The sequence below is a fragment of the Notamacropus eugenii genome, chromosome 2 (assembly GCF_028372415.1).
Source record: "Notamacropus eugenii isolate mMacEug1 chromosome 2, mMacEug1.pri_v2, whole genome shotgun sequence".
Classification (NCBI taxonomy): domain Eukaryota; kingdom Metazoa; phylum Chordata; class Mammalia; order Diprotodontia; family Macropodidae; genus Notamacropus; species Notamacropus eugenii.
Genome location: NC_092873.1, coordinates 211,124,251 through 211,268,429, shown reverse-complemented (window position 1 = coordinate 211,268,429; position 144,179 = coordinate 211,124,251). Strand labels below are relative to the sequence as shown.

The window sequence follows — 144,179 nt, the reverse complement described above, 5'->3', positions numbered from 1 at the left end:
AAGACTATAGAAGGTTACTTTCTTGGTGAACAGGCATTTCCTCCCTTCCTTTCTGATGAGGAAGAACAATGCTTACCATCAGGGAAAGACACAGAAGTCAAGACTTCTGTATCCCAGCCCACTCAATGGGCTCAGGCCATGGAAGAGCACAAAAAGGATTTTGAAAATCAAGTTATCATTCCCCAATTGATAAATGGTCAAAGGATATGAACAGGCAATTTTCAGAGGAAGAAATTAAAGCTATCTATAATCATATGAGAAAATGCTCTAAATCACTTTTGATTAGAGAGATGCAGATCAAAACAACTCTGAGGTACCACATCACACCTATAAGATTGGCAAACATGACAGAACAAGAAAATGATAAGTGCTGGAGAGGATGTGGGAAAGTTGGAACACTAATTCATTGTTGGTGGAGCTGCGAGCGCATCCAACTATTCTGGAGAGCAATTTGGAACTATGCCCAAAGGGCTACAAAAATGTGCATACCCTTTGACCCAGCAATATCGCTACTAGGACTATATCCCCAAGAGATCATAAAAATGGGAAAGGGTCCCACATGTACAAAAATATTTATAGCAGCACTCTATGTAGTTGCCAAAAACTGGAAGTCAAGGGGATGTCCATCAATTGGGGAATGGCTGAATAAATTATGGTATATGAATGTAATGGAGTACTATTGTGCCATAAGAAATGATGAACAAGAAGACTTCAGAGAGGCCTGGAAGGACTTATATGACCTGATGCTGAGTGAAAGGAGCAGAACCAGGAGAACTTTATGCACAGCAACAACCACAGTGTGTGAGAGTTTTTTCTGGTAGACTTAGATTTTTGTAATAACACAAGAACTTCTTATCAAAAAAAAAAAAAAAATCCCAATGGAGGATCTCAAGGCAAAATGCCTGCCACACTCAGAGAGAGAAATATGGAAGTCACTCACGTATTGTAGCAGATCATGTTTGTGTATGTGTATGTGTTTGTGTATCATGTTCTGATTTGTTATACGATTTCTTTCATTTATCTTAGTCTGACTACATAGCATGACTATAGTGAAAATATACTCAATAGGAAAGTATATGTAGAATCTATACAGAATTGTATGCAGTCGTGGGGAGGGAGGGGGGTAGTGGGGAGTAGGTGGGGAGGGATAAAATCACAATTGTATGGCAGTGATTGTTAAACATTACAAAATAAAAAAAATAAAAAATAAAAAAAAAAAAGAAAGAAAATCAAGTTAGAGAGGTGAAGGAAAAACTGGGAAGAGAAATGAGTGACATGCAAGCAAAGCATGAAAAACAAGTAAACACCCTGCTAATGGAGACCCAAAAAAATGCTGAAGAAAATAACACCTTGAAAAATAGGCTAACTCAATTGGCAAAAGAGGTTCAAAAAGCCAATGAGGAGAAGAATGCTTTCAAAAGCAGAATTAGCCAAATGGAAAAGGAGATTCAAAAGCTCACTGAAGAAAATAGTTCTTTCAAAATTAGAATGGAACAGATGGAGGCTAATGACTTTATGAGAAACCAAGAAATCACAAAACAAAACCAAAAGAATGAAAAAATGGAAGATAATGTGAAATATCTCATGGGAAAAACAACTGACCTGGAAAATAGATCCAGGAGAGACAATTTAAAAATTATGGGCCTACTTGAAAGCCATGATCAAAAAAAGAGCCTAGACATCATCTTTCATGAAATTATCAAGGAAAACTGCCCTGAGATTCTAGAACCAGAGGGCAAAATAAGTATTCAAGGAATCCACAGATCACTGCCTGAAAGAGATCCAAAAAGAGAAACTCCTAGGAACATTGTGGCCAAATTCCAGAGTTCCCTGGTCAAGGAGAAAATATTGCAAGCAGCTAGAAAGAAACAATTCAAGTATTGTGGAAATACAATCAGGATAACACAAGATCTAGCAGCTTCTACATTAAGGGATCAAAGGGCATGGAATAGGATATTCCAGAAGTCAAAGGAACTAGGACTAAAACCAAGAATCACCTACCCAGAAAAACTGTGTATAATACTTAAGGGGAAAAATTGGTCTTTCAATGAAATCGAGGACTTTCAAGCATTCTTGATGAAAAGACCAGAGCTGAAAAGAAAATTTGACTTTCAAACACAAGAATGAAGAGAAGCATGAAAAAGTAAATAGCAAAGAGAAGTCATAAGGGACTTTACTAAAGTTAAACTGTTTACATTCCTACATGGAAAGACAATATTTGTAACTCTTGAAACTATTCAGTATCTGGGTACTGGGTGGGATTACACACACACACATGCACATGCACATGCACACACACATAGAGACAGAGTGCACAGAGTGAATTGAAGAGGATGGGATCATATCCTAAAAAAATGAAATCAAGCAGTGAGAGACAAATATATTGGGAGGAGAAAGGGAGAAATGGAATGGGGCAAATTATCTCTCATAAAAGAGGCAAGCAAAAGACCTATTAGTGGAGGGATAAAGAGGGGAGGTGAGAGAAAAACATGAAGTTTACTCTCATCACATTCCACTAAAGGAAGGAATAAAATGCGCACTCATTTTGGTATGAAAACCTATCTTACAATACAGGAAAGTGGGGGATAAGGGGATAAGCAGGGTGGGGGGATGATGGAAGGGAGGGCACGGGGAGGAGGGAGCAATTTGAGGTCAACACTCATGGGGAGGGACAGGATCAAAAGAGAGAACAGAAGTAATGGGGGACAGGATAGGATGGAGGGAAATATAATTAGTTCTTACACAACACTACTATTATGGAAGTCATTTGCAAAACTACACAGATTTGGCCTATATTGAATTGCTTGCCTTCCAAAGGAAGGGGTGGGGAGGGAGGGAGGAAGAGAAGTTGGAACTCAAAGTTTTAGGAACAACTGTCGAGTACAACTGTCGAGTTCTTGCCACTAGGAAATAAGAAATACAGGTAAAGGGGTATAGGATGGAGACAAGGGCAGAGAGGGATGATAGAAGAGAGGGCAGATTGGCAGACAGGGGCAATTAGAACACTTGGTGTTTTGGGGTGGGGGGAGGGGACAAAAGGGGAGAAAATTTAGAACCCAAAATCTTGTGAAAATGAATGTTAAAAGTTAAAGAAAGAAAGAAAGAAAGAAAGAAAGAAAGAAAGAAAGAAAGAAAGAAAGAAAGAAAGAAAGAAAGAAAGAAAAAGAAAGAGGCCAAAGATATATAGACAATTCAAAAACCTCATAACTGATCATGATAAATATTTTTTTCAAGAAGAAAATAATAAAGAACTAGGTGTAGCCATCACTGAAAAAAATAAACTCTTACCATATAGCAAATAATTCAATAGTTTTTGAAATGGGAGCCATTTCAGAATCAGTTATCTTGTGTACAGGCAGAACAATTTTGCTAGTTAAATCAAAGATCAAAATCAATGTCAAACTAGTAAACTGTGTATAATCATTTCAACCCTAAGCTAACTGTTTCACAGGCTGTTGAATTAAAAAATAAATGCCTGGTGCTAAGAGGTGGAGTGTCTTGCTATTGGAGCATTAAAGAGATCAGTGTCACTGGATCAAAGAATAGTAGGGAGTAAGGTGGAAGAAGCCTGTAAAAGTAGAAGGGAACTGGGTTATAAAGTGGAGTGCCAAACAGAGGACTATGTATTTGATCCTGGAGGTGACAGGGAGCCACTGGAGTTTACTGAGTAGTAGGGTGATGTGTTAGGACCTGCATTTTAGGAAAATCACTTTGAGGGTTGCATGGAAGGCACATTGGAGAGGGGACGAACTTGTGGGAGGCAGATGTACCAGCACTTGCTACAAGAACCTAATTATGATGTTATGAGGACCTGTACTAGAGTTTTGGCATTATCAGAGGAGACAAGAAGGCTATTAGAGAGCTGTTGCAAAGGTGAAATTAATCAGCATTGGTAACAGATTGGATACGGGGGCTGAGAGATGGTAAGGAATCCAGGACAGTACCCTGGTTCAAAGCCTGAGGGACTGGGATATTGTCTAGAGTAATAGGGTAGATAAGAGGTGGGAGCAGAGTTCAGGGGGAAATATAATGAGTTCCATTCTAGACATGTTGACTTTAAAATGTTTATCGAACATCCAGTTGGAGATATCTGAAAGGCAATTGGAGATAAAAGAATGGAAATCAAAAGAGAGGTCAGAGAAGGATAGGTAAATTTTAGAATCATCAGCATAGAGAGGGTAATTAAATCCATGAGTGCTGATGAGATTACCAAATGAAGTAGTACAGAGGTAGAATAAAAGAGAGTCCAAGATAATTGTGGGAGAGAATCAGATTATACTGATTCCTTTGACTCCACCATCTTTTCTGGTCTCCAACTATTTTTTAAAGAGGTTTAATCAAAATGTCATCATGATGATCTTGCCAACTGGAAAGACATAGTAGCTAAGAGCAACACTTGTGTAGAGTCCAAGTTCATTTGCAAAATATAAAGAAGGAGGATAGAATAGTTGAAGAGTGAAGAAAGCCTGCAGCAAATCTGGCATAAGACTCAGCTGAGTCTTTTGTGGGTGAAACAAAAAGGACAACAAATAGACACAAAATGGAACAAACCTGCCCATGTTTCCATGACAATCTATTCACCTCAGTGACACAGTGACAATGGAAGAAGCACAACTTCTGGAGTCTGACTCCATAGGGACCTTCCCTGCTCCTCTAACTACCCCAGTACACAGCACATTATAGGTAGAAGTAGCAGTGACACCTGCAAAGAGCCATTTCACAACACCTTGCTGAATATGTCTTGAAGAAATCCATTTGGAAAACATCACAATTTTAAAGATACTCAGGGCTTGATTCCTAAGCTCTCTGAGCTAGGAAAAAGATTTCAGAAAGCTGAAAAGGATAATGGATGCAATAATTATAGTCCAGGTTGCCCTCAAACATGAATCCCTTGAAAGTAACCTTTGGTTTAAGTCATATTTCAAGGTCACTATTTATTCAAATTACTGCCCCAAATTATTTCCTCTCTGTGACTAGACTCATGATATTTATGACATTTGAACAAAAGTCAATTGACTTAAAATAAAAGGCAAGGTAAACAACAAAGATGACACTAAGCAGGATTGTTTTAATATCTATTTATCAAATGGCTGTTTCCTCCCTTGTGTCTATTGAGAGCAGTAGCCAGCTTCATGTTTGACATTATCTCCCCAACCTAACAGGAAAGGGACATCTGTTTCACTCAGATTTGTTTGTTAATAAAGTGGATCAGCTTTATCTTGTTCCAGAAGACTGGATGTTACTGTTTAGCAGGGGCTATGCCAATGCTACTTGCTTTTTTGCCCTTAGAATCCATATCTACAGCCTGGGCTAATTGCAACCAGCATTTATTCTGGAGTGAAAGTAGTAAAGTCTGGGGGTGGAGCCAAGATGGCAGAGTGGAAGGATTGACCCGCTCTAGCTCTCTCCCCAAAGCCCTTAAAATACCTGTAAAAAATGACTCTAAACACATTCTAGAGCAGCAGAAGCCACAAAATAGCAGAGTGAAACAGATTTCCAGGCCAAGACAGCCTAGAAGGCTGACAGGAAAAGTGCATCATACTAGGCTCTAAGTGGAGCACAACCCAAAGTGGGCTGTGCAGCACGGGCAGGATTAGAGTAGGCTTCAGGATTCTAAGTCACAGGTAACCACTGCAGTTTTCAGATTTCTCAACCCACAAACTTCAAAAACAGCTTCAAAGGTCAGTAAGAAAGCTCTTTTACCTGGGTAAGAGGGGAGAGCAGTTGGGCCCCAGCCCCAGCCCCAGCCCCAGTGTGGTGGCAGCATCTTCTACTTTTGAAGCTCTCAGCCTAAAGGTCCTGGGGGAATCAAGCAGCTGATCTGGGTCTCAGTCCTGAGTGGTGGTCCTAAAGTGAGGAGGAAGTGCTGATGTGGCAGAGTTGGTGGTGGCTGTGGAGAGGGAATCCTATTCACAGTTCAAGGGCAGAAAAGAGTGCTTTGGTTGTTCATAGACCAGAGCACAAGCCAGGAGAGGAGTAAATTCTTCTCCCTTGACTGTACCACCTTGGAGGACCTGAGAACTCACCGGTCTCTAGAGATACCTCAGATAACAACTGTACAAAACCTCTGAAGCCTAGGGCAGTATACCCTCCACTTGTCAAAGGACTCAAAAATTGAGTAGCTGTCTGGAAAAATGCCCAAAAGGGGGAAAATAATAAGACTATAAAAGGTTACTTTAACTTATTTTCTTCCATCCTTTCAGATGAGGAAGAACAAAGCATATAATCAGTGGAAAACAGCTAGGTCAAGGTTTCTATATCCAAAACCTCCAAAAAATATGCAATGGTCTCAGGCCATAGAAGAGGTCAAAAAGAATTTTGAAAATCAAGTAAGAAAAGTAGAGGGAAAGTGTAGAGAAATGAGAGTGACACATGAAAATCATGAAAATGAGTCAACAGTTTGCTAAAGGAGACCCAAAAAATGATAAAGAAAATAACACCTTTAAAAATAGACAAATTCAAATGGCAAAAGATGTCCAAAAAGTCAACGAGGAGAAGAATGCTTTAAAAAGTAGAATTGGCCAAATGGAGAAGGAGGCTAAAAAGCTCACTGAAGAAAATAGTTCTTTAAAAATTAGAATGGAGCAGATGGAAGCTAATGACATTGTGAGAAAAAACAAAACCAAAAGAATGAAAAAATAGAAGACAGTGTGAAATATCTCACTGGAAAAACAAGTGACCTGGAAAATAGATCCAGGAGAGATAATTTAAAAATTGTTGGCCTACCTGAAAACCATGATCAAAAAAAAAAGAGCCTAGATATCATCTTCCAAGAAATTATCAGGGAAAACTGCCCTGATATTCTAGAACCAGAGGGTAAAATAGAAATGGAAAGAATTCACTGATCACTTCCTGAAAGAGATCCCCAAAGGGAAACTTCTAGGAATATTGTAGCCAGATTCCAGAGTTCCCAGATTAAGGAGAAAATGTTACAAGCATCCAGAAAAAACTATTCAAGTATTATGAAAATACAATCAAGATGACACAGGATTTAGCACCTTCTACACTAAGGGATCAAAGGGCTTGGAATATGATATTCCAGAGGCCAAAGGAGATAGGATTAAAACCAAGAATCACCTACCTAGCAAAACTGAGTAGAATACTTCAGGGGAAACAAAATAGAATTTCAGTGAAATAGAGGACTTTCAAGTATTCTTGTTGAAAAGACCAGAGCTGAATAGGAAATTTGACTTGCAAACATAAGAATCAAGAGAAACATGAAATGGTAAATAGGAAAGAGAAACCTTAAGGAACTTCTTAAAGTTGAACTGTTTACATTCCTACATGGAAAAATGGTTTTTGTAATTCATGAGACCTTTTTTTAGTATTAAGGTGGTTAGAGGGAATATATACATATGTATATGTATATGTGTAGACATGTGTATGGGTATGTATGTATATATTATATGTGTGTAGGTATGTATACGTACGTGTGTATACACACACACACATACATACATAGAGGGCACAGGGTGAGCTGAATATGAAGGGAGAATACCTAAAAAATAAAATTTACTGTTGAGTGTAATGTACTAGGAGTAAGAGAAAGGGAGAGATAGACTGTAGCAAATCATCTCACATAAAAGAGGAAAGAAAGAGCTTTTACAATGAGGAAGAGGGGGGAGATGAAAGGAAATAAGTGAGCCTTACTTTCATGAGATTTGGCTTAAGGAGGGAATAACACATACTCACTTGAATATGGAGATCTATTTTACCCTGCAGAAAAGTTGGGGGGGGAAGGGGATAGGAGAGGGAAGACAGCAAATTGGGGAAAGGGATAATCAGAAGCAAACATTATTGTTGGAGGGCAGGTCAAGGGAGAGAGTGGAATATATGGAGGGCAGGACAGGACAGAGGGAAATGTGCTTAACCTTTCACAACATAACTATTATGGAAGTGTTTTGCATGGTTACACATGTATGACCTATGTTGAATTCCTATTTTTTCTCAGTGAAGGTGAGTGGGGAGGGAGGAAAGGAGAGAATATGGAACTAAAAGCTTTAATAATGAATGTTAAAAATTGTTTTAGCGTGCAACTGTAAAATAAGATATACAGGCAATGGAGTATAGAAATCTATTTTGCCCCACAGGAAAATAGAGGGGAAGGAAATGGAAGAAGGGGCAGGGTAATAGAAGGGAGGACAGACTGGAGGAAGGGATGGATGGAGTGCATGCTGTCCTGGTGTGGGGGGGTGGAAAGAGATGGGAAGAAAATTTTGAATTCAAATTCTTGTGGAAGTGAATATTGAGAACTGAAAAATAAATTATAATTCTAGATAGGCATTCAATTTGATAGACCAAAATGCATTCTCTAAAATTCTAACCAAATGTCTTATACCATATAGAGTACTGCAGATGAGAAGTAATTCATGGACTGACTTGGAAGATTAAAATCCATAATTTTTCAATATTGAAAGACTTGCACAATTTGTCCACAAGCAGACCTCTCCTAGCTATGTATCATCTCTTATGTCCCCAGTCACTCTTCAACCCCTGAGGCACCTTACACAAGATAAAAGTAAAAACAATACCCTCAGTATTTTGTAACCTGTCCTCATTTGACATATGAAAACCTCTGCTGTGAGAGGAACCTTAGGCTAGTAGAGTAACAAAGTGATGTCTTGAGGACTGCCATGCACTTTTGATATCAGTGGAACCTATAGCATATCTCAGAATGTAAAAGGCTGAAGCTCTTGGTCCATTACTGTAAAATTGCAAGTTGATTTTAATTCTATATTTAAGACTTGATCAAGCCAGCATAGTTTTAATACTCTTCCACTCCATGTGAGTGTAAACTCCTTACCCTTATAATGTTACCTTTCACCTACATTCTGGAGAAATTTTCCTAAAGGTCAGTCTTTTGTCTTGTAATTGTTGTTCAGTCATCTCAGTTATCTAACTCATGTCATGACGTCATTTGGCATTTTCTTGACAAAGATACTGGAGTGATTTGCTATTTCTTTCTCCAGTTCATTTTACAGATGAGGAACTAAGGCAAATAGGTTAAGTGATTTGCCCAAGGTTACACAACTGGTACATAGCTAGTAAGTGTCTGTGGCTGGATTTGAATTTATGAAGACGAGTCTTTGTAATTCCAAGCCCAGTCCTCTATCCACTTCGTGATCTTGTAATTACCTCCACCCTCTACTCAGGGTGGTTGTTTTTGTTCAATCAGTATCCAACTCTTCATGATCCCTTAGACCATGGCATGCCAATATTGGCCAAGGGATTTTCTTGGCAAACACATTAGCGTGATTTATCATTTCCTTCTCCAGTAGATTAAGGCAAACCGAGGCTAAGTGACTTGTCCAGGGACACATAGCTAGCAAGTGTGTGAGGCTGCATTTGAACTTAGGTCTTCCTCACACCAGGTCTACCACTCTACTCACTGAGCCACCTAGCTGCCTTTGCAGGATCATGCATTCTGCTGCTGATAGATTTTCAAAGGAGAAGCCTAGTCTTGAAGACATGAAAAAGGAACTAGATGGAGAATGAATATTGCACAGATTATGATCTGAGGTTAGTACAGAGTTAGAGATGCTAGCCCATGCTCTCTGCAGGCATGCCTATAATTATGACTTAAGACGAATCAAAAGCCCACTGGAATCCAGCTAGCAGTACACATGTCTTGGACAGGAGCTACTGATGAACAATGATCTGGGCCCAAAATTAAACAGGAGGAGAGTAGGATGGATTATATTTGGGAAATGGCATATCACGTTGGACAATCTCAAGCTGCTCATTGCCACAAAAGACTGTTTATTTAACACTAATATTCTCTCAGGAATGCTATTATGCAGTCACATAATACCATGCCCTTAACAACATTCAAATTGCAGCTGACCTAGGAGGCAATAGAAAGATGCTGAGTGGATGGGCGTAAGGAGACTACAACAGGTTATCCGTATCACTTACTGAAAGCAGTGTACCAAAAGGTCCTCAAGGACATACATGACCTGAAAAGGAGATGGGCTAGTTACACAGTGAGGAGTCCAAATGTAGCATGGGTAGCCTGAAGTATGAAAATAATCAAACGAACACTTTTAGGACATAGGACAGATTATCTAGAGAAGGTTTTGGAAAGACACAAAAATCTCACAGGATGAGAAGGTGCATGCATAAAATTTAAGGTGTTATGGAGTGAGAATCAACACTGTAATGATCACAGGCAACATAATCATTGGGAAGGTAAGTCTAGCTGTCATTTAACCTCTCTTTGCCCCATTTTCCTCATTTGTAAAATGGAGATAATAATAGCACCTACCTCCCAGCACTGTTGTGAGGATCAAATAAGGTGATATTTGTCAAGTGTTTGGCATGGTGCCTGGCACATAGTAGGTACCATATAAATGCTAGCTATTACTAGTACTGTTGTTTTGCTGTTATTATATGGTCAGAATCAAGGCTAACACTCTAGGTCAGTGCTAGGGAACTTGTTTTCTATTAAAGACAACATGTAGGGTGATGATGAAAGGGGAAAAGGAGGTCACATGCAAATAAAAAGTAATTTGATTTAGTTTGTTTTATTTTTAGATAAAGAAAACAATGTTCAAGCCATTGGCTTTAAATTAGGAATAAGACAACAAATAACACGTAAGTACTTCAGATCTGTATTAAGGCTACTTGAGGAGGAAAGGAGATAGACAAAGGGGGGAAAAGAAAGTTAGGAAGAAGAGGAGAGAAGGCAAAGTTATAGAGAGAAAGACAAAAGCAGAGAAAGTGAAAGTCAGACAAACACAAAAAAGGAAAGATATAACAATCAAGAAATAGAGGACAAAGGAAAGGTTTGTTATGTTTTTGGAAGTGTCAGTGGGTGCTATGCTTACACTTTGCAATTAATCCCACCTCATCTACTTATTAGCTATGTGACCATGGGCAAATTATTAATCTTCCTGAAAAACAGGGATAATAATGCTTATGCTACTTGTCTCTCAACACTGATATGGGAAAAGCACATTTTTAAAGTTATTATTATTTATCATTCCAATAACAATCTGCTTAGGGTCTCTCTGTGTCTGTCTGTCTGTCTGTGTTCATTCTTCATTTTTGAATAAGACCACGACATCAGAGAAATGGTGACATGACTTGCACTTGACATCGTTTTGAATGAGGGAGGGTTGTGCAAGGTCACCAACCTCACTTTCTCCTCCTGAGTCATCTAGATCCAGTGACCAGATGTTCATCAGGAAGACTGGAGATGGCCCAGGATGCAATGGGAGACCTTGGCTTTTTAGGCTGGCCTTTTCAGGTACTCACTTAAAGGGAGGTAATGTGCATTGAGTGAACAGGCCTCTTGAAGAAGTAGTGAGGGAATGGCCCTTTTAATGAACAAAAGAAAAAATAACTAAATCAACAGAATATATTACTAGTGATAATCATTCTAAGCCAGTCATTAAGTGGAGCTTGGGTAGGGACCTATTGTTGTCCAGCCCATGGGCTTCAGAGTGCACTGGATTTAAGGTTTGGGGAACAGGAAGGAAGGAAGGAAGGAAGGAAGGAAGGAAGGAAGGAAGGAAGGAAGGAAGGAAGGAAGGAAGGAAGGAAGGAAGGAAGGAAGGAAGGAAGAAAAGGGAGAAAGGGGGAAGGGGGGAAGGACATCTAGCCAGTAAATGCCAAAGCCTCAAAGGAAGGGGAGAGAGAGACAGAAGGGAGAGGTTGAGCTGGGTTACCCAACCTGGGTCTCTACTCAGGCAGCTGGGTCTACTCACAGGTTGAACACAACCTGTGAGCTTGGGGTGGATAATTGGGGAAAGGGAAGAAGTAATTCCCACCTTTTCTCAGATTATCATATATGCAGAAGAGGAAAGAAAGGAATTAGATAAAGGGAAAAGAGAGAGAGGACACCTCAAAAAGGGATACTTCAATTTTTGAATGCATCTATCTATCCTCTTGATGAGGATACCCTCTCCAATAGTACCAGTCACAACCCACATACTGTTTCTTATTCTGTGTTATTCTTGGCCATGTCCACCAGGAAGACCTGGGAATACACTGGAAGGATCTTCCTTAAGATCTCTTATTATTTTGTGGGTACAAACACAGCAAGTAAAATATCCATCTGTTATCCCTAGTATATTGTATATAGCTTGAGAATTCAAGGGGCCTTGGAAGTAAAGTCTGTCAGTCAACAAGTATTTACAATCTACCAGGCACAGTGTTACACATTAGAAATAGAAGCAAAGGGGGAAAAACAGTACCTACTTTTGAGGAGCTTCTAAGGTAATCGGGTAAACAACATGAAAACAACTATGTCCAAACAAGATACATACAGGATAAACTAGAAATATCCAGAAAGGAAAGGCACTAGCATATAGAAATCACAGAAGCCAACCCCCTGATTTTATAGATGAGTAAAGTGAGGCCTAGAAAGTTTCACTGACTTATCCAAGGATTTGAGAAAAATCCTCTTATTCCAAGCCACTGCTCTTTCTGCTTTTCATTCTTCTTAGCTCAGATTGTCAAATATGCAGGAGAGGAAAGAAAAGAATTGGACAAAGGGAAAAGAGAGAAAGGACACCTCAAAAAGGGATACTTCATGACTGATCCATCTTCTTATCTGTCTATACATCTCTTACTCACAGGAATTATTTGAAAATATTGCTAACAACACCCCTCTCAGAGTTTTGCTGGCTATGCCAAAATGGGCTTGTTGCAACTCACGCTATTATGAATCTTTGTTATGCTTCTGCTGTGAAAGGAACAGGAAGGTATAATGTATTGTGTAATTTTTTCCTATTACATGTTACTGTTTTAAACTTTGTTGTATGTATGTGTGGACTCACACACATACCATTATAAGATTTTCTGATGAGTTCCTCACCAGAGTAACTACCTACAAATGTCTATAATTCAAAAGCTGTCTGAATGTCCTGAGCATTGCACTGAAATAAGGAGGTTTCCAATATTAATTTCATCGGGTTCTAGTAAAGAAAATATATAGTTGAAACAAGAAAACAATCACTGAAAAATACCTTCAGAAATAGAGGTTGAATAATATTCATAACTTTTAAATTGCTCTATTAAGCCTTCAGAGGTTCTACTGTTTTGAAAAACCACAACAACCTAGAAAATATTTTACATGCCACTGAGTGATGAAATTAAACCAATGATTAGAATTTCACCAATTCCAATCAAAGAAGAACATTAGTGATAAGCCCTGTAGAAGCATCTCAATATGTGTAAATGAGAGAAAAAAGTTGAGATTCTAAGTGTCCTTCAGAAACATGAATTCCATATAGCAGCATGAGTTGGATGAGGATAGAATGCATTTTTGCCACACTGTGGACAAAACAGTTACATCTCATTGACTATTTGTTCTAATTAAGAAATTTTTGCCTACTCTTTTGGACAATGCTTCATTTTTTCCCCACTTTCATTTGGCTTGTTTGATACTATGCCATATAAATGAGTTTTCACCCTGATCCTCCCAATGGCCAACTATGTACTGAATCCATTGCTTTTTCAAGGAACTCCATTCTCTTCTACCCTAGGTCTCTAGGGACAGAAGAAACTCTGAGATGGCAAGATAATTCAGGGCGAGCCTGTAGTGAAACAACAAGAGAGGTTAACCATCAGAAGAGATGTGCTCAGTCATTTTTTGAACCACCCTCTGTGACTTGTCAACAACTTTCAACTCCATGAATTCTGAATGACTTCTAAAATTTCAAAATAAATTGTTCCCCAATTCCTACTGAATATAAAGAGTAATGCTTCCAAACTGATTTGACTCACTAGTATGATTCAATCCAATCCAAAACATATGACATAGTTTTAGAAGCCTAAAGAGAGAGAACAATGTTCAAACTGAACAAAACATAGCCTGCAACTTACTCTACAGTGTATGCAGAATCACACAAAGTTTACTTTCCATGTTAAGATTTCCAAATTAATTTCATAGGAGGTTATTTTTTTTCTTTTTCTTCTTAATTTTGGCTTATTTGAAATAACTCATTCTTAATGTGATTGTTCAGACAGTTATCACATCAAGGCAGCACAGTGCAAAGGAAATAACTTAGTTTGGAATAAGAAGACCTTATGAGTTCTGACACAGCTATACTTGCTAGCTGTGTGCTCTAGCACACAGGTTGTGCTCTATAGCTTTTATTATTTTGTAGGTGCTATCATTTTTTCTAATGAAGAACAGGTAGCTGTTATAGTACTATGGTACTCATTCCTTAATGCTAAATCAAGTGGCAGATCTAGTTGTATGATAACTCACTGTCACCTAAGGGTAGCAAAACCTCTGAGTATATGGGACAGAGACAGGCATTAGGAAGTGATCAGAGTAGCTGGAAGTGGGGAGGAGAAGGAAGAAGAGAGGTTAGGAGTTTGGGATCAAACCTCTCATTTCTTTCTCCACATCATTCCCCTGACCACTTAAAAATATTGCTTAATAACCATACAATATTAAGTGGCTCCAGGATAAAATATAAAATCTTGTCTGGCATTCAAACCCTTTAATAACCTATTCCCCTCCTACTTTTCCATTCTTCTTATACCTTACTGACTGCCATGTATTCTTGATCTAGTGACACTGGCCTTCTTGCTATTCCATGAAAGCGCCTTCTCTCAGCTCCAGGAATTATTTTCTTGTCTGGAATGTTTTCCCTCCTCATCTTCTCCTATCAGCTTCAAGTCCCAACTAAAATTCCATCTTCTCCAGGAAGCCTTTCCCAACCCTGTTTAATGCTAGTGCCTTTGTTCCCTTAATTATTTCCTATTTATCCTGTATATAGATTGTACATATTTGTGTACTTGTCTCTCCCATTAGAGACATAGCATTATCTCTGCCCTCCTTAAGGGAAGGTACTATCTTTCGCCTCTTTTCATATCTCCAGGGCTTGGTAATAGTAGACATTTAAACATTTATTGACTGACTGACTGGCTACTGACTTATTTGGTCTCTTGTCCTCTTTTCTTCTATGACAAAAGGCCAAAGAAAAAAGAATTGAAGAGTAGGAGGGCGGTTTTTCATTTTGGCATGACATTGGTTTGTATAAAAGAATTTCCCCCATTATATTGACATATTAGAAACATAACTTCATGTGCATTTTACTTATTGGAAACTGGAGAATCATTACACACTATCATTATTTCTGCAACTCTGAGGCAGGAACACTTCACTGGAAACCAGAAGAACTGAGTCCCCATGATGGATCTATCACTTACTAATTGACTTACCTTAAACAAGTCCCTTCCCCTCTCTGGGTTTCAGTTTCTTCATTTATTAAATGAGAGGGTTGGACTAGATCAAGAACTCAGCATCTTTATGTGGCATAGTTCTCATCAACACTGTTGAAGCCTATAAACCTCTTCCATAATAATGCGTTTAAATGCAAAAAATAAGATACATAAGAAAGCAATTATGCTGAAATAGTTATCGACATGTTTTGGAAAACAAGTTTGCAGAGTTCAAGTTAAGAACCCTGGATTAGATGATCACCAAGTTCTAGATTCTATGATTGGAGGACTGTATTGATATTCATTTATGTACTGTTCGAGATAAGGATAAGGACTGAACCTGTGATGTTATTGGTAAAGGTGAGGATACTCTCTCTACCAATGTAGGCCAGTATCTTCTTTGCAACTTACAGTCTTAGAGAATTGCCTGCAACTCTAAGAAGTGATTTGTCCAGGATCACATGGTCAGTCCATATTAGAAGCTCAACTTGAACTCAGCTCTTCCTGGATTCAAGGTTAGATCTCCATCTATCATGCAACACTGCCTCTTATTTAATGTTATTTAGAGTAAACTTTTTTTTAATGCTGTGTTTTTCCTAACTCTACTTCAATAACTAGATGCTAAAAATAATTTAAAACCAAGTGAATTTAGGGAGAAGATGGGCTCCAGATGTACTTCTTCAAATAAAACACAGTCAATCTGAATTGAATTAACTGTTTCCAAAATAAAGAAATATCCCAAAAATATTTTATAATGATAGAATGCCCACTGTGTAAGTAAGAAAAGTCAGTTTGAATTTTCCAAAGTTCCTATCTAGCAATACTAAATGAGAACTTGGGTAGAATGGAATGGAATATTTGTCTTATTTCTTTTTAGTCAAAACATAAAATCTCTAAACAATGGATGAAGCTTTAGAATATTCGCTGAGCACATAAAAAAACTGCAAAATTAACAAATAGCAAGGTTCAATACTGTATATTAAAAGGTGGTAGTGGTGGTAGAAAAAACTGAATGTTTATATTTTAGATATAAGATTCAGCTTTTATAAGTAATCTCTGTGTCTTAGGAATATACACATCATGGAACCCCATTTCTATATCTTTATTCCCATCATGTATTGACACCACTTTCCTTCTCACCTTTAGCATTTGTCTCAGTTTTTCTCTTATCTTGCCAAAATCCTCCTCAATGATTTCACCATATGTTGTTAAAACTCATATTTGATATCCTGCCATCACAGTTCCTTGATTTTTGGTTCAACTCCACAATCTTCACCTCATCTTGCGCAAATTACCCAACCTCTTTGAGGTTCAGTATGTTCTTATTTAAAAGAGGGTGTTGCACAAGGTAACATTGGAGGTGCATTCCAGCTCAAAATCTATGATGCCATCTCAGGTCTCTAACTAAAATAACCTTAAAAACACATCTATCATTCCCATTGAATCTATTCTTGTGGTTTCTTCTTATTCTCCTAGTCCATCCCTCTCTGATTTTACTTCCTTCCCTAGCTATCTGGAACATCCTAATCAGTTGTTTCAACTCCCCCCTGTCACACCATAGAATTAGGTCAACTTTTAGACTTCCTGTTCATCTAGCCAATCAATCTGTAGCCCTGGATTACTTCCTGTCACAGTCAGCAAATTCCTCAATTCAGCTTCCACTGATCACTGACTAAAGTCGGGTGTTCAGCTATTCTGCTTCACACATTGGGATCACAGCCTGACATACCCATAACTTCATTAAAAATAATATTATGCCAGAGGTTAGCCTACTCTTCACAACACACATAAAACAACTCCCATCTCAGATTTAGTTGCCCTGTAAATACTGGCCTGACCTAACATAGCATTCTACTCATCTCTCAGGTCATGAATTGGACTAAGTAATTTCCCCATCCCCCTCCCAAAGTGTTCTCTTCACATGGAGACTATTAATGTCCCTAATCAGCAGCAGCTGTCAGTCCCATCCTTACAGGGGGTCAAGCATCTGACTATATGTTCCCTATTAATATCTGATAAGGTAAATATATCATACATATATATTGTTCCATTATATATTGTGAAACCATTTTACTGTATTTAAATGTATACTCACAATTTCTTGATGATTACCAAATATTACAGCTAGATGAAATATCCTCAATATAGCAATCTCTACATTGACTTACCTATTCCAAATTCATCTCCTTGTTCAGATTTTCATGCTAAGCAAAGACAGTAACTCTAGGGACAGGTTTCTATCCTACAATAAAAACTTCCTTTTATTAATGAATGTTTTTGATTCTTCTTAAAGGTATTATATTAACTGGCCTTCCTTCAAGGTTTTTGGTTTTTCTGACAAAATAAGTATCTTTGGAACTCCTTTGGTACTAGTTTGTAATTCACATTAGGCCAATCGCATTACCACCTGTCTGACAAATTCAAAGCTAATTCCTACTATTCCCTTTTCCAAGTCAACAGTTTAGTCCAAAATGATGAAATAGGGATCAAAAGTATCTAAAATTCGGTTAATTTCTGTAAGGAAAAAGAGTGAAATGTGTGCTTATGTCTGAGCTTTGTTCTCCTAACTCACCTCAAAGATAGTAAAAATACAAACTAAGGAAAAGAATAACCCCTATCAAAAAAAAAATCTTACTAGGAAAGGAGTCTCAACTAAAAGAAAAAAGAACAACTAAATAATTGGATAAATACTGCTTCCAAAATGTTCCATCATAATATATACTTGAAATAAAAGAAACTGAAAATAAGTATCAAAGGGAATCCCAGAACAAAAAATGGATTCATCATGAAACTCTTTAGAATAGCTAATAAGTTCAAAATGGGAAATTAAGAAAAATCTGACATCTATAAAGACAATAAACAAAAAGAAGAAAGGTAGGTAATAAGAGACTTGGCAATTTTGCAAATTTGAAAGAAATTATTTTCTAAAATAATAAAATTATTTTTAGAATCTACAAAGAACATACTAGTAGGAGAAAAGATAACAAAGCTGGAAGAAAAATTAGCTAAACAAAATCAAAGAACAGAACAACTGGATAAAAACTTAAGAGAAAAACAAATGAAAGTAGCAGAATTAGAAAATAGAGATATGTGAAGAAACCTGAGAATTACTAATTTCCTAGAAAATGGATGAATAAATAGAACCTGAAAATCATGGCAGGAAATGGTACAAGACACTTTTTCAGAGGTGCTAAAATTGGAGGACAGAGTTAAAATTCAGAGCACTTAGAATGTCAATGGAGAAATGCAAATTCAGCTCTTCTAAAAATGTAGTCATTAAGTTCTAAAGTTTTTAGACAAAGATTTTGCAAACATGCAAAAAAGAAGAAAATCACATATCTTTTAAAAAGCCATTTAAATCACATAGGATTTCTCTAACAAGAGATCATATATATTAGTGAGCAGAACTAGGAACACTATTTATACTAAAACAATAAGATTTTCAAGATGAACAGCTATGAAAGACTTAAGAACTCTGACCAGAACAAGGACCAACTACAATATGAGATGACCCTTGTTCAAACCTTCTACTCACCTTTTGACAAGAGAGGTGATGAATTCATGGTGCAGATTAAGATACATTTTGGGGGCTATAGCCAATGTGGGAATTTCTCATGCTTGAGTATATATATATTTGTTGCAATGGTGTTGTTTTAATTTTAATTTTTCAATGTGAGGGAAGTGAGAGGGAGAAAAAAATAGATTTTTTTTGTTAATTAAAAAATATAATTTCATTTTTTAAAATTGAGAATTGGACTATACCCCCAAATTATCTATTCATAAAAAACAAAACATTTTTTCATGTGAAAAGATGTTTGTTTTTCAGTTCACCAACAGTCTTCCAGGTATTCCTAGCACTTAGGCAAGTTGAAGGTAAAGTACCTCTAAAATGATAAGTTAATATGGAGGTTTAAAATACTTATAGGTAGAGAAAAAAATAGGTGGGGGGAGGTTGTCTCACTTAATCTCTCTGGGTCTTAGTTTCTTCATCTGACAATTAAGAAGTTGGACTAAAGGACCTCCAAGGTTCCTTCCAAATTCTAAATATATGATATCGTAGAATAACCTTCTAGCTGCTCTCTCTGTCTCAAGTCTCTCCCTGACTCCGGTCCATCTTCCATTCAGTTGACATATACATTTGTTGTCAAACACATTGTTCTGGCACATTTGATTATATCACCTTCTTATTTACTGGTTGTTGTCTTTCATTCTTGAAGAATACCAAAATGATATCACTACGTTAGAGTCAGGTTACAGTGTGTCTGACTGTGGCTGAGCAGACCAATACAAGCTCAGAATGCTCTACTACAACAGGTCAGGAACAACTAGTCCATGTGGACATTTGGGGTGGATTCTCTAAATTTACATATCTCTTGTTTCTTTTGAGCTACTTCAATTGAACTCCAATGTCTATTACTTCTAGGATCAAATATAAAATCTTTTGCTTAGTGTTCAAAGTCCTTCATAACCTGACCCCTCCTACCCTCTGAGCTTTTTGCACCTTATTCTCTCTCATACATTCTGCAATACAGTGACAAGTGTCCCCTTACTGTTTCCTGGCACAAGACATTGCATCTCCTGACTCCAGGCATTCTCACTGATTGTCCCCCATGCCTGAAATTCTCTCCCTCCTTATCTCTCCTTGTTGGTCTATTTAGCTTCTTTCAAGACCCAGAAAAAATTCGACCTTCTTCAAGAAGGCATTCCTGATCCCCTTTAATGCCAAGTCCCTTCCTTCTACTAATTTTTTCCAATTTATCTTGTATCTTGTTTGTACATAGTTGTCTATATGTTGTCTTCCCCATTAGAGTGTGAGCTCTTTGAGAGGAGGGACTGGGTTTTTTCTTTACTTTTTTTTTTTGCCTTTCTTTGTATTTTCTGGGCTTGCCACAGTGCCTGGCACACAGTAGGCATTTAATAAATCCTTCTCTACCGACTATTCCCTTACAAAAGGCAGGGACATTAATACTAAGAATACTGTGGTCATCACCAATAACTTGTACATCAACCATTACAAGTATTTTGTATACCAGTATGTATGCCTATCAACTTCCTTCTTAAAAAAAAAAAAAATACTTTCACGGACAGTGAGATGCTACAATCCATCAACACTGGCTGTTCCCTTACATGTTGCAACTCTGTGTCTTTTCCCATTCCTGGAATCCTCTCCCTCCTCACCTCTCCCTTCTGGACTTCTTAGCTTCCTTCAAGACTTCATGTTAATTTTACCTTGTGAAAGAGGCCTTTCCCAATGGTTCCTACCCAACCCCAGCCCATTTGTAGGGTCTTTTCTTTGAGATTACTTCCTATTTACACTGCATATATCTTGTGTATATAGTTGTTTGCATGTTGTCTCCCTCACTAGAAAGTGATCTCCTTGAGGTTGGGGTTTGACTTTGCCTTTCTTTGTATCCTTAGCACTTAGCACAGCACCTAGCACATAGTAAACATTTAATAAATGCCTGCTGACTGACATGATTTGCAGCCAATGAACTTACTTTAGACTTTAGGATGGTTTGGGAATTATAGAAGAATGGATTAAACTTAAAGGACCCTAATCACTTTAATGAATCACAGAAACATAGATTTTAGCTGGAAGAGAAAGAAATCATCTAATCTAACCCTTACCTTTAAGCATGGAAAATATTATTAAGCTCATTTAACAGATGAAGTAATGAATGCCCAGAAAAGATAAATGAGTTGTGTCAAGCTATATGGAAGTAAATGGAGGAAGGGGGAAAAACAATAAAACAACATCTTAGCTCTTATGCAATGTCCTTTCCACCACATCACTATTTCTACTTTACTCCTCCAGGCATCTATAACTTTTAATCATGGTAGATGTTGTAAGGGGCCCAGAGGGTCCCAGGGGGTGCAAGTCAGAGGCAAAGCCTGTTCCTGTGGGAACAGTGCTGATGCACACCCTGGCAGAAGCTCTGTGTGACCCTGGAACCTGATGTTCCTGCAGATACCAATGTCCTGTACAGTAAAGTTACAAGTGAGCCTGGGAACCCAGGAACTAGCTGCAGGAACAAACCCTAACCCTCAGCTGAATAAAGAGTTGTTGCCTGGATCATCTTGTCTCTGGTCTCCTTCCTTCAGGGCCCACAGATTAGAGGCCCGTGGGTCAGGGGGATCCAGGGGGCTCAGGCCTTGACCCCGAGCAATTGGTGCCCGAACAGGGACCGGAAGGGAAACCGAGGTCCCCCTGAAAGGCGTGGGCTCAGAGTCGCACGAGAGTGATGCCACCTGCATGCCCCAGTCAGTGCCCCGGTGGTTCTGCAGAGCTTGGGAGAGATGTGCACTTGGCTGACTGGGATGAGAAGAAGAAAGTTACAGACTGTGAGTAACCCTGCTTATAGATACAACAGGTAGAGAGCTTAGTACAGAGAGATTATATCCAAAGCTACAGAAAAAACCAACAGGACCATATACAGATTGTAGAATGGCTATGACAGGATTGCCCAGAACTGCAGGAGTGGAAGAGATGATGCAAAGGTGTGAAGATGTAGGTTCGGTAACATTTGCAGCTCACGTGAAGGAACAGGTAAAGAGACAGTATAGAACTGAAGGTGCCAGCACAAGACAAGGACAGAAATGTTATAGCTGTGGAAAAACAGGTCATTTAAAAAAGACTGTAGGAGCAGGCCAGGAGTGAGGCCTAAAACACCATGCCCAAAGTGTAGAAGAAAGGGTCATTGGCCCTCAGAATGCCGAGGACCCCTGCCACAACAATCCTCTAGCCCAGGACCTGAAGGAGGGACAAACGTTCCAACCCAAAGCTATGACAGCATGGAGAGGCAAGACCAACAAGGAGACTCAATGCCTCAGACAACGGTACCGAGTGGCCACAGTAAAAGAAAGAAAGCCACATACCTAGGTTGTACATGGTGTCTGTATCTGTGTTCTGTCTTTCTGTAATTTGTATGCGTGTGTTTGTGTGTTAATACTGCCGGTGCCCTTGTGCTGGTTGGAATGCAGTTATCTCTTTTCCTCCCCCTCTATTTCTCTCTCTCTGATGGCTGCAGCATCAGGGAAGAGAATGGGAGAGAGAAAGAGAGGAACTCCTCTTCTTTAGTTTATGTGACTGCTAAAGTCAGTTCAGGTCAGGTCAGAAACATGTACCAAGAAACAATATATGTGCAGTTTTAGTAGGGGCTGCTATCTAAGCCCACTAGAATAACTTGGGTAGTACCTTGAAAAGTTGTAAAGTTGTTGGTAACATTCTCTCTCTTTCTACCTTTTAACCCTGGCCAGGTTGTGAAGGTGGGGAGACAGACCAGAAATTGGGGAACTTTTTCCCCTCATTTTACGGAGGCAACCTAACTAGCGTTTTAATCACCTCATGCCTCACCAAAAAGAGAAAAGTTTCTTTGCTGTAATTGTTTTAAGTGTATGATGTCGCTTCTCATTGGATAGTTCAGACAGGGCAGATTCAAAAAGTTTTAGGGACTGGGGTAAGAACAGGGACCGTAGGCCCCCTGTAGCTGGGGAGAAGAACCAAACACCTATTAGCGAGTATAGGAAGGTGAGCCCCGCTGGGAGCGGGAAGAAGCCACTGTTCGTCAGCGCAGAGAGCCCCATTGGGAAGAAGTCGCTGCCAAGCAGCGCAGAGATCCCCGCTGACCGCGGGAAGAAGTCTCTGGACAGCCAGCGCGAGAGCCTCGTTGCTTGCAGCGGGAAGACAAGGGAGCCCCGCTGGGAGCGGGAAGAAGTCGCTGTTAGACAGCGCAGTGAGCCCCATGCACGCAGCGGGAAGAAGTCACTGGTAAGCAGCGCCTCACAGACGGGAACCATGGGTCAGGGGTATACTATCCCACTGATCAAGCCTGATAAGGAATAAATTAAGCCCCACTTAAGCCAGTGTCGAGATTTAGTTGAGCATGTCTGGAAGAATTCCCCAGTCTTCTATGAATGAGTGTATATTGGAAATGTAAATAATGGTACCTACAGTTCACTGTTTGGGTTACTACTGTGGTCCTAAATTGTAATAACACTGTCTTGTATTGTACATTAAGTGATCATGGTAATCCAGAAATGGTGCTACAAAAGGCAATTTAACTCTGAATTTTGTTGACACTAGAGATGTTGGGAAACTCGTGTAAAACAAGTTATGTTATTGTAAACTTTACCCATCCCGTACCCTTGTCTTATAGTGTTGTGTGATTGCCATTTAGAGAAACCAAGTATTTTCCCCCTTGCCTGTTACAGAAGTTACAGCTACAATAATTTGTGTATCATTTTTGAAAGTTGTAAGAGTGTTACCTACGTTTGCAGTTGCTGTTTTAATGCTAAACCTAAAATTGGTAATTGATTACTGTGTATAGAAAGAAAAGAATGGAGTAAAAATTTTATTTAGACTGATTCTGCCCATTCAGGACAGTCCTCCTGTATGTTTGGGGTTTGGCAAGCATGGGATTCATGCCAATTCCTTTTATTTTGTAAAACTGCCAAGGCCTCTTTCATGTGGACAAGGTCATCAGTCCCAAGAAAGAAATTTGTTTGGCTTATATAATTCATAAACAATGAATGTGACTTGCTCAATATCAGGACAAGTTTTAAATTTGAGAAGGAAGGATGTTAAATGAAATCTCATATGTATGTGAGTCCTGTTAACCTTCCTTGCTTATTGCAACTCCATGAGTATAGAAATAACTGTATCTGGTTCTGAGCTGTGAGCAGTGAAACTTGCTGTTTAAGGTAGAGGCATTTGGGACTATAGCTAGTTTCATTTTAAGTTTAAGTTTGAATTTGGGTATCGTTGCTTGCATTAAATCAGTATCTGAGAGAATTGCCACAAGTCACTCAGAAGGAATGTGATCCTGCACTGTTAACAGGTGAAGTGTGTATCTGGATAGGAAACACCGAGGGGACAATTCTAGACTCACTCTAGAATGGGATCCTCCTGGTCAGTTTCTCCCTTGTGTCCTGGAAAAAGGAATGTTTCTCACCTGACTATTCCTGAGTCTGGCTATGAAATAGACACTGCATGGTTTGGAGTATTGCACTGTTACCCAATTCAAACAGAGTCAAGGATGTTTTATCCTGTCTTATTTGGTATGCCACATGTCCCTGCTTTTCCTTCTATAGCAAATTTCTCTGAATATAGCAAGTGACCAGCAACATATGTGAGCCCTTTAGTACTGGGAACACCAATATTATTTTTATCGGGACACTAATATTATTTTATCTGAACTTGGTATGATCAAACATTTATGTACATTCCTTTCACCCTAAGATTTTCTCATTGTGTAGAAGCATTTTAAAAGAAGTAGTATTTTTCTGTAATCAGTCTTGTACTGTTACCAACACGAAATTCCCCTGCGCGTTTTCCCTGAGCATTCTGTGATAATTACGGCTTTGGTTTGTTTGAGGAATGTTACTTTAGCTTTCACTATCATTGTAAATGGTTTTGACTCCTTTTTCTTAAAGTGACACTGTTGTAAAGGCACCGGACACATTTCTGGAAGACGTGCTGAAGCAGAAAAGATCTTGCTATTTTGATACGCAACGGTTGAAATTCATGTGTGAATATATTCTCCACTTCATTTCTACAAGTTTTCTTCCAGCATGGACATAAACAAGTGTTGGGATTGGAAGTTCAAATCCGTGTGGACGGGTCTCGGGCGGGTAAAAGTGGGACTTCTAAATCTTAGAGTCTTACGAGGCCCTCCATGAACAGCGGGGATTCGAGAAGGTCAGACCGAGCTAGCTCGGCTAGCTCGGGTATTTCCGCCTCTCCCCGGGAGATACGTGATGGGTAGAGTCTCCCTGCCCTCGAGATTGTCCCGGATTGGAGCACACCTAGTTACCTAACAGCACGGTATTGAGATGCAAACTGTGTGGCTGAAGGTTAAGTAGGATTGAGGAAGCCCAAAAAGCTCTCTTAGCACGTGTGGAGCCAAGAGGACAGTAGGCTCCGCTCCTCGTCTTTCCTCTCTCCCCTCCCCCTCTCTCCCCGCTTGTACTTCTATTTCCAAGCCCTTAAGATCCTAGCCTCCTTAGGAAATCTCCCCCTCTTCCTCCTAAGGAAGATTCCCCTGCACTTGTAACTAGACCCTGAAATAAAGCTCAACCCTTGTTCGACTCTGGAATGTCCTTTCTCTCATATGTGCATCCGGTTTTGGCCAACCGAAGACCTCGGAGGTAAGGTAAGAAAGACTCGGGTAGCCCACACAGGCCTCTAGGCCTGGCAGACAAGTGCTGGGGATGGAAGCTCAATTCCATGTGGACAGTCTCGGGCGGGTAAAGGTGGGAACTTCTAAATCTTAGAGTTCTCATGAGGCCCCCCAGAAAACAGCAGGGAATCGAGGAGTGAGACCGAGCAATCTCGTGTATTTCCGCCTCTTCCCGTGAGAAATGTGATGGGAGGAGCATCCCCCTCGAGACTGTCCCGGATCTGGGCACACCTATTGTTATCTAACAGGCACGGTATTCAGGTGCAAACTATGCGGCCGGAGAGTTTAATTAGGATCAGGAAAGCCTGAAGGTGCTCTTAGCTCAGGAGGGGCCTTGACAGGACAGAAGGCTCCGTTTTTCCTCTCTTCGCTCTCCCCTCCCCCTCTCTCCCCACTTACACTTCTGCTTCCAATCTCTTATTATAAGATCTTTGCCTCCTTGGGAGATTCCTCGCTCCCTCCTAAGGAAGAATTCCCCCTGCACTTGTAACCAGGACCCTGAATAAAAGCTTAACCCTTGTTCGACTCCGGAAAGTCTCTTCTCTCATACGTTTATCCGGTTTGGCCAACCGAAGACCTGCAATAGAGGTAAGGTAAGACTCGGGTAGCCCTCAGGCCTCTAGGACTGGCAAACAAGCCTGTGCAATATTGCTGGATGTCTCTTCAGTTGTGCAGTTTGAGTTAGGGGCCTCTTTTGTTTATGGCCCTACAGCTCTGCTAGTGACGCTATGCCTTGTGCGCTATCCTGTCTGTGGTAGGAAGATTGTGGAAGGTAAAGCAGTCTGGATGGTGGGTTCAACAGCTTTGGATACATAACAGGTTTGATTGACACTATGGAAGGCAGACAGGAAGGTGGGGTGTATGGGGTCGTCAAGGCCCTTCATATCCCCCGATCGTTGCTCCGGGTACTTTTGTGCCAGTTTCAGGGTGTTTAAGCATGTAGGGAAAGTGTGGGGACGTGTGTTCAGAAGACAGCAGAATGATGTAACTACCATTTTTAACCCCTTCTGGTCGATTTTGGCCTTTGCTTGCTTCACCTCCTTGCCAGCTTTGTCTCCTCCAGGTTTCGTGTCTTCCACTTTAGAGATGACTGTTCTGGCTCTATGTGACCTACTGTCCGTGGCTCGTTACCCTCTGGACTGCTGCGACCTCTCCACTGTCGGGCCCTTGTGTGCCTGGGACGGCTCTCCGTCCCCTCTCAGCAGGATGCCAGCTGCAGACGCCGAGACCTTCATCCCTTACGCCGTAGATCTGGGTTCTTCTCTTTATCAAAAAACAAAAAGGGGGAATGACGTGGGCCCTCAGTTTGGCCGTAGTGGGCCCTCAGTTTGGCTGTATGTACTTGGGCCCTAAGACTGAATTCGCATTGTACACAGTTGGACATATGTCCTTGGACCCTAATACTGAAATCACTTTTTCCAAATATGTTTCTCTCTGGCCCCTAAATACTATCTCAGGCAGTTTCTCCCTCAAGGACACAGTCTGCCCCAGCAGCAACCGTTATCTCCCTACCTCCTATAGTAGTCAGCTGAACCTATAAAATTCACATGCCAGTTATGTATTACTGTTCACTGACCAGTCATGTGTATCCTAGACTCAGATGTATTTATACTGTCACTCAGATGTCAGATGTATTTATATTGTTACTCAGATGTATATATTGCTATTTTTATTTGAACAGGATCCCCACTTATTAGGCCACCACTGCTTCAAGACCAGACACACCACCATGAGGTATTAAGGAAGGGAATATGCTTTACCTGATGATATGTATTGTACTGTATCTCGATGTATCAATTCTCAATCAGACCCCTTTGCTATGATTATACAGCAACCCACATATGCTATGTTCCCTGCTAAGATAAATCATACTTGGTATCAAACTCAGGAGTATACATTCTCTGTAGAAAGAGATGGTGCAACGTCTGGCTGTTAGTGTGACAAAAACTATGTATTAGCTGTGTTGTGATTGCTTGTTTCTTTACATCTGCTACGGTCTTAGGCCTGCTAATTAGCTATATGTACTATATGTAGGAGGGTTAGCAAGAATGTGGGCAGAGGATTCGAGCTCCGATATATGAATGTGCAGAGCAGTATAATAGTAGTGATTGTGATGGGACAGATACCAGACATCACCTGTATAGAACTACAGACTTGGATCAACTGGCTCCCCTGGAATTACTTGTATGGTAACTCAGAGCTGCAAAAACAAAAAGGGGGAGTTGTAAGGCGCCCAGAGGGTCCCAGGGGGTGCAAGTCAGAGGCAAAGCCTGTTCCCGTGGGAACGGTGCTGATGCACACCCTGGCAGAAGCTCTGTGTGACCCTGGAACCTGATGTTCCTGCAGATACCAATGTCCTGTACAGTAAAGTTACAAGTGAGCCTGGGAACCCAGGAACTAGCTGCAGGAACAAACCCTAACCCTCAGCTGAATAAAGAGTTGTTGCCTGGATTGTCTTGTCTCTGGTCTCCTTCCTTCAGGGCCCACAGATTAGAGGCCCGTGGGTCAGGGGGATCCAGGGGGCTCAGGCCTTGACCCCGAGCAAGATGTAACAGCTTTTGGGTAAGTTTTGGCTGGTCTCTTGCAAGGTAACCTAAATAGCTAATGACCCTGGGAGCTGGATTTCTTCCCAGCTTGGAAAGAGAAGATTACAGGAGATTAAAAATGGGAATTTCCCTCTATAGAAGGAGTTCCTGAGGCTCTCTGGAGCAGATAGAGGGAAGGGAAGAAGAAAAGGATAGAGATAGAGAGGGGTAGAAAGAGAAAGAAAGAGAAAAAAAGAGGAAGAAGAGAGAGTCAGTCAACTGGTCAGCTATGGGGTCTGTTGACAGTGACACCTGCAGTTCCTTCCTCAAAGCAAAGTCCAAAAACAAGACCACAAGAGGTGAACACTAAATGGATGAGTAGAGAAGTATGTGACTCTGTGACGTGTGTGTGTGTGTGTGTGTGTGTGTGTGTGTGTGTGTGTATCACAGGTATTTGCTCAGATGGCTGGGGCACTGAGAGAAAAACAGACATGAAGAATTGTCAGTCCTTGCCCAGACCCTACGTAATTTCAGGTGGCTGTAACTGGCACCTACTAGTTCCTAGTCATGTTTTTTTGTTCTATGAAACAAGGAATCTGACTAATCTAACTCTTTTTTCCCTCTTAAAACATCTGTCCTTGCATTTCCTTGTTCATGGGGCAATTGTTGGAGTCACTTAGAAGAGAATGACCTTACCTAGTACGGGACTGGGATCTCATGCCCTTACCCTCACCCCAATCTATTTTTAGAAAGTTTTTGTTCTCTAGCCGGGGCCATTATCATAAGTCATTCCTATGCTGAATAACCATACTTATAGGATTTTAATGGCTACAACCTTGGGGCTTTTAAAAATCTAGTTCATCAGACACAAGCCTAATATAGTGACCCCTAAGATTATGTAGGTATTCACTCTCTTTGACACATTTAAAGTCCTCTATGATTTAATAGACAATCTTCAAAAATTACTATGATGGGAAAAAATGTATAATCCTGAGGCCAACCTAGATAATGCATCTTCCTGAATTTAGCCAGGCTGCTCTTTTCCTTGGAAAACAGAAACATACTCTGACCCTGGGCCTTAATCAAAACCTTTTTAGCTTGGTGTTGCCAAAGTCTGCATAGCTTTCAAGAACCTGGGGTCATCGTTGATGTAAGACAGAAAATTAAAAAAAGGCAAGAGGAGAAAAATGTTGTGTTACGTATAAAATGGTAATGCCATGGAGATTATTGACTATTACACAAAATAAATCATACCTTCAGATTTTTCTGGTCACATTTAAAATTGTGCTGATGGAATGTGTACAGTCGCCCATAATAGGTTATTTCACTTTCTAATGACCCTTGCCTTTGTGATGTTCTTATTAAGTATCTCTGGTTGAAATTTGAGTTCATTTCCTAAAGGTTGGTCCTTTGATAGGGAAGAGTAGGTTAGCAACTTTTTTTTAAACTGGATCTATGATTTTATCAGTGTAGGGAGCTAAGAAAAGAACTTCCTCAACCAAGGTAGATCAATCCCTTCTATGTAATTTATAATCTTAGAAATAGTATTAAAAAGTAATTCAGTTCTTCAGGACTCTGAAAGGTTAGATCATTTGCCCAATGTTACCTATTCCAAAGTCAGCTTTCTATGTGCTACAGCTCACTGCCACTTGTATTTATGAGTCGTTGTTGTTTTTCAGCCATTCAGCAGTGCCCAACTCTACGTGACTCCATGGACATTGTCCATGGGATTTTCCTGGCAAAAATACAGAAGTGAGGAACTGAGGCAAACAGGAGTTAAGTGATGTGCCCAGCATCACATAGCTAGTGAGTGTCTGGGGTTGGATTTGAACTCAGATCTTCATGACTCTGGTCAGGATGAAGCTGAGTACTTTATCCACTGCACCACCAAGCTGCCCCATTTAGTCATTATTTATTACATTTATTACTGTGAATTTCTCAGGTCTGAACAATGTTTGGATGTGTGTGTGTGTGTGTGTGTGTGTGTATGTGAATTTCTTGGCTCTTGAAATTCTTGATTTTTAAAATTGTTGCTGTATGTCTTTCATTTTCAAAGAGGACCAATGATATCATGGGTAATGTCTTGACTTGTGCATGAATTGAACTTAAGTGAGGCAGAGTTGCACCAAGTTGTCAGCCTCACTCTCTCTTCCTGAGTCATTAAAGTCTACTAGCAAGACTTCTTTGATGCCTGACCAATACACACAGGATAAATTACAGATAATCACAGAGGGAAATTATTAACATTAAAGGTGGCTAGGAACGACTTTTTGAAGAAGGTTAGATTTTGGCTGAGATCTGAAGGAAACCAGGAGGCAGAGATGAGGAAGGAGAGCATTCCAGGCATGGGGAACATTCAGTAAATAAGCTAGGAAGATGAATTGTTTTGTGCAAAGACCAAGAAGGAGGTTTGTAACTGGTTTGAACTGGAACAACAAAAAAAGGAGTGGGGATGGAGACTAAGAAGGGATTTTACATGGAAAATGGCCCTTGACCTGAGCCTAAAAGGAAGTTAAGGATTCTAAAAAGTGGAAGTGAGAAGGAATTATCTTCCTGACACTGAGGTACAACCTGCGCAAAGGCACAAAGATAGATGATGGCATGTCTTTGTCAAGAAACAGCTTGAGTGCTTATTTCATAGTATGAAATAGGTCTGGAAAAGTTCATGGAAACCAGACTATGGAGGGCTTTCCATGCCAGACAGTTTATCCTTTGTTTCATTCAGCTATAGAATCAATTCTTTTTCTTACCCCTCATTGAAAAAATTTGTGTTGCTACCTTTAGATGGTTAAATACTGTCTAGTTTTAGAATATTTTTCTTGCTAATGAATTTTTAATTTCCATGTATTTTTAAACTAGCTTCAAGAAAGTAATGGGAAATAAATTAGTGACTAACATGCAAAATTGCCTTACAAATCAAATTGCAAAAATGGAGTTTCTATACCACAAACTTCATTTTTCCTAGTTCCGAGAAGGCCAGCTTAATGGAGGAAACATTCTCCCTTAACAAATCAATTCTAGGCCAAGACTTCTGAAGCAATGTATTTAAAAGAATATTTTCATGCATGAATATTAATGTAAGTATCTTTTCCCCCATATCATGCAGGTGGTTCTATTTTATTCATTCCTACAGCCCTGCTACAAAACAGGAGAAATGAAGCAAATATCTGAAGTGGGAAAACTGAGATATAATTAAGCATTCATTCAACAACAGCCATATTTAAGAACCATGCTAGATACTGAGAATGCAAAGACAAAATTTTTAAAAAAAAGTCTGTTCTCAAGGAGCTTACATTCTCTTGCAGAGATACAATGTATATATAAACACAAAATAATTGGAGAAGGTGGAGAGTACTAACTCCTAAGAGTTCAGAAAGGGAAAGATTTAAGTTGAGCTTTGAAGGAAGCTAAGAATTCTCCTGTAAGCAGAAAACAGACTCAGAGAGTTCAGCTGGAAAGTTAAAAGTGTCAGCCCTGGAAGTCTGAAGTTGAGCTTGAGAGGACTACTTCCTTTTATCTTTGCAATGGAAAACCACAACTGACTGTTAAAACCTTTGTAAATTTGGATCACAGAATGCAGAGTTAGGAAGCAACCATACAGAGCTGTCACTTTGCTTTGCAAATGCCCAAATCACCAAAAATACAAATACTCATGTGGAAAATACCAAGAATCTGTTTCTAGGAGAAGTCATTTTGTGTTCTCTTATCACATGGGTAGAAATAATCTTTTTCAATTGACTTCATAGCTGGAACAGGTTGTTTCTTTAAAAAATGAGGAGATTTTCTGAGTCAAGATGGAGAGTGAAAAATGTACCCTGGTGATAAATGAAGGGGACAGAAAAGAGTGAGAGTGATTCTGATCAATTTACAATTTGCTGATATGCAGAGAATCCTGGTATTGGAAGGGACTGCAAGACATTGTCTAGTATATTCTCCGGCATTCCGGAAAACAAGGAAACTGAAGCTTTAAAAAGCTCTGTCTTGTCCAAGGAAACACAGCTAGTTAGAAGAAGAATTGGAATTACGAAACCAGTCCTATGATCTTTATTATATACCATGCAGCCTCTTCCAGGTCCTTGTCTGGGTTCTGCCTGTAATGGTAATTTAAATGGGAAGATCTTCCCCATTCACTAATAGGCTCATGTGACCTGCCTGGGTCACATGGAAGCCTGAGTCACTTGAGTCTAAGTCACATGGAACAGGAAGGGTGGAACAGGGAGGGGTGGAGCTAGAGTAGAGCTGAGAGGAAATTGGTCAGAGCAGTCAGAACTGAGGGAGAGAGAAAGGCAGACAGCTAAGGCTTGTGAGTGTTTATTTGTTTGTGGGAAGGCCTGATAATGTGTATAGACTTCTTGGTTACTATAGTGAATTTCTTTGTTACTCTGATGGATTTGGCTTTGTAGTGTTGGGATGTGGCTTTCTGGTGTCTGAATAAATGTTTTTCTTCTGCCTTCTATATGCAGAGTCTGTTCTATTTCAGGATTCAGAATTACACCAGCATATTCATGGCTGCCCTAGGCACTGTGAATATCACGTTGGCACTACACTGCCCTAACTGGGACATAACCTCAGTTCCATAACCAAGAAATCTCAGGTGACAGACTCCTGAGATTTAGGATTCTACAGCAGAAAACAGTTGAAGACAGAAGTGTTCTAGTGATGACAAGGCTCGGTTAAAAAAAAAAAAAAAGAAGAGAAAAGGAAGAATAATGTTAAATTGTGACATGGTTGAAAGGATATGGTTAGACAACACATGAACTTTCTCTTAACATCACTTATTCTATCAGTTAGAACTTCAGTAGAAAACCATACATTCTGATCAATGAACTTTTGGCCATAGGAAATATAGCAGGGCATAATAATTGCTTTTCTAAGTCACATAGTATCCCATGATGGTCTTACAGAAACTGAAGCACTATGACCACAGTACAACTTTTGTTGACCTTGTGAACTTGTGTAACTAGGGGAGGGAAGAATGAGTGTTCAGCAGGATTTTTGGCATAGATTGAGGTAAGCAAGCCTTACTAATTATCTATATCAGAAGGCATGACTGCTACCAATAGTGCTTATATTTTCCCTAACTTTCTGTATCTATTTATTTTATAAGAACAAACTGAGAAGGATCAAAAAGAACAGAACATTCTGCTGTTCCTATTCTGTATCATATTCAGCAAAATAAGGCCAACTAAGTGGGGGAAAGGTTATTGAATCAGCATTTTATTTCCAGGACATTCACACTAATTTTGTTCTGGTCCCTAAGCACTAAGGAAGAATCATCAATAAGGATAATAGTTTTGTAAAGAAAAATGAACATTTGACACAGGGAAATGAATTACATAGCTTAAGTCAAGCAATTTCATCCATTTTTGCCATTTAAATTATTATCCCCAGCAAAGGCTTTAATGCAAGTTAGCATAGGTTAAGGGTTGCCTTTGCCATTGAGTGACAGCTCCAGGTTAATATACCAATTCATACTTTGTAGTAATTGGCCCTGTGGGTAATGGGAACTTACAGGAATTACAAAACTCTTTCCCTGACTATTAGGTAATCTAATTGCATACAGAGTTGAAATTGGCAAATCAAAGCTATATCATCACAATACAGTCACCACATGTAATACCTGTTAAAAAGAAGACAAGCTACTTGTTGCATTTCCAAGTTTAAAGGCATAAATAAGCATTAAGTAAAACAGAATGGTGTAACAGATAATCCTAGTTTTAGAAGACCTGGGTTAAACCCAGGTCTTGCCTCTGACACACATTAACCATATGACTGGGGTTAATATGTTTAACTTTGCAATTTTCCAGATAATTGTTCAAAACTACAAGTTACAGGGGCAGCTAGGCAGTGCAGTGGATAGAGCAGAAGCCCTAGAGTCAAGAGGACCTGAGTTCAAAAGTGACCTGACATTCACTAGTTGTGTGACCCTGGGCTAGTCCCTTAACCCCAATTGCCTCAAACAACAACAATAACAAAAGACCATAGCTTATAGATGAATTCCCATTCTATATCAGCGGAAGTAGGTATCACATTGGAAGGTTCTCAGGCTGATAAAATCCCAGATCTAAAGCAAAAAAGATATATGTATATATTTGTAAGCCTATTTTTATTTATTGCTTTTATGTAATCATACAACTTGCTTTCTTAGTTTGGAGATGACAGAGATTTGAGAGGAACATAAGTTAGATGACTGAACTGAGATACCAAATGATTTCACCTAGATGCTGCAATGTGGAATAAAACTTTGAAGATGAAAGATGCACAGTAAGTCATGCCCTTAAGTTAAAAACTGACAAACAATCCTACCTAAGTGTGAAATAAGGCAGATATAATGACATAAATCACAAGGAAGAAAAAAACAACCACCAAAGCTAGGAGTTCTCGTACACTACGACCTCCATGTGAGTCCACAGCATGAAGAGGCAAAGTACCAAGCAACTGAGAAATTAGACTACGTTGATACAACTAGAGCATCCATCCTGCAGTGAAAAAAGTGATGAGAAAGCTATTTCCTTTACTGGTCTTTTTAATTGTAGGCATTCTCCTAGGTAGAGTTCTGAGGACTCTGCTCTTCCTTTTCACTCTCTGTAGGGTACACAGGGTACATGAGAGGGAACTAGGTGGCATGGTGGACTGAGTGCCAGACTTGGAATCAGGAAGATAGATCATATCCTGCCTCAGATACTTGGCATGGTTGAAAGGACATCTAGACAAATCACTTAACTTCTCAGCCTCAGTTTTCTCATATATAAAATGAATACAATATTAACATGTAACTCACAGGGTAGTGGCGGGGGTCAAACAAAATTATGTACGTAAAGTACATTGCAAATCTTAAAGGGCAATGTAAATTTTAGCTATCATTATTATTACACTTATTACATATGCATGTTGACTAAAGCCACACAGAAACTACGTCTAGGGCTATGTGTTCAGTTCTGGGAATGACATTTATTCTGGATCAGGACCAGTGCATGCTATCTCAATGATTCAGGATATGAATTCAAACATAATTAAAAACATGTGGACCATAAAATTGTAGTTAAAATGACATGATAGGAATTGGAGCTGTGGTTTTATTGATATAGAGAACTCCCTGATAAGAAAATTTTCTCTAGCAATGCTGTAACTTATATTTTTAAGGACTTACCTAGAGCAAGGAGAGATTAAAAGACTTGCCCAAAATCAAGCCATCATGAGGCCAGCTCTTTTTTACTTATGATAAAATACTAAAACAGATACTTTTTAATTACTAAAAAAAATCATGTTGCTATATTTTCCATTACCATATTTACCATAGCAACAAAGTTGGAGCAGAAAGACACGCTAAACAGTAATATTACCAAAAGTAGGAGGTGGGGAGGGTTTAGGAATAAAGATGATGAGTTCAGTTTTGGACATATAAGTTTAAGATGTCTATTGGATGTCCAATTCAAGATGTCTGCTACAAAGTTTGAGATTAAGACTGGAGATCTACAGAGAGGTTTGGGGCAGGATGGGTAAATTTGAGAATCATCAGCTCAAAGATGGTAATTAAATTCATAGGAAATGATGAGATCACCAAGTGACATAATAGAGATAGAGAATAGGGTCCAGCACAGGACACTGTGGGACATTTATGGCTAGAGGGTATGATCTAGACAAAGATCCAACAACACAGATTCAGAAAGAGTTGTCAATGGTAGAAGGGAAATCCAGAGAGAGTGGTGTCCCAAAAGCCTAAGTGGAAGAGAGTATCGAAGACAGGCTTTTCAACAGTGTCAAAGGTTGCAAAGAGATTGAAGAGAATGAGGACTGAGAAAAGGCCACTGGATTTGGCAACCGAGATTATTTGTAACTTTGGAGAGAGTAGTTTTGGTGGAATGATGAAGTTGGAAGTCTGATTGTAAGGTATTAAGAAGAAACTGAGAGGAAAGATAGTAGAGGCACCAGTTGTAGACAGACTTTCCAAGGGGTATAGTCAAAAGGGCAGAAAAGACACGGACAATGACGGAAGGACCGAGTGAGGGATTTTTGAGGATCGGGAGACATGGGCATATTGGTAGGCAGTAGGGAAGGAGTTAATAGAGAGGGAGAGATTGAAAATAAGTGATACAATGGCAACAATAGAGAGAACAGTGTGTTAGAAGAAACCGGATGGGATGGAATCTCTCAAGTAAGTAGAGGGGTTAGCCTTTGTAAGGAGGAGGGCCACTCCTTTGTGTGATATGGGGTGAAGGAAGAGATAAGGACAGAAGGTATATGAGGGACATGGGATGAGGAAGTGGGCACTCATGGTGAATAGCATCAGTTTTTTCTCCAAAACATGAAAGCAAGTTTCTCATTTGAAAGTTGGGTTGGGGGAGCCATGGGAAGTTTGAGGATGAATTAAAAGGCCTAAAAGAGCTGCTGTGAAGAGAGGGATAGTGAGCTGATAAGTATAGTTGCCTAACCCAGTTGAGGTTATGTAAAATACATTTTAGTAGCTCCAGTAAGAATGGTTGTGTGATTTTTCTCCATTTCATTCCACTGCATGTGTGGAGGAGTGAAGGTGATGAATTAATGGGAATTATGCAAAGCAGAGTCTTGGTAGGGCACAATCAGTAAAATTATAAGGGGCTAGGGACTAAACAGAAGAACACAATGTAGAGTTGAATTGTCTCAAGAAGGAGAAAAGAGAAATGCAGAGGAGATGGCATGGGAGAGAATTGAGGGTTCAAAGGATTGGAAGTTACAGCCTAAAAGAAGAGTGGAGTTTTGCGTGTGTGTGTATGTGCGTGTTCATCCTTCGCTGCTGAAGAAGACCATGCCATCAGAGAGATGATGACGTGACTTGCACTTGCCTTTGTTTTGAGTGAGGGAGGGCTGTGCAGGCCAACTGCCTCACTTCTCCTCCAGAGCCATCTGAATCCAGTGATCAGATATTCATCAGGATGACTGGAGATGACCCAGGATGAGGCAATTGGTGTTAAGTGACTTGCCCAAGGTCACACAGCTAGTGAGTGTCCAGTGTCTGAGGTGAGATTTGAACTCAGGTCCTCCTGACTCCTGCACTGTTGCTCTATGCACTACACCACCTAGCTGCCCCATAGAGTTTTGTAGGGGAAGGCAGAAGGAGAGGTAGAAAGCCAATAGATTATGGTCAGAGAAAGGTATTTTGGAATTCTTTTTGTTGGTGGTGTTTTTTTGTTAATTAATTTTTTAGTTTTCAACATTCACTTTAATAAGATTTTGAGTTCCAAATTTTCTCCCTCCTCCCTCCCCAAGATGGCAAGCAATCTGATAGATATGTACAATCACATTAAACATATTTTCACATTCATCATGTTGCGAAAGAAGAATCAGAACAAGGGGGAAAATCCAAGAGAAAGAAAAAAATTGAAGTGAAAATATTATGCTTTGATCTACATTTAGACTCCATAGTTTGTATTTTTTTCCTCTGGATGTGGATAGCATTTTCCGTCGTGAGTCTTTTAGAATTGTCTTAGATCATTGTATGGCTGAGAAGAGCCAAGTCTATCAAAGCTGATCATCACACGATGTTGCTTTTACTATGTACAACCTTCTCCTGGTTCTACTCACTTCACTCAACATCAGTCAGTTCATGTAAATCTCTCCAGGTTTTTCTGAAATCCACCTGCTCATTATTTTTTGAATGCTTCTTAAATTGTGGGTTCCAACAGTTTAAGAAGCTGCTGAAGGGGTCATGAGTGGAAAAAGTTTAAGAAATCCTGTGGCTTCATCTCAGACAGTAAGGGCCTACTTGTGTAAAGGCAAAAAGGCAGAAAATGAAGAGTCATTTATGATAAATAGTGAGCAGGTTAGATTGCCTGGAACATATACTAAGAGAAAGGGATTAATGAGAAATAAGAAACTAGTCATAGATTCTTGTTAGCTGTGAGACTCTGGGCAAGTCACTTAAACTGATTCAGTTTCCTCAACTGTAAAAGGGAGATATTAATAGCACCTACTTCTCAGGAGGTTTTGTGAGGATCAAATGAGGTATTTCTTAAAAAATAAAAGAAAGAAAAGAGAAGAAAGAGATGAAAAAGAAAAAAGAAAAGAAAATGCGTTTAACACAATGCCTGACACATATAAGGCACTATATCAATAGGAAAGTAAGTGATAAACTGGTTTGAATCTAGAAGGGGACCAAGATTATGAGGGCACTGAATATATTATGTGAGAATTAGATGAAAAAACAATAAATGTATAGACTGAAGAAGATACCTAACGTGAAATGTGGAAAGCATGTGCTTTCCCTTGATCTTCAATTTATCCTGAATATATGTTGTTTGTACAGCGTTGTTTACATATTGTTACCCCATTAGGATGTGAGCTCCTTGAGAGTAGGGACTGTTTTTTGCCTTTCTTTGTATCACAGTGCCTGGTAGGTGTCTAGAAATGCCTATTGATACATGTAGAATTATCTGGGTTAAAATGTTGAAAGAAAAAATGGGTAAGGTATTCACGGTTGAGGACAGCCTTCCTACCCCTCCATCAGTAGGTGAAGCAGTCTGGAGCTCATAGGAATTAAGAAATTGACATCATCACAATCAATATTGAATTTGTCAAGGATAACAGAAATGAACAAAAATTATGCCATTTGCCATGGATATTAATAAATATTTGTTGCCCAAAGAATTCCTCAAATCTGTTAGGAAGAAAGATCTAATTGCCTATTGGACATGTTAAACTGGTTGTCCCAGAGGTACTCAAACTCAGAGAGTGCACAAAAGCACTCATCATCTTTTTCCCCAAATCCACTCCTATTTCTGTTGAGCACATCACTATCTATCTAAACACCCAGGTTTGAAACTTTGGAATCAGTCTCAACTCCTCATTCTCCATTACTGCCCCCTTCTACAGCCCATATTCAAGCAGCTGCTAAATCCTGTCAATTCTATAACATCTTTCATATTCATCCCAATTTCTCTCCTTAATTCCCTTGAGCAATTCTCACTTGGACTATTGCAATATCCTAATCCATCTCCCTGCTTCTTGATCTCCTCTCCAATCTTTCCTTTCCTCAACTGTCAAAATGAGTCCTAAATCACATTTCTCATCTCATCACTCCCCTACTCAAAAAAAAAATAATAATAATCCCATGGCTCTCTGTTACCTCTGAATTAAATACAAACCCCTTTGGTATTTAAAGACCATCACAATTTGGTTCTAACCTACCTTTCCAGTCTTATCTCACTCACATTGTTTTCTACACATTTTAAGTTTTAAACTGGCTTCCTTTTTTCCCATATCTACCCATCCCTCACACCTTGAACCCATTCCCTCTTTATCTCTCTTCTGGAATCCCCAGTTTACTTTCAAGCTTATATGACAACTGCATGAGGCCTTTCCTGAACTCCCTAGCACTCTTCACTCTCAATTCCCTACCTATTCTCACCTCCATCCCTACCCTCATTATCCGGTATTTGCTTTTTATATACTTTGTTAATGTTGTCCAGCCCATTGAAGGTAAGGTCCTTGAGGTCAGGGACTTTTTCATTTTTATTTTTTAAGTTTGCCTTTAAAATGTTTGTTGACTGAATATTTAAAAGAAGGAATTCCTAAGGAATTCCAAGACACTTCAGTGTAGACCTTTGTATCCTTACCCTTCTCCTACTCTCTTAGGAAAGAATTGTATCACTTTAGAGTGGGAAGAGACTTTAGAGATCTTTTACTTTGACCTTTTATAGATGAGGAAATTTAAGACACACAGTCAAATACCTCATAGTTGCTAAATCCTCATAGTTGCTAACCTCATGGTCTTTTCTCAATCCTTTTTCTCCTTACTCTCTGCAGTCTTTAAAACGGTTGATCCCTTTCTCCTTGATACTCCCTTCTCTCTAGATTTGTGGGTCACCACTCTCTTCTTTGATCTATATGACCATTCCTTCCCAGGCTCTTTTGTTGGGTCTCCATCCAAGTCACACCCATTAAGTATAGGTGTCCCACAGGGAGGATTCTGTCCTGGATGCTCTGTTCTCCCTCTATGCTGCTTAACTTGATGATCTCATCGGTCCCCATGGATTTAATTGCTATCTCTATGTTGATGATTCACTATCCTGCCCAAGTTCTCTGAGAACCTCTAATTTTACATCTATCTGCCTTTCAACACATCTCAAACTACTAGACATGTTAAACTTAACAGGTCCAAACCTGAACTCATCATCTTTACTCCCTAATACTTCCCACTCTCCTATCATTGTAGAGTATAACACACCATCCCTCTAATCCTTCAGGATCAAAACTTAAGTGTGATCTTTGACTCCTCACTATTTTTCACCCTTCCTATCCAGTCTGGGGCCAAGATCTGTCCTCTCACCTTTATAACATCTCTTGCAGATGCCCCCTTCCTGTCCTCTGATATCACCACCACTCTTGTCCTCATTACTTCGTGGCCAGACTACTGCCAGTCTGTTTCGAGTCTCTCCTGGCTGCCTCCTCCATTCACTGCAAGTCACTCCAGTGATTTTCCAAAAGCATAGCTTTGACCATTTCCCTCCCTCCCTCCCCTCAATAAACTCCAGCGGCTTCTTACTGCATCCAGTGCCTGATTCAAAGCCATTCATAACCTATCCCCTTTCGACCTTAGCAATTTGGTTTGGGGGTGCGGGGACCCCGAGAACGCCAAGGCAGCGTTGCCTGTAATGAATTCACACACGCAAGCCTTCTCTTAGTTAAGTGGCAAAAAGTTTATTGAAGTGCTGCAGCAGAAGTGGGTGAGAGGCTGAGGATGGTGCTGGGGTTTACATGGAAAAGGAGTGCCAGGGATACTAATTAGGTGATCTAGGGTGCAGGTGCTTTGGGAGCTAGGGATGGGAGAGCGCAGGGCACACACCCCACGCTGTCAGAGGCACGGACCTTAGGGATGGGGGAGAGGGAGGAAGAGTCCTTGGGACAGCCAGGGACAAAAAGCCTGGGGCCAGGCACCCCTGCGTCTGTTCTGACAAGGGAAAACTGTCTCACGTGGCGGGGCCCACTGAGAAACTGGGGGGCTCCCGGGGCCCAGCACCCCATTCCCCCCTTACTCCCCAACAGGTTTTCTTTGATGCAGCGACCCCGGCCCCCTTGCTGTTCTGGCCTAGAGTACTCTCCCTCCTCACCCAGCCTCCGGGCTTCTCCACCTTCTTTCAAGAGCCAAGTCAAACACTACCACCTAGGAAGCCCTGCCCACCTCCACCTGATTCCAAGGCCACCCCAAAGGCGGGACTTCCTGCCCCGCGAGGTCGGCGGAAGTTTGGCTTAGAGGGTCGCCGAGCGGAGGCGTTGGGGGGGCGGGTCCGAAGCCGAAGGTAAGCCCGGCCGGCCCCCGAAGTGGGGAGACCCGGGCGGCTGGGGGCGGGTATGGGGCCTCGGATGCTGGTTGGAGGAGCCTGGCCCGCGGGGCCCCAGGGTGGGCGGGCGGACGAGCTGAAGGCCCGAGCTGGAGCCCCGGGGCTCCAGTGAGTGCTGGGACTGCAGAGGAGGCGGCGGCGGCGGCCGAGGCACAGCTCCCGACGAGACCGAACGTGCAGTCGTTCTCCTGTCCGCCCCTCCCTCGACGGACTCGCGCCCCCTCCCCCGGCTACCGATGGACGGGGCGTCCGCGGCCTTAAGTGACAAGCCATCCTCTGCGCCGCCTTCGCAGCAGGGGGGCGTGCGGCCTGAGCACCCACACGAGGGGCAGCCCGCCCCCTCCCAAGGTAACCCAGAACGCAAGGCAGGGTCCTGGGGTGAGAGCTGGAGGAGCGTCTAGGCCAAGGCCCTCGTCCCAAGGGGGAGGAAATGGAAGCTGAGAGAGGTCAAGTGTTCCCACGGGACGCCGTGTCCGGTGGTGGTCACCGCAGCGCGCCCCACGCCTCCCGGTAACAGCTAACATTTCTGTGGCACTTAGTGTGTGCCGGGCACTGCGCTAAACCTCCACCGCCAGCCTGCCATGCTGTGCATTTTACAGAGGAGGAAATGGAGACAAACAGGTTAAGTGACTTGTCCAGAGCCACGCAGCTAGTGAGACTGAGGCTGAATTTGAATTAAGGTCTTAGGGGCCCAGATGTGTACGTGTATGTATGTATGAGTAGTGTAAGTGCATATATATACACACATGTAATTTGTTATATAATTACAGTCAGCATACCTCATTGTACATTTGTGTATCTGTGAGGTGATAGGGTCAGACCCACGATTTAGGGAAGTCATTGGCAGCTGATGGAATAGAGGGGAGTGGGAGGAAACTTGAGGCAGGCAGACCCAAATAGGCTGTGTTGCAAAAGAATTCAGGCAGGAGGTGATAGAGACCTGCCCTAGAATGGTGGCAGCATTAGGAGAGAGAAGGAGGTGTATTGGAGAGATGTTGCAAAGGTGAAATGTACAAGTCTTGGCAAAAGATTACATTTGAGAGATTAGTGAGGAGTCAGGAATATTATAGAAACTGAGGGGCGGGGAAGATACTGTTGCCCACTACAGTGGTAGGGAGATAGGGGGTGGGGAGGAGAGGGGTTATAGAAGGAAAGAATGAGTTCAGTTTTGGACATGTTGAGTTTGAATTGTCTACTGGCTATCTGGTTTCAGGTGTCTGAAAGGCAGTTACAAATGTGAGATTGGAGGCTGTGTTCATCCTTCATTGCCAAAGAAGACCATGCCATCAGAGAAACGATGACATGACTTGCACTTGACTTTGCTTTGAGTGAGGGAGGGCTGTGCAGGTCACAAGCCTCACTTCTCCTCCAGAGCCATCTGAATCCAGCGACCAGATATTCATCAGGATGACTGGAGCAGAACGGATAGATTTGAGAATCATTTGCATAGAGATAATTAAATCTATGGGAGCTGATAAGATCACTAAGTGAAATAATATAGAAGGAGAAGATCTAGGATAGAGACACATGGTTAGAATGTAATACCTGGACACAGATCCAGTAAGAGAAACAGAGAAAGAATGATCATATAGGTCACAGGAGAACCAGGAGAGTGGTGTCCCAAAAACCTAGATAGAATGTCAAGGAGGAGAGGGTGATGGACAGAGTGAAAGGCTGCAGAGAGATTGAGGAGAATGAGGATTGAGAAGACGCCACTGGATTTGGCAATTGAGATCATTTGTAACTTTGGAGAGAGCAGTTTTGGGGGAATGTTGAGGTTGGAAGTCTGATTGTAAGGGGTTAAGAAGAAAGTGAGAGGAGAGAAAGTACAGGCACCTGTTGTAGAGGAGACTTCCCAAGAGGTTTAGCCAAAAGGGAAGAAGAGACATAAGACAGTGATGGAAGGATCAAGTGAGGGATTTTTGAAGATGGGGCAACATGAGTATGTTTGTAAGCAGTAAGGAAGCAGTTGGTAGAGAGGGAAAGATTGAAAATAAGTGATATGTTGGGGATGATAGAGGGGATAGGATAGAATAGGATCTCTCCAGCAGGGAGAGGGGTTAGCTTTTGTAAGGAGGAGGGCCACTCCTTTGTGTGAGACTGGGGTGAAGGAAGAGGTAGTGATAGAAGGTCTATGAGAGACTTGGAATGAGGAAGTAGGCATTCATGGTGAAAGGCTTCAGTTTTTTCTGGAAAACGTGAAGCAAGTTTCTCAGCTGAGAGTTGGGAAAGAGGATCAGTGGGAAGTTTGAGGAAGGATAAAAAGGTGTGGAAGAGCCACTGAGAAGAGTGGAATAGTGAGTTACTAAGAAGGCAGGGGTAGGAAGATTGCCCAGCAGCAGTGAGGGCCTCATGGGGCTTGTTTGAGATGGAGTTTTGAAAACCTAGATTGAAATCCTTCCTCTGACAGTAGCATGTGACTCAAATCAGCAAGTCACTTAACCTCTCGTCAGACTCCGTCTCTTCATCCATAAAATGAGGCATTTGTACTAAATACTCCCTGTGATCCCTTCCAGTTCTAAGTTTATGATCCTTTGATCTAATTGTGAGAAGTTTTTCTTTACATCCTACTAAGATTTAATGCTATCTAACTTCCTTCTACCCGTTCTTCCTAGTTACCTCCTCTAGGGCCCACTTTTTCAATCTCCAAGACCAAGTTGGGAGCCACTGCAACATGTTCTGTGTGTGTACCTATATGGATGAATGCATACATATATACACATGTAAATACATTCATACTTACTATACCACTCCACTATTCCACTTTGCCCTTATATATAGATGTATACTTATATACAGTGGCAGCATGATCTAGTGGTTATAGAGCTGGACTTTGAGTTTGGAAGACCTGGGTTCAAATCCTTGCCCTCTTGGCTTCAGTTTCTTCCTCAGTAACATGAGGTAATTGAATTAGATGCTTTCCAAGGTCCCTTGCAGCTTTTAGTCTGTGATTCTGTAATATAATTGTCAGAAAGATTTCTTTAAATCCAGCTGACTTGTGATGTAATAATAACTTCACCCCATTACTCCTAGTTACATCTTCTAGGGCCAAGCAAAGCAAATCTGTTTTCTTGAGTCATGGGAAGAAAGTGGGGGAGGGGAGGAATACATGATGACCCATAGTTAGAGATGGGGCTTTATCCTTCAGCAGAATGGAAACCACTCACTACCAAAAATAATAAGTTAAGGCTGGAATTGATCTCCATTTGTGAGAAATGTTTTTGATGAGTTCTAACTAGGGCTAGCTTACCCTGTCATGCAGTCTCTATTGCAACCTTCAGGGGATCAAGATGAAGGTCTCTACCCACTCCCATCTCCATCCCCAAGGATAGATTTCAAGGTATTTGTGCTGATTGCCCTAAGCCCAGAAATTATTATAGTTCTGCTAGTTTTTCTTCCACAGGATAACCCTTTAAATTCTTAAGAGTGCTTGTATGTCTTCCCCTCCGCCAAGTCTTTTCCAGCCTAAATGTTTTTCATGTAATTCTTTTAGTTTCTAGTTCCAGTTCCTTCACCGTCTTTACAGTTGTCACTCCTTTGGGAGTATTTGCTGTTATTTTGAATGAAGCAAAACTATTAGCATTTTATTTAGTTACATTTATTTTAAAGAATATTCATAGAGCCTGACTATACAGACTCTCATGCTCTGGCCTCTGACAGTTAGTAGCTTTGTAATCTAATGAAGCTCATTTAACCTCTGTAACCCTCAATTTTCTCACCTGCAAAATGGGAATAAAAAAAGCTGGTTCTTGTAGGTTCACATGAGATAATGTATTTAAAGTACTTTGTCAGTTGTAAAACACTATATGAATGTCAATTATTACCATTAAAATAATCTTCCTACAGATAATACTAGTTGAGTGTGAATCATACTGACAGCTTTAGCCTAGTTACCGCTAATACAGAGGTTTCCAAACTTATTTGGCCTACCACCCCGTTTAAAAAAAAAAATTACTCAGCACCCCTCTGGAAATCTACTTTCTTTAATCCTTTAACTTTTTTTAAAATTTGCATCATTTCAAAATAAAGATTTTTTTAAATGACATCTTAAATGTAATAATTTATTGTAAATTTATAGTTTTTTCTTGCATTGAAATTTTGATTGTGCAATATTATATCATTTAACTCTGTAGTATCATATTGTAAACAAGTCATTACATACATATATTTCTGCCTACACATGCTGAATTTCCTGATAACTCCTTACATGCTGGCCTGCCAACACTTGCTTATTAAGATCTGTCATCAGACTTGACCACTGATAATTTGCATTTCGTGTGCTTATTTGGAAAATAATGTAATCATTATGACTTTAACTCTATTACACGCAGAAGAAACATGTATGAGTGGTTTTTCAAAATTTTCTTATCTTCTTTCCTTATGCTTCCGCTACCCCTTATTTTTATTCAACATCCACCCATTGCACCCAAAGCTACTACCCTTCCCCCCATACTTCTTCTTTCCAGGTAGGAGTGGTATCTGTATTACCTACTTTGGGAACCTATGTCCTAATAGATCAGAGGTCTAGAGCTGATTTGGCTGCTACTAAATAGTTGTGTAACCTTAGGGCAAGTTACTTAATCCCTTAAGGCTTCTTCAGTAAAAATAGAGGACCTCAAAGTCCCTTTTCTTCTCTCTAATTTCCTTGATTGTATAAAGTAAGTTGTTACTGAAGAATTTCATGTTCTGTGTGTTACAGCAGGATTGAGTTCAACTCCATGCATATGGGGCAAAAGGGAATGGAATAGAGGGGGAAGGAAAATTAATAAGGAAAAAGATGTAGGTAGCTGAGGTGTAGAATAATAGTCAACAGCTTGTCTAGCGCTAATCCTAAGCAAGAGATAAAATGCAGAGGTGGGTTTGTGGTCCCAAGCCTTTGTAGTTAGCAGTGACAATATTTATTGTTTAGTAAATGTTTAAACATGGTGGAGACAGTGGAAAGAGTACTGGGCTTGAAGATCAAAAACCTCATTTGAGTGCCACTTGCACCATTATTTGGGTAATATGGGACTAACACCTCCAATTCTTCATCTCTAAAGAAGAATAATATTTGTACTAACTACCATATTAGGTTGTTGTGAAAATTAACTAACATCAGCATGTTGTTTGTCATCTTAAAGTTGTGTTTGTCCTTTGTTTTTCGAAGAGGACCATGACATCAGGGAAATGATGACATGACTTGCAGTGGACTTTGATTTGAGTGAGGGAGGGCTGTGCAGGTCATGAGCCTCACCTTCTCCTCCAGAGCCATCTGGATCCAGTGACCAGATAGAGTGAATGTCAATGGTAACTGTTTCTCTTTGGAACAACAACCTTGAGGGTCTTCCCCTCCCAGCCTGATTTTTTTTTCCTTTTTTTTTTTCTAATTAAAGGGGCCATCCCTTGACTCATTCTTAAAGAGGCCTATTCACTGTGAATGGGCATTACCTCACTCTAAGTGAAAAAGCCTTTGCCTAATAGGGTCAGGGTCTCCCATTTCATCCTGGCCCATCTTCAGTCATCCTGATGAATATCTGGTCACTGAATCCAGATGGCTGTGGAGGAGAAGTGAGGCTGGTGACCTGCACAGCACTCCCTGACTCAAATCAAAGTCCACTGCAAGTCATGTCATCATTTACCTGATGTCATGGTCCTCTTCGAAAAATGAAGGACAGACACAACCCATGAGTAGACCAGCTATCTGAATGGGGACCCAGCTAGTTGGGTAACTCAACTCACCCTGTCCCTCTCCTTTTCAAATCTTAAAACTAGTTTATAAATGTCAGCCATTATTATTGGTACCAACTGAAGTAGCATAAAATGAACGCAGAGAGGAAGAAATACAAAGACAGCTTTGTTTTTTCTATTCTGTGTTCATTGTTAGATAGAAATTGTTAGTAATGGTAGACTTTCTTGATTTCTGTTCCCATATGCACTTTAAATTGTTAGGTAAAAAATATGCAGTTTTAAAAATCAAAACCCAAATCTCTAACAATTCTTTTCTGGACACTATCAATTTTTTAAATCCATTGTGTCACAAACACTTATTAAGTAATCTCAGAACACAGTACCCTCAGACACAGTAAGTACCACATGCTATGGTAAATCAGGAAAGAAGTATTACATGTTGTTCTCATAATAATAATAGTTAACATCTATATAGCTCTTACTATGTGCCAGACACTGTGCTAAGTATTGTGCCATTATTTTTTCATTTCAACCTCACAGAAACCCTTAGGAGGTTGGTATCCTCATTTTGCAGATGAGAAACTGAGGCAAAAAGAAGTTAAGTGATCTGCCTAGAGTTAAACAGCTAATAAGTATTGGGGATTGGATTTGAACTCAGGTCAACTTGATATAAGGCCCAGTGCTCTATCCACAGTACTACTCTAAGGAGTTTATTATGTGGTGCGAGAATTAGGACAAATAAATGCCTATAAAGATATGTAGTGTGTTAATGATAGATAAATGTAAAAATATGTAATATAAAGATAGAATATATATGCATATGTAATCCCCAAGTATATCTGTTTTCAGTTGGAATGATTTTATATTATTTTTTCCTTAGAAATTTCATTTCTAAATCAAAACTATAACATTTGTTTAATGCTTTAAGGATTCCAAAGCACTAATATCTCATTTTTCTTCTTAACAACCCTGTGAGGTAGGTGCTAATATTGTCTCCATTTTGCAGATGAGGAAACTGAGACTGAATGAGGTTAAGTTATTCACCTATGGTCAAACATCCTAGTAAGTGTCTGAGAGGATTTGAACTCAGATCTTCCAGACTCAAGGTACAATACTATCCATTGCACCACCTGAAGACAGTCTTTTAAAACTAAAACTTAAGATATGGAACATAACATATAAAAATCCTTTTCTAAATATATGAAATCCATTTTAATTGATATCAGTAACTTTATTGAAAGAGAAATAAACAGAAATTCTTTAGCCATATTTCTTACTAAGATGGCCCAGTCAGAGACAAAGTGAGAATTCCATGGTCTGAGGTGGGAAGAACTAAATTAAAGAAGGAAAGGGGAAGCACAAGTACTTTTATTTTGTTACAAATAAAATTTATACAGTAGTCTTTGATTTTTCTTCCTGGATACGTTCCTGAGGACTATAGTGCTTTAAGACCTTTGAATGGAGAGCAATGTTAAAATAGCTACAATTAAAATTGTAGATTCCTCCTTTCACCACTGGGGCTCTGTCTACCCTCATGCTGTGAGATACTTCCACTCATGGGAGTCTTGTTTGAAAATATTTGAAATGATAATTAATTATGAAATGGGGGCAGGCATGTACCTGGAAGAAACACACCTGGCAGTGGGCTGCAATCACACTTTAAGCACAGAGGGCATGGCAGCAAAAAGCTCATAAGGACCAAAGGAGTACAGAGGCAGACACCTTGGGAGGGAATGGGAAGGTAAAGGAGAGCAGGCAGCTGGAGGAATATCGGAATTCACATAACCATGGACTAGAATTGGGAGCATGGACCTGGATGAAGAGGGAAAGAGTCCTAGGGGTAGGGTTTGGGGAAGGGATAGGAGCTTGAGGTCTCATTTTTATAAGGTTTTAGGGGTAATAGGCTAACTTAAATATGCCACCTTGGGGTTAGTTCATTAACATATCCAAATCACCTCAGAGCTATCAGTAAAACTTTAAAATTAACATGTCCATGTCATCTCAAAATTATCAACACCTTTTGCTGTTCTACTGGTCTGGAACTATCACAGTCTGGAATTCATAGATCATAGGACCAGAACCCTGACAGTAAAGCCTGGATGGCTCCCCCTGATTCAGCCCATATCATTAGGGTGTGGATTTTAGTTAATATATGATACACTTTGTAAGTTATGCTCCTTTGATCTTTGGGATAGTTTGTGCACTACTTCCAGGGTCCCCTTTTACTATCTTATTTCCTGCTGTTGCCCCTTTATTCTGGCTACATATAAACTTACAATACTGCCTAGAAAAGGGGTGACCAAAACAAGATACAATTTTAACACAGTATTAGAAACTATTCTTTTCACCCTGAGTAGTCTGACAATGTGCCAAGCAACGGCCCCGTGGACGATAGAGTACCAAACAGCATGACTGAACATGCATTGGGATGCCTATAGATTTTTGAACAGTGACATTAATCTCTTGGCTATTCTCAAATATGACATTGCATTTCCCAACCCTGCACATTTTTATTCATTCCCAAGCCTGGAACTCTCCCTTGTCATATCTGTCCCCTAACTTCCTTGACTTTTTTCCACTCTCAGCTAAAGCCCTAAGTTCTCCAAAAGGCTTTTCCTGGTTTCCTTTCATCTTTGTGTCTCCCCTTGTTTGTACAGAGTTGTTTGCATATTGTTTCCTGCATTATACTGTGAGCTCCTCGAGAGCAGGGCTTTCTTTTTGTGTATCTTTGTAACTTAGCATGATGCCCAGCGCATAGTCAGTTGTTGTCCTTCATCAGCGAAGAAGACCAAAGTGACATCATTGTGTTGGAGTCCAGGTACAGTGTGTCCCACAGTGGCTGATCATACTGTTACAAACACAGAAGGCTCTACCACAGGTCAAGCACATTTGGAGTCTTGGAGACATCTCCAGATTTGCACATCTCACCTTTCCTTTGTGCTGCTGTGATTCTGGTTGCTTATTTTTTCAAAATATATAATAAATTCTGTGTTACTTTCAAACCTGTCCTGCTTGTCTGTGCTTCCTTCTAAACTTTTTTCTGTTCTCTTCTATGCATTTTTAAAAAACGTTCCATATGGCTAATATAGAAATATGTTCACATATATGATGGGCGTCATATTGCTTCCTTTTTCAATGGGTAGGGGAAAGAGAGAATTTGAAAATGAGAATTTTTAAAAGTGAATGTTAATTTTTTTTTTAATGTTATAATGCTTCCTCCTCCCCCATTTTTTGGCATCACTGTTGCCAGTTGCTTCTCCCCAGACTGTCCTTACCCCCTCTCCTAATTAAAAAATGTAAAGTAGAGGGAGGCAAAAAGTGATTTTAAAAAGCAGTGAAGCATTCCACTCTATAGAGAGGAATGGCCTATGGTTCTATCCATATCATAAAATTATCTTATTTACATAAGACATTAGCTTAACAAGTGCCTCCACTCATAAAGGAACATATTCTCTATACAGAAAGGTAAAATTCTGATGAATGGTAACTCCTAAAATCAGATGAGTTTTTAGTTTGTTTTCCAGACTTTTTTTTTTTGCTGAATGGCTTAATTTTGTTATTGTGATATATAGATAGTAGCATAATGGTCATGCCATAACCTTATAATAAATGGAATACCCTTCCCTAAAAGAGCCAGGACTGTGTTTCAGGTTTTTACTGAACTGAATACAATTGAAAAATTAATCATAATTGATAATCATGTTGCTGTGTGTGTGTGTGTGTGTGTGTGTGTATGTTGGTGTTATTTTTTTTAATGTGTGAATGTCTTAGTTTCAAAGCTGCTTCAAAGCTACAAAGTAGATAGAGTACTGGACTTGCAGCCAGAAATATGCTTTCAAATCCTATCTCAGATACCAGATTTCTCACAATGGACAAGTCATAAAAACTTCTGAGACTCCATCTCCTCATATATTAAATGGGAATAAAAATTGTAGTATCTATGTCATTGTCTGGAAGGTTAAATGGGATATTTGTTTAAAAAGCACTTTGCAGACTTTAAAGGGCTTGTTACATTACTTTGATCAGTCATTTCAGTTGTGTCCAACTCTTCATGACCCTGGAAAAGAAACTGGAGTGGTTTGCCATTTCCATTACCAGTCCATTTTACAGATGAGGAAACTGAAGCCAACAGGGTTAAGTGACTTGCCTAGGGTTATACAGCTACTAAGTATCTGAAGCCTGATTTGAATTTAGGAAGATGAGTCTTCCTGACTTTAGGCCTAGCTCTCTATCCATTGTGCCAACTAACCACCCTACAAAATATTGTTTTACCTAGTTGTTAAAAACCTTGAAAATGAATGACTTTAAATTTCTTTGAGATGTTATTTTGAGAAAACTTATTCTTCAGTGAGACTTTAATAGGAATCTTGGGGGGAAAATTGTATTTTGCCATTTCCAAATGTCCCTTGGATAAAAACATTCCACATTCACAGTACTTACTTAAGTGCTCTACTAGGGAAGGAACTATCCAACATCTTTTCTTTTTTTTCTTCGGGGTATTTGGGATTAAGTGATTTGCCCAGGGTCACATAGCTAATTAGTGTCAAGTGTAGGAGGCCAGATCTGAACTCATATCCTCCTGATTCCTATGCTGGTGTTCTATCCTAGGCCATCCAGCTGCCCCTCAACAACCTTTCAATTTTGCAAAATACTTTTTCCTTTCTGAGCCAAATCCTTCTCACTCTAGAGATGCCTCTTCACTCTCCCTCCACCCGCCATGTCCTGCCTCTTCTCCTTTGGTGAGTTCCTGCCTAAGGCTGCCATTTTGGTAAGTTTTCAGGCCATCCACACTCCCTTGTCTTCCAGCTCCACTACAAACTCTCTGTACTTTTCCACCTTACTGCTTTCCAGATCTATTTTATGTTGTCTTCCCCCATTCGAATGCAAGCTCCTTGAGGGTAGGGTCTATCTTTTTAAAAAACATAGTAGGTACTAAATAAATACTCTTTATGTGGGAAGAGGATTAATATATGAAGTCTCAAAAGGTAATGAGGGGGACAACCTATGAAGAGCTTTAAATGCCAGACAAAACTTATATTTTATCCTAGAGGTAATAAGCCGTTGGAGTTTATTGAGTGGGGGCAGGATATCCTGATTGGACCTAAGCTTGAGGAAAATCACTTTGGAAGCTATGTGCAGAAGAGATTGGAGGGAACTGGATAGAGAGGAAGTGCCTAATTATTCTGGTGGTCTAGGTGAGAGGTGATGAGGGCCTGAACTAGGTAGGGTAGTGGTTGTGTAAGTAAGCAGAAGGGGACATAAGTGAGAGATATTGTAAAGGAAAAAAAAATAGATTTGTCATTTTATTAGGTCTATGAGATAAATGAGAGAAAGTTGAACATGACACCAAATTTGCAAACCTGAATGGACATCTGCTTCAGTGACTGTAATAAAAAAGTTCATAAGAGGGAAGGATTTGGGAGGAGATAATAAAGTGGGGTTTTGGGTTCAAGAATCCTACAGGACATCCAAAAGGTCCAAAAGGTATTTGGTGAGGTAGATAGGAGAGATATAGAGCTAGATAACTAGATCTGGGAATTATCTACAAAGAGATAATGGTGAAACCCATGGGAGCTAATGAAATCACCAAGTTAAAAAATATGGAGGGGAAAGAGAGGGCCTCATACAGACAGTATTGAAGCACCCATAGTTAGAAGGCACAACATGGATGAAGACACAGCAGAGACTGGCACATTTTTAAATACATAGGAGGAGAACTAAGCAGTCCCAAAAAACAAAAAAGGAGAGTATGCAGGAGTGTCAGATTCCACAGAGAGGTCAAGGAGTCGGCAGATTGAGAAAAGACCATTATATTTGGTTATTAAGTGGTAATTGGGGACTTTGGAGATTATGGTTTTAGTTTCATGATAATTCAGAAACTATAATTCAGAAAGTAAGGCATAGGATGAAAAAGATAAAATATATGATCATTATCATAATAGCTAATATTTATGTGATGCTTACTGTGTGCCAGGCACTGTGCTCTCATTTGATCTTCACACCAACCCCAGGAGAAAGGTGCTGTTATTATTCCCATTTGGGGGTTGAGGAAACTGAGGCAAATGGAAGTTAAATGACTTGCTCAGAATCATATAGCTATTAAGTGTCTGAAGCTATATTTGAACTCGTCTTCCTAACCCTAAGCCCTGCACTCTATCCACTGCACCACCTGAGTGCCTTATCAGATAAAAGGCCATTCATAGTTTCTCCATGTAGAAGTGGAGCAGTTTGGGGTAATTAAGGGAATTGACTCTCCCTTTATGTAGCAGAAGTGAAGTGGAGGAGTTAGTTATAAGAGTTGAATAAATTAAGGAACTTGGCAAGTTAGGGTTTGTGAGGATATATATATCTATATCTATATCCATATCCGTATATATATATATCCATATCTATCTATCTATATACATATATATATATACATATATACATTTCAGCATGTGTGTTGAGATGGGAGCATGAGTTGTTACAGAGAAAGACTGTGATCCAGGCACTGAACTTTTTTAAGGAGAAACAAAAGAGAATGTCCTGGAGGCTGATAGATAGCAACCACCTGAATCTTGATTGGGGAAGCAGAGTGGTGCATAAGAGTGCTTGGCCTGGAATCTGGAAGACTTAACTTCCTAAATTCAGATCTGGCCTCAGACACTTACTAGCCATGTGACCCTGGGCAAGTCATTTAACCCTCTTGGTTTCAGTTCTTCATTTGTAAAATAAACTGGAGAAGGAAATGGCAAACTACTCCAGTGTCTGCCAAGAAAAACCCAAATGGGGTCATGAAGAGTCAGACATGACTAGAAAAAATGAACAACAGAATCTTGGTTGGGTGATAAATTTGGAGGGCATGAACCTCAAAAAAGGGTAGGTTGAAGAGTGATTGCCTTAGAAGAAGAATCTAGAAGTGACAATGGGGAGTGAGGAGTATTTTGACTTCCCCATAATGGCCACTGAGTCAAGGCTTTGAGTGAAAGTAGAAGGGGTAGCCAGGGATGCAGTATTATCAGGAGGGAGCCACTTTTCAATGTATCCCAGAAGATGGAAGGAGAAAATGGAAAAAAAAAGTTTAAGATGAAAGGTAGTTTGTTAATTATGGAGCACGTGTTTCAGATGCCATAGTGAAAGGGGTGCATAGATCTGGAGGGGGACATTTGGGAAGGAGGATGGGATGGGGGTTTGAGGTGGATGGGAAAGGGAACAAACAGCTGGGATTGAGGAGCGGTGTTCAGCAGTTGTCAGAGTTTCAGTATCACTGGGTTGGAAGGGATAGGAGTGTGCAAATTATCCAGTAATAACTTCTGGCAGAGTGTCAATGAGATCTACCGATGAAGCCAAGTAATTAAGAAGTTCAAGATCAACCTTCTAAGTTTCTACACAGCCCTCAGCTGTCTGACCTACCAGAAGGTGTGTTATAGGAGATGTTAGGAAACCTACCTTGTGGCAGGCTTGAACAGGACCTGGTGTGTTCCCAAACTGAAGACTTCAGTATCCCAGGCCTTATTTAGGGCAAGTCTGGCTATGCTGTAGTCTTGGAGCCTCTGGAATCATATCTTGGCCTAGGCAAGTTGTAGCCCTTGGAAATGTCTGCCTCCACTGAATCATTATGTCTTTTTTGCCATATTAGTGGATATAAGGTGATATTTTAAAGTTGTTTTGATTTGCAATTCTGTGGTTATTAGAAAATGTAAGCATCGTTTATTGGGCTTCTTAAAAGTTTGTATTTAGTCCTTCAACAATATCTGTTTCTGTCCTTTGACAATATTATAAGTCTTACAGAAGTGTGTCAGTTCTTTATAGATACTGGATATGAGATCTTTATTGACTATACACATTGCAATTTTTTCCCCTAGTCTGTTCTCTGTCTATTAATCTTTAGAGATATTACCTTTTGTTTTTCAAAATCCTTTACCTTTCTATAACCAAACCCATCCATTTTGTTTTCCAATAATGAGTTATATTTGTTTAATAAAAATTCCCTTCTCTGTAGCTGAGAGAAATATATCCTTTTCTTTAAGCTTTTAAAAGTGATTCTTAATGATTAACAAAAATATTTAGATCACTGGTCCAGGTAGAATTTATTTTGGTGTATTGTATGAAATATTGATCCAAATCCATTTTTTGCCATACGGCTATCAAATTTTCCCAGAAGTTTTTATTGAATAATGATTCCATTCCTTAGTATAATATATGTATATCAATGGGGAGTGAGGTAGAACTGAAGAAAATCTCTTACCCTATAAAATCCTCATAGACTTGCTAGAGGGGAGAGGAAAGTAGATGTAGGAGGAACAATGAATATATTGGTAAAGGAACCACATGATGCACATGGAAGACTAGAGGGTGTTGTTCTTCTCTCCCTTGGCCTGGGCTGCTTTGAATCCAAGTAGTTTCTTCACTGTATCTAAGAGATCTTGTTCACTTCAGGGTATTAATCTCTGTGCTTAGACTCTGTCCTATAAATAAATTTCAAGGTGACTAAGTAATACCCAAGGTTATACCACATGTTTGTGATTTCTCAGGGGAGAAATCATTACCAACTCCTCCCTTCCCCACCAGTCCTCATTGCCCCACATATGTCTTCTGCTTTTCTCAGACTGCCCTTTCCTACAAATTGTCATTAGTACTGGCAACGTTAACCACAGGGCAGTTAAAGGCCATTAATATCTTTAGATAACAATAGGAATAAATAGGAAAAAAGAGGCAGTTTGTAGATTTTGCAGTCAGAGCAGGGCACTGCCAAGTGTAGCAGTCATTAAATGTTTATTAAGCACCTACTATGTGCTAAACACTATTCTCAGTACTGGGGATACAAAAAGAGGCAAAAGACAGACTTTGCCCTCCAGGAACTCGAGGTCTAATGGAGGAGACAGTAAGAAGACAAATATGTACAAATAAGCTTTATACAGGATAATTTGGAAATGATTAAAATAGGGAGGGCACTAGAATTAAAAGGAGCTGAGAAAGGCTTCCTGTAGAAAATGGGTTTTAGTTGGGACTTAGAGGAAGCTGGAGAAACCAATAGGCAGAGATGAGGAGGATGTAGGAGACAGCCAGAGAAAATTGCTGGAGTGTAGAGATGGAGTGCCTTGTTCTCAGAACAGTAAGGAGGCCAGTGTCTCCAGGCTGAAGAGAGAAATGTAACAAGACTGAAAAGGTGGATGTGGGTGGGTGGGACGGTAGATTATGAAGGGCTTTGAATGTCAAACAGGATTTTGTATTTGATCTGATGATAGTAGGGAACCACTGAAGCTTACTGGATAAGGAAGTGACAGTTATACCTGCACTTTAGGGAAAAAGCTATTTGGGTGCTGAATGGAGGATGGATTGGAGTGGGTAGAGACTTGAGGCAGGCAATCCACTATCATTTTATTGCAGTGGACAAAACATGAGATGATGAGGTCCAGCAACAAAGCGACCATAATATCAGAGGAGAAAAGAATATACTCAAGCAAAGATGGGTGAGATGTTTATGGGGGAAGATAATGAGTTACAAAGAAATATAATAATAATGTAATATAGTTATCCCTTCCATATTGTGACTTTCTCCTTCACAGTTTTGATATATCATGGGTTGGCATAAGAAATGAAATAGAAATTTCTGGGAAGTTTTGCTGCAGGTACAGATGACCCAAGAAGACCCTCAGACAACACAGAAAAAGTTTAGAGACTCAGAAATGCATAAAATATATAGTATTGTATAATTATAATATTGTATAATAATCCAAATTTTACAATTAGGTACTATAAACACCCCATAGAAAAAGAAGAAAAAAAAATTCAGACTTCTTTTCTGGTACAAAAGGAGGGCCAAAAAATTCTATTCAGATATTTGAGATTGCAGGGGGCACTATGATCTTAACCCCTGCAATGTGGAAGGAATAACTGTATAAGGAAATCAGAACATGTATTTCCCTTATAGTGTATACACTCTGGCTCACTTAGACCCAGGTAGCTACATTTATCCCAGGATCCTATTATACCCCCAGGAGTTAATAGGGTGCATTTTGCATTTTATTTGTTTTGACTCAAGGCCCCACTAGCTCTCTTTGTCCCCTTGTTAAGGGACCTGTAACTAGGTTCCAGTTCCTTTTAACTACTTAACCTGGGTGCATACTCTCCCTTTTAGCACTTCTTAACCCAATTCCTATATAGCATTGGTCACACCAAGTACACATCCATGTATGGCATGATTCAGGGACCTGTCAATTGAGGTCTTGTCTCAGCTACCACTGGGCTGGAGTGCCAAAGTTCATTCCCAAAGGTTCCTCTGCACTCCTTGGGGCAGCAATGTGGCAATGGCTCTAAAGCTAAGCTCTTAGATCCTGGAACACTAGAATACTAAGGTAGCCTCAGATCTTTTGAAATTCACTGGTCTGTGGAGGATCCACTCCTTTCACCTGAGTCATGTGCCAAGTAAAATTCAGCAAAGGTAGACTGAGATATGTTCTCTTTGAGCAAGATAACATTTTATTAACAGTGTGCAAACCTGCCAATAAGAATGGATCAATGGCTTTGCCTCAGTTTAAGCCAAAGACCCCCCAAAAAAGACTTAACTCATTTTCATAAGGTTAGAACAAATAGCAACAGAAGTGGTGACATTATGGCATAAGGATAAAGGTGACTGGTTATGTAGCTGAGGCATGGGGAACAGTATGACTGGTTGAAATTTGGAAATGAGGGCCTAGCAATATCCCCTCTCTTTCCCTCCTGTGACTAAGAATAATTCATTGTTTGAGTCCACCTGCAAGGTTAAAAGATAGTAGGTTAGACTTCTTTGGATAGCAAACCAGATATCCTTGAAGGACAGCTTGGTGGTATAAAGATACTAGACCAAAGTCCCTGACTTCCACCTACATCCCTCAAGGGTAGCAAAATTCCTTGAGGCAAGAATAGAACAGTGATTAGCAAGAGAACTGGATTTCTAAACTTAACTCATTACAGACCAGCTAAGTTCAGAGACCAAGAAACATGACTGAAGCAGAGGACAAAATCAATTAACTGTAAATAGGATCAATAAAAAAATGATACAGAATCAATTTAATCCTTTCAATAAGAAAGGAACAGAGAGGCCAAGGACCACACATGACCTCAGAGAAGAGAGAGGACCTATTAACAGTTTCAGAAGTTGTGACATAAAGAGACACTGAGACCCCTCAAGAATAAATTAGGCAAAATAGGGAATGACTGGCTCATTTTTGAATGCTTCTGTTGACAAAGAGCCTTCACAAGGTGATTAGCTGACCAAAATGAGTTGTAGAATATCTGTATATTCTCCAGTCTCCAAGGCATTTCCTTTACATGTCAACTGAGAGCAACTCCTCAATCTCCATATGGAAAGATGCTATTCCAGGTGCTCTGCATATATGCTACATCCCCCATTATACTCTGCTGACTTGGGAGTCACAGGACAGAGATATTTCTCTCACCAGAAGTAGTCTGATCAGCACAGAACCCTGCTGATCCCAGTCTCTGCCCAGGATCAGCTGCATCATAAAGCACAGCAGGAACACCTGTAGCAAGAACCTTTAGAGCAGAGATTCCACATATCCCCCAAAGGTTTTGTACATGTTTTATTTAGCTTGATGCTGAAAAAAAAAAGCCTTTTCCTTTGTAACCCTGTGTATTTTATTTTATACATTTAAAAACATCATTCTGAGAAGAGGTCTATAGTCTTCACCAGGCTGCCAAAGGGCTCGTTACCCTTGTATTAGAGTGTTTGTAGAGAAGAGCAGAGGATCATAAATCTAGAGGTCCATTTAAGTGGTCAACTCTGTACCAAGACAGAGGATGGATCATGATTTATTTAAACCACAGTGTATTCATGCTTCTCTGACTCCCTTTTCCAGACTCCAAGCAGAGAATTACCTGTATTGTTATTTCTGTCATGTTGTTGTTAAATCAAAGAGAGTTTCCTTTTTAGTGTCCTTGATGAAATTTGTAAGCCAATATAGACTTTGTGATAAGATTTAGAAACTACTTTTACCAGCATCACATAAACAATTTTAGCAGGTGACAATCAGGCTTCTTTTTTGTTTGTTTTGTTTTTCTTAAATTTGTTCATGAAATCTGGAAGTACATTCTCTTTGGGGCTTCTCGTCTCTATATACTAAGTATGATAATCTCTTTGTGTTTGTTGTTATTGTGTTTAGTTGTGTCTGACTCTTCGTGATCCCCTGAGTTTTCTTGGCACAGATAGTGAAGTGGTTTGCCATTCCTTTTTCAGCTCATTTTATAGATGAGGAAACTGAGGCAAACAGTTATTTGACTTGCCCTGGGTTACACAGCTAGTAAGGGTCTGAGACTGGATTTAAACTCAGGTCTTCCTGACTCCAACCCTGGCACTCTATTCACTGTAACACCTAGCTGCCTCATACGTAATTACCTATTCTTCTTTGTGTAGGTATTTATAAAATATATACCATTAACTGCTCCAGTTCAGCATTTTAACAACCATACATACTTTGGAGGAATTAAGTTTGTACTGTGACCTTTGTAATCTCATATTTCCCATCTGTTCTTAATTCTTTCTGGAAATTCATATAATAAAGACTTCTTTAAAACTATAGAAAATTAGATTGAAAATTTACTTGATCATCCTGAAATTCATCCTTCACCAATAAAAGTCACATACATGCCTTTTCCCATCCATTCATCCCTTCAACCAGTAGCAGGTATCCCAGAGACCCAAAGGATAAGAGTCATTAGAGATAGAGGATTATAACTTGAAGAATCTGTATTGACGAGTCTGCTCAGCCTAGAAGTTTGTCCCTAGATTGAAGGGGATCTTGGACACGATGAGGAAAACAGTCTTGTAATCTCAGGAGTAAAATATGATGATAAATACAACACCAGGATATTCCTTTCCTTTGTCATGCTTCTTTTAGCCTAATAATGAATGCACTGTAACTAAAGGACTATATAATCACCTTTTCATAGGCAAATAGATTATGCACATTTGAAATTATCAGATTGTGGGTATTGATTGGGAGGAGAAAAGAGGAAATTCTTTCTTGGGAAGGTCAAGGAGCTACTGCTGCTACCAAGAAGAGTGTGTGCAGTTATGGAGATGTGTTCCTGAAAACAGGCAAAATTCCATCACCAGGACATTGCAATATTTAGCATTCAAACAAAGGGTAATAGTATAGTTGAGTTTTGTACCATATTTCTTTCTCTTTTTTCCCCCTCAGAAATGGCTGCTTCTTTTTTGAAGACTTCATCTCTTTCTGTAAGGAAAAAACTCATACAACAAACTGGTTTTCCACTGTATAGCACTTCTCATGGTTTTCATGAGGAAGACGTCAAAAAGAAACTTCAGCAGTTTACTGGTGGATCCATTGACCTTCGTAAGGAAGACTGTGGCATTGGCATTCTCACTTTTAACAACCCAAGTAAAAAGAATGCATTCTCAGGTACTAGTGATTTCCTCCCTCTAGCTAAAGGTTGATGGAAGAAGATGAGGCACCACTGTGAAATGGAAAAAGCACCACTGGTTTTAGAGTCAGTAAACTGCCTCTGTCACCACCTGTATGGCTTTAAGCAAATCCTCTCTGGGCCTCCTTTCTTCAAATGTAAAATGGGAAAGACCAAATGCCTTCCAAGGTTCCTTTCTTAAGCTCTACCTTTACAGTCTTATGATCTAATAAATTAATACTTATCAGTTGATTGAATGATCCACCCCTTACACCATCTTCTTTGAGCTTCCCTTGCTTTGGTTCTGATAAACACATTATATTCAGAAATCAATGATATACAAATAATTATACACTTTGTGTTTTTTTATGATGATTTTTTAAAAACTTCAATTGACTTATTTCTATCACCAAGTACATTTCAGAGCTGACTTTCCACATTTTAAATTGGTGTATGTTCAGGGAATAAAAAGTAATGCTAACAGACCAAGAAAAACATATTTAGAAAAGTGAGTCTGAAGCAATGAAACGACATTATAGTTTTCAAAGGCAAGAAGAAATGATTTTAATATTATTTTCTGTTCTGAATTATATTCTATCCTGCTTCTTTGCATTGGTTTGTTGACTTATTCATATTTATTTTGATCAAATGTTTAACTCTATTTCATTTCAACTATTACAATGTAAGAACCTTTGAGAAAATGTGTTTGTGAGATCTCAGACTTAGATGTGGAAGGGACCTGAGAGGCCATCTAGTTGAGGCTTCTTAAATTTTTTCCACTTGTTTCCCGTTTTCATGGTTCAGCAGCATTTGTTGGTGTTGCATGGCCTGAGGGCATGTGCAGCACAACTTGTGCATGTGTTCAGGGCCAAGATTGTAGTGAAGTTGTGCAATGTAGCATGCACAAACACTGCCAGAAAACCTCAGATTCATTACACATTTGATTTTGAATTAGTTTTTGGTCGTTGTACTTTCAGAAATCTTTTACTGTTGTCAGAATTTTTGCAACCTCATATAGGGTCAGGACACATAGTTTAAGAATTGCTGTTTCTAATTCAGCCTTCTCATTTTACAGATGAGGAAACTGAGGCCCATAGATGTTAAGCAAGTTGCCCAAGATTATAAAGGTAGTGATAGATCCAGTGTAGCTCTTGGATATGTCCATCTGTTAGGACTCACTTTAATTTTTTAGATCCCTTCATCCTTTGGAAAAAGTAGGAACTTATAGTAGGGACTTTAGGGGCCATCTAATTCAACTTCTTCATTTTACAGATGAAGAAAGAAACTGAGACTCAGAGAGGTTAATTGACTTCCTGATGGCCATAAATCTAAATTTAAATACAAGTCTTTTGGACTCCAAATTACATCATGCTGAGCACCTAGTACAAAACTGTTCATCCTTAGGAAAAGTCCAGTGAATATCTGTTCTGACTGACTTTTAACTGCAAGATAAAATCCTAGTCAACAACAACAAAAAATCCAAACTTTTAATTTCTGAAGTGAAGTGAACTTGTTAAGCAGAGAGACTCAGCATCCTTAATGGAGCATTGCTGGTGGTGTTGTGAAAAGCAATAAAGTAATCAGAACATATTCTGACCTTGAGAGGTGGCTTACATTCTAATAGAAGAGTTTATAGTTTAATGGATTAAGCAGTGGCTGGAGTAAACTTTGGCATCTCTTAGTCCAAATCCTTGCTTTAATTTATCGCTTTGTTATAATCCTTTATTGGTTCCCAAGGCAGTTTCTGGGGCAAAAGAAAAATGAGAATTTATCACACTGAGAACACTATGAACTTGGAAAGTTACCAAAGACTTTTAGCATAAGCATATTCAAAAGATGAACATTAAAAGATCTTGGTGGGAACTTCAGTTTTAATTTTTTCCTCTTTCTACAATTCCCTTTACATTCCTTTAGAGACCAAGGAAGGAGTTTTGGTCTAATTGAATCTTCTCTTTAGCCTAGTTTCTTTTTTTAACCACTCTCATAAATATCATCTCTCTTTTCTGAATGAACACTGTGTTAACACTGATTTTAACACTTAATCATATGCTACCTTGCATTGTTTTGTAACTGTTTTATGTGGTATATAAATCTCATTAAGGCTTTTGTATCTTTTTGTATCTCCCCCACAATCCAGGGCAGTGCTACCTAGATAGACAATAAAGACCTAGAATGTACTTGCTAACCTTGAAGTCTTTATTTCTATTTTTAGTTTGTTTTTTCTTTCCCTTTCAATAACAGGAGTTATGATGCTACAGCTACTGGAGAGAGTGATTGATCTAGAAAACTGGAAAGAAGGGAAAGGTCTTATTGTCTGTGGGGCAAAAAACACTTTCTGCTCAGGATCAGATTTGAGTGCTGTTAAAAGTCTGGGAACCTCACAGGTCAGTGGTCATGTAAAATTGCATTTTTAACTCCTGATATACTTGTTGAAACATAAGATCATTGATTTGGAACTGGCATGAATAATTTAGTCAAACCCATTCATTTTACAGATAAGGAAAACGACTTACAGACTTGTCCAAAGTTACAAAGTGGCAAGTAGGAGAGGTAAATTTGAACCCAAATCCTCAGACTTCAATACCAGCACACTCCCTACTCTTGACTTAAGTTTTCTTTTCTAAAGGAGAGAACTAGTACTGTTCTTTGTAATATTATTCTATGGCCTTGAAGAAGGCAATTTCTAATTATAATTTCCTTCCAGTAATTTATACTTTTACCTTGGATGACAGGAAAACTAATGTAAGAGAAACAAATAGCTTTTTAGAGAGATCATCAAAAGTTTTGAGGTTCAGTAATATAACACATTCTTCAATTGACTTTAGCCTGCCCTTGCTTATTTCAGGATAATAATATTTAAATACATGATCATTAGGTTTCTAGGTTTATTTGTTCTTATAACATTCCCCTAGAAACCTTTTGAACTAAAGTATTTGTTTTATTTTTTTAATTTAACTAGAAAATAAGTAGTGAGAAATATAGAAAAGGAGTGTAGCTACCCTTTAAAAAGGCAGTAAATAGTGTGAACTATTTAGGAGATAGAACCTCAGTAAATACTGATAAGTAATTATCTACACATTACAAATTTAAATTTTGATTATAATATATGGGGGGAAATGTGATTTAGCAAGATTCCTTTTGCACAGAACTTTTCGGACTTGATTATTGTTTCAATTAATAAGCATTTATTAAGTGCTACTATGTGCCAGATACTGGTTTGGGATACAATAAATGAAATGATCCCTCCTTATAAGGGATTTAACACTCTAATGGGGAAGACAATAAACATTCATATATATGTACGATGTTTTTATATGATATGATGCATGATATATACAATGTATATGAAAACAGAATAAACATAAATAAATACAAGGTTGTTTAGTATTAGATAGTTTGATAAGGAGGAAATCAGAAAAAGGAAGACTCAGTAAAGGCTCCTTGGAAAAGATGATGCTTGAACTGTGTCTTGTAAGAAGAGAACTTTATGAGGCAGAGGTGAGGAGGTAGTACGTCCAAATATGGAGAACAGCCCATTCAGAGACATGGAGTATCATATGTGAAGGACAGAGGGGCCAGCTTTGCTGGAATGCAGAGTATGAAAGGGAGACTAGAAAGATAGGTTGGGACCAGGTTGTGTAGGACTTTAAAAGCTAAACAGAGTTGCTATTTTATCCTAGAGGCCCTGAATTTTATTGAGTAGGGAGTGACAAGATCCTCCACTTAGGGAAAATATCATTGGCTGTAGTAGCAGCAATAGTCAGTACTCACTTGTTAGGCTCTTACTGTGTGCTAAGGATGGGAATACCAATACAAGTAGGAAGGAGGACAGTCCCTACCCTCCGGGGGCCTTCATTCTAATGGGAAAGACACCTAAAAGAAAACTGAAAGGGGGTGAGAGCATGGTAGAAACAACCTAAAGAAAAAGAAGACATTGCTGGCCTGGGCACCCTCCTTAAATCGAGGTTCTGGGAGGAGCCATCCAATCAGAGGGAGAGGTCCTTCCAAGAAGCAAATGGAGATTCAGGGATGAAGCTCAGGGAAGAAACCAAGGCTAAATACATAGATATTCTGCATAGAGAAGTTAAGCCCAAGGCAACTGATGAGGTTATCCGCAAAGATTATAAGAAAAGTAAATGGTCAGACAGGTAGGAGGAGAAGAGAGTAAGAATGGTATCCCAAGAGATGAGAGTATCTAGGAGCAGACCGTCAACAATGTCAAATACAGTAGGTAGGGTGAGGACTGAGAAAAAATCCCAACAAATTTGGCAATTAAGGGATGGTCAGTAACTTTGGAAAGAACCATTTCATTTGAGTGATAAGGCTAGAAAGCAAATTGCAATAGGTTAAATGAATGAGAGGTGGGGAAGTGGAGGCAACAGTGAGTTTTTTTTTCAAGGAATTTGGCAGAGAAAGGAAAGCAAAGATAGATACATACTATATATAGATTTGTATACATATATATCATATACGGTGATACATTGAGGGGGTGATAGAGTGTGGTGAAGGTGTTTTTTTAAGCATGGAGGGAGACTTGAGCATGGTAAGGAACCAAATAGGAAATAGTTGAAAATTTGAGGGGATTTGAGGAGATGAGGATGATTAAAGATTCATTCTACTGGAGAACATGGGATGAAAGGATGGAATGAAGTACACATGTGAAAGGGTTGCCTTTGCAAGGGAAAGGACTACCTCTTCGTCATAGCCTAGGGGAAAGGAGGAAAGGGTGGAGGAGGATGTCAAGGAGTTTTGCAGTGAAAAGAAAGGAAAAAGATGGAGTTCCTGTTGAATGATTTCAGTTTTCTCAGTAAAATAAGAGGCAGGGTATTTAGCTTGAGAGATGGATGGATGGCATTGTGAGAGGCATGAGGAGAAAAGGGTATGATAGCGTCTTTGGAGGGTGAGATAGGGAATCCATTGGAAGAAGTTTAAAGTATATCAGAAATCATACAGAACAGTATGTGTTAAAGTATTAATGCTTATGTCATTTTCCTGAGTATAAATGTGTGGAATACTTAACTAATTTAAAATAGCTTCATGACTCTTGAGATTCAGAAATGTTTACTAGTTGCAGCTGTAAGGTCTGTCTGAATGAGGCTGTTCTACCCCAATGAAGAGCACTGAAATTGTTAACCATGGCCTTATAAATAGTCTCTCTGTAAAAGAAGCTTTTCTTTCTGTAGCAAACACTCTGGCCTTTATAGTCACAAATGTATCACTGAAATATCTGCTTATTTGGTGAAATTGCCTTAGGTTCAGATGCCGAAGATGAGGAGATAGTTGGAGTAGATTATAGTTTAGATAGAATGCTCAAACTAGTTCTGATAAAGTGCTCTAATCTTCTTATTAAATACTTTTTGATTATGATTATGTTGTTGATCATGCTGCCTTTTTCATTGTATTTTAAAGTTTTTAAGAGAAAAATCATTGAATCTCTAATATCGTTTGTATCAAGCTTATACCTTCCTTTATTTTACAAGTGTTCTCCTCCCAATTATTTAAGCTTAAGAAAGAATTGGTTCAGTTCTAATATCGTTTGTTTGGAGAGCAGTATATAAATTTATTTTCTTTTACAGAAGCTTTAAAAAATTAAGTTTAAGAAAGAGTTGAATTAGTTCTAACACAACTTGTTCAAAGACTAGTATGATATCTGACAATATTCACAGAAGGTAGATAATTCTCAGTTGAGAAGGCAAAATATTGGATATAATTTGAGGATTAATCTTGAAAAGGTTTAGGACAGGGGATAGAGAAAGGGGGGTAAAGAACTAGAAAATGTATTTGTTATACTGTTTGGATTTTATCCACAACTTTAAACAAATACTGTTTTGATACTAGTAATATTATATATATATATATATATATATATATATATATGTATGTATATATATATAGGCTGTCAAGATATACAGTTTTTTTGGTGGATTGGACAGTTTGGATGCAGTGTGGGGATATACATTTTTTCAGTTTTCTGTGACTCTTACAGATAAATCTGTCAATTCTGAAATGTGTATGTACCTACATGAAAGATGATTTTTTTCTTTACCTTCTTGATTAACTTTTAGATTTAGTGGTTATTATCCCTTGTTGCTGCTTCCTTTTTTTTTTTTTTTTAAGTTTTTAAGTTTGGACTGAGAAATGAGCAGTATCACTTTATGTGACACAGTCATGTTGTCTTGATACTCATGAGAGGCATAAGGAAAAAGACTACCATGAAGTGTATTTGAAAATTTGATTCAAGGCTAAGAAACCAAAGAGGTTTAACACTTTTTGACAACTCAGAAACTTCATATGTGTAGCTCAGGAGAACTTTGTTCAAGAAAAGAGTCAAAAGGTGTTGGCTGTGGATGTAACAAAAATCCTAAAAACTGAAATTGACTATAATCCAAATACAAGTCATAGTTATTTATAGATGTGGGACTTACATCAGAACTAGTTGCCTATGTGCAGTCAGACCAGAACTTAGTGGCACATAGTAGGCTTGTTTCATTTCTTTGTTGTCTCTCCCATTAGAATTTAAGGTCTTGAGGGCAGGGGATATTTTGCTTTTGTTTTGTGTCTCCACTGCCTATTAGACACTTGACAAATGCTTATTGATTGGATGATTAAGAGGAATCTATTCTTTGTGTAAATCAGAATAATTTATTTTATTATTAACAAGAATCAACATATTTTTCTAGCCCCTATCATCCTCAGCTATTTTATACACATTTATTTCTTTGGTTTTCAGTTTCCAGTTGTAATTCTGCTTCAGAAAACATGAAAGCAATTATTTGGGCAGAATGCAATTTGTTATATGAGCTACACAAAGTTTACAAAATGGAGGAAAGTCAGGTTCACTTTTGAGCTCTACAACTTTGGCATTCTCCAATTCAGAAAAACATTTCCCTCTGTAATGTAATTACATTAGTTAAATATTACCTTTTTTTTTTTACTTGTAGGATGGAGCCGAATTGTGCATGTTTATGCAAAACACCTTAACAAGATTTATGAGGTAGTATCCCTTCTTTTGTTATGGGCTTAATCTAGGGTACTAGAAATAACTTTTTGTAACTCTACTGCTAGCATTAAGATTAAAAAGAGATCAGTTATTGAAAATGCTAAGGCAGGTGATGAACACCTCTCTGGGCAGATTTGACTATCATTTAAATGACTATGGGTCATAAGCAGGCAAGCAGTCAGTACATCAGCAGATGTTTACACACCTGTTGTGTGTAATGAAGGGACTCAGCGGGAGAAATTGCCATGAGTTGTACGGGTAAATGCTGGGAGGATGAAGGAGGGAGCAATGATGGTGAGCTGTGGTGGCTTGAAAACGCTTCACAAAGACAAAGGCTTTGATTGAGCATCAGTGAAGAGGCAAGCGTGGGGATGGGATGGGGGGAGCAGAGGGGGTTGTGGAACCTAGCACTATGTATTTTGAGAGGCAAATACTCTTTTTTACCTGTGGAACTCCTCTTCAGGTTCTTGAATACTGATTCAGTTTTCCTGGTCTTACTTTGAGATTACAGAATAGGGGCAAGGAACCTGGGACTCCTTCAGAGCCATATGGAATTATTCCCTTGGGTGGCTGAAGAGAAGTCTCAAGGACAGCTGAGACTAAGTCCTCATTTTTGCTCACTCATAGTTGCCCTGGACATTTGAGTTGGAAAATTCTATTTACTTGAGTTCTGAGTGGAATGATTAATAATACTGGGCAGCAGTCCTTTGAAAAGACAAGCATTTTGTAAAAGAATTACTTTTTATTTGTGCAATGAATTTTTCTTTCTGAATTCCTTGTGTACCTTCCTTTGGTTTGATGTTCCAGGACTCAAATATCTCTGGAACTAAGTTTTAGTGTTGCTCCACATGTCCAGTTACAGAATATCAATCTGTTTAGGGAGAATGATTATAGTAACTTTAGTCTGAATTTTAAGTTGCACTTTCTCCCTTCCTTCTCTTTTCTCCTTTCCATACCCCATCCAGAATGAAATCCTATGTTTGTCTTCTAGAGATTGTTTCTGATTATAACATACTGTAATAATGTCATTCTTCCATTGAATCTTCTCAGATATTGATGCAGGATTTGTAAATTGACATTAAAAAGTATAAAACAGTAATACATTAATAATACTCTGTTGTTTTTCTTCATTATGTAGGCTGCCTTTAATAAGTGTTGCTTTGATTCAAGGAAAAGCAATGGGTGGAGGAGCAGAGTTAACCACAGCATGCGATTTCAGGTACAGTGAAAGTTGTGTGAGCTCTACACAAATACATGTCCACTGTTCACATCGAGGTGCCTAGCAATGCCTTATATGTAACTGAGCAGGGTTATGTATCGGTGAATAATTTCATCTTTTCAGATATCACTTGAAGAAGATTTTTATGTGCCTTATTAGTCATATGTTTAATAGTCACATTTATCATTTGAATACTTTTGGAAAATTTTAACAGAAACAAAATTATTTTGAATAAATTCAGTTCCATCTCAATACAAAAGCAAACAGCCCTTGGGAAAGGATGATGAATAAAGCTGTGAACTTCAACTTCCAGGCCCATTATATTGCATAAATAAGAAAGACACTAATTACTTAAGGAAAAGTAAAATAAGGTAAAAATGACCAGAAACAACCATCTTACTAACGAGAATAATGTGTGCTGGGACTTCTGAGTTTGGTCTTGTATGTCATGGTAAATGACTTCAAAGTTCATTTTAGGGGGACAGAGAAATTGGATAAAAATGTGCTTTCTTTTCAGAGATGGGAGACTATGTAGAACAATGACATCAAACTCAAATAAAAAGGAAGTCACTAAACCACATATAAGGGTGCCTAGAGGCTACATAATGGTTATTGTCTTTCACTCTCGAAGAGGACCAAAATGACATCACTGTGTTGGGGTCGTTGTATAGTGTGTCTGACTGTGGCCAATAGAACAATAAGCTCAGAATACTACCACAAGTCAGGCACAAATAGTCTATATGAACACTTGGAGTGGAGATGTCTCTAAATTTGCACATTTCATGTTTCTTTTGAGCTACTACAATTCTGCTTTGCTCATTGAGCACGGCACCTTCTCTGATTTAGGTATGTGTAATGTTAATTATGTTAATGAGAGTTAAAGATCTTCCCTACCCATTATAAGAGAAGCTTGATTAGGGGAGATTTGTTTTGTAGGAAGGTCTACACCTTTTGTGGATTTCTAATGAGGCACTGGTTCTCTAGGGCTGTTATGCCCTCTGGCTCTGAAAAGTATATGTATATATACTCTGAGGTGAGGTTTTGTTTTAGGACTTACTCATAGGAAGTGTTTGTTTGGCCAGACAAGATTCTGGGTAGCCAGTAAGGAGCCTCTCCCTCCTCCCCTTTAAAAACCCAGAGGTTGGTGCTTCTCTCTCTGGTAACTATGTATGTATGTAATGGTCAGACTGTTGGATATGTCTGTTGATCTGTGATGTATGTGTTGCTTATGGTCTGACAGTTGGAAGCCCTATCTTTTGGTCTTTATTTCTCTGTATTTTCGCTGAAGTTCAGGGTGCAGACTTTTTCCCCGAACTAAGTCAATGATATATGTGCTTGATTAAAGTAGATTGTTGACCCCTCAAAAGTTACTTTCCTTTTAGAAAAGCAGATCTAACAAACCTGTACAGCAGGCCTTCCTGTGTATTTCAGGGTCCTTGCTGTTAGAGTATGCCTTGCTGTGCCTTTCTGTGCCAGTATCTCCCATGTCATGCAATCAGTTCCAGAGTTCTTCAGAAAGACTTTGAGAATGTCCTGGCATTGTTTCTTCTGATCACCATATAAGTGCTTTCCTTGCATGAATTATCCATAAAATAGTCTTTTAGGAAAACATATTTAGCATTCAAACATGGCCAACCTATTGGAATTGTGTTCTGCAGTAGTTTGAATGTGTGGCATTTTAGCTTGAGAAAGGACCGCAGTGTCTGGTACCTGATTTTGCCAGGTGATCTTTAGAATCTTCCTATGGCAAGTCAAATGGAAGCAGTTCAGTTGCCTGGCACAGTGCTAGTATACTGTCCAGGTTTCACAGTCATATAGCAACAGGTCAGCACAATGGATCTGTAGACTTTCAGTTTAGTAGGCAGTCTAATACCTTTTCTCTCTCACACTTCCATTTGGAGCCTCCTGAACATTGAGCTAACTCTGGCAATGTATGTGTCATCCTCATCATATGGATGTGCATCCCTGGAAAGTATACTGCCAAAGTAAGTGAACTTATCCACAGTATTAAAAATTTCCTCATTTGCTGTAATGGATGGTTCCATGTTTGAATGGTGTGGTATTAGCTGGTTAAGAACCTGTGTTTTCTTGGTGTTAATTGTTAGGCCAAAATTAGAACAAGCAGCAGAGAATCAGTCCACATTTTGTTGCACCTCAGTTTCAGAGGTTGCACTGAGTGCACAATCATCTACAAACAAAAAATCATGTACCAACTCTCCTTTCACTTTAGTCTAGACTTTTCAAGTTGAATAATTTACCCTCAAGTGCAGGAGCTGATTTTGAAGTTATTTTCATCATCATTAAATGCTTCTGACAGCATTGTTGAAAACATCATGCTAAAAAGCATGTTAGCAAGCACACAGCCTTCTTTCACTCAACTGGTGACTGGGAAAGTGTGAGAGCATCATCCTTTATCCTGAACCCATGCAAGCATGCTATCATAAAACTGGTATACAATACTGATGAACTTCTCTGGGCAACCAAATTTTACAAGCCCTTCTTCTACAAGCCCTCATGACTAACAGTATCAAAGGCCTGGGTCAGATCTGTGCACATTGTGTACAGACCTCTGTTGTGCTCCTGGCATTTCTCATGGAGTCGTTGGGCAGCAAACACCATATCATCCATTCTTCAGCCCTTTCTGAAGCCACACTGGCTCTTAGGTAGATGACTGTCTTCTAGGTGAAGGAGCAACCTATTAAGAAGGACTCTGGCAAGAATCTTGTTGGCAATGACTAAGAGAGAGACTCTCCTGTTATTGTCACAGGACAGCTTATTTCCTTTTTCTTTATGGAGATGGACAATAGAGGCATCCTTGATCTCCCGGGACATAACCTTCTCTTGCCATAGAACCTGGAAGATTTCAGTCAGCTTTTGAATGAGCCGTGGACCCCCTACCTTGTAAACCTCAGGTAGAATCAGCATCAGGTACTTGGTCACAAGGGAGGAGCCTAATGGCATCAGAAACCTCTTTTTCAGTTAGAGGTTTGGCTAGAAAGGGATTGACTTCAATGTGAGGTATATGTTCAGTGTCTTCAGCGTTGATTGATGATGGTCTGTTGAGAACACTATAGAAGTGATCAGCCTATCTCTTTAGGGGATCATGTCCCTACTACTGATTGGTGTGGCTCCATCAGTGTTGAGTGGTTGAGATGCATCATACATAAATCATAGGCCCACAAATAGCCTTTAGGGCATCATAGAAGCACTTTGGGTTGTTACTATCAGTGTAAAACTGAATTTCATCTGCCTTCTTGAGGCCAGAATCCTGCATCTCTCTAAGCTTCCCTTGCATTGTACTTTCCATGAAGTTGAATGCTTTCTTCTTAAAGATGGATGAACTATCCTGCTGGTAAACCCTGTGAGGTTCTCATTTTTCATTTAGTAGCTTCCGAATTTTTCCATCATTTTCGTCAAGTGTTCTAGCCCAGATGAGGAAATGTGGTGCTATATACCAAGTCTCTGAAAGCTGCCCACTCCTTTCCTGCTCCTCTGTTGCTAGTATTTTGGCTCAGCTTTCCCTCCAAGTCAGCAACAAATTCTGATAGTCATCTTGCCTTGGGGTTGCTACTTTGGCCGAAGGTTTTAACTTGGAGAGGATAAGTCTATGATTGAATCAGTGCTGTGTCACACATTGCCTTAGTCACTCTTACATCTTGTCTGTCTCTTCTCCTCGCAGCAGTCTTTTAAATGCCAGTGTTTGCTGTGCGTGTGCATCCACAAAGTTTTGTTGAATTTAGGTAAACAGAAGACAGTGTTGGTGATAAGAAGGTCATGAAACACATAAGTCTTCAGTAGTAGGTGACTGTTGCCATTTCTGACTCCATTCATCCCAAGAATTCTGTCATATCTGATAGTTTGTTCCTATTTTGGTATAAAAGTCATCCAGAATTACAAGCTTGTTCTCTTTCAGCAGATTGACAATGAGGGTCTTCCAGGTTTTCATAAAATTTTTCTTTCACTTTATCAGGGTTTGTCATGGTGGGAGCATACGTACTGATGATGGTTGTGTGGCACTTTCTAGCAATTGGCAGTCACATTGTCATGAGTCTCTCTTCCCTTTTGGGAGGTATACAAGATTGTTGATTAGATAAATTTGATTGTGAAACCTACACCAGGTTCACAGTACTTCCCATTACTGTGGCCACTCCAGAAAAAAAAAAACGTTTTCAGCTCTGCCTTGAGTAAGCTGGCCTTGATTTGCCAGTCTTGTTTCACTCAAGGCTGCTGGTGAAATGTGATACCTGCCAAGTTTTCTCACAGCAAGAGCTGTTTGTCTTTTAGGTATCTTGGATTTTGTTATCCATTAGCACGCACAGATTCCATGTACCAGTGGTTAGTGGAATCATCTTTACAAACATTCTTATATATTTGTTTATGTATCAACCATGGGGTAGGATCCTCGCCTACTGCAGTAAGCAGGCCAGGGTTAGGTTAGGTAGAACAGACAATTTTTAGGGCACTTTTTCTAGCTCTTTCCTTATGCCAGGAGGTGAACAGTGTGGTTCTTAAAAAAAGCTGCTTAGACACCAAGGGGGCTGCCTGTGTGCTGGGTTGTGACGTATCTATACCTACTGCTTTGACTCTTGCCCATCACCACAGAATTTTAAGTAGGAGTAAAACAATAAAATAATGAAATAATAAAACCATAAATGGTAAAGTGGTATAAGTGATGTCTTTTGATTTGCACATCAATTGGATTTAAGTGAGGCAGAGTTGTTCCAAGTCATTGGCCTCACTCTGTCTTCCAGAGTCATTGAAGCCCGTTGGTAAGACAAAAGTCAAGATGACTGGCAATGGCTTGGGATGCAGTGGATGACCTTGGCGACTTTCATATCTAACCAAGTTCTAAGTGTTCCACAGCACTTGCTTCTGCTGCCTTCATTGGCCTGTTGGAACAAATTGTTCACATCTGCCTATTCCACCAGAGAAGTCTTCACATACTTGGGGTAGATAACCCCCCAATTCGCAATGCATTTCAGGTCTGTCAGTTACCCTCAACCTGGTTTAACCTTCCTGATAAGACAGTTTTACTGGGATGTGGCTGCTGCATATGCCACAGCTTTTTGGAGTCTTAGGTGAGAGTTGAGTGACAGTTGGACACCAAAGGTGGATAGCAACTCTTGGAAAAAAAAAAGGCTTGGCTGCCCTCACACCAGAGGTACTAGTCCTCCCTGAACACCCAGTATACCTCATAGACTTAGAAAACTGCATGTTAATATTATCTATTGTATTTTTATTTGTGTTGTTAAATATTTCAAAATTACATTTTGATCAGGTTCACTAGCACTCAGGATACAATTTATTCAGAATACTATTTATCATTTAGACTTCATAGACCTATCTGTTAGTTTTGCTGAACTTTCTTTTTCTTGTTTTTATTCTTTATTTTAAGCAATGTGATGTAAAAAGGTATCAGTAAAATTGTCTTTAAGGCATGTGGTAGTATATTAGACTTTATTGGGACAAATAGCATTGAACTACAAAGTTCTTTTTTATCTTGAAAATGATTTTGAAACTGACATTTGATAATGCTAAATTTTACATGGATTTGAATATAGTCTCGCTGCTGAAGCATTCAAAAGACCAGGTGACTTAGTGTCAGGAAAATGTTCTTCGCTCTGTAGATGACTTAATGTCTTAGTTATAGGTGTTTAGTAAATTTCTTGGAACCTCATTATAGTACTTGTATGGAGTTCAAGATATACTCACCTAAATTCCTATCAAATTCATCAAGCTCCTCTGATGAAGGACCTTTTAAATCACAACTCTGCTTACTCAAGAGAATCCCAGCACAGTAAATTTAATCTTTGACAGCATTGCCCTATAATTTGCTGCTCCTCATTTCCTGTGCTCAGACTCTAGTATACCAACTATTGGGATCTTGATAATGGACACTGACTCTTATGACCCTTGCCTGTGACTTTAAAATGACCTCACATCTCTATTTCTGGTTTAATGTTAGACTTCATTAGCCCCTCTTTCAAAATTTTGCTTTATTCTTTGGTTTCTAAAAACTGATTTTGACTTGAATGCCTTCTATGGTCAAGGAGAAGCATTTTCCCAGGCATTGCCATCTTGACAGTTGGCTCTTTTTCTCGAAGTCCATTGAGTCATTCCAGGCCCTATCATGTGCCCTCCAGTGGCTGCTTGCAGTACTATTTCATCTTTACTGCAGGTTGACCCTTTGTATTTAGGAAATGCATACTTTTTTGGGACCAAAATCTTGTTTCAAATACCTACCCACATTTCTTCAGGCAGTGGAGGAGGTCTCTGCTTCCTTACATGGCCTACAGGAAGAAAACAAAATTCTACAGACACAGGCCAGGAACTCAAAGGAGAATAATAATGTTAGCCCACATGTGTATGATATTTTATAATTTACAAAAACATTCCCATCATAATAACTCAGTAGGATAGATAGTACAAGTATTATTGTCCAAGTTTTACAGAGGAGGAAAATGAGGTTAAGAGAAGTTATTTGATTTGCTTACTGTCATAGAGCTAGTGTCAGAACTAATTACTCTTAAGTCCACTATTCTTTCCATGTAGCAGAGGAGACCCAATAGTTTTGTGTCTAAACCACTCTATAAGCCTCCTCAGCTTCCTCAGCTCCAGGAACCTCTGCCTAGGCCATAGCTGTAACTTTCTGAAGTTTCTGCCCCACAGACCAACTGCCTCACGGTGAGAGATTCCTCATTAATTTTTTCTTCAGATGGGTAACACCATTCTATAAGAATAGCCCTTTCCCATCTATTTTTTTTTTAAGCTGCTCCGAGTCTGTGGCAAATTTACTGCATTAGGATCTTCTAAAGTCCTCCAGGATAGAAACCATTAACAGGTAGATCAAGGATCCAGAAGGATCCAGATGGTGGCATCTTGGATTGTGATCACTTTTTCTATCTTCTAGTCTAGGGTATGATTCAGAAATGAACACCCATTGGCCATGCAGTCCCATGTATCACTGAATAATCCTTGTTAGTATTAGAAGTAGTCATGACCTTGCCTATCATAATATATATGTAACTTTAGTTTGAAGATTAGTTGGTATCCAGGATAGAGGTCAGCCACTGGCTTTTATATCCTTGGCCCCAAGTACCAGCTGTGTCCTTGTTTATCCCTGGGAAAGGTACAGAACTTATTCTGTTAGAGGAAGCCTCATTTTGGCTCACATTAGTTAAGAAAACTCAATGAATGGCAAACCATCTGTGACTTTATTATTTGCCAATTCAGCCACTAAAACAGTGACTACCCAGTACAATTCACATTAGGCCTAAAGGGGAAATTTACTGGTTCCATGGTTACAGGAATATCAGGCTAATATTTTTCCCCCTTGTGGTCTGTCTAGTCCATACTCTCATCTTTAGCATCTGTAACCATCATATTCTTACACTGTGCCAGATTCATACCCAAGTCACACTTCACACCTGTGCTATTATGGACACAAAGATTTTAGGGAAGAAGGATCAATCTGTAGAAGTTACCAGCAGGTAAACGGTAATATTACAGATTAGGAGAAAACAATTTCTTTCATCTATTGAGGCAGGAACATTTCTCAGGGGTGTGACCTTGTTATGCCTCAGTTTTCCTAGGGGGGAAGGTAACACATCTTCTAGGAATTTACAGGCCCAATGGTGTAGTGGTAAGAGTTATGAGCTTTGGAATCCAAAGGCCTGTGTTTGAGCCCTGACAATAACACTTTTTAATTGTAACTGTGGCCAAGTCATTGGGGTTCAGTTTCTTTACCTATAAAATTGAATAATAATACTTGCTAGCTAGTGCACAGAATGAGAAAACACTTTGTAAACCTTAAGTGTTCTATAAAGGTGAACTTTTATCTCCTGAAGTGGCAACTGAGATAATATAAAACAGGGGGACAGAGTATGGAAGGAGGTGAGGGACAGAGGAAGGTATTGTATATTTTCAAAATAATGTTATATTATTTTAACCAAAGAGTTATCTTCCAGTTTAAAACCTTCATTTGAACAATAGTTTTTAACATTAGCTTTTGTGTATATTCAGATTTCATAAAATTAGGACAGTTGTGTACATTATTTTGAATGTAAATCTCATGACTATTACAAAACAGGATATAGTATTATATACATTTTTTTAAAATATAGCAATTCCCTTTTTATGTGCACTTATTTTGCATAAGGATCTAAGCCCCTTTTTTTCCCTTTTAATCAGAAGAGTCTGTATGGAATATAAGATTTCTTTTCACATAAACTACCCACTCACTGCTTGGCAGTCTTGCCCTGTGATGGGGGAAAGAGCTTAGTTGAAGAGGATAGATCAGATCTAATAGACCAGATCTACAGGACATATCATCAGTGTTCAGACAAAGCTTATGCATTCACTGTACTGACAAGACCAGAACAAGGATTGGCTATGTTCATTCTCAGTAGAATGCAGATGTAGCTCCTTACTCCATTCTCCAGAGGTTCAGCAGCAGGGCTACAAGACAAACATGGAGGAAAATGGGGAAAAAATCTTATACTACCATAACTGAGGTGTAGCAAGCATTTCAAAGCCTTACTTAGCTAGCTATTAATTGCTACTTTTCCACCCACAGAGACAGAAACCTCACAAAAGACAGATTGGTCTGACAATTGAATACCAGTAATGAATGAATATAGTGTGAATCTAGTTTAAATACCTCCTCTTCTCAATACTCTAGGTGTGGGAAGTATCTCCAAAGCTATAGTCCCTTTCATTTGCTTGAAACTGTTGTTAACACCCTTCCCACTTAACTACCCTGTCCTGTCCTTCTAGATAGGAAAGGAAGCCGTAATCTTGCCATGCCTTCTTTTCAAAAATTAATCTTTTATCATTATGAATTAGAAAATCATTAAACAAACATAAATATTTCCATGTACAAAGATGCCCAGAATACGTAGAAGAGAGGTGGTGTGGCATGGTGAATAAAAAAAACTATCCTTAGAGAAAGGAAGACTTGCATTCATTTCCTGTGTCTGACACATAGTGGTTCCCTGACCCTGGCAAAGCACTTAATACTTCAGTGCCACAGGCTTCTTCCTCAAGCAAAGCTGCATAAAGCTGACCTGCATTCGTATTGAGAGTTTCTTTACCTGGGCGTTCCTTATGCCAGTGAAATCACAAGTCCTATCCCTGTTCCTATTAAATTTAACACGAAAGTGCCAACCTTACCTACATGTCTCTGTCTCTTTTTGAACTTCCTAATGTTCTCTTCTGTGTGTTTTTTAAATGTTTCATTAATATTTTTTCTTTGTTCACATTACCATCTCACAGATAAAAGTGAAATAATAATAATAATAGCACTCCCTTGTCACAAAAGTAATCAAGCAAAATAAATTTATGTTGTAACGTTTGTGCTTGAAAACATGCCTCTCATTCTGTACATCACCTTGTACCAAGTGGGAGACAGTTTTCACCCTCAGTCCCCTAGAGTCATGAATGGTCGTCACTGCAGATCAGAGGGCTTAGATCTTTCAAAGTTGATTTCCGTTATGATATTGTGGTCTTTGTATGCATAATTGTTCTACTTCTGCCCCCTTCAGTCTGCCTCACTTTGTAAGTCTTCCCAGGTTTCTCTGAATTCTCCTTTTTCTTTCCATATGTATAATAATATATTACATAGTAATAGCATTGCTTTAAGGTTTTGCACAGTGCTTTACATGTTAACTCATTAGAGCGTCACAACAGTTCTGAGGCAAGTGCTATTACTGTCTTATCTCCACCCCCCCTTTTTTTTTTAAAGATGAAGAAATTGGAGATGTGTTAGATTAAGTGATTTGCTCAACGTGATACAACAGTAGGTGTCTGAGGCAGATTTTTAATGTAAGTCTTCTTGACTCCTGGTCTAACAGTCTTTCTGCTACCTCACCTAGCTGCCAGTACATTGGTTCAGTCATTTGTTCAGCATTTCCTGGGTTGATAGGTACCTCCCTTAGCTTCTAGGTCTTTGCCATAACAAAGTGCTACTATAAATGTTGTGCATATGGATTTTTTTCTTCTTTCTTTGATCTCTTTACAATATTTATCTAGTAGAGGTATCACTGGGTTAAAATATTTGCTCACGTTAGTGGTCTGAGGGTGTATTTCTAAGTTATTTTGTAGGAACATTATGCCAGTTCACAGCTCTGCCAACTAACTATGCATTAGCGTGCAGGTCTTCCTACAGCCTCTCCAATTGTCATTTTCTCCATTTTTCCCATGTTTGTGAATCTGGTGGGTATGACATATGACATTAGAGTTGTTCTGATGTATATATGTCTCTTCTTATTAGTAATTATTGATAGCTTGGATTTCTTCCCTTAAAAATTGCCTACATATATCCTTTGATCACCTATGTGCTGGCATTTTTATGAGTTCTTGATAAAAACACCTTAAAAGTATTGGTAACAGTAATTAGTCAGCAAATGCTTAATAGTGCAGAGGCAAATATGTCCTTCACCTATCTTCGTAGGTCATGCTATCCTGTCATTTAGAATCTAGAATCTTCCTTTTTTAATGTTCTCTCTATAACCTGATATGAATGAGGGCTTATTACTGAAATTATTGTAAGAATTCTAAAGAATGTACAAGCTTTAGGAAAGATGCAGAATATTTAATACATTTTCCAGGCCTTAGGTAGCAATTTCATATATGGTAGGATTAAAATGCTGATTTATAATAAAGTGTACTAAGCAACCCTTATTAAGGAATATGAAGTCTTTTGTGCTTATTCGTACATTTGGTTTAGCCAGACGTGCTCTCCTAGTTCCAGCATGGGAATCATTCACTCTGTTATTGGGTTTGCATGAATGAACCAAGGTTTTTCTTGTACCATGTGTAGAAGGCAGAGACTCAGGGTATAACTTATATGTGAGCTGGAACAGAGATCATCTAAGTGTTTCATATTGTTGTATATAGATTTGACCATGGGAAAATACTATGCCTAGTCTGATTGATGTATGACATTGTAGTATAGGAACTGTTATTTCTTGTTCAAGCTTTTCTGCTTTGTTGTGATTAACTTGCAATGTAGTATGCTGTTATAATGGACAACTGAATTCCTTATTTCTTCTAGAGAACACTAAAGAATTTCAGTGTAAAATGTGCTTTCTTTCCCGATAATGGATGATACTTGTGCAGCACTTAAATCATCACAGAATTATTTATACACATTATTTCATATGATCCACACAGGCATATCTATTGTATCTAGCACAACACCAATAATGGGGCAGGTTCTGAGAGGTAGAAGGTGGTAGAAGATAGTTAAAAAGAATGAAGAGTCTCTGAAGAGAACTTGTAAGAATAGAACAGTCTCTGAAGAAAACAATTAGCCAAGTAACCAAATCAGTTTCCTACTTATGCAGAGATGATAGGATCAAACAGCACCCAAAAGAGCCAGGAAGAACCAGAAGCACCTTCCCTCACCAGCCTGAGTGGGCAAGAGTCCCACCACTGCCAAGCCTTTTGGTTTGTTCCATGAAAGAAAAGGCCTTCTGAAGAAAGAACCTCTTCTTCTCTACTTCTGTCTTTCTCATACAGCAAATTGAAACTTGCCATAAAGGAACCCTAAGTACTTGCTGAGGAAGAAGGATAACGAAAGCGTATTGTTTTTCAAACTTTTGATGCCCAAGTTAACAAACCCACAGACGCCTATATTTAAGACCAGAGTATGCTCAAGTCCTATAATACACAAGAGCACAACTGAGTCAGAAGCAGAGGAGCTTGGGAAAATGCAATAGACATTCAAAGCATAGAATTTGATTCTAGAATCTTTGAGGGTGGATCTGTCTTTTCCAAGAAACCTCTTCCTGCAAAGCCGCGTACCTCAGCCATTGTCTGTGACTTCAAGACTGAAGACAAGGATATAGGCGCAAGAGGTAAGATGGTAATTAGAATATCACTTTGAGTTCTATTCTAGGCTTTGTCCTACTGGGATTTTAGATTTTGCATATTCCAGAGAAAAAGCTCTTTACCATTATCCAGAAATCTCTTCCCTACTTTGAAGAACAAAGTCCAAATACTTTTCAGAGAAAATGAAGAAGAGCCAGCAGCAGTCAGAACTTGCCCCATACCACACTATGTAGTGCCTTTTAAACCCTAAATTTCAAAGCAGAGAACCATGGACACGTGCCCATCTCCTTTGATTTCTGGGACAAAGACTTGAAATTGCAGAAGGAAATGAAAACAAAAGAGCTACTGAAAGAAGAGGTACCTAACTAAGGTCAAGGCACAGTCCCTTACTCACCTGGACAATATCAGCATGCCAGAAATGAAGATGAAGACTCACCAAAGGACAGAGTAAAGAGGAGCTCCTGAAGTTCATTCATCTGGGTGCAGTAACTCAGAGAAGACCTCCTAACTCATGCAAACACTGCCATACATCAGGAATTCTTTGTTCCCCTCCCCCAGAGAAAACAAACAAAAATAGGCAAATGGCTGTGGTTGAAATTCAGAAATCCCAAAAGCCTGAGGGGGCTGGATAGTGGCAAGAAGAGAAGAAAAAAGAAGAAATCAGCCAGACTGTTAACATACATACATAAAGTGAATCCAATCTGCAAATACTGGAGTGTGACAGTGAAGCCCAGCAAGTAATCCACTTAACCATACCAGTATCTCCCAAATGTTCTAACAGATTCCAGTGTCTAATTCTTCTAGGTGTAAGCACACCCCTCTACAAGTTAAGGGGTCATTTCATGCTTTACCACCAGGCCACGTGGAAACACTTCTACAGACTCTTAACTATGCCACAAGGCTGTGTAGCCAAATGAAGATGGTAGATTTGTCATGAAATCTAGTTCTATTCAGAATCATTTGTGAGGGAACTGGAAGGAGCTTTCACTGGGGCTTCAGTTTGCTGGTATTTATTACAGCCTTTCACATAGTGCCAGATGGATGTCATTTGGCCAGTCTGGTCAACACTTGTGAAAATAGATTCTTTCCTCTCCTTCTCCCTGTAAATTCACTCTCTCAGTATGATCCATGACTCCTTTACCTTATCAGGGCAGTATCATTCCTCTCATGAAAAACACAGATTCAGTTTGCCTCTGGTAGAATGACTAGTGTGTCCTCTTCTACCTGCCCACCCTTGTTTATGGATAGGAATCAGAAGCAAGCTCCCCTGACATAATATGAACCTGAACTGATCTTTTAACTGCCACTATTACTTGCTTTTGCAGGAGAATGTACTCAGTGAGAGCAACCAAAACTATAAACCCTAACCAATACAAAAAACAAAACAAAAACCAGAAGCAAATATATCTTGGGAGCCATCCCTAACAATGTCATGCTGAGAAACAGGGAAAGAAGATCCGTGGAACATGCTGCAGTATTACCACTGCTGTCCCTCCCAGCCTCTTATTCCTTCACTGCACTCACTGGACCTGCTCAGAACTAGTAGTGCGTTACACCTTGCATTACACTACCCACTCACTCCGTCAGTATTCTGCTCTCCTCAGACCAAGGCCAGACTCCATGTCCACTTCACTGTGCCATACATTAGCAATCTTCTCAGCACTTCAGATATGTGAACCACTCACAATTCCCAGCTTCTTTCATAGCAGTGTTATGGAGAGGATTTCCTGCAATATGAATAGCAACGTTTTTCCCATTCCATAACATCCCAGTCACCTGTCAGCTGAAACTTTACTATATGCCTACACAAACTGCAGAGCAAACATTATCTGTGTTTGCCTCTTCCATAGGTTTCCCTAGGTGCAGTTCCTAGTATGTGAGTTTCTAGAAGAAGTGGTAGAATAGAAACAATTACCATACATGGCACTCAGACAGCATAGATGCTTCTCTAAAACAGTAAAAATTTGTGTTTGTCAAGGACTGTCCTGGGGAGTGAACTACAGGTAGTTGTTTCAGTGCCTAGAGCACTGGGGTTGGAAGTCAGGACGATCTCAGTTCAAATCCTTTCTCAGATACTAGGTGTATGACCCTGAGCAAATCACTTTATCTCTCTGTCTGTTTCCTCATTTGTAAAATGGGGATCACAATAGCAGCTACCTCAGGGTTGTGAGGATCAAACAACATGTAAAGCAGTTTGCAAACCTTAATGTGCTATATAAATGCTAGCAGTTGAATACTTTTAAAGATGATACTCCTATATTCCGTTACTCTTTTCATACCAGGATCTCTACCTCCTGGATGCCTCAGAGTCTTTCAGAACTTTCCCTGTTCTAGCAGACCCCTACTCCTGAGGGAGTAAATATGGTAGATTTTTCTGTCAATGCCCTTTCCCCAAGTTTCTCTTTCAATTTCTGATTACCTCTGGTCCCTCCCCCTCCCTTCTTTCCCTTTATCCTCATTCTCAGCCAGATTTATCTTCTTGTCTTTGTACTGGTGTTTTCCACCTATGTATGTTTTACCTGAAGTGCCAAGCCAAGTGAGTGATTTCAAATTTATGCCATGTTCTATTGTCCAGCAAACTGAGTGACTGAGGCCTTTGGCTAGGTGCCAGTTACATTGATTCCAGGTTTTCTCACTTTTCCCTGACTGACTTCTGGCCTTTTTGGCAAAGATCCTACTTCTCTTCCATTTCTCCAATCAATCATTTAGTTGTGCTTTTAGGCCCAGATAAATACTGTGGTCCCACATGCTGACCTAGTTAGATGCATGAATTAGCACTTAAACTCCTCCTGCAACCCTGGATCAGCAGTGTTTCCTAATAGCCCAGAAGATGCAGCCCATTATACAATCAATTAATGGTTCATTACCTTGCCTTAATGCTAGTATCAGAGTTGCAGGATCCTTCTTTTTTCTTGCATATACCCAGAAATTACAAGGTACTAAAACTTGAAACATAGAAGGTTCTCTAACAAGGTACTTTCCTCCTCAGGTGGTGGTCCTGTCAGTCAAGAGCAGCCCTACCTAGTTTTCTCACCAAAAAAAAAAAAAAAGGGTTATTCAGACTTGTTCATTTGTAAAGACTGTTTTCAAGGCCAATCCACAATGGCCAAGAAAAGCCATTTTCCTTGGTCAAAAAGCCAAGGAAAAAAATCCCTTCTCTACATTTCTGAAAAGTAGTTGGGGAATTTGAGCTCTTGTGGTCAGGGAAGATGCTTCTATGGGAGATTTGTAAAAGGAACTATCACAGTAACCTTTCTGACACTCCTTTCTGACACAACTGGGCTAGGGTATAAAGTTTTTGTAATGTAAGAGGCCCCCCTTTAGCTATCTTTCCTGATGATGAGGGATTGAGCTTAAGTGTGGAAGACATTAGAAAACAGGCAAATAAAGATGGTCCTTGAGCTGAACTGGTTGACTGCTACAGTCAAGATATAGTCAGGAGTCTTAAATTGTGAATCATTTTTTAAATCTAATGCTCTCTGTAGTCATCAACTTGGGCTGGATTTCCAAATTTTGAGGGCACATTAATATTTCTATAAGGAATTTAAGCATTTAAACTGATGTATACATAGCAGCATTTTCTCTCTTTAGCCTTTACTTTAATTGTCTAATATCCTTTTTAATAATTTATTTTAAAAATAGTCATAATTATCTACAATTTAATTGTTTTTCCGAAGTAGTTCCACTACTTTAATTTGTAGGTAAATTGATCCTTTTGAGACAGCTATTTCAGCAATATAGTACTCAATGATAGATCATTTTCTTTGTGTTTAAAGTTTACATTATTGACTTTAAGTAACTCAGATAAGATGTTTACAAATTCTTTAGCATACTCATACTTTTTTATGTGAAGCCTCTTTTCATATATGTGAATGTTGTTACCCAATAAAGGACATTAACGATGAGCAGTGATACGTAGAAGAATTGAGCTGACATTGACAAAGTCATTTCCACAAATGAAATATAATAATTGATTTTGATAATAAAAGATTAGCTGTTAGAACAAAAATAGAAAGTTTTATCTGCTGCCATTTTAAAAAATGTGTCAGAGATAGAAATATTAAGAGGGAAAGTGTAGCTAACATGTCAGGGTGTGACATTTGAAAGAAAGGAATAAGGTGGATTCTGGAAACCCAAAGCCTAGGAAGCTTGAATTGAGTTGTATAAAAATTCCAAGAAGTACTTTGAAAAACATGGTTTGTGAGCATTTGAAAAGGAAAGCAAAGACTATTACAAACTAGCACATTCCTTAAGAAAAATACTAATTTCATTTTCTTTTGTCAGGAATACAAGATTGATAGTTCAGGGTAATGCTGAAGATACTGTAAATTAGAACTTCATGAAAGCATTTCACAAAAATCATAATAGTATTTTTATGAACTTCTCATTAAGATTTAAGAGCTAGATGACAACATTTTTAGGTAAATTTTTAACTGATCAAAAAACTCTACCTAAAGAGTGTTCATTTGCCATTGCAAACTGACTATTCCTCTTCACTGTGATGTGCAGTCTCTCCACACCTGCCCTTCTGTTCCCACTGTATTTTGCTAAGCCATCATCTGTTCTCTGGCTCCATCCTCCTGCCTTCCTGGTATCAGCACCTGGTAAAGGTTCATCTCACTTCCTTGGTCCCCTTGTCTTACACTCACTCACACTTCGCCAAATGCCAGTCCTCGATTGCATGCTCTCTCCCATTCACCCCCTTCATTCCCACTCACATGCTGTTGAATAGAACTAGAGGAAGTCTCACAACTGTGCCTGCTGCTTGCACTCCACCTTGGTTATCTGCTCTCAGCTAAACCCTTACTGCAGCAAGGCAGAACTTTTGCTCCTTTTTAATTCTACATCCCATTTCCCATAGAGTCTATTCCAAACCTTCTTTTCTCTCCTTAAACCCTCAACACTACTCCATTCCTCTACTCTTTCAGCTCAGGTCCTTGCCTCATACTTTAACCTAAAACAAGACTTTTTCTAAATCTCCTCCCTTCTTCCTCATCTCTGAGCTCTGTGATTTCATCCTCCTACCATTTCTTTCTTTTCAGGCTTTGATGAAGAGGTTGCCTTCTCACTAAGGCCAGCCCCTCAACTTGCACCCTTGATCCCATCCCCTTCAGCCTTCTCCAGCAGATTGGCTCCACTCTCATCCCCTTCCCACCTACCACCTTTATCTGTCTCTCCTTTCTGTCTCTCTGTCTCTCCCCGGTGAGGACAAAAAACAAAGTTAGGAGTTGCAAGGTAGAGGGAAAGATGGAATGATAAAGGATCAGATAAAGGAATTTCAAAGTTCATGAACATGGAGGAGGAACACTTGTGAGTGATGGAAGTTTTCAAGGATGTGACCATTTCTTTGTATAGCCAATATAAAGTGGAAGGTATAGTCATGGGAACTGAGTAGATTTGAGGCACTGGTAAGTTAGGTTGCAGGAATATCAGTATGTATGTTCATGTTCCCTAGTATGAGGGCAGAATTTGAAGTGGAGAGATACTATGAGCCAGACACTTAACTCATTAAAGGAAGGAAGGAGAATATCCTAGGGGAGTTGCTAGATAATAACCTCCAGAATCTTGAGTGAGTGTTATATTTGGATTGAGTGACTCCCAAAGGAGGAGAGGTTACTGACTGGTAGTAGAAAATCTAGAATTACCAATGGAGAACAAAGAGTAAACCAGCTCTCCCACCACAACTCATAAGTTGGCAATTACGAGTATGAACAGGGTGGCCAAAAATGCAGTTTTAACAGAAAATAAAAGATTTAATATGAAAGCAAGTTTGTTAAAGAGCAGTCATTACAAAGCACAGTGAAAAGGTCAAATTTGGAGTGGGATGAGAGTAAGGGAATTAACAGTGGTAGATGTCTTTTGTATGACATCCAGGCATTTGGAATCACTAGGCTGGGGAGAATTTGGGGATGGATGTATGCTAACCATTATAAAATGAGTTGAGGCAGAGGGTTGATGGTGGAGGGAGGTCTGTTGAGGGAGGCAGGTAATTAGACAATTCAAGGTTCTTTCCTCTAGGTCCAATCTTGTAGCATAGTGGTGATCTTTTGTCTTGTGAGGAGGCCCAGGAGGCACACCTGCACAGCAAGCGAAGCAAGTGAAGGTATGATCTAGGGAAGTCTAGACAGGAATCAAGAGCTAGTAGTTTGAGGTGGGTCTGATCCATGGGAGGACTTCCAGAACACTGGAGAAGTCCCTGCAGTGTTTACTGAGGCCAAGAGCCAAGTGGCCTATATCCAGGGATGATAAATATTTCCTTGGAAAGGCTCTGTTGCAAAGGCATAAGAGGCAGGTGGCCTAAAGCAGAGTTCCTTGGGAAGACTCATTTAATGAAATAGGCTAGACTAGAGGTACATTTAATATAAGATAGAGATTCTGAGAAAATGTATTATTTTTAACAAGGAGTCTAAAATTACAGTTAAGTTATATAAATTTATCCTCAAATTTTAGTTTTTAGTCCTATAACAGATGTTCTGTAGATTCAGTTTTTTCTCCTAAATGCAATACTTTACATTAAAATGAAAGGTAACATGGCATAGTAAAAAGAATGTTGAAGCTAGTTAAGTTAGACAATAGAAGTCCAGCCTAGGTTCAATCCTGGCCCTATTATAACTTGATGTCATTACTTTTGTTAAGCTTTGATTTCCTTCTCTGTAAAATGAAGATGGTAATACTATACCCTATATGTCTTTCAGGGTTTTATATCTTATGAAGCGTATGTGGTTTTTTAAATTATAAAACATTATAAAAATGTATACAGTGGTATTATGTTTTTACTTCTAATTCCTAGTACAGTACATTAAATATTAAGCACCAGGGGGTGCTTGATAAATGTTTATTGATTTGTGCAATTTCATCATTTCAATTTTGATCTAATACTCCAGCCTGTTAAAAATATTCTGGGAACATGATTCTGCCGTTTAGCATATTCTTTTTTTCTGCCAAGTTTTGTGTCAGCTGCAGATCTGATTAAGGCATAGTGGTATGTCTTCAATATAGTCATCCAGATTGTTGGTAAAAATGTCCAGTAGTACAAGACCAACTTTGTATTGAGATTTTAAATAGGGATATGTGTTTACCATTGTCATGGAAGATATCCTGTATAAAATTCAAAAATAGTCTTCATTAATAGCAGGTTCTTCAAATATTCCTAATTAGAGAGGACATTGTACCTATATGTACTTACTACTGTATTTTTTTATGACACCCCTCCATTAGGTATGCCTTTTATTATGTTATAGTAATTAAAATCCAGAGGACTGTAAACTGAATGCAAAACTCAAGAAAATGACTAATGACATTAATTTTGCTTTTAATTTTTTTCTTTATCATGTTAATTAGATACAATTAGTCTGTTTACTGCATAGTTTTATTCTAGAAGTATGTATGTGTGCATGTATGCTTCTGATTAATGTGAAGCACAGCATTTACACACAAAAACATGATAAAGATAGATTAAGGATTTGGGTTTTTTTTTTTTAATCTAGTATAGATAATTCTCTAGAAAGGAAATGTCTGCAATTTATACTTTCAGTGTTCCCTGGGAACTGTGTGTGGTAAAGTAACTTATCCAGGCCAATATAGCCGATTTCTGTCAGAGGAAGGCTTGAATCTAGGTCTTCTTGCCCCCAAGGCTATCCCTATATCTACTATGCCATGCTGTCCCTAATAAAAAAATATTAAGCCTTTTAAAATAATTTAATTCATAAGGCCCTACTGAGTTTTCTGAAAATCTCCTATCTTTTTTTGGCCTTTTTTTTATCCTCAGCAACAGCCATTATTTTTATTGTGGGATTTATAAACAGCCTAGCTCCACTTGATCTTCTAACTCTGATACACTGGATCAATTTTTAAGGCTAGCTGTCAAATATACACACATGTGTATGCATGGACAGTGTACACAGTTGTATGGGCCATTTCCAAACCATGCTACCTATACTCTCTGGTGGTTTTCCTCATTTCTCTCTCACAAGAATCTGCCTCTGTTCCTTGGACCCTGGAAATCAGGCCTCCACATCACTTTCTGACCATTTCCAAGTTGTGCTGCCACATATGTTCCCCTGATCCTCTGCCCTTTATGTGTTCAGTCTTCCCCATTAGAATGTAAGCATCTTGAGGGCAGGGGCGTTTTGCTTTATACAGTGCCTGGCACATATATAATCAATTGTTCAAAAATGTTTGATTTATTCATATATTTATATGTGTATCTGTATACTGTATATGTCTATATAAAGATTTATCTGCTGCAAAAGAACACCAGAAAGGTTTTCATCTGTAGCACTTTGGCATCTTTTTCAGGCATATGTGCTGACTTCTGTTTTAGTGTTTAACATGTCTTCCTTGGAATACAGCCTGGAATTAATGCTGAAAAGCACTTACTTGATTGGCACATCCATCTATTCAATGCCATCTTATTTCATTAGTAACAGAGTTGTGAGATAACTTAATTATATGTGAGATATAACTAGTGGTCCAAGCCAAAAGAACAGGGACATTTTATATTTTCCCAGATACATACAAACACTATTGATGTATCAGGTTGAGGGTAGGTCAGACCTAACGTATCAGTATCCTTATTGAACTGGGTTATGCTGAGTGATTGTTTTCAATGTCAAATGTCCCATGAGGAAATTAATTTTTAGGAAGAAAAGTGAATGCACATTCTTTTTAAACTCAGATGATTTATATGAATTAAAAACTAGTATCCCCTAGCTGCTCAGAATCTTGTCCATCACAGGCAATAGACTTCCTTTTATCTAGAAAAAGTCAAGTGACCAAAAGAAACAGAAAAATGTGACTAATTTGCAATAATTTGTTTCCCATTTTTTTCAGTCTTACCTACTTTGGCATTCAAGATATCATACAAATGATGACAAAGTTAGCCATTGTGATAGAAATATACTTTATGTCTATAATTTGACTTGTATATTCTAAATTAATTATCAATGAAAAATGTCAAGATTCTTTTGCAGTTTTGCAATTACTTAAATTTAAATTTTGTAATCAGTATTTTTATTTTTTCAACTTTCAATGAGATATATTTTTTAAAATATTAGCCAGTTTCTATAAAAACTAAGTTACTGGTAGAAGGCAAAGCCTCACCTCCTAAGAGACATTTTAAGCCTTTTTAAGAATGTGATTTCTGAGGCTGGCATCCAACCCAGGAAGAGACTTAGAAGGCACTTAGACCATTTAGTGCCCATAGTTCCATAAATCAGAGCTTGATGTCTTGACTTGTGTCTTAACGTCAATAAAATCATAGCTCTCCAGTGAACTTTTTCTTTGATTCTTTAGTCCCTTTGTGACCACAATAAAATCTCCTAAGTATGTCCCATTCTGCTAAATAAAAATACATTTTACGGCTCCAAAATTTAACCTTAATAGGTGCAACTAAAAAATGAGGTAATGTTATAGTTAACATTTTAGGGATTGCCAATAAATAAGAATCGATATGCTTTGAATTTTCCTACAACAGATGGGTCAAAGGTTATACTTATTTTTCAAGAAGCAGTGAACATACTTCTTATAAACATTTTCCCAAGTAGGCAGGTGTGGCACTTGCCCTTTTTTATATGAGGAGAGTTCCAGGACCATGATTTTCTACATCCCAGAAATATATTTATGAATTTCTGACAAATTTAATTTTCTGAGCTGGTGCTGATCTCTCTCTATATATATTCAACATTTTCACTTAAGTGATCAGTATTCAGTTAGAAGATATTCTGTCCCCTTCATTCTTCCTTACTCTCATCCACATCCTGAAGGAGTTGATGGTGTTAATGATGTTATATGCCATTTAAACAAAATATTTTTTTTAAATTAGACAGTTATATTCATTCTATTTTGCATTCTAACCACAGAGAGAAAAAAGTAGCTGAATTTTAGAGGAAATACCCATCTCCAACTCAACTCAATAAGCATTATCGAGGGCATACTATGTGTAAGGCACTGTGATAGATGCTAGGGATACAAAGAAAAAAAAAGTTCCCAACCTCAGCCTTACATTCATGTGTTTTTTGGGGTCATGGAGGAGTTGGAGGGGAATGAACATAAAAATAAGCATATCTATATCTATACGTATGTACATATGTACGTATCTATCTATCTAAAGAGGGACAAAGGGAGAGAAATCAAGGAAGACTTCCCGTAGGAGGTGGCACATGAACTGAGCCTTGAAGGAAACAAGGGATCCCAGGAGGCTGAGATGTAGAAATGCATTCCAGACATAGAATGTACCCTTTTAAAGGGACCAGAGTTGGGAGACAGAAAGGCAGGTAGGAGACAGCAAGGTACAGTTAGTGCTAGATTTGGCATTAGAGAGTCAAGTTCAAATGACTAGGGTTAAATAAATAATGTAACTTCTATGGGTCTTAGTTTCATCTTCTGTAAAATGAGGGTGTTGGGCTATCTGACTTCTGAGATACCTTCTAACTTTAACTATCTTATGATTTTTTGGTAGACCACTTTGATGGGAAATAGTATTTAAAAAATGTGAAATAATACTAGAAAAGCAGAGAGACTGAAGTTGGATTGTGAAGGGCTTTACATGACAAACCAAGGAATTTATATTTTATCATAAAGGCAATAGCAAGTCACTGAATTTTTGAGCAGAGGAATGACTTGGCCATCCTTATGCTTCAAGAAGATTAATTGTGACAGATGGGTAGAGTGATAGATTGACAGAATAGAGAGTAGGAGCTGGGACTCAAAATGAGAGGTTATAGTGTTAAAGTGGGCTTTTTTTTTAAACTATACATTACTATGTATATTGTATGTATGTATTATATTACTATACATTTATTACGAAGGCTTGAACTACAGTGGTGGCCATTTAAGTGTAGAGAAAAGAATGGATAGAAAATATGTTAAGAGCTATAAACTGACAAGACTTGTCAAATGGTTGATAAAGGGGTGAAGAAGAGGTAGAAGCCAAGGGTGATGGTGAGTTTGCATACCCAAAGTAAATGGATAGAGAGTAGGTACTGCCCCCAGTGAAAATAGGGAAGTGTGGAGGAAAGGCAGGTGGAGTTGAGGGGTAGGAGGAGAAGTGGAAGATAGGAAGTTGTTGTTGACATTTCAAATTGGAGATGCCTAAGGGACATCTAGCTGAAGGTTTCCAGTAGGCAGCTGGTGATGTGGGACCAGAGTTCAAGAAAAAGATTAGGGCTAGGTATATATAGATCTGGGAATCATTTGCATAGTGATAATTTAACCCATGGGAGTTAAGAGAGAAGGGGGAAGCCTAGGACAAAGCATTAGAAAGCACCCATGTTTAGAAGACAGAACATGGATGATGATCCAGCAAAGATGACTGAAAAGGATCAGACAGACAGGTAGGAGAAGAAAAAGAGGGGAATACCCAGGTAGGAAAAACTATCCACTAAGACAGGATGATCCACACTCTCAGATGCTGCATAGAGATTGAGAATGATGAATGGGAAAATGCCATTTCATTTAGCAGTTAAGAGATTGATGGTAATCTGGGAGACACTGGTTTCAATTGCATGGTCAGATTAGAAGCCATACTGCAAGGAACTGAAAATTGATTGAGAAGAGAGGACGTGAGGGCAACAAGCAGAGATAACTTTTTCTGGGAGTTTGGTTGCAAAAAGGATGGAGATATAGGATGACAGGGGAACTTTGAGGGAATAAAAGGGTCAAGTTAATTTTTTTGATTAAAAATGTAACAGATCTGGGCATATTTATAAACAAGGAAGAAACCAGAAGACAGATTGAAGATCAGGTAATAATGGAGAGAGCAAGTTCTTGGAGAAGGCAGAATCAAGAACACAAGTAGAGGAGTTGGCCTTGGCAAGAAGGGCAACCTTTTTGTTAGAACCTTATCAGCAAAAGAGGAGAAAATAGGAGAAGTAATGCAGGGGCTTGTGATGAGGGAGACGGAGAGGAGAAGTGCACAACAGATAGTGTCTTTTCTCAGCAAAGTCAGGGATCTAAGTTCTCAGCTAAGAGTGAGCAGGAAGGAGATGGGAGATGAGGTTTGCAGCAGCCACAGTGGGGGTGGGGGTGCAATAATCAGGAAAATTAAAGGATTACTCTGTAGCATTTGGGGTTCTAGTTAAAATTAGGTGACATACATTTTTAGTCAGTGGCATTCAGTACGTACATAAGCACACAGAAGGCCGATGGCAGGAGTAACCCAGGGCAGGATTTAGCAAGACGTGTGCATTAATAGAACACAAAGACAATTTAGGAATAGAGGACAGTGTATAAACTAGTTAACTATAGGGTCAAGATAACAAAGAGGAGAAACTGCGGTCAGAGCAAGAGGTAGGATAAGGATGCAGAATAGGTTTAGAGGGAAGGAGGTACAAGGAGAGACAGGAGCATTTGGTTAGAAATTGCAGCATTCTAGGACCATGGAGATATAGAGGTTTGTGATGAGACCAGTAGTATGAACATCCCTTTGTGTGGCTGAGGTAGAATGACAGTGTAGGCTGTGAGCACTGAGGAGGTTGATGAACTGGAACTTCCGGCATTTAATGGGAAGTAGAAGGTGCTGCTTTGTTTATGCATCAGTTACTTCCCAGCTATTTTAAAAATCTCACCTTGAGGATTTAGTGTGAAATACTAAGGTCATGCTATGGTTGCAAAATGCATTAAATTAGATTTGAAAATAAGCAAACTTTCAACACTCCTTCACTACCACATCCACTCAACCAAAACTAAAAATGTCTCATAGATCTTCACTAATCATTAATCACAGCTCTTCTGCTAAGATGCGATGGAATCTTGAGGAAGATATGAAAGCCTTATCAAGGTATTTTTGTAAGTAGGGAATTGTAGAAAAGTCTTTTTCGGTTTTTTTGGAGATGCATCAGACCTTTATTTTGATACTCTCTTCTATAGGAAGTGTAGTGGTACACAGCATCATTTAGAAGAGAGAAAAGGAACCAGGAAACCAAGAACAAAGAATCTCAAGCCACAGATAAAGCCTGAACTCCCTCTGCAACATAATAATCAGTCAGCTTTTATGTATGTGAAGTCCTTCAGGAAATGAAAACTAAGCTTGGCCTGGAGTCTTACAAAACTTGCTAGACATGTGGTCATGGACAAATCACTTAACCTCTGCCTCAGTTTCCTCAGCTGTAAAATGGGGATAATAATTAGCACCTTCCCCACAGGGTTATTTTGAAGCCCAAGTGAGATATCTGTTAAATACTTAGCACAGTGCCATTTACATTATAGGCACTTAATTCTTGTTCCTTTCACTACCTTCAGAAGCTCATTCTGCTTCTGAACATCTCTAGTTGCTAGAAAAATTTTCCTTTATTTAACTGACATCTTCTTAATATTTCTGCCCATTGCTCTTAATTTACCTTTTGGAACCAAGCAAAATTAATCCTAAACCTTCTTCCATGTAACAGACCTTTAGATTTTTTGATACTTAAAATAACTCCCCCAGGTTTTCTCTTCACCAAGTAGAACATTCTCGATTTCTTGAATATATGATGGGTGCTTAATTTCAACATTTAAGTTTTAGGCCACTTTTGTGGCCAGGTATGATTCTAGATTGGTAGGGTTATTTCACAGGTTTTCCCTATGTTAGTAGAAGCAGTAATGATGTTGGTGATGGGCTATCCAGCTGGACTAGGCCTTTATTCCACTCCATGGGCCTGTATTTGGAGTATCCATGGGAAACAGATGCTTAAAAGATGACACTTGTCTGGGAATGTCTTGCCTTTGTCTTCATCTGTGCTTCAATTATTCCCATGTCATTCGACAAATATGGCCTTTTACCTCAGGAAGGCTGTGTAGAAATTAAGAAAACCAATATACAATAGCACCATGACTATGAAATGCTTGTTACATCAGTATAATTAAACTTTCTCTTATGACCTTCCCTCTTCATTTCTGTCTTTCCTTCCCCAAAATCTCACCAAATCCACACCCATACTATCAATCACATGTAGAATTAGGACTCTTGTATAAAGAAGGAAAGACTAGGGCTGTAGACTCTGACACTAGGCAAATTACTTAACTTTTCTAGGTTTCAGTTTCTTCATATTTTGATTACAGGGATTAATCCTTTATTCTCATTAGGTGGTAAACTCCTTAAGGGCAGGAACTGTGTATTCATTTGTATCCCTGGCACTAAGCAGAATATTTTGTATATAGAATGTGCTTGATGTTTCCTAAAATCACTGCTAATGTTCTGTGGATCTGCAGTTAGCTAGCCAAGTTTGAGGCCGGGGATAAGAGATTATCTTAGTCAATGATATGTATTTATATTAGTATACTTGTGTATACATTTATATTTCAGTAGATTAAAATTAATTTCATTTTTAGAATTTTCATAATGTATAATTCCCTTGAAAATAGAGATACTCTGGATGGTCATTAAAACTAAGTTAGGAATCATAACTTGGAATAACCTAGAGTAAGTGATTACACTATGCATCTATTAAGAGAAATAAATCTCTATATATGAAGTTTTGATGAATTTTTTCTCATATTACTCTTTAAAATATTTAATAACTAGCATCAATACAGCACTTTACAAATATTATCTAATTTTATCCTCACAGCCTGAGATAGTTGCTATTATTCCCCCATTTTAAAGATGAAGAACACTGGGAAGGTAAGGTTAAGAAATAACTCTCTAGGAGAATGGGGTGAGTACAGGGACACATGCAGGACCATGTAAAAATATACCAATAAAAGCACGTATATTTTTAAAAGCATTGTTTAAAAAGCATTGTTGATTGTGCTCTTATACAGATCTTCACAAGGAGGTAATATAGTAATTGTATAAAAGTATTAGAACTGTTTGTTGGGCTGTAAGCCTAGGTGTATGTAGTTCCATCACCTAACATTACTTGGGTTTTGAGTGGCATTCATTAAGCCTAAAAACAATATAACCTTACCTCCAAGGTACAAACATCATGGTTTTAGTTATATTTTCAATAAGGTACTTACTTCTCATCCTTCACTACAAAGGTGGTTGAAATGTTCTCCTGTAATTAACCTATAAAAAGAATCACTTTATCCTACATCAATATCAAACTTTTCTCTTCCCCAGTATCTAGTACAGTGCTGTGTATACAGTATGTTGTCCACCACCTTTCTTTCCCCTTAAATCTCCAGTTCTTCCAGGTCCCCATACCTCCTCCCTCCCTCTCATCAGAGGATCCCAACTTATATAAATGTTTAGCATCCTTTCCTCCTTCCTGCATCCCACTCTCCTGTTACTACTTGAGATTTCCATTTCAGCAATCCTTGATGGTTCTCCCTACCTATAAACAGTGGCACAGGCACAGTAGGGGGTATGAAATTATCTGTCTTCAGCAAACTTCCTCCCCACAATATGACACAGTAGATTTAAACCACTGTTAATTTCAGAACCAGCTTATAGCTGGAAGATTTTTTTCTCACTTGTTAAAATAAAGGATTATAGTATAATTGTGTGTATGTGTGTATAAAACTATAGTTGTCACATAGCTTTACAGAATAAAGATTAGGTAGTTAGGTCCTAAAGGAATGTTTGTCACGGACATATTCAGATAGACATTCTTAGTACAGTATACAAATTACCCCTTATTTTAAAGGTAAGGTTTGAGGTAAACTGTATCACTAACTGCCTTTCGGACATTCCAAATGGATACACCATAGGCATCTCAAACTCAATTGTTTAAAACAGAACTCATTATCTCCCTCCCCACTCCAAAACCTCTATTTTGCTATTTTGTTTTCAGCTCTTCCCTCCAGCCTCCCCCTCCCCCATCTAATCTATTATCATTGTCTAATCATTGTCAAGCCTCAGTTTTCCCTCCAGTCTACCTTTCTAACGTGTTCCCTTTCCACTCACAACCACCTACCTGATGGAGTTCCTCAATCACCTGTGACCCAACTGACTACAAGTTACCTAACTGGTCTCCTTGCTTCTAGTCATTCCCTAGTACCATACAATCTTCAAAGCTGCCAGGTTAGTTTTCCTAGAGCACATACTATATTACTCCCTACTCAAGCTCCACATGGATTCAGTTACCTCTAGGATCACATACAAATCCCAGGTTTGGCATTTAAGACCCTTCACAGTCTGACTCCACTAGAATCTTTCTAGGTTCACTACACTTAGGTTTCCTTGATATTCTCTACCTGAAATACTGTCTTGTCTCCACCCCATAGAATCTTTAGCTTCATTCATTGCTCAGGTCTAGGGCCACCTCCTACATGAGGCCTACCCTGATTGGCCAATTGCCCTACTCCTTCCCCATCAAAAATTATTTGTATTGTCTTTATATTTTACATTTATTTAATGTCAATATTCTTTCTCCACAGTAGAATGCAAGCTGTTTGAGGAGATTGTTTTGTTTTTAATCTTTGTCCTGCCTAGTACATAGTGCCTAATATACAGTTATAAATGCTTGTTAAAATGAATGAATGCATCTGAATTAAGTCTTTTTAGGTAGTAAAGTAAGCCAATGAGAAATACCACTTCCCCCAATCAGCAATCATGACTTTAAATGTTGATTTTTTTATAGGATTTGTAACACATTTAAGTTCCAAGTAACACATCTAAATTCAAAAGCATTGAGGAGGCTTATAAAAAGTAAATGTGAAATATGACAATTAAGGATAAAAGCTGAACAAACAGCTCTTAAAGAAGCAAAAGGCACAGTTGTTAGCAGGCATGTGATATGTTATAATTCCTATAGCTAGCAGTGGACTTGGCTTTGTTTCCTAGCAACTAACTCCCCCCCCCAAAAAAGGCAAGAAATAAAGTCAATGTTTGACACTCCCCCCCAAAAAATTGTCTGTAATTTATAACAAATGCTACAAGTTGGAAAGAGGACAAGACCAGGAGTTAGAATGCTTAGGATCAGGTCTAGCTCTTACATTTGAGAAAAACATGTTAAGCTCCCAGGGCTTCAGTTCCCTCATCTGTAAAATAAGAGAAATGCACTAGGTGATCTATATGGTTTCTTCCATCTCTTACATTCAGTTATTCCATGTATAAGACATTTCATATAGCAAAGAATTTAATCTCTTTAATGAGTTTTACAAAAGACAAAGAAATGCTATTCAAAATGGATGCTTCTTGTTCTGTTTTTCTTTATTTTCTGATTATGCCTTCGAACATTTACTTATATAACATCTAGACAGCTTTAAGTCAAAAATTCAGTTTCCTTATTCCTTAATAGCCAGTTTTAGAAAATGAATAGTCATCCCAGTTTTTAGAAAGCTATTCACAAAAACATCAATGCAGTTACGCTGTTAAAAGACATTTTGTTGTTCAGTCATTTCAGTTGTGCCTGACTCTTCATGACCCCATTTGGGGTTTTCTTGGCAAAGATACTAGAATGGTTTGCCATTTTCTTCTTCAGCTCATTTTATGAAGAAACTAAGGAAAACAGGGTTAAATAACTTGCCCAGGGTTGCATAGCTAGTAAACGTCTGAAGCCAGATTTGATCTAATGTCAAACTTTAAGCAATGGTTTCAAGTGAACAAATATTCAAGTTGTCTAGACAAATATTGTAGTTTTTTTTTAAAGTTATTTCAACTCCGTACTAAGGTTTCAATTCAGAAAAGGAGTCCACCTTGCAAAAATGGAGAAAAAAAGTTAAAAAAATGAATATTACCTCTCTGTGAGTGCCTTCAACTACAGATCACGACTTCCTGCCCTACAGCTTAAAATCTATAACTTTCACTGTATTAATCATAATCATACATAGCTTTTCCTAATAGACCTATCACTATGTATTTCTTTGTTTCATCTCTCCATAGTCATCAATTGCAGATCAAGCTATAGTGGTGCAAGTATAGATTTAATATACTCAATATCACATTCAGGACAATTGTGTCTAGTTGTACATTTGTGTTATGTAAGGGTGCCATATTACATAAGGATAATCTTTCACTTAAATGACTGAGAACAGTAAATTCGCTATTAAAAATATAAAATGCTCTCATTACAGATCCTAGAAGAAAAGGATATTACCTAGGCCTCTGATTTCCATTATTATTTAATACAATTTATACCAAACATTATGTAGATTATATGACTTCTGTTTTGACAAAAGCCTTATTCCCATCTTTTTAAACAATAAGTATGATAATATTCTGAAAATAGGAAGTTTTAGGAGATAAGGGAAAAATTAAATGTGAAGTGATGTCATTTTTTTTTTCTGTGAATAGTAGTTTAACACTGAGGTCTCCCTTTTGGGCATTCACAGCTGTTTAAGACAAAGTTCCTATTCCCTCTGGGTGGCTGAATACACTATTGTAAGTTCTCTGTTGGAAGATTTTGTTTGATTAAATGAGAAACTAAGGAAGAAAGAGTTGCTTGTTTTTGGTGGTGATGGGACTAAAGCACCAATTGATTAGGAGTTAGGAAAACTAACTCGAGTTGATTTCAGGAAACCTAATGCTTTTTTTATCCTTAAAGATTCTCATTTCAATTTCCTTATATTTTTCTGCAAGAAAATATATTTCAAAGATATTTTTGGACAGTTTTGAATATTTAGAGCAGAACAAGATCCTCATATATTTACTAAGTTTAGAGTTGTTTCTCAGTTCCTTTGTCTGCTAATTTAGCGTATCAGGTCTTTGGTGTCTCACAAAGGCCAGCATCCTTTGTTTTCTCAATTTACTTTACAGATTAACCAGTGAGGTGTCCCTCCTTCTCTTAAATAGTTTGGTGTCAGTATCTCACACTATAACCACCTTAGCTCCAGCTCTCATCACTTCTCACCTGGACTACTAGCTGCCTAACTGGTCTCTCTGCTTCAAGTCTCTCCCTTCTCTAAGTCATCCTCCATACAGCTACCTGATATGTCTCATCATCACTCCCATGTTCAAGAAGCTTCAAGTGGCCCTCAGCTGCCTCTGGGATAAAATGTAAAATTCTGTTCAGCATTTTAAGCCCTTCACAAACCTGCTGCATTCTGTCTTTCCAGGATGATTATAATCTACTTCCCCTGGCCTGCTTGCTCTTTCCTGAATAGAAGACATTCTATTTCCCAGCTTTCTGCATTTACATCTCCTACAAAAGGTCTTTCCTTATGTCCCACTTTTTAGGAATTCCCCCCTTCCCCAATACTTGTAATTCAATTAGAATATATCCTTTATTTACTTATCTGTGAATGTCTTGTTCTCTTGCTTCCATTACCCACATTCCCATAACTACAACAGAATATGAGCTTTCTGCAGGCAGGAACTGTGTCACTTGCATTTAGATCACCAGCAATTTATAACAGGTGCTTCATAAATGCTTAAATGACTGACTGAACTGTGAGAAAAACAAAGTAACCAAAAAGTAGGGATGTTAGATGACAATTTTAGTTATGTTTTCATTATTGGCAGTGGAAACACATTTGAATTCTGCCACCCCAGTAAGTGGAAAATAGGATAAAATCAAAACAGCAGACTTGACAAGCACATATCAAAGAAATCAGTGCCTGAATCCCTACAATTTCAAAGACACATAAAGACTGAATTTTAAAGTATTTTAGGATGGAAAATTGCTACCAAAGATAAAGAAACAAAACATGAACTGCATTATTTCCACAAAAAAGGGCTACCCAAAAAAACACAACCCGTATGCCTGTCTTTCCCATTTCTGCAAAAACTTTGATGAAAACCAAAACGCATGTCTCAAGACTTTCTTTGAAAATTAAAAAGGGAGAGGCAAACCTTTGCAATTTTCTATAGACCATGTTTTCCTAATCATAAATTATACTGAAAAATGTAGTAAATTTTCAAAACATCTCATTTTTCTGGCTTCCTTCAAGCCTAGCTGAAATCCAACAAGAGGCTTTCCTTCCAAGATTGTCTCCAGTTTATTCTGCCTCAGTTGCATAGTGTATTGTCTCCCCTATTAGACTTCTGAGGACCTTGAGCACAGAGACTAGTTTTTCCCTTTCTTTGTACCCGTAACAGTTAGACAGTTACACAGACACACAGTAGACACCTGTTGACTTGACTTTAAAACTGTACTGCTTTACTGAATCATATGCTTATTTTTAAAATCTGACAAGATTTTTTTTATAATATGATACAATATAAGATTCATTGATAGATAAAACCACAGTTCTGATTTACAGAATCAATCAAGATGTGTGCTACTGAAATGGAGGGTGTACTGGGTGCAGAATCAAAATTAAAATAGGCTCCCTGTAGATGATGAGGGTCCTCAGACGTTCCTATTTATTGTAACAAATGTCAAGATACTACAGGGTTTGAGATTCATGGTTACTTGAGTTCAGCCTAGCAAAAAAATCCCAAGGGGGTAAAAGAATGCATATTTTGCCCTATTATTAAATGCATTTCCTTAAGTATCTATCTGAGTGAACTAATCCAATTATAGCTTCCTCAGATTGGTCTGAAGTAAGGATCTTGGTGGGGATCAGCTGTTCTAGCCAAGACAGGTCAACAATACTTGGAGGAAATTGTTTATAGAAATAAATCCACAGAGGAAAAGGGGGCATAACAGGCTCATGTAGTCAGTCTGTTTCTTCTCAGACAAATCTTGGCATGCCCTTTCTTTCTTTCCCTCAGTGATTTCAAATTTTACAAATATTTTAAATGGCTCCTTGTCAAAATGTGATTTGCCCCTGCTCTAGGGAATCATGTTATTCTACCATTGTGAATATAGAGATGGAAAAGATCTCTGTCTTATTTTTGCAATCTGACTAGTTTTCTCTTATAATCATATACTATTCAACATTCTTTATGTAATCTAAACAAAACATTTATAAAATCATTCTACATTTCTCCATTATATTCTCAAAACTAAATGAAAATAATGCAGCAGTCACAAAAGTTAATCATTTGAAAAAACAAATATTAGGCTACTTTTTAAAAAGTGGCACTATTTTCAAAGGAACTGTGTTATCAGGATGAAATACTGTGTATATACCAAATCCACAGCTAATGAAGACAGATTTCATAATCTTGGATTCTTTTCTTGATTTATCTATAACACAAAATTTGATTTTCATTTCTTAGTATGAGTCAAAGGTAGCATTTAAAGTAACATTAAAAAAAAAATGTAACACATTTAGGTTACACATTTAACTTGTCATTTTTTTTCTCTCTTCTGTAGGCTAATGACTCCATCAAGTGAGATCAGATTTGTCCATAAAGAAATGGGCATAATACCAAGTTGGGGTGGAACAGCTCGACTGATAGAAATTATTGGCAGCAGACAAACCCTCCAAGTGTTAGGTGGAGCTCTCAAACTGGATTCTACAATAGCCCTGAAAATAGGAATAGCTGATGGGATTCTACAGTCTTCTGATGAAGGTCAATCTTTAGAAGAAGCACGGAGATGGCTACAACAATTTATCAGTGGTCCACCAGAAGTAATTAGAGCTTTGAAGACTGTGGTGTCTTCAGGAAAAGAACTTGCTTTAGAAGAAGCATTAGAGACTGAAAGAGACGTTTTAAGCACACTTTGGGGTGGACCTGCTAATTTGGAGGCTATTGCTAAACAAAAAAAATTTAACAAGTAGTTTGTAAAGAACATGATATCTTGCAAACACTTCCAACTGAAAAAAATGTTTAAAAAACACAGAAGCATAGTACTTATATTGCATTAAATATAAGCCTTAGCAATTTTTCTTTTGGATGATCTGTTATCTTTTATTAGGAATTATACTATTATCCTGAAAGTTGTCCAAAATCATTTTATTTTTCATTTAATAACTAAGATCAGAAAACTAAAGATTTTTTTCATTCTTTTTTTATCTACCAATAAATATGGATCCTCAATGTAACACATTTCTTTCCTCTTAGAAAGTAGGGTGCTATAGGTACCAAATATTGTATGTAGATACTGGTATATTAAATTTTATTAGTTTGCTGTTACAAAGGGTAGTTAGATAAGACAGGTATATTGATTAATGACTGGTATAAAAGAAATAAGGGGCATTAATAAAACTTTTTAGAAATTGGTACAAAATGTAGCATTACAAAGAATTCAAATTGCACATTACAAACTACCTGTGACTTGTGTACCCTGTGCAAGTCTCTTAACCATTTTGTGCCTCAGTTTTAATCTGGAAAATGAAGGGGCTACACTCTGGCTTTTAAGGTCCCTTTTAGCTCTGTATCTATGATCAAATGATTAATTAGCAAAAAAATTCTCTCCAAAGTATATTATAGATCCCTCCAACCTCCTGAAAGATATAAACTCTTGTCTAGTCACATCTTTCTAAGCCTGTACTGCACAGCTGCTTTTAAAAACATATTAAGCTTTTAACATTTATTCCTGTTCAATTATTTTGGTTTTAGTTTTGGGCTCATTGTCCTAACTTGAGACATTTTTGGATCCTGATTTATTCAATATTTTAGCTATCTACCTTAGTTTTGTTATCTACAAAGAAGAATAAGGGAAGGGAATAAAGATTTATAGTGTTTTTTCTATGAGTGACTGAGCTAAGTGTCTATAAATACGTCATTTGATCTTCACAACCACCATGAAAGGTAGGTGCAATTATCTCCATTTTATAGTTGAGGAAATTGAAGCAAACAGGTAAGCTGAGTTACCCAGAGTCACACTGTTAGTGTCTGAAGTGGGATTTGAACTCAGGTCTTCTTGACTCCACAGTCAGCGATTATTTACTGTGTCACCAAACGTTTCCAACATAAAGGTAGTACCTATACTTTTATCCAAATAATTTATAAAAATGTTGAACAAAATGAGAGCCAAGGTAGAAGGATGCCAGTGGTGCTTCAGGTAAAGAGATTATATTCCAGGCACTGTGCCTGTAAAAACCTCTGACCAATTTTTCATATAGGATTTTGTACTATAAGCTACCCTACACATCTCCATCTTATCCACAATGATATTATGAGAAGCACTGACAAATATCTTGTTTGCATCCAAATATCCCATGCCTATCAGGTTAATCCAATACCCCACTCTAGTAAACCTGTAGGGAGTGCTGATAGGTCTGTAATTACCTTTGCCACATCTTCTAAAAAATGATCTATCAAGGCAGGCAGGTCCATTCCAAACCAAATCCTAAAAGGAGATGCAATAGTGCAGGGGTGGGGAACCTGTGGCCTCAAAACCACATGTAGCTTTCTAGGTTCTTGGGTATGATCTTTCCACCGCAAGTTTTACAGCACAGACCCTTTTGGTAGGGAAATTTGATCTATAAAGTTTGAATTTATTCAAAGGGCTGCACTTGAGGTCCTAGAGGGCCACACGTGGCCTTGAGACAACAGGTTCCCCAGCCCTAGAATAGTGTATCGTAGTACTTTGATCCTGTATGAACCAGATTCTGTAACTACCTGTTTCAAAGCGCAGTCATCAAAAATCTCCACTAGCACCAAGTCACTAAGCATCATTCAGCAGTGGAAATAGGGCAAGTCAGATGAGACACAGCATACCATCCTGCCCTATCTGGGCAGAGATCCTGTGAGTGAAAGTCACCGGATCATAGGTATAGAACTGGAACCAAATTGAGATCAGCTAAGCCGCTCTCATTTAATAGTGTAGAAACTAAAAACCAGAGAGTCAAAATGTCACAAAGGAGAAGTCCATGAAGAATTCTGGAAACTGTTGCATTTCAGAACGCTTGCCACTATCCCATGAGGGAGGCTGAGAAGCTTCCTCAAAAGGTGACAAGGAGGCTCCTCTGTGGTTTAGTTCAATAGGTGCTGTAGTTTTACTCTCCTAAGTCTGGGTCAAAAAAAAAAACAACCTTATAGTTGGAAAGACCCACGAATGACAGTACAATGACTTTTAAAATGGATTTATAGGGACATGATCCAGCCATTATACAAAAAAAAGAATCTCCTATCTGTGCAAAATCTCAAGTCTAAGATCTAAATATGTGAGTTAGGAATGTGCAAGAGCAACACATTCAGAACTGCTTAAAGCTATGGGAACAGCTCTGCAATGCCAGGCCCAAGATTACCAACCTAACTAAATACATTCATTATGGTCAAGGGGATGAAAAAAAAAATTTGAGATACTGTGACTTAACCAATAAAATCAGAGTTCGTGTCTAAAGAACTTTACACTTTGGGCAAATAGTAAGGATCAGTATCCAGGTTTGTATTTTCCTATGAGATTCCTTTATGATCTCTGTTCATGTTGAAACTACAAAGAATACTTTAATTTATAAAACAACTTCCTCATAATAACCCTGTGAAATACTGTGTAAGTATTGTCATTCTAATTTTATAAAGAAAACTAAAGTCCAATGAACTTGCTCAATTGAGTTTATATAGCAAATAAAAGTAGGCCTTCTACCTAGTTCAGTGCTTTCACTACTTCAAGAAGCTTCACCTAATTAATAGAAATATTTGTGGTGTTCTGAAATGAAAACTTCCAAAAGCAATGGTTTCATTTTCATACAGTACCTTTTTTTTAGTACTTTCCAAGATAGAAAGTTTTTTCCTTTTTCCAAGGAGAAAACATACATTGTTCTGTTACAAGTCTTAAAACAGATCACTACTATGCCAATGTTCCCAAATGTACCAATCTTTAGGGGAAACAAGTTCTGGGGAAAAAATCCTTTATTTCCCCTCAGATTCAAACAAAGGACAAGCAGCCACATGTTATTTTGACAAACTGTACTATTTATTAAATTATAAATTTTGTAACAAAAAAAGAAAAAAGATGAGACAGATTAGAAGAAACCTCAAACTACAAGGACTGGACAGCAAAGCTTATGGGAACACTACAATGTGTGTTACAGTCAGGATTTTGGAACAGAAGTTATTAGCTGTTTACATTTTCATTTTGAGAACTTGTAAGATAAAATGGTTGCGGTCTGTCTATTTAAAATATCTCTCATAACTTTCAGCATAATCTATTTTCACATTAAATTAAGCATCCTGCTCTTATCAATAACCAGAATCTCATATTTGCTCCCAAATTTAGTGTTCTTTCCATATGTCGATCCATGCAGAGAAATAAGACACAATGCAACAGTCAGATAATGAAGACAGTTAACGCACAGAGAAATACACAGTGGTCAAAAGGACTGAGGATCTCAAAAAACAAAAACGAACAACAACAAAAAAAACCCACTACAAAATAAGAAGACTTTTAGAAGAAAAACTGGGTATTGCTAAGTAGCTTTCAACTATCAACACCCAAGTTCCTGACTTTTAAATAAATTTTCCAGAGACATATTAGATTAGTTTTCGGCCAATTCTTCCCATTCCCCTTTCCCACCCCCTAACCCCAAAATACACTACTAGGGGAGGAGTGTAATGTCTCATGGGCAGAAATTTACAGATACCATTACAGAAGTACTTGTATTCTTGAACATGTGGCTGACAAAATCTTTAAACTTCAGTTACTGTGCACTGTCCATCAGGTCTTCTAGACCTGACGTTGGCACCCACTGCTCCACCCCCCGCTGCAGGTCTATCAGCTGCTATCTGATTTACATTTGGAACCAAATGTCTCTGAGTCGAAGATAAGTGTTGTGCAACGTGAGTAGATACATCCTCACTATCACTACTAGCATCTGATTCGGTTTCCTCAACAGAGGCATCTGGTGCTGGTACCCTGCCTGAAGACAGTAATTCATGGTCTTCCTCTCCCTCTCCCCTGTGACTCCTTTCAGCCATGCTGTCTCCACTGATTTGCAAATGAGCAAAAGAGTCCTCTAGAGAAGTGCTTGCATCAGGTGAAGGTGTTGCAGGGCTTGTTAAGTGGCCATCTAGTGAAGTTAAGGGTCTAACAGAAGTAGACACTAGAGGCAGCATAGAAGCCCCAGCCTGGGCTGATATATTGTCCGCTCCATCTGCAGAGCTCTCTCTTGCTAAATTAACCGCAGTAGAGTCACAGTCCAGCCTAAGTCCAGCCACTCCCTTCTTTGGTATATCTATTATATCCCGTTTAATTTTCCTACGTCGTCCATGTTCATTTCTCCTGTACTGAACCATGTTTTCAAGATCAGCAACATACAAAAACCCGGCAATTAACATTTCAGTGCTCTTTTTACCTTTGGAGAAAGCATCTTCCAACTCCCTGCTGGTGCGTTCATCATACTGCCACCACCCATTTCTTCCTTCATAATACCAGGCATATTCTCCATTGCCTCTACTTGCTGCTTTTAGTTCCTCTGGTGATAACAAGGTTGGCTTGTCAAGAAAGTCCTCAGGAATCTCCTGCCGACAGAGTGCACATCGCTTTCCAAGCCACGAAGCTCCCTTTACACACAAATAGCAGAATACATGCTTACAAGGAAGACTGACTGGGTGAACACATGTTTGCAGACAGATGGCACATTCAGGGACAGTAAGAGAAGGTCCAGCATTGGAACAGGACTCATTTGCCTTTCTGTTTGTGGGAAGCATGTTTATTGTGTGATCAATTTCACCACAGCCAGCCATCCTAAAGAACAGAAAGGGCATTCATTATCATAATATATAAAAAATTGTTTTCAAAATCATCATCACAAAAACTACCCAAAAAGTCTGTGTACAGATAATCATTCATCTACTGAGGGTAAATGAATTTCCCAATTTCCTATTCAAACAGGAAATACAAAACTGAAAAGTCACAACTATAAATTAACTTGAAATGAAGAGAAGGGAAAGGAAAAGTAACAAAACTAAAGACTGCCAATCAGTTCTTCAATATTATGACCTTTTAAGTCAATCATCAAGCATTAAATACTTATGTACTAGGCAATGGGTTGAAGGGAGGTTGGGAACTAGGGACTACATTAACAGGAAATACAAGCGGGACAGGCACTAGCTGTTAGGGATAATGGAAAATAGAACTTTTTAAAACTATTGGTACAAATATAAATTTATAAACATATATATGTGTGTAATTATCCCATAGGCTATATTAATTCCATAAAAATACTTATTAAACACCTAAAATGTACAAAGCACTGATAGTTATGAGAGTTTATAAGCCCTGAAGGAGTTTATAAGCGAAAGTAGGTAAGGTAGGGGGATGGAGGAAGGTGATAAATATGCAAATAATTATAATATAAAGAGTTTTTATACTAGGGGACATGAAGCTTTTAAAAAGTATTTTGCTTTTTCAAAGTATTTTGAATTTCAGCATTATTGGTTTCTTAATGCTACATATTTTATTTTAAAACATCACAAATATATTATTTAAATATTAAAAGAATTCTGAGGAGGGGTCCAAGAGCTTTATCAGATTGCTAGAGGGGTCCGTGATACCCACACAAAGGTTAAAAAACTCTGATGTAAAAATAACAAGATCTAGTGGATTGGAAAAGGTTGCTTCTTATCTGGTAAGTCCTATAGTATAACCCAGGAGTAGTCACTTAAATCTCTCAAGCCCCAGGCGACTCTATAGAAATAGAATAATCAGTAGGTGACTAGCCCAGGTACAGGGAGTTTCCTTAATACAAAAAGCCAATACCAAAGAAACTAGGATGAAGGTGTGGGGATTAGTTAACATGAAGGAAGAGGTAGCAAATGAAATAGTCTAAGAAACAGATTTGACTACGGGGGCTTAAGTTCCACACTACTATTTAAACCTCGTTGTGGAAAAATTAGTTGCTTTCCCCAATTAATCAAAGAAAGATGCATATTTTGAGAACTGCTTGGAGAGTGTGTAAGCTGAATAACATGGGACATTTCTGGATTAAAGGCAATACTGAGCAAATTGTCTGAGAAGAGCAAAAGAAACGGAGGAATTAGAAGGAAATGAGCACAGCAAGGTAATGTGGGGACACGTTCAATACAGACTTTGAAGAGCCTTAGAACAGAGCCTCTTTCATAACACAATTAAAAAAAATTTAAAGACTGGGGTAGATTTAACTTTAAACAATTAGATTTAAAATCACTCATTAAAAACATTGTGTTTATTCTGGGTTTTTTTCACAAAAAAAAAATTCTAAATGTTTGAGGCGAGCATGGCATAGCGGATAGAGAAAGCTCACCTCAGTCAGAATTCAAGTCCAGGCTCTGACACATAATGTCTATGTAATCCTGGGAAAGTCACAACCTCTCAATGCCCAACTTTCTAAGACTGTAAGATACACTGGTAGGAGGAGTTTCCTCAGGGAGCTCCCAAATACTTATCTGAAAAAACTGCAAGTCCAGATCAGATACTATTTGAGGTAGCCTTAGTTCCAGCCACAAAGGGCTACAGATATGCTACAAGAAGCCAAGTATATATTTTATTTTTAGAAAGTATGCCATACATTTCAGAGCTGTGATCCCCCCTTCCCCCCCAAGATTAATTTTGTGGCTCTGTAAGAAAACTACAGGATAAACAGTTTTTTCAAACCAGAGGTAAATGAACCATTTAATTGCAAAATAAAATGGAAGTGATCTATTTTTTACTAGATTATGGATATTTAGGGGATACTTCTGCCATGATATATTAAGAAAACAATCATACAAAAACCAACCAGAAGTGTACACTGTTTTATTTAAACTACATTAGCAAACGTAAGTATTCTGAATATTGTTGTCAGATTAATCTTTTTAATGCACAGTTCTGATTGTTACTCTACTGCTAAAAAAAAAAAAAAAATTGATGGCTCTCTATGGTCTACTTTTATCCATACTCCTTAGTCTGACACTCAAAGGTTCTCTAAAATTTGACCACAATCAAGAATTTTGGGTTTATTTTGACCAAAGCTTAATTAAATATATCATACACTTTTCCAGTTCTCACTTTTGTATACATTAATCTCCATGTATTACATGACTTTTCTTGCCCTTTATATCTTACCCATCCTTCAAGATCCAGTTCTGAAATTACAATACCAGTATGTGTCAAAGGAAGAACCTGAACTCTGGTCTTGAGATGAGGACAATGTCTCCACGATATTACAAATGACCTCTTTTTTCCAATGACCATATACAATATGAACTTTGCCCTTAAAGGCAAAGTTCAATGGCCTGAACATGCTTTTGAAACACTGATTTTTGTCTAACCTACCATGGATAGTGTCTGAAAGAAAAGTGGTGTTTTGTCAGTGGCCCTAAAGCAGAACTTTTTAAGTTGGGATGCATGGATATCTTTTTAATTGTAAAATTTTGATAATGTATTTCAAAATAATGTGCTTCTTTCTTAACTACTGGGTATTTTATGGACCTAAAAACTTCATCCTGAGAAGAGGTCCACAGGCTTCATCAGACTGTCAAAGAGGTCCATGACATGACATAAAGAAAAAAGGTTAAGAAGCTCAGCCTTAAGGATTACTTCAAGTGGGTAATAGAAGAGGCTGTAACTATAAATACTTAAGTTTGTAATAGTAAACATTAAAAAAAAAAATCAAGATCAGGCAAAGAATTAATGGATCAAGGAAAAGAAATAAAATGATGCTTTAAAACTTGTCTAAAGTTTTTGAGTTGTTGACATGACGGTGCTTTTAACCAGCAACCTGCCATGCTCATCATGGTGATAATAACAACAGTAACCAGCATTTACACAGCACCTGCTGTATGTCACGTATCGTGCTAAGAGACTGAAAATATTACCCCATTGGATATTCAAAACATCCTGAGGAGATAGGTGCTATTTATTATCCCCATTTTACAGTTGAGGAAACAGAAGCAAACAAAGGCAAAGTGACTTGCCCAAGGTCAAACAGTTACCATATGTCTGAGATGGGATTTCAACTCAGATCTTTCTGACTCCAGGCCCAACACTCTATCCACTGTGCCACCTGACTGCCTCATACTTCATGTCGCATATTTTCATGCATGCCTCTCAACAACACACTCTCAAATTTCTTTCTAATAAATTTCTTCCTTTTTCTGGACCTTCACCTCAATAAATGGATCTAGTCAGAAAAATAAGCAGCCCTGTGAGTTAAGGATAGTTTTGTTTAGATAGCTTATTTGGTACCTACTGAGAGAAAATGCTGTCTACCTCTAGGTTGGAGTAAGAAAATGAGTTGACTTGGGCAAGCAAGAAATGAAAAAAGAATTAAGACTCATTTCTAGTTTCTCATATCAAACTTCCAATATATGAGAGGATTTATTATTAACAGTCCCTACCCTTAAGGACTTCATATTTTATTGAGGGAAACTATGACATTAGGAGGGAAGGCACTAGCAGCTTAGAATGTAAGATTTAACTTAGAAAGTAGCACCACCTAAGCTGAGCTTTGAAGGAAACTAGCATTTTAAAGTGGCAGAAATGAGGAAGGTGTATATTCCAAACAGGAGGAGCAGCCTATGCAAAAGTGCAGAGGCAGCAGATGGAGTGTCTTGTGTGTGGAATACCAAGGACAGTTTGGCTTAAGTCTAGAGAGAACAAGTAGAGTAATGCATGATAAGCTCTGAAAATCAATCTGGAACTAGGTTATGAAGGGTTTTAAGTGCTAAACAGAGAAGTCTGTATTTGATAATAAAGGAAATAAGAAGCTACTTTAGCTTATTGAGATTGGTACTGACATAGTCAGACCTGTGCTTTTATGAAAAACTACTTTGGCAGACTTGTGGAGGATGGACGAGAGGGTAGGAAGGAAAATTTTAAGGAGGCTATTTCAACAGTCCTATCTAGAGATACAGAAAATTCGAATTAAGATTGTAGTCATGTGAGTGGAAAGATGAGGATGGATGTGAGAAATGTTACAGAGGCAGAATCAACAAAATTTAGCAATAGATTAGATATGTGTCATAAAGTAGAAGAGTATGACAACAGAGGCTACAGATCTGGAAGACTGAAAAGACTGTAGTGCCTTTGAAGGAATGCTGAAGTTTGAACAAAGGGTGAATAGAAAAGATTAATTCTGTGTTGAACATGTTCATTTTTAGATTCCTAAGGGACAATCAGTTTAAAATTGGGGTTAAGAAGAGTAAAGGGTGTCTATATGGATTTGAAGTTAATCACATAATCATGATAATTAAATGCATGGGAGCATATGATATGACTAAGTGAGAAAATACATAAAGATAGCCCAGGACAGAGGCTTGGGAGTACATCTACAATCAGGGCAAAGTACACAGATGATGATTCAGGAAAGGAGACTTAAGAAGTGGACAGAGCAGTGGCAAAACCCCTCCCCCCAAAAAAACCAAGAGGAGAAAGCAAATAAAGTCAAATGCTGTAGAAAACTCAAAAAGGATAAGGATTTACAAACAACCATCACTCATAGAAATTTTAAATTATGGATTGCACTCAATATCAACTAGAAATTAGAATTAGGAAGGGTACTTGCTGCAATGAAAGAATAAGTCAAATATAAATAACTTTGGCATTACCTATGATATGATGTAAAAACAACTAAGTCAAATATAAATAACTCTGGCATTATCCATGCCTCTACTTTCCTCTACCGGAAGAGATGAGAAGTTGACAGTGTCAAATTCCCATACTAAGCAAATCTTTCTTCAGATGTAATAGACAAAACAGTTTTAAAGTCAGATGTTTTTGCCACTAGTCATTTTGAATAATCCAACATAGTGTTATGCTATCCCCTCCCAGGTATGGCTAGTTAGTCTAATAATTTATTTTTTCAAAAATATTTAAGCTTTAATTCAAGAAACCCACTAATGCTTTTGTTTTTCTCATTTAGTATTTTATTTTTCCCCCAATTACATGTAAAAAATAATTTTTAGCATTTGTTTTTTAAAACTTTGAGCTTCAAATTCTCTGCCTTCCCTTACCCCTCAATGAAAAGATAAGCAACCACTGATTATTTTACAAGTAATTCTCTCATGACTCTTGATTAAAACAGGTAATGCAAAAGGCGAAGTGGGAGGGAGAAGACAACTTCATGGTAGAATAAAATAAAAACTATCCCTCCAAAATAGTTCTTTTCACCACAGCAAGTATCAATTTATTTTTTATGTTTACAACAAAGTTCAGGTTAACAAATATAAAACAAATCTGTGTCTAATTCTATAATCATTAATTATTCCTAAAAAATATTTCATGGTTTGGTAACTTAAAATTTTTGACATCTGAATGTAGGCTGGCTTATGTCATCTTAGTTAGCAAAATGTACTTATATTTCCTATAATTATAAATGTGAAAAGTGACCCCTCTCCTGATGCCTACCAATACCTAGGTTCCCCCCATACTTAAAAATCCTTCAACTTGGATGTTCCCTTATCCTACATGTTGTCTTCCTCTATTTCTCATGGGACAGTAGAAAGAGTGCTAGATTTGGAATCAGAGGATCTAAATTCAAATTAAAGCTCTGCTCCCTACCTTGACCAAATCACCTTACCTGTGCTTCCTCATCTGTAAAATGAGGGGGATGGACTACACAACCTCTGAGCCTCCTTCCAGCTCTAAATCTATGACAAACTGAGAAAAAGAGGTCACCATAAGCTCTTCCCTCACTTCCTAATCCCTTACAATCTGACTTTTAATCTGTTCACTCAAAAATACTGCTTTCTCCCCAGTTACTAATCATTCCTAATCAACAAAACTAATGTCAATTTTGTCAGTTTTTATTCTTCTTGACCTCCCTCTTCTCTCTGGATTTTCATGACACTGCTCTATGTGTCTGACCACTATGGAGTATCCTTCACTGGGTCATTATCCACATCCTATCCCAAATGTAGTTACATCATAAAGCTCTATCCTGAGGCCTTTTCTCTTCCCACTACTTCTTCCTTAATAAATGACCAGGAATAACAAAACAGTCACATATGTGCAAAACTCAAATTCACTAAATTCCTACAATAGTGAGTGTAAATAAATCTTAGCCACTTAACAGTTATCTCCAATACTAAAAGCCCCTCAGTGATTTATCTATTCCAAATGCAAAGGAACATATGTATGACCCAAAACTGAGCAGAAGATAGGACATCACTGACAGTACACGTTCAGAAACAAATCAAAAGGCCATAATGTGCCACTAATTGAACAAACTAGCATTACACAAGTTAGCACACCCAAAAGATCCATTATAGATCCACTTATAATCCATTATTATAAGAAGTTGAAATTATTCAAACTGACTGATAATCAAATTTTCCTACAAAAGAGATTCCCCTCAACTTTCCCCAAATCAAACCAGTAATTCAAATAAAAACTATTAAGAGAAATTGTAGAACCTATTCATAACTGAACAAATGCCACTAAATTAGGATAACTTTCAGTTCTGGGGTTTTAGAGTTCCTGGCAAATTCCTGGGTCCCAATCATACCTTCTACATAAATGGAAAAAACTATCACCTACCTTAGATAGAAGGCTAGTTCCAAGATTTAATGTTAGTAAAATATTTAAATCTTTAGGCTTCTCAACAGAAATTTTAAGAACAATGCACCAGTTATTCTACTGTTTCTTATTGTATGTAAATTAAATAATCCAGTTCATATATGTCTCATTACAGTTACTTATACATTTAGTAATAACAGCTTCAGGCAAAAAGTGGTGTTATACTTACATTTCTATCATAAACCCCACTGATGTCTGTTAAAAGAATAAAACATCCTCTTCACAGGCACTTAGTCAAGTTAAAGTACTTTTTCCTCACTACTGGTTCATTCTTTGTGCTGCAAAGGGAGGCCCTATTTGCATTAATTTCTCTGTGAACTAAAGAAAATAAAGATTACAATTAATGAAATATGTAAGGAGATTGTTTACAAGATAAATTATTGACATACTTGAACAAAAACAAACCAAAAAACCTCAGGAAAATAATCACAATTATTTAAAAAACAACTTGGCAACAGCAACAAAAACCATGTAGGCTCCTTTCTAAAACTGGCTATAAATATTTTGTTTACATTTGAAAAACTAACCTTCAAATGGCTAAGTGTCCTACATATAAAAAGGTCAGACACTAAAATCAAAGGAGATGCCTTAAAACAATGCTATTTAGAGTGAAAAATTCTTAGGCAAACAAGGGATAAAAGGGTCATAAAATACAAAATAGACAATTTCAAGGATGTTAAATTAAAAAGCTTTCGCATGATAAAAACTGGTACAGACAGAATAAGCAAATATGTCATGAGGAAAAAAATCTTGGCATCAATTATCTCTGATAAGAATCAAAGTTAGATAGAGAACTGCCATAAGAGACCAAGTTATTCTCCATCAGTAAAGTGGCCAAAGGCTATGAAGAGTTTCCAAGAATATTGTTAGTCACCAAAAATCATATAAAAGTTTATTCCAAATCACTAACAATTGTTAATAAAAATTAAATTAAAACTCTTGAGGTTTCATTTCACACCCAACAAACCGACAAAGAGGATAAAAGACGAATAGACCTTGGAGGATGAGAAGACACAGCATGCTGACAGTGGACATGTGAATTGGTCCAACTCCTTCAGAAAATAAATTCAAATTAAGTAAGTGTGACTACATTGTTCATAGCCTTTTACATAGGAATCTCACTGTTGGCATATGCTATTTGAGGATGCTAAAGGCAGAAAAAATATCCACAGCAGCACTTTTGTTGATAGCAAAAACTAGAAACCTAATGGGTGTCCACAAAATAGAAAATAGCTAGAAAAACTGCAGCATATGAATTTAATAGATTGTACTTAAAAAAACTTATAAATGAGGAAACTCAGAAAAACAATGAAGTGATTATAAAGCAAAGCAAGTAGAACCAGAACAATATAAACAATTAGCATAATAGTATAAACAGACAAAAAAAATACTAAAAGGACCTCAAATTCTGATTGGGATGATCAATCTCAGTCCAGGAAAAATGACGATGAAACAAAATTTTCTTTCAGTAGATGGGGGACTACAGATGTAGAATGTGGTATATCCACTATTAAATGCTTTTACTGTGTTTGTTGGTTTTGCTCAAATGTTTGTGTTACAAATTTAATTCAGGGGAGCAGATATGGGACATTCCACAAAATTAAAAGGGAATAATGACTTTAATAATGATATTAAAAAACATTAATGAAACGTAAATTTTTAAAAGTCTCCTGAATGGGATTAGTCCTAAGCAAAACAAACAGTAAGGAGGTATAAAAATATTTTTAGCTCTTTGTGAGGTGCTAAATAATTGGAATCTGAGGGGAATAGTTAAAACAAGTTATATACAGCATATAAATGTGATAGGATACTACTGTGCTTTAAGAAATGAAGGGAATAGTTTCAAAGAAATGTGAAGAGATTTTTAAGCACATATTCAGAATATACAGAATCAAAAGAATAATTTATACAGTGACATCATAAAGACAAACAGCTGCAAAAGACTTAGGAATTCTGATCTGTATAAAGAGCAATAATAATTCTAGACAACTAATAATGCAACATGCTACTGACTTCATGATAGAAGTAAAAACTCAAAAGTACAGAATGAGATATGTATATATGTACACATGCACAAATATAAACATATATTTACATTTATTTTTCTCTTTTAAACATGGCCAATATGAACCACATTTTGCTTAACTATACATGTTTATAGCATGGTTTCAGAATCCTCCCCTGTCCCCTCCTTCTCAATTAGGGAAATGGGCATGGGAAGGGGAAGCTGATTTTGGATGACAAAAAAAAAATGTAATTTTTAAAAGGATCATAAATGTTCCAGACAAGTCTTAGATTGAAATAAAATTAAACTATGCAAGGAACTCAATACATTAAGATACATTATCAAAGATACATTAAAGGAGTGGAGTTTGCAACTTAGTAGAGAATATAAGACAAATATACATCCAAATCTTACATTACTTAGGCTACACAGTACAATGGTAATACAGCAATATCTTACTTAACCAAAGGTTACTTATCTAGAAATTTTCCCACAGAACTTGGAAGCAAAAAACACCTCAAAGAGGCAAACTGGAGATTTCACAATACATACTAAAATCATTCTCTTTACTCACGGTAGAGCCCACACAAACCACTTCTCACTATATGTTCTTATTTTAATGCAAAATTCCTAAGTACAAATTATCTGGTTCCTTAGCTGTCAAGAAGTCAATACCTTAAAAACTGGGAGGTATGACAAGGACAGACAGAGGGATGATGGCAGAGACAAAACCTATTTTTTAAAGGATGAGAATGAAAAGTATGGAACCATTGGAACTATTCACGGACAAGCAACTCTATATATCACACATATCAATAGCCCCTCATGGTCATCACTGAATTACAGAACAGCACAGTATTTCATGTCCATAAAGATGAGTTCACTGTTAAAAGGCTAAATTATGTTTACTATACTAATAAAATGGCTAAGGGTCATTGAGTCACTTAGAGATACATATCAAATACGTAAAATGTTTGAAAACTTATGTTTTCAAAAGCAAAGGGACTCAGTTCTTGCATAATATCAGATCAATAACATAACACTTCAGGTATTACTTTTGTTATTAATAATAACAACCCTATTTCTCTATCCTTAAGAACCTAAGGGCAGAATAGTACCCTTAAAAAAATAAAACATTTTTACTAACTGAAATCATGATTTACACCACCAGGAATTTATATCAGATATAATCTAACATTTTCCTCCAAAATGTGCACAGTTTTATTGATAAATCTTTAGCATTTAATTTTCATCACTATTTTCTGATCATACACAAAAGCAGCAATTTGTGAAGGCTATACAAAAAGACTGATGTTATTTCAAAATCTGCCTTCCTTGTACTTATTTCCAAGCATCTTCTTAATCCAATTACGATATTTCTAATAAACCTTTATTAATTTACTTAACCATTTCAGGAGACAAGCCTTTAAGAACTGAAACCCAGTATCTGGTTGGTGCTTAATGAAATTTTCTAATCTGATGAACCTCTCCCTGGATCAAGTGGCTTTCTTAAATTTCTAAATATTCTTTAGAGGATCCTTTAGGAGGCCTACAAATCTGGGTTCTTAAATTTGGCTCAGAGTATTGAGATCATGGAATATTTCTGAAAAGGTCTTATGAATACTTTGTCTCACATACTAAATTAAAATGGGTAAAAGTCGAGCACAAGAATGAGAATAAAAAAAAAAAACTTTTAACAAATGTAGCTTGCATTAGGTGGTATCCCTTTTTGCTTTCCTCCTTTTAAGATCTATAAAACAAAGAGCAGTAATCTACTCGTATAAATCACCACTGTTTGAGAGACCTCCTGTGAGGCAGAAATAGCAACTTATGTAAGATTTCCAAAGTACTTTTCATGTATTATCACATTTAGTCTTCACATAGATAAGGAAACTGAAGCTGAAATTAAGTGACTTGCCCAATATCACTTTCAGTGGGGAAAATAAAGTAATTGCTAGACTTATCTTAGAACTTCTATCCATCGATTTTCAAGATCTTCATGGTTCTGTTGTTTTCTTCTTTCATAGGGCTAAATCATTTAAGATCATCTTAATTATAACAGTAAGAGGGCTGGGAACATTCTTAAAATTATTTCATATCTAATTCAGTTTTCCAAAGGCACCTGGGGCCATTATAACTTGAGCTTACTTGTTTTTTTCTTCCAAAAAATTTTCAACAATCTGAACATACCTTGTAGAAACCTACAAACTACACCTAAAAGTCAAGGGATAGTGTCAGGAAGACTTAGATTCAATTCCTCTCTGGCCCATACAAGTTGTGTGACCCCAGATAAATCAACTAACTTCTTATTAATTAATTACTCCATGGAATTCCTAAAACTAAGTTACAGAAAAACTATCAATTTGTATCTGTAGTTTTCTCACCTGGACATCCCCATATAGATGAAATCATCTAAAAAAAACAAAGCCATGAATGAATAAAGACCTTGCCCAATCCCTGAAATTAAAACAGCTCACAATCTGTATTATCAAGAATATTTCAATCTTCCCATATAATACCAAATCTTGGGACTTATAGTGGTTCTTCCAACATCCATATCCTTGGATATAATCCAAAGTGCAGGATAAAGATTATCAAAAATCCAATGAAGTAGAACAAATGGATTACCTCTTTAAGTTAAATATAAGATATTTTTTCTTATTTTTTTATGCAATGGTACAAGCAATTTAATACCACAAACTATTCAAAATCAAAAGCTGAAGACAGTTTAAAATATCAACCTTTTTAAAAATGAACTGATTTATAAAATGAACTCAATATGCCAAGATTTAAATGATTTAGGTATGCCTAACTTCAACTTCAAACTAGCCAATTAAATATGTATTGAGGGAACAATGCATATTAAGAGGTCAATGAGATATCTAGTCCAACCATTTTACAGATGAAAAAACTAAAATGTAGAGAAATCAAGCAATTTACTGCAGGTCACAAGTGAGGAATTAGTTGAGCCAAGTATGAAGCCTACATTGTATAGTCACTATCATTAAAAATAACAAAGCCTCACCTTTACTGAATGATGTGAGAGAGGAAAATTAACTTTTACTTTTGATCAAAAGGTGATATATTTGGATTTATCTGTAAGTAAACCTATTAAGAGATCAAACATAGAACTACAGGATGGAAATTAACTTAGCAACCTTAAAAAAAAAAAATCTAAGTACACTGCAAATGATCTTGAAAGGGGAATGTACCTCTGAACTTGGCAAGTCCTCTAATATAAACTCAACCCAAAGCATTTGTGCATTAACGATATTTTACCAAACATGCTCAATTCGGTTTAATTACAAAAGCAGTAATCACAATACTTTGATTTAGGGACTAATTAGAAATTTGTAGGCTATGACCCCCCACTCTTTTCTGTTCTTTCAGTGCCTGCTTGCATTTACATAAAGACAGAATCATTTAGGAAAACTGACAGGACAGAAAACTAAAATTAGATCCCTTTGTTTATTGACATGGAACCTTTACCAAAAACGAAAAAAAAAGGAAAAAAAGACAGTGAATATACAGGACCTCTGCCTTTAATAAAAGAAGCAGTTCACCTAATGGAAAAATCTCACTCTCACACAGACACAGGAAATCATACCTAAGTGAACTACTTAAAATTAATTATTACTTACCTAGCATTATTGACTTTATATCACCAGTTAATTTAAAGATGACAACGTTGTCGTTTCCATCAAAGCTCTAAAAATATTCAGGGTATTTCTGTCAGAAAAATTAAATGCGTTATAAGAGAAATTATTACTTTTTGTCTTTCAAAATTGTACTAATTAATGAAGATATAAAATTACCTCATATTGCAAATGGATATACATTATTTGTTAACCTTTCCCCTCACTTCTCTAATGGAAAAGATATTTTTTCAAATGTCAAATATATTCCATCCCCCCAAAATTTAAATTTTTAAAAACTGAAGCAAATTACGTGAAAAAAAAATTAACCTTTCAACCTCAATTAACCTAGTGAAATTAACACTGATTAAGTTTTTCAAGAGAAAGGTTAGGGAAGCAAAAGCAAAGAGAAAATTGGAGTTAGCTACCAAGTAAACCTGAAATTTCTCTCTCTCTCTCTCTCTCTCTCTCTAGTTCTCCCCTTTTAGATGGAAATGAATGGACTAAAGCTTTCCTTTTTAGCTTCTACTATCATCTTCTACTAATATATTGGTTTACTAACATTTGCTAAAGTACAAATTATACTTTACAGCAAAAGTCTTGATTTAAAACCAGTTTCAATTAACTATATTTCACTTTTTCCCAGCCATAGGCCACAACCTCATTTAACAAACAGAAAAACTTTTCCTTTGTAGTTTGACACTATTTACAACCTTAATCTTTCTAATTAGGGGGACATTAAGGATTTAAATTCTCTCTTTAAAATGTCAATGCTGTATGTATCCTATTTCATAAAATAGTAAGCTCTCTTCGCATTCTGCATCTTACTCAAACAAAAAAAACAATGTGATATGCAAAAATTTTTATAAATATAAAAGGTTCTGCTAAAAACTAGCTGTGTAACCTTGGACAATTGATTAACCTCTTAAGACATGTCACCTGTAAGATAATGAGGAACAACTCTAAATCACTTAATATAAAATGAAGGGTTCAGACTACATGAAATTTGACAAGATAATCTTTAATGCTAAATACTAAGGTTTGAGATATAATATAGAGTCATTGTGATCCTAGGCAACTCATTTAATCTCTAGGGGCCTGTGTTTCCTCTTCTGTAAATGAGGGGGCTGGACTAAATAACCTCTAAAGTCCCTTCTAGATCTAAATCTTTGACCAATGACTCTACAATAAATATGCTAAGTTGGTTAAATCTGTGTCAATGAGCTGGTGTCCGCTCTTAACTCAACCAGCTGTTTTGGAAAAATATGATCAGGAGTCATAAACAGATACAAGGAAAGAGAAAGACAGCTCAGCAAACTCTCTTAACCCTAATGAAACAGAAAAGTAACTCAAACCATAATTCCCTATTGGAAGTAGGTCAGGAATTTCATCTTAGTATATCAAGCAAAGCACAGAAATTATAGTTGTAGAATTTACATTAAATACAAATTTTAAAAAAAAAACCTGTATTCTATTATTTTCCATTATTTCAACAAATTACTTTGAAGTACATAGAAAAAAATTATAACTGATAGTGCTAATGGAAAATATACTTCCCTAGTTGACCCACATAACAGGAAAATATTTCTATCCTCCATTTTACCTCGGTTCAACATTTAGAATATTATTCTTACATGACCACTACAAATCCGTTAAACTGATTAACATTCAACACATATCTTGGAGATAACAAAAGACACAACAAAAAACAGAAAGAGTTTTATAAAATTTAGTTAAGTTCCATGCATTTCTGTCTACAATTTCCCTTTGGTCAATTCCAAATTCTCTAGTAAAAACATGTATTGATTTAGCAACACGAAAACATTTAACATTTGCTTTGGCAAATTAAAGCTCAATTACCATCAAATCAAATTTTTATTTTTAAATGGCTTATTTGACCTATTTTCATCAAGTCCCAGCTATTTTCTGAGTTTTTTTCCTGTACCACTGGGGGAAAAATTGGAAATGTATTTATCTGCTCTTACCAAAACAACAACTCCATTTAAAAGCAATCTTCATAAGCCTGCTAGTTTCAGCGACCATAGAAAGAGCCAACTCCTCACAATTTCAGTGCTCTTATTTTTAAAGTGATGGACATACACAAAAGTAGAAGAAAAATGCCTGGCCCCTGAAATGGCAATTACATATAGGAGACACTATTTCTTTTACTGTTGATTGTGTAGCGTTCCGATTCAGTTCCCTTTCCCTTCAATGTTTTGGATCTTTAGCCAAAGAAGCATGCAGGCACTCCCAAAATAGAAGATTTAAGGGACCACTTTAATAAAAGCCAAAAGAAAAGCACTATCACACAAAGAGTGAATTCGAGATCCCATTTCATTAGTGTGCAGATTTTGTCAGAAAAAACTTACACATCTTCAGATTTTACCCATGAAGACTGTTCCATCTCCCCGCACCCTCAAAAAGTGCCTTTCTCCAGAAGCCTTCAGAGAACAAAATAAGCTACAACAATGGAAGAAAACAACACTCTTTGGTAAGAAACGTGGAGAGAGAGAGACAGACACAGACACAGACAGACAGACAGAACCAAGCACAAGTCTATACCCGGCAAACCAAAGCCCATAACGCAACCCGCTTTGTGTTTCCCAGCACCGTGTGAACTCTGATTTTCGGCAGTTTTCTCAAGGACTGACCAGCTGCTAGCTCCAACTCCCACCAAAACAAAGGTCTGCAAGTCCGCGGGCCAGACGCAACGGGGAGAGGGAAGCGGGCGGGGGGCAGCGTGCCCCGCGGGGTGGATGCCCAGCACTGGGCAGCAGACACGTTAAAGACAGACGGGCAAGGGCGGGGGGGGAGGGAATTAGCACTCCTTTCTCCAAACTAGTAACAAGACCGCGGCCGGAACCAGGTTCGGGGGCCTTGGTCACGACACCGCAGACCCGGAGCAGGGACGAAAACGAGCCTCGAGCTGGAGGGAGGTGGGCTGGCCTCCCGAGAGACCGCACCTAGCCCCAGGCCCGGGGAATCCGCAGCCCAGGATCGGCGGGAGTTAGCGTGCAGCGCCCCCTCCCCAAGAAGCCCTCCCGGGCCGAGGCCGACACCGCCCCGGCGGCACTGCCCCCCGCGGGGCAGCATGGCTGCTGCTCCGCCTCTCGCACCGGGGACAGCCGCGGCCAGCGCTTCCCTCCGTCTCACAGAGGCGGCCGGGGGCGAGACAGAGGCCAAGGCCACGATCGCCGCCGGCTTCTGGCCCTCGGACCCGGCAGAGGCAGGAAAGAAAGGGAGAAAGGAAGAAGCCGGGGGCCGGGCACTGCCCAGCCCCATCCCCGTCCTCCCCGCCGCCGGTCGGCCGGCCAAAGCCAGGAGACGTCGGGCTTACGCACCCGCACCCCTGGCCCCCAGCCGCCCGACCCCCTCCGGTCTCGAGCGCCCGAATCCCGGCACGTCACGGAGGCGAACGGGACAAGGAAGGGTGCGGAAGGGGGGGGGTGGGGGAGAAAGGAAGGAAGAGATGACACTCGGGAGTTCCCTCCCACGCTCCTTCGTGGACCCCTCGCGCCACCGCCCGTCCGCCTCCAGTCACCCCGACTTCTCCCCGGCCCCCACCTTCCGGGCTACCGCCGCGGCCACTTCGCAGGCTTTTCTCTCCGGCCAACAACCCCGCAGCGCGGAGCCCGTGGACGCGCGGAGACGTCACGTGATGGCACGACGCGCCGGCGCGCCCGGGGAGAGGGGGAGGGGGAGGGGAGAGAAGGCGTGTCGGAGGCGGTGCCGCGCGAGGGCGGGGGTGGGGGGGCGGTTGCGCAGTCCCGCGTGCCTCCCGTGCCAGTTGCCCTCCCTCTATCCTTCGGATTCCGCCTCTCTTATTTCCCTGACCCTAAGCCTCCACCGGGCTGGAAGGGACGGAGGACCGGTTGGCCTGTGACTTGGCCTTCGCCGCCGTCCCCGCGTGACTTCCTCTCCGGGTGTCGTGTCCCCAAAACTCGCTCCCACCCCGCCGCCTGAATTTTTCTAACCTCCTGTTTGAATATTTAGTTCCTACGTGCCAGCCAGCCGAGAGGGACGGGGCGGCGTCCAGACGTCCAGCCCCTAGCTAGGCCATCTTGGGTCTCCGGAGGCCCCGGGCTGGCTCGAGGCCTGGAGAACGCGTCCCGGAGCCCTCGGGGCTGGTGCGGGATGCACGGCCGCGCCCGGGACCAGCATAGCCCCGGAGCCCGCGGCCTAAGCGCCGGACCCGGGAAGGGGGCATCGGGTGCCTGGGCCCCTTCGTGACATGGATATGTTTTTCTCAACAGAAAGAATTCTCGTCTGTATCAAAGCTTCTGGCTAAAAGTAGATCAGCCAAATCGCAAAGGGAGTGATTATTCTTTACTACCCACGGCATGCCGTTCTTTTGCGATTATGTGGACATTGAATCTTTTTAACTGAATCTAAACGTTCTCTCCTTGTACTGAAAGAAGGGGGGGGAGGGGAATTGGATTAGAGGAATGGTAGAATGGCAAATCACCAAAAAAACCCAAACACAGCAAACAAAATAGCACTCCTCCAACTACTGCTGTTTTCATTTTAAGGTTCTGTGTATTTTTTGTCCAATGATTCTTCCCCCATTGTGTCATCAATACCGTTATTTTCATCTGCCAAGCCAATTTTTCCCTAAGCTGTGACTGGCTTAGATCCTGCCATTTATGTCAGTACTTGTAAGGTTTGCAGAGCACTTAACATTGTCTCATTTGAGATAGTTAAGTCACTGTATAAGTGCAGCTTGCTGGCTCGTATAAGTGCTTGTGTTAGTGGCTCCATTTTCCAACCCTGAATTCTTTAAATTAGTCTTAGCCAAATTCACGTGATTTCTTATTACAAATAAAAATGAAATGGGACAGATTCTGTGAGATAGTTTTAATTTCCTGTGCCTTAAATGCTAGTTATGTACTCATAAAAGTTTCCCCCACTTTCAGATGGCATTCCTGGTTTTTCTCATTCTACCTTATTAAAAATGTTAGTATATCTAAGCTTTATGGAAAGCAAATAAGTTTCTTTAATCAAAACTTATTTTTTTTCCAGCAGATTTCAGCATTCAGATTCCTTGGTTTAGTAACTTGTGGAAATGTTCTTTTTATTTTTTAAAAAAGATACTCCTGTTGATTTTAATTAACCACATAAAGTCAGATTTACCAGAAAAAAGTTAAGTTGGTTTGAATACACTCATATACAACTTAAGGACAGATGTATTCTCATCCTTAATAAGTGACCGATCATCTAATTCCTGATGTTCAAAAGTAAATTTTATATCAAGGTATTCAGTAACATGATTTAAGGTAATTTAACAAATATTTTGAAACCTTACTTTCATTTGGTTCTCTAAATCATTTCCCAAGGTTGGGTGAATATGTATTGCCTTAGAAATAAAGGAGATCACATAGTTGAGCTCTGAAAACATTTCAGTTTTTCCACTTTTGCATTTGGTTTTCCCCAGATATATTTTCCAAACTTTTATTTTCCTTGACATTTGATTTTTTAAAATTTTGTTTCTAATTGTTATCCAGATATCCTTCATGTGCTTCTTCTAATAATTGTATTCATGATATAACATTGCATTTTAGCTGTTTTTATTTTAACAAAACTCCAATAAGAAATGGTGGTCCGAAATAATGAATTCTGTAGAATAAAGCAATCTGTAGCATAGGGAGAGGTGAGTCCAGAAATTAGGATTGGTCTTTATTTGGCAATTATGTTATTTTGATAAGTGTAAATAGCCAAGGTAGACATTTTAGGCCCCAAATCCACTTGAACACAGCGAGAGAGTGAATAGAAAACTTATTTATGGATATTAAATATAGTTTGCAAGTCAGTTATTTGAACTTTGAATGATTTTCCTATAGTTTATAAAAGGACTGTTTACTGTCCAAGCCAGCCCACAAACTTTTTACTCCTGATGTAGCTGAAATAGCATTAATTGTAGTTTTGAGTTCTGGGTCCCAAGTTCCTTCTGACCCATCAAGAAGCTGGATATTAGCATGCAGGCTGTGGTAGCTATGTGTCTCTTTCTCTCGTGGCAACATAAGAAGCAAAGAAGAAATAGAAGAATGATTCATTTTTTAACTTCATATTTCAATACAAGCTATATCATTATTACTAGAATTGTCTCACTTAATGTTAGAACATGAAGGGACCTTAGTAATCATCCAGTTCTACTCTCATTTTGTACATAAGGAAACAGAGGATAGAAAGGTCAGAGATGTAGACCTGAAAGAGAGGCATCTAGTCCAAATCTCTCATTTTATTGATAAAACAGGTCTAAGGAGATTAAATGACTTGCTTAAGGTCAAACATCAGGTAAACCTCAGAGGTAAGATTTAAACCCAAGTCCTCTATCTCCCGAGCCAGTGGTCTTTTCATTGTACCATGCTACCTCCTTATATATGGCTGGATATAGTCCAATACTTTTTCTAATACCAGCAGAAGAATGAACCAGTTGCTTGGGGTGGAAGGAGGGTGAGAGGGGGTGAAAATGTGTTTAAGCTCTGATTACTGTCTCTGCAAATGATTTAGATCTAAGGATACGCTGCTAGTCTTTCTCCTGAGCTCCAATTCTGTACTACTAATTGCCTATTAGATATTTTCCTTGGATGACCAATATTCACCTGAAACTTAGCATGTCCAAAACAGAACTCATTCTCTTTATCCTCTAACTCACCCCTCTTATGAACGTCATTGTTTCTACTATAGGTACCACCACCCTTCCCCCTCACCCAGGTTAAAAGGTCTTAGACATCAACTCATCACTCTCCTTTATCACCTCCCACATCCTATCAGTTGTCAAGACTTGCTGATTCTACTTTCACAACTTTTCTCAATCCATCCATTCCCTTCTCTCTATTTATATTGCAATCACCTTAGTTCAGGTTGTCATCACCTAGTCTGTACTGTTAAGGTAGCCTATTGAGTAGGAGTAGTATCCACAGTGTGGATCAGGTTAGGATTTTTTCCCCTAAAAGGAAGAGTTATCCTTGAAACTTGATTCAGGGGCCTAACATTCCAATGGTTGATATGAGTTTCTGATCACCTAAAGGCACAAATGAGGCCAACCCATGAGTAGTCAGTGCCCTTCAGACACTGAAGTACCATGAAATTTGCCACATTCAATATGCTTTACTGACCAGAGGTGTTTTCACATGGAAATGAGAATGACCTACATTTACCAGACAGAGATATAGCCTAGCTGAATATCCTTTCCATTCTATAGCTAAACAAACTTCTTTTTGTTAACTGTTAGATATCCCATGGGTATCTCATTTTGTTCCATTTTCAAACTTGAAACACCAAATCAACTCACTAAGACAGACTCAGCCTATGATAGCTTCCTAATTGGATTCCCTGCACCCAGTCTCTACTTTAATCCATCTTCCATACAGCTACCAAAGTGATATTCCTGAATCACTGGACAGATCACGGCACTCCACTCCTCAGAGAGTTTTGCTGGCTTTCTAATTCCTCTAAGATAAAAATAAAAAACTGTTTAACATTGAAAACCTTTTACAACCAATCTTTCTAGGTTCATTAAACTATTACTCCCCTTCTCAAATTCTACATTTTAGCCAAACTGGCCTACCTGACATTCCCCACATCCACCATTCTATTTCCCATCTTTGCAATGCTGTTCCCCATGCAAGGAAAGTATTGCCTTTCTTGTGACAACAAGGAGGTGAAACAATCTGCCTAGATCCCATGGAAGCAGGTCCTACTGGCAACCAAGTGGGCAAAGACTCAAAGTTTACCAGCAGGGACACTCATGTGGACAAAAGCTTACCAGAGGGGGCACTCATGTGGACAGTGGTATAGCCCATCCCTCTTTTATTTTGCTATAATTTAGAACTGATAGAGCCTCTCTACTAGTACAGTACCTGGTGTTTTTATTTTTGTTTGTTTTGTTTTGTTTTTGACAGCTCCTCTGCATAGAGTTTAGAGTTCCAAGGGGTGGCACTGTTTGAAGGTAGCTTGCCTTCTTGTGATGGGGAAAGTGAAAAAGTCTGCCCAGCCCCTCCAAACTGGAGGAAAAGAGGCAGTCTTTTATAAGTGGAATCTAATAGGGCTAAAATCTGGTAGGCACCCACCCACCCTACCCTTAGGTTCCTGGGGAGAAGGAGATAGGAAGACTTTCGCAGTACAGAATGATTCCCACTACCAACCCTAAGAGGCTACACGTAGGAAGGCAATGATGTTTTAGCCACCTTATTACAGATTACCCAACCTGTGATGAGGATCAGTGAGTGACCTCAGTAAGTGTCATCACCTGGGCAGTAGCCTTAATGTGCTTGATGCAGATCCTACTCATAGTAACCTCTTTGTATCCGGAAACCTACTGTGAACTGAAATTATTTGGCATCACCAATGTACCATATCATTTAGGTCCATTATTCTGTTCCCTTGAAAGTGGAAAGTAAGGCCTGGGATTTCTAGTCTTTGTTTTCACCTATTCAGTCATTCGTTCAGGGAGTTATCACAATTTTTTTTTCATGTTTTGTTTTTGTTAGCTTACTGGGTTTATTTTTCCCCACCTTCAGTGCCTTCTAAGTCAGAGTCCTTGCATCCTTGATGTCAAGGTTGTTTAGTAACAGTTCATAAGAGAAGTGATTATTTTTCCATTATTTTAATAACTAATAATTAATTTAGGATTAAAGCTTTTTTTCTTTATGTCCTCATTCAGGGACCAGCCCCTGTAAGGCAGTCAGTCTCTGAAAGACATTGTTGATAGATGACATTGCCCAAATCTTCAGGAACATGGTCCTGGATCTTGGGCAGAACCACACCCAACTACAAGACTTTACTTCTGGTTAAAGTGTAAACAGAATCTAATCTAGAGGAATTCTAGCCCCAAAGCAAGTCCTTGCACCCCTCCAGTGAAGTTGGGGGTAACCCATCTCATGCAGGGGAAAATGAAGCAGTTTGGGTAGAGATGTATTCCTTTGTTCAGATTACTGTCTCATGATCAAGCCAAGTTCTCAGCAGGAAGAGCTGAAGGCTTTCAGCCTGCATCCTCATTTGAAAGCCCACCCCCTCATTACTTGTTCATCAATCAATGTTGAGTTTTTACCTGTCAAGGATACCCCCCTTCTCAAAGATATTTAAGCATTCAGTGATCTCCATGGTTTTGTCTTTGGTTACCAAGAGAAACCACTAGCCATCAATTTATTATCAGCTAGCCTAATTAATACATTGATTATTAATTATCCAGAAACTCTACCTCTCAGCCTTTTCATTCATCTCATCCATAAACCATTTATGGGACAGAAAGTCTGGTAGAAGACTGTTAAGATCTTAGCACCAAAGGATGGGGTCTGATGAGAGCAACATCCTAAGGCCTCACCCCATGCAAGTGAGGCTGGTTTTTCCTTAAAGGTATTGAGACTGTACTTGAGATTTAATTGGTTCAGGACATTAGGGTTCAAGCCATTGGTATAGCTTCCTGGTCACCTGCTTAAAATCAATCACCAACACCACCACCCAAAAAATGAAAGACTGGGGGTCCTCTCTTAGATTCCAAATCTAAGGTACTCTCCTCCAAACTAGACTGGTTATTCTTGGCCGGAAACAGAATGTCCAGGATAGGGTCTTATTCAGATGAGTGTCCTGGTATTTTACATCTGAAACTGTAGTGAAATCAGACACATAGTTTATCTAACAGTTAGCTAACAAAAAAGGTCTACTTAGCCAAAGAGCAGGGGGAAGACTTTCAAAGTCAGTGCCAGTTGTCTTTCCATTCTATAGTTAGAGACCTGAGGGAGTAGCCTCAGCCCAGGAAATCCTGAATGTTTCAGATTAAGGAGATAAGAAAGATATGACAGTGTCCTGAGCCTTAGTCTTCTGATCCAATAAAGTTTCAAAGACTGTGTCAGTGCCTTAAAAACAAAACAAACAAACAACAACAACAAAAAAAAAATTAGTCCAGCTTGAATGATGGAAAGGGAATAGAAAGTGAGGTGAGGGTTAAAGGTCTTAGGATATTGCTCCTACCACATCTTACCCCTTGGTGTTTTAATGGTGTTCTAGTAGACTTCTAATCACTTGAATGACATTAGGGCTATTACAAAAGGAGACTTGTGAGACATCTGCTAACATAGGTGGCACTGAAAGAAAAAACAAAAGCAGATAGACTACAGACACAAAACATGACTTTAAAAAAATGCAACGGTTCTCCGAATAAGTAATTGAATATGGGAGGACAAAGACCTAAAATTCCAGGCCCTATGTCTCCTTTTGGGATCAAATGATTGGTCTAAATGATTTCGTCCTCATGTTGGGTGAGGGTGATGCCATATATTTGCAGTTCACAGTGAATCACCACCAGGTATATCAGGGCTACAGTGCAAATGATGACACTTGCTGTTGTCATCTATCCTCATTACAAGAGTCAGGTAAGCTAAAAAATCCTCTTGCTTTTAGCCTGTCCTAGTGCCAAGGTAACTATCAAGAATCACCTTGCTGTATCATCTGCTTGGCACCCTATCAGCTAAGAACTCACCCTGTCTGAAATCTCATGGAGGATACCAGAGTTTTGTTTCATTATGGGGCTTTTCTTTACTGTCTCTCTAATGTGAGGGGCTGAGAAGGCTGCTTTACTTCCCTCCTGCCACCAGAAAGCACGTCACTTCCCAAAACAGCCACTCCTTGGTCTTCCAAGCTCTCTAGGGAAGAAATTGTCCAATGACTACTGAATGTGTATTAGTAGCAAAGTGCAGAGGCCAATCATTCTAGATTACAGTAAACAAAAGGATACAACGTACCCTCCTTTGTCACTGTCTGTGCTATAACCCACCGTACTAGATCTGTGTCTCTAACCATACCCCTTACACTGTGTCTCAAGCCACCACTCACTGCTATTGCCACTGAGGCCTACATAGTGCCTGGCATATAGAAGGTGCTTAATAAATGTTTCATGTTATTGTTGACTGTGCCAACAAAGCTGTGTTGTGTTGTATCCCTCCTGTGTCTGGACCTGAGTGTTATTTCAGGTAATTGTCACTGCCCCATCTTGTGTTGAGTATTGCCAATACAGGGGTCTCCCTCTGTCCCTCTGTGCTGGGCTCCTTATTATTTCCTCCCCCATGCCCATCCCAGCTTTCACTCCACTTCTTATCATGTAGGGGTCTGGACTTACTTGCTCCCCTTAGTATGATGGGTGGAGTATTGCTATGGACCTAGCTGCTGCCCTATGGATATAAATCCCCTCAGTTTAGGGGCATGAGCATTGCTACAGCATTGCCAGTGAAGGGCTTTCCTCTCATCCCCCATGCAAAGACCTAGAGATATTCCCTATGTTCTGCTTTGTGCTGCCCTATTTTTTTCTGAGCTATATACAACACATTACTGGTGCCACAGGCCAGAGAATCACTGTCCCTGGGAATAAGCCCAGAGTTTGGGTTTCTTCTCCTGGCAATTGTCATCCTTTTTTGATGAAGAAAATTTCTCTTGATGTCAGCTCCCAACAGAGAGATGACCCAAAAGCTCTTGATGTCTGGGACTCACAAGGCTGCCATCAAAATTAGTAATGTCCAAGTCAGGATTGCTGACCTGTGTTCAAGGAAAGATACAAAGCAAAAATAAAAAGACACAATGCCAAAGATTTAATAAGGCCAGTACATGTGCCCTGTCTTATGTAAGCAGTAGCCTTTTCTAACAGAGTTGAAGGGAGCAGGGGAAGAGAAAACCATAGCCTGAGCTCCAGAGTGCTCTCATTGGAAGACAAACAGAGAGAGAGAGAGAGTTAGTTAGTTCATGGTTCCAAAGCAAGACTGGAAACTCTCTCTTTTTATTTTTTTAAGTTAAATATAGAAGTAAGCAATGACTTCCTTGTTTTATTGGTACCTTTGGTTTTTTAAATAACAATCATTTCTTGGTATACAGCCCTTCCCCCCAACCCTATGCTCTAATCCTCATTGAGCTTGTGATAAAGAAACCAGTTGAGCAAAACCAATTGACAGAAACAACTTCATTTGACAGTATGTATGACATTCTGCCCCCATAGTTCCCCACTGCCTCTCTACTATGAGAAGAAATGTTTCATCGTTTGTTGTCCAGAGGCAAACTTGTTCATTACAAGTAATTTGAATTCAACTGCTTTTTGGTCTTGTTTTCATTCACTTTATTGCAATCGTTACGTATATTGTTTGTTTTGTTCTCTTTTCTTTGTATCACCTCATCATACAAATCTTCCCATGTTTCTCTGAATTCCTCATGCTCATAGTTTATGTCACAGTTATAGTCTATTTAATTCATATAATTCTATTTGTTCAGCTGTATCTCGGGAGAGGGCTACCCATCTTGGTTACAATTTTCTTCTCCCAGAGTGATACTATGAATATTTAGTTACATTAGGGACTTTTCTCTTTGTCAATGACCAGTTACTATATAAAGAGATTATTGGATAGACAATAAGCAGTTAAGTAACTTTTCTCTCATAGTTCCAAATTGTTTTTGAGACTAGCTTGACCCACTCAGAGCTTCATTAATAGTGCATTAGCGTTAGAAGTTGACTTCCCATTAGGATACCAGTCCTCCTGAATCTTAGTGTCTTCCTTTTGAGGCTACTTCCCATTTATCCTTTCTGTATTTTGTTTGCACACAGTTGTTTGCATTTCCTTTCACATTAAACTGTGAGTGCCTTGACAGCAAGGACTTTGTATCTCCAGCTCAGTGTAGTGCTGGCACATAGTGGTATGTGCTTAAATAATAGTAGTTGACTAGTGTATTACAACAATAGCACAAACCATATCAGTAACTAAGTGGCACAATAGGTAGACAGTACATTTTGCGTCAGATCCCTACTCAGACACTTAGGAGCCTTGTGACCCTGGACAAGTGACTCAACCTGGCAGTTTCTGTTTCCTCAACTGTAAAAATGAGGATAATAACAACACCTGCATCATAGGGTTTTTGTGATGATTAAATAATGTATGTAAAAAATTTTATAAACCATCTAATACTATGTAAATGCTAAGCTTTCTTTTTTTAAACTGATGTAAAGTACATTTGTCCATATCCCAAATTCTGGAAAGGTCTCAAGGTAAAAGAAGAGGTAACACTGTTTTCTCAAGGACATTGTTCTAAGTCAAATGTCTAAGGCCTAGTAACACAATTCCCTAATAGTTTCTCAAATGCCATTTTTTTGAAGTCCCAAACAATTCCTTTAGCACCATTTTTATACAATTACCAAGTTTAAGAGCCTGAGCCATAAGTAGACTTCAGTAGGGTGGCTATATCTGTAATCAGTTACAGAAAACCTAAGGACAATAAATACAATGAGTATGGGGCAAGGAGCAGGAGGGCAAGGAGCAGTGAGTGCCTCATCATATAACATATCTGCCTTAGTTTTTATTCTCTTACTGTTCTGTCCTCTCAGTTGATATATGCTTGTCATCTTTATTCAAGGGCCTCTGTAGGTTTCCCTACACATATTATTTTTATTATATTGGGTCTAGTTTCTTCTAATCATGTTCAACATTTGAGTTAGGTTTGGGTTCAGAACAGCTAGTAAGAGTCCAACCACTATTGTTCATGGAGTTGCTTATTTGTTTTTTTCCCTGTCACTCTCTGATATTAGATCTGAAACCAGTTCAATATTTAGACATGCCACTCAAAGCCACCATCTATGTACTTGGTAAAATAGCCTGTTGACTGTTCCTTTTACCCCACGTTTGTATGTGGTGATGTCAAGGTGTTGATATTTAGCACACCTACTCTTCTAAAATTTTTAAACCAATATATGAGACCAAGGTCAAAGCAGAACTATAGCAAACTACAATCTTATACCTATATTCCCACCATTTGGTAGTAGAAGGTGACTGAGCCCTTATGTGGAAGAAAAAAATAACCTTGTTTTTGAAATGTGTAGTTTAATTGAATTTCCACCCCAGTCTCTATAGCACCAATGTGATACCCACAGCAGCCACTGTGGATATTCACGTGTACTTCCAGGGTAAATTCTCAAAATATAAACTATCCTCCTTATAGACAAGACCAAAACATTTATTCAGATACCAGAAAGCCAAATGCACCATAGTAACAAAGAAATCTATACATTATCAATGCAGGGAGCATGGCCATTCTCAAGCCTTTCCTCCATTAGGCCTCCCACAAATAAGCTCCCTTAGGTAAAATTATTCCCTTTTTCACTCATGCTAGCTGCTCTGCTCTGTTCTGCCTGCTCTGTTTCACAGCTACACCTCACTCTTTCTTCCTGCTGCACCCTTCCTGCTCCACCCTATTGGCAAGGTCCTCCCATCATGGACTTCATGAGACTCAAGCTGTGGGCTGGGCTAAAGCTCAAAGCAGGTCACATGGGCCTATTAAGAGACACGGAAGATCTTCAAATTCCCTTACCATTACACTCCCCCTAAAAAAAATTCTATTATAACCTAATACACTAAACCTGATGAAATTGTATTCTGTTGTAGGTTGAATTAAAAACAGCAGCAGCAGCAATAAAAACAATCACCTGATTCAACAACCTCTATCTTGCCTATGCTGAATTCACGAATCTTTGATGCACACAATACTCTTTGGCTGTCTTTGACCCTACAAATGTTGCACCAAACACACAACTAAGTACTTTCCTGATAAGGTCAATTTGTAGTCCCTAGGTACATTTAAATGCTGCAGATGTTATTCTAAGCAGGTCTGAAGAAGTCATTTAAGTCATATCTATCTAGTCACTGGATTCAGATGGCTCTGGAGGAGAAGTGAGGCTGGTGACCTGCACAGCCCTCCCTCACTCAAAACAAAGTCAAGTGCAAGTCATGTCATCATTTCTTTGATGGCATGGTCTTCTTTGGCAATGAAGGATGAACACACATACCCTGTGAAGTGGAAGTTGCTACCAGTAAGCAAGCTTCTCCAGTCTACTAATTCTTTTCTTCTCAATTTGGCTACTGTCTTTATTTGACTGGACCTGCTTGTGGTTGAGATTCTCCATGGACTCTTTAGGAATCCAAGCAGATAAATTCTGAAACATCTGTAAATTAGCCTTCAACAGAGGGGCGATAAGAGAATTTCTGGCTTAACTTTCTTACTGCCATTTTCTTAAGATGAGTAGTCACTAGTTAGCTAGAGTTTATAAAATCAAGCTTGAGATATCAACTACAGGTCCAGTTATTTTCCTGTTTTACCTGAAGACTTTTTCTATGAAGATACAAACATGCCTAAAATGCACATCTAGAATCAAAGAATTTTGCTGCTGAGAGGAATCTTAAAGAGCATCTGGTTTAATCTTTAATTTTACAGATGAGAAAACTAAGGCTAAAGAAATTACCTGATTTGGTTAGTCACAGAACCAGGCAAACGTCAATGTCTAGTTTTCACTTCACTGTATTGCAATTATAAATCAGTCCATAGCATGTAAATACGTATACATATAACTCATGTGTCCTGTGTTGCCAACATATTCTTTTCCTCTTCTCATCAATCTTTTTTTTTTTTTAATTTTTGAAAGTAAGAAGAAAAAGAATAAAGGGAAAGAATTTGCTTGGAGTCTTGAATTTAAAATTTATACCATTTGCTATGTGTTAAGTTTTTCTATAAGTAGTAGAAATTGGTACCTTGAAACAAAATTGTCAGAAGGCACCACTCTCTGTTAGGGAAAAAGTCAAGATTAATCAAAAATAATAGCTTTCTTCTGGGTTTAAGAACATGCCAAATTAAACTTAATTTTTATAACTAGGGACATTTACTGTAAAGAAGAGAAAATTTGGGGGAGAAATGATAGACATCTTCAAGTATTTGAATACTTGTTCTGTGTAAGAGGGATTACACTTATTCTGCTTAGTCCCAAAGGCCAATACCAATGACTTGTAGGTTGAAGTTTCAAGGAGGTAGATTATGCTTGACATATGGAAGAACTTCCCAGCAAATTGAGGTATTTGTAAACATAATGGACTGCCGCAGAAAGTAGTGCTTAATAGAGAGCTTCAAGTAAAGGTAAAATGACCCTTGTTAGCCATTTCATGGATGGTGAGGCATTGTCTTCTGTGATATAGTACTCTCAGTACCTGATCTGATGATAACTTTTTAGGGCCTATCAAATTTACCAAATTGTACCTCCAGATATCATATAACTTTGTCTGGGTACCAAAAGTCAATATTCCTATTGTTAAATCGTGGTCATGGTTATAGGGAAACCTCTGCGAACAGTTAAAAATGGAAGAAACTCCAGATCCAAAAGGGGGGCCTGGAATGAACCAGAGTCCCAGTCACAGTTTACAAAAATTATAAATGCATTTATTGTCTGAAAAGGAGCTTTCAAGCTGGAAGAGTGAGACAGTGTTCTCATCTATTCAAAGGGGAGGTGGAAAGGGTAGGATATTTATGTGTGTGTTCATCCTTTGTTGCCAAAGAAGACCATGCCATCAGAGAAATAATGACATGACTTGCACTTGAGGGAGAGCTGTGCAGGTCACCAGCTTCACTTCTCCTCCAGAGCCATCTGAATCCAGTGACCAGATATTCATCAGGATGATTGGAGATGACCCAGAATGAGGCAATTGGGGTTAAGTGACTTGCCCAAGGTCACACAGCTAGTGAGTGTCAAGTGTCTGAGATGAGATTTGAACTCAGGGCCTCCTGACTCCTGCACTGGTGCTCTATCCACTGCACCACTTTGATACACAAATCAGAAGTCATTCTTGGTGATAAACAGTTTTGACAGTTCAAGGCTGGAGCACAAAGAATAAGATAAGGGGATATCTCTAAAAACCGTAAAGCAGGATACATCTGAGAGTCCATAACCAACAGTTAAGGGAGTCTCTGAAGATAAGAGTGTGTCTTGAAGGTCCATAAACCATTAAATGGCTTAGAGTCTGCTTCAAGGCTAGTGTGAGCTTAATTGGATTCAGAGTTGCTGATTTTCTGCACAGCCAGTTGAGTTTACTGTTGGTTATTACAAAGGATTATGGATAATCCTATATTTTAGCTTGTTTTTTAGCTACTTTGTATCTTAGCTAATACAGCCAGTCCTCATACAGCTCTTACGTTACCTGGATAATTAAGAGTAGGGAGAAGACTCGAGCATATCAAGGTAATTAGCATATCTATTTTCCTACTATGTAAGGCAAATGGGACAACCTCCAGTAATAAAGAATGAGGGACAAAGGTCACCAGATTCACATCAACTGTTGCTAGTTGCTTCCTTTGAGCTTATTAAAGCTGAAAGGTAATTGGTGTGGCCTAGACACCTAGGAATGTGGTAAGAAAAGAAAAGAATTTACTTGCCCCAACCTAATACCCTTAGGGAACCTGGGATGAGGGGAAGAGGATCATGGTTTTAATAAAAAGTCTTAACATTCCTCTCCCACCCCAAGGGGCCCTTTTGAGTGCTAGTTGGGAGTCTAGTTAGCAAAAGTGTTGCAAATTTATTGATTAAACCTCAGGCATGCTGATCAGGCAGTTCCATAAACAGAAGCCCAAAATGGCAGATAGAGGCAGATATAAATGGCATACATGAAAGTGAAACTACATGTTTCTGGGAGATAGAGCTATGAGAGATATTCCATTTGGGACACAAACTGGAGAGCTGTCCAAGGTTATTTTTTGTTTGCTTGTTTTGTTTTTTGGTTTTGTGTGAGTGTGTGTTTATGTGTATATATATATATATGTGTGTGTGTGTGTTTGTATGTATGTACATAAGAGTGACAGATTTCCTCTTGTCATTTACTTTGCTATTCTATCATTAAAACCTTTTCTCTTTGATTTTTGGTTACTAGTCTGTTGGTAGAGAATGCTCTGGATGCAAGCTTGAGCTATAGTTAGCCACATGATTATGATTTTATAAAATAATCCCCACTGCATCTAGAGAATGAGGAGTTCCAAAGTGATGGAGATCTAAAGTAAACTAATATGATCCATATTAATGCCAACATATTTGAGATGAATTAAACAATTCCTCACTTTTTCAATGATTCATGAATTTAGTATGTCAAAATCTGATGAACCAGATATTGGTGGTCTATATTAATGATATACCATTCTCTTGTACTCCCATTACCTTGTGCAGATTGCTCTGAATCATTCACTAGTACCTATGCAAGCACCAGGTATTTGACAAACTAAAGCTTTCAAAGTTTGTATGGATTAGAAGATCAGGGAAAGTTTCTAAAGATTCATACTAAGTGGATTCTATACTTCCAAGGGTGATCCCCTGCCTCCATGAAATCCCCACATTGTTTCTTGGGTTTGAAGAAACTATTGCTGCTAAGTTCCTAGCTTGTCTGCTCTGATGGCACTTCTCACTAGTTTTCTGAAATAGCTCCACAACCTTCCAGGAAACCTCTGGTGTACAAATCAATTCTGAGAGGCCTTTTAATTGGCCAGTGCTTTATGTGATTGATGTGTCTTGAATTATGATTCTTTTAGTAGCACAATGATCACACTAACCACATAGATAATCACTTGGAGAACATTTACTTCTAGGTGTTCAGGTATAGGTGAGAGAAAATAATCACTTCTCACGTGGCCCCTTCCCACATTTCCAATCTTCTTTTACTTTATTCCCCTCCACATATCTTACAACCTAATGATACTGACCTCTTTATTGTTCCTAACAGAATATACATTATCTCCTTATTTCATATATTTTCATTGTCTTAAATTCCACACTTGGAGTATTTTCCCTCCTCATCTCTGCTGGATTCCTTGGCACTTCCTTCATATCTCAGCTAAAATTCCCACTTACGTAAAGAAGCCTTTCTTGGTCCCCCTTAATGCTAATTCTTTCTCTCTGAAAGTATCTCTAATTTCCAGTGTATATAGTTTATCTGTACATAATTGTATTTCATCTCCTTTATTAGACTATGAGCTCCTAGAAAGCAGGGATTCTTTTTCCTTTTCTTTGTATCCTCAACACTTGCACAAAGTAAGCGCTTATAAATGCTTGACTTGACTCTTGTAATTAGCCCCTTGAACTTAGTAAGCTGAAGAACTGGTTTACCTTGATTTTTATCTCACTTATCAAATTCAGAGAAACAGTTCATTTTGAAGAGGAATGTCTCCAATTTCTCACAGAATCATAGCCTTTCACAGTTGGAAATGACCCAAGAAATGAACTAGTTCAACCCACATCTGAATCCTTTACAATATCCACAACACAGAGCTGTCCAGCTACTACTTGAAGATGCCCTAGGGATGAGGAAACAACCATTTTTTAAGCTGTTTCAGGCCATTCCCCTTTGGAAGAATTCTATTTGCTGAGAAATTTTACTTTATTCTGAGCTGAAATCTGCTTCTCTGTAAAGATCATCCTTTTAGAGGTCAATTAATCAACAAACATTTATTGAGTGTTATGTGCCAAGGACTGTGCTATGCATCGGGGTACAAATACAAGTGGGAAAAAAAGTTCCTGACCTCAGGAATTTTCCCTGAAGTATTTTTCTCACAAGTTGATGAATACAAAAATGATGACTGAAGCATCAGAATGATAAATTTATAATTAAAATTTTGAGGTATGGAGCAGTGCCATATTGAAAAAAATGACACATACCATCATTGTTCACACTATAAGAATTTATAGCACCTTCAGACCCTCTGACAACTCAATGCTCGGTATATTCAGCATTATTTTTCTGTACTTTCACAGTATGAGACACATACACACATGTACAAAAAGGAGTGGGGAGAGAGAGACACAGAGAGAGACAGAGACAGAGAGAGAACTCAGTTTGGAGACAGAATACCTGGATTCAATTCAGCTCTGCTGTGTGACCTTGGGGGAAAAAAATCATTCCACTTTGTGGGCCTTAGTTTCCTTAACTTTGAACAAGCGGGCCAGACTAGACAATATTTAAGAACCCATCCTGGTCTGAATCTTATTCACTATATTCTATGTTTCTCGATATTACAATTTGTTTGAAGGCACATTGTTGAAAAAATACAATTTTGATTATTTAATGGATCAAAAATCCTAATAGTCTATTCTGTATAATGTAAATTTTGTAGCTACTGCCTCAACTTGACAATCTATCAGCACCAGCTACAAGGTGGTAACTAGGTGATACAGTGGATAGAGTGTTGGACCTAGATTCAGGAAGACTTTCCTTCAGATCTCATCTGAGATAACTTACTAGCTGTGTGACTGACCAAGCCACTTAACCTCTATCTGCCTTAGTTTCCTCATTTGTAAAATGGGGATAATAATAGCATCTACCTCCCAGGGTTGTCATGAGGATCAAATGAGATAATATTTGTAAAGCACTTTTTAAACCTTGAAGTGTGTCATTGTCATTGTCATCATCATCACCATCATCGTCATTGTCATTGTCATCATCATTTAATCTACAATTCCAGGTATTTGCCCTATAATTGGTCATGATGCCTGAATATGAAGGAGTGTCAGTGTCTGGTGAGGTCCTATATCCCCACTAATATTCAGCCTTCTCTTATGGTGAGTCTGGATAGGCAGCCATCTATCTCTACCACAACAGTATTGTCACCTTCCAGTCTCAACACTCTATTCCAGACTAGTGGTAAGAGTATGCTTTGGTTCTTATGTTATCATACTAAAAGTCAAGAGAAATAATTCCTAATGGAGACTGATACATCCAATGCCTTTTTAAGTACTCTGATATATGATTGTCCAAGATATTTACTGGTCATGACTTTGACATAAAATCCACATAAGTTCATTTGTATTATGTATGTGTTCATACCAAGGACCCACTTAGGGTAACCAGCAGATGTATTACAACCTCTACTAATTATTTTCTGTCATTAGGCAACAGTAACACTGGATTTTGTCATGGACCTGTTCTTGTTCCAGGAAAATAACGCCATCTTAATGATGATAGATACCGTAGCCAATATGACTTGCTCCTTCCTCTGTGCTGAATCTCTCACCATAACCAAAGCAATTTCCCGATATCTGAAAAAAATTTTCTGACTCTGTGTTCTTCCCTTTCACATCATCTTCAATTTTAGACCCAAATTTATCTCATATTTCTAGATGGCATTTGTAACCCTCCAGGTAAATATTTACTTTTCCAGGGTGTAGAGCCTTCCAGTCCAATAGGTAGTCTTGTATGTGCATACTTTGTTTCAACAGGCTTACCTTAACCTTGAACTATATCCTCTGCATAATAGGTGGACAGTAAGAATGCATTGTTTGTGATAGACTTGATGAACAAAGTTTTCAGAGCTGTCAAAGATAGGGATGTGAGAAGAGAAATGGAAGCCAGCACACAGTGTACATGTCCAAGACAATAATTGGTAGAGGCTTTCCATACCTCAGCCTTTAGGTCTAGGGAGACTTTTTAGAGAAAGTGTAATGTTTAAGTCCATGAACTTATCTGCAAGGTTAAGACTGAAAGAGGCAGAGATGTGGCCCATGAAATGCTTACATGTTCCAGACAGTTCAGAAACAGGAAATGCATATCGCTCCCTAAAGTGGTGAAGTTATCAAGAGGCTGATTCCATCAGTTGTGCTTTCTGATAGCTTTTTTCTTAATCAGACTTCCGAAGACTTGAAATCTCTACTCTAGGACCAGATTCTTTCTTCTGACTCAGTCCTAGTGATTTTGACACTTTTTAGAAACACTAGTTCCTGATCTGGCCTGACTCTTGGTTTATAACAGTTGAGAGTCTAATCTGGACTCCTCCCTTTCCCTCAAACTTAGTGATTGCCCTACTCACCACAATGTGTTAACTCTTACAGGATATATGTGATCATCAGTCTGATAGTAACATCAGTAATACATTACTATCAAATCCCTGGTGTGTGACATCATTCAGCTATGGTCTATATAAAACATCGTTCCTATGAAACTGATTGACATCATTTCACCTAACATGGCCATTTTATGGAACCAATTAGCAACATTTATATGTTTATTTGTCTATATATAAGTGAGTCAGTTTTCCTAACGAATAAACTTGTCAAATTCAATTAGCTTGGAACTGAGAAAACAAAATAAAGCAACAACCACCACCATACTGAAAAGCTTTTCATGATCAGAGAAGACAGTTGAAAATTTCTTCTATGAAATAATACCTTATATGTAGAATGCTTGATCATTTTCAAAATAATTTTGTATCAATTATTTTACTTGATTTTCAGTAAGTTTTACTTTAATGTGTAATTGTAGAATGGAGCTGGCCCTGAATTCTCAAGTGCTATATTAGTAAAAACCCTAGCAACTGTCGGTAGAAAAAGTCTTGTGGTAGTAAGAAATAGTTTCAAATAAAAGCTTGAGCTAAACTTTGAAGAAAATTAGAGATTGTAAGAGGGAGAGGTAAGGAATAAAGTATATTCCTGACCTGGGGTAACAGCTTGTGGAAAAGTACAGAGGCAAGAAATGTAATGTCAAGTTTTGGGGATGGTATGTAGAACATATTGTCTAGAATGTATGAAGAATAAAACTATTAAATAGTTCTTGAAAAATAGACTGAAACCAGATTCTTTTTAAAATTCCAAACTGATGATAATAAGATCATAGATTTGGAGCTAGAGAAAACCTTAGAAGCTATTCAGTATAACCTCATTTGACTGATGAGGAAATTGAGGAACAGAGAAGCTAAATGACTTCCCCAAAGTCACACAACTAATAAGAGTCTGAAGTATTATTAAAACTTTATTCTTTCTGACTCCAAGTTTAGCCCCTTATCTTTTTCATCAGCTGCCTCTATGAATTTTAATCCTAGAGACAATATGGAGTCATTTATGGTTCTTGAGCAGAGGCAGGTTACAATAATGCTTACTTTTAAGGTGATTTCTGACAGTTGAATGGCAGGTGGATTGGCAGGAGGAGAGCAGGGATATCACTTAGGAAGTTCCTATAATGGTTCTATTGAGAAGTGATGAGGATCTGAACCAGTAGGGTGGTTGCTTCATTAGTGAAGTGAGTAGATGAATATCTATCTAGTCTTCACTAGATTTAGTAACCGGTTATAGAGATGAAGGAGATGGAACAACAAAGGATGACTGAGGTTGACAACCTGGGGGATGGATGCCAGAGTTCAATAGTATGATCAATAGAGATATAGCAGTTTAGAGTAAGGTTTGGGGGAAAGAGGTAAGATAATTAAGTCTGTTTGGAACATATTGAGGGATCTTATGCAGACATGGAATCTCCAAAATATCCAATGATAAACTGAATTCAAAATGCTTATGGGACACTATAGACACATTTTGACTGATGACAAATGTCAAGCAAAATGGATTGGGATTCAATTAGACTTTTAACCATTGGAAATCTGAGGTTGATTCATATACGTACACATTAAGCAGCATATTTAATTTCCCTACCCATTGAAGCTATATTTATTTAGTGCAACCACTCCTTAGCCATATAACATTGTTTTTACAGAAGAATATGAAGATTCCCTTATTGTTTGCTAAATAAGGTAGCTATGATGAAATAGGTTTTTTTAAAAATGTATTTTTTTATTATTGAATATGAGATAAGTAGGCAAGTGATCAATAGAAAACAATTTTTTGAATCGTTTTATAAGGATAAGGATTTGATAACCAAGATATAAAAGCAACTAAAAGAAATATAAAATGCCTAACACCATTCTCCCCTAGACCAGCAGTCAAAGGAGATGAATAAACAGTTCTTGGGAAAAAATAAACTATTAACAACCCTGTTAATGAATGCTCCAAATCCCTGAACTGCCAATAAACAGCACACTTGAGGGCAGCTGCTGTGAATATATTTAGGGTCGAATCGCACAGTATAATGAGCCCTCTATTTATTCAAAATTAAACTTTATTCAAGAAATTAAAGCACTCATAATTTATAACAACATAACAACTTATTACCAGGGTGGCCACATGGCCTTAAACAAAACATATCATTCAGTATATAACATAACACTCAGTAACATGGCACACAGCATATGTAATCGCATTCAGTATATCCCAAAATACTCATTTATATAATCAGGGGATCCCAGCCCAGGGTCTTCCTTAGCACAACACATCCCCTAGGGTAACAGAGAATATAACACACTCCACCCCTAGGTCACAATAGGTTACAATCCCCTCAGTCAAAATGAAAGGATCTAAATCCTAAAAGTCTTCTTCGGGTGTAACCTTTCCACTCTGCCATTGCAGGCTCACACATGGCACTTTCAGGTTCATACATGCTTGAATGAGCCAAAGAGTCCAGTCTTAACACTGCTCCAGTCCCTGCTTCCAAGTCCTGAGGGGTGAAGGGGGGACAAAGCCAACAGGATAGGTCCCCAGGGGTTATGGCACTTCCCCCTCATCTCGCCATAAACAACCCCATTCCCTGGGTCCCAAACCTTCCCACAGGGCATGGCAGGTCCCCAGGGGTTATGGCACTTCCCCCTCATCTTGCCATAAACAACCCCATTCCCTGGGTCTCAAACCTTCCCAGAGGGCATGGCAGGAAAGCATTCTTACTGCTCCTGCCTTGCTGCAAAGTCTCCATCTTGACTTGGAAGTCAATCTTGAACTCAGTGGCTTCTCCCCCTCCTTCAGGTCCATGGACTGACCTATCTCTGCCTAGAATCACAGGAAGGCAGCTCTCCACTCTTATTCCATGTCCCACCTCATGGGGGAAGGGACTGCTCCATTCCAAGCTCTTCCTGCTCCTGCCTGAATCTGGGCACAGCAGGCTCCAGGTGATCCTGCCCCCAGCTTCTGTTTCTGGTTAAACAAAGTTTAACAGGGCAACAAAAATATATTCACTCATTACCAGCACCACCACCTCAATTCACTTTTGCAGCTGGGAGGCTCCTTGATAACAGTTACTTAAAAAGGCACAAGCTAAGCAATCTTCCTATGGGCCAGTCCTCCTCCAGCTAGTTTCTCTTCAGTGAATTCTCCTCCTGCCCAGCAAGTTCCTGCTGCTGCTGCTTCTCTCAGCACTCCATTCTCATTTTCTTCTTCATATTTATTTCCTCTCTTTGTGCTCATTTTTCTTCTCCTTTTTCTTCACACATTTTTTTTCTTCTTCTTTGCCCTCTTGATGCTCTCTCTTTATAAACAGTTTTTCTCAGCACCTGATTGACTTAGTGTCCTGATTGGCTTAGTGCCCAAAAACACAAATGCCCACATGCCTCTGCACCTAATGTGCTACAGCAGTGAATCACCAGGATTCAAAGATGATTAATCCTTCAGATGTTTACAATTCAGCATAAGCCT

General features: G+C 38.6%; 2 protein-coding genes and 1 pseudogene across 28 annotated transcripts; 2 read left to right on the top strand and 1 right to left on the bottom strand.

The window, feature by feature from the left end:
• The first annotated feature begins 27,839 nt into the window (after positions 1 to 27,839).
• Positions 27,840 to 102,708, top strand: ECHDC1 (ethylmalonyl-CoA decarboxylase 1). Of its 10 annotated transcripts, none has more exons than XM_072643267.1 (8): positions 40,544 to 41,157; positions 60,048 to 60,269; positions 62,512 to 62,654; positions 62,766 to 62,820; positions 67,212 to 67,264; positions 68,409 to 68,489; positions 94,868 to 94,920; positions 101,387 to 102,708. In XM_072643267.1, the coding sequence occupies exons 2-7, from the start codon at positions 60,050 to 60,052 to the stop codon at positions 94,898 to 94,900; spliced, it is 585 nt and encodes a 194-aa protein (XP_072499368.1). In that variant the 5' UTR covers positions 40,544 to 41,157; positions 60,048 to 60,049; the 3' UTR covers positions 94,901 to 94,920; positions 101,387 to 102,708. The 10 variants fall into 10 exon arrangements, with proteins under 10 accessions (XP_072499361.1, XP_072499368.1, XP_072499360.1 ...); XM_072643263.1 differs by having other exon boundaries at positions 41,141 to 41,547; XM_072643264.1 differs by lacking the exon at positions 94,868 to 94,920 and having other exon boundaries at positions 41,141 to 41,547.
• LOC140530417 (targeting protein for Xklp2-like) lies at positions 77,855 to 93,182 on the top strand (annotated as a pseudogene).
• Positions 102,709 to 104,856: 2,148 nt separating the features above from the next.
• Positions 104,857 to 123,329, bottom strand: RNF146 (ring finger protein 146). Of its 18 annotated transcripts, none has more exons than XM_072643254.1 (7): positions 122,642 to 122,728; positions 121,447 to 121,537; positions 121,063 to 121,205; positions 119,084 to 119,171; positions 117,827 to 117,854; positions 113,607 to 113,755; positions 104,857 to 106,648 (listed from the first exon to the last, which is right to left on the bottom strand). In XM_072643254.1, the coding sequence occupies exons 6-7, from the start codon at positions 113,615 to 113,617 to the stop codon at positions 105,592 to 105,594; spliced, it is 1,068 nt and encodes a 355-aa protein (XP_072499355.1). In that variant the 5' UTR covers positions 113,618 to 113,755; positions 117,827 to 117,854; positions 119,084 to 119,171; positions 121,063 to 121,205; positions 121,447 to 121,537; positions 122,642 to 122,728; the 3' UTR covers positions 104,857 to 105,591. The 18 variants fall into 18 exon arrangements, with proteins under 18 accessions (XP_072499355.1, XP_072499350.1, XP_072499356.1 ...); XM_072643249.1 differs by lacking the exon at positions 122,642 to 122,728 and adding an exon at positions 122,194 to 122,319; XM_072643255.1 differs by lacking the exons at positions 121,063 to 121,205; positions 121,447 to 121,537 and adding an exon at positions 114,433 to 117,471 and having other exon boundaries at positions 122,642 to 122,770.
• Between the last annotated feature and the right edge of the window lie 20,850 nt (positions 123,330 to 144,179).

Coding starts and splice junctions, on each gene's coding strand:
- ECHDC1 (XM_072643258.1), top strand. CDS start 41,436: ATGGACGGGGCGTCCGCGGCCTTAAGTGACAAGCCATCCTCTGCGCCG. Junction 62,655..67,211: donor AAAGTCTGGGAACCTCACAG/GTCAGTGGTCAT, acceptor TTTTACTTGTAG/GATGGAGCCGAATTGTGCAT. Junction 67,265..68,408: donor ACCTTAACAAGATTTATGAG/GTAGTATCCCTT, acceptor TTCATTATGTAG/GCTGCCTTTAATAAGTGTTG.